Source organism: Conger conger, chromosome 3, assembly GCF_963514075.1.
Source record: "Conger conger chromosome 3, fConCon1.1, whole genome shotgun sequence".
NCBI classification, from domain to species: Eukaryota; Metazoa; Chordata; class Actinopteri; order Anguilliformes; family Congridae; genus Conger; species Conger conger.
This window is the reverse complement of record NC_083762.1, coordinates 18,215,362-18,335,489: the sequence shown is the minus strand read 5'-3', so window position 1 is coordinate 18,335,489 and position 120,128 is coordinate 18,215,362. Positions and strand designations below refer to the sequence as shown.

The 120,128-nt window shown below is 41.4% G+C and overlaps 11 protein-coding genes across 15 annotated transcripts; 2 read left to right on the top strand and 9 right to left on the bottom strand.

The window, feature by feature from the left end:
• Nucleotides 1-4,907: 4,907 nt before the first annotated feature.
• plod3 (procollagen-lysine, 2-oxoglutarate 5-dioxygenase 3) lies at nt 4,908-25,656 on the bottom strand. The gene is made up of 19 exons (XM_061234301.1): nt 25,455-25,656; nt 23,061-23,152; nt 21,735-21,871; nt 20,481-20,644; nt 20,279-20,391; nt 19,370-19,433; nt 18,093-18,190; nt 17,912-18,013; nt 15,916-16,047; nt 15,248-15,369; nt 14,079-14,183; nt 13,670-13,795; nt 12,944-13,085; nt 12,682-12,795; nt 10,492-10,560; nt 10,203-10,307; nt 9,814-9,960; nt 7,159-7,284; nt 4,908-6,872 (listed from the first exon to the last, which is right to left on the bottom strand). The coding sequence occupies exons 1-19, from the start codon at nt 25,543-25,545 to the stop codon at nt 6,717-6,719; spliced, it is 2,205 nt and encodes a 734-aa protein (XP_061090285.1). The 5' UTR covers nt 25,546-25,656; the 3' UTR covers nt 4,908-6,716.
• A 4,122-nt stretch (nt 25,657-29,778) lies between these two features.
• On the top strand, nt 29,779-37,626 carry asgr1a (asialoglycoprotein receptor 1a). 2 transcript variants are annotated; one of them, XM_061236138.1, is made up of 9 exons: nt 29,779-29,910; nt 31,311-31,431; nt 31,940-32,059; nt 32,527-32,631; nt 33,302-33,373; nt 33,498-33,590; nt 35,459-35,610; nt 36,802-36,911; nt 37,347-37,626. In XM_061236138.1, the coding sequence occupies exons 2-9, from the start codon at nt 31,326-31,328 to the stop codon at nt 37,507-37,509; spliced, it is 921 nt and encodes a 306-aa protein (XP_061092122.1). In that variant the 5' UTR covers nt 29,779-29,910; nt 31,311-31,325; the 3' UTR covers nt 37,510-37,626. The 2 variants fall into 2 exon arrangements, with proteins under 2 accessions (XP_061092122.1, XP_061092123.1); XM_061236139.1 differs by having other exon boundaries at nt 29,790-29,910; nt 31,296-31,431.
• Nucleotides 37,627-38,809: 1,183 nt separating this feature from the next.
• LOC133124901 (BTB/POZ domain-containing protein KCTD21-like) lies at nt 38,810-41,270 on the top strand. The gene has a single exon (XM_061236462.1). The coding sequence runs from the start codon at nt 39,059-39,061 to the stop codon at nt 39,896-39,898; it is 840 nt and encodes a 279-aa protein (XP_061092446.1). The 5' UTR covers nt 38,810-39,058; the 3' UTR covers nt 39,899-41,270.
• An 867-nt stretch (nt 41,271-42,137) lies between these two features.
• si:ch73-71d17.2 (RPA-related protein RADX) lies at nt 42,138-52,084 on the bottom strand. Its single transcript, XM_061233882.1, has 15 exons — nt 51,457-52,084; nt 51,037-51,188; nt 50,677-50,848; nt 50,095-50,203; nt 49,705-49,796; nt 49,463-49,588; nt 49,178-49,285; nt 47,083-47,256; nt 46,547-46,671; nt 45,854-45,999; nt 45,682-45,753; nt 45,315-45,373; nt 44,657-44,989; nt 43,647-43,799; nt 42,138-42,779 (listed from the first exon to the last, which is right to left on the bottom strand). Exons 1-15 carry the CDS (start codon nt 52,082-52,084, stop codon nt 42,655-42,657), a joined length of 2,574 nt encoding a protein of 857 aa, XP_061089866.1. The 3' UTR covers nt 42,138-42,654.
• A 1,415-nt stretch (nt 52,085-53,499) lies between these two features.
• Nucleotides 53,500-59,820, bottom strand: cysltr3 (cysteinyl leukotriene receptor 3). The gene is made up of 4 exons (XM_061234235.1): nt 58,261-59,820; nt 58,019-58,092; nt 57,138-57,220; nt 53,500-55,364 (listed from the first exon to the last, which is right to left on the bottom strand). The coding sequence occupies exons 3-4, from the start codon at nt 57,142-57,144 to the stop codon at nt 54,232-54,234; spliced, it is 1,140 nt and encodes a 379-aa protein (XP_061090219.1). The 5' UTR covers nt 57,145-57,220; nt 58,019-58,092; nt 58,261-59,820; the 3' UTR covers nt 53,500-54,231.
• A 131-nt stretch (nt 59,821-59,951) lies between these two features.
• Nucleotides 59,952-74,188, bottom strand: LOC133123733 (serrate RNA effector molecule homolog). 2 transcript variants are annotated; one of them, XM_061234233.1, is made up of 20 exons: nt 74,162-74,188; nt 72,803-72,931; nt 72,384-72,512; nt 72,105-72,266; nt 71,370-71,558; nt 69,720-69,889; nt 69,122-69,309; nt 68,654-68,767; nt 67,981-68,146; nt 66,075-66,223; nt 64,991-65,052; nt 64,201-64,279; nt 63,023-63,214; nt 62,491-62,661; nt 62,165-62,318; nt 61,774-61,967; nt 61,533-61,689; nt 61,159-61,251; nt 60,473-60,569; nt 59,952-60,217 (listed from the first exon to the last, which is right to left on the bottom strand). In XM_061234233.1, exons 2-20 carry the CDS (start codon nt 72,919-72,921, stop codon nt 60,142-60,144), a joined length of 2,661 nt encoding a protein of 886 aa, XP_061090217.1. In that variant the 5' UTR covers nt 72,922-72,931; nt 74,162-74,188; the 3' UTR covers nt 59,952-60,141. The 2 variants fall into 2 exon arrangements, with proteins under 2 accessions (XP_061090217.1, XP_061090218.1); XM_061234234.1 differs by lacking the exon at nt 74,162-74,188 and adding an exon at nt 73,728-73,918.
• A 1,606-nt stretch (nt 74,189-75,794) lies between these two features.
• Nucleotides 75,795-81,068, bottom strand: zgc:85858 (uncharacterized protein LOC405879 homolog). Its single transcript, XM_061235778.1, has 3 exons — nt 80,830-81,068; nt 79,661-79,736; nt 75,795-77,337 (listed from the first exon to the last, which is right to left on the bottom strand). The coding sequence occupies exons 1-3, from the start codon at nt 80,911-80,913 to the stop codon at nt 77,297-77,299; spliced, it is 201 nt and encodes a 66-aa protein (XP_061091762.1). The 5' UTR covers nt 80,914-81,068; the 3' UTR covers nt 75,795-77,296.
• A 7,272-nt stretch (nt 81,069-88,340) lies between these two features.
• Nucleotides 88,341-91,084, bottom strand: nppcl2 (natriuretic peptide C-like 2). Its single transcript, XM_061237014.1, has 3 exons — nt 90,765-91,084; nt 89,319-89,609; nt 88,341-89,118 (listed from the first exon to the last, which is right to left on the bottom strand). The coding sequence occupies exons 1-2, from the start codon at nt 90,882-90,884 to the stop codon at nt 89,334-89,336; spliced, it is 396 nt and encodes a 131-aa protein (XP_061092998.1). The 5' UTR covers nt 90,885-91,084; the 3' UTR covers nt 88,341-89,118; nt 89,319-89,333.
• Nucleotides 91,085-97,857: 6,773 nt separating this feature from the next.
• Nucleotides 97,858-104,363, bottom strand: LOC133124792 (zona pellucida sperm-binding protein 3-like). Of its 3 annotated transcripts, none has more exons than XM_061236278.1 (9): nt 103,490-104,363; nt 103,256-103,362; nt 102,895-102,980; nt 102,259-102,436; nt 101,418-101,535; nt 101,020-101,111; nt 100,639-100,742; nt 99,651-99,752; nt 97,861-99,005 (listed from the first exon to the last, which is right to left on the bottom strand). In XM_061236278.1, the coding sequence occupies exons 1-9, from the start codon at nt 103,931-103,933 to the stop codon at nt 98,860-98,862; spliced, it is 1,377 nt and encodes a 458-aa protein (XP_061092262.1). In that variant the 5' UTR covers nt 103,934-104,363; the 3' UTR covers nt 97,861-98,859. The 3 variants fall into 3 exon arrangements, with proteins under 3 accessions (XP_061092263.1, XP_061092262.1, XP_061092261.1); XM_061236277.1 differs by having other exon boundaries at nt 97,869-99,005; nt 99,651-99,776; XM_061236279.1 differs by lacking the exon at nt 99,651-99,752 and having other exon boundaries at nt 97,858-99,005.
• A 755-nt stretch (nt 104,364-105,118) lies between these two features.
• On the bottom strand, nt 105,119-111,781 carry eno3 (enolase 3, (beta, muscle)). The gene is made up of 12 exons (XM_061234655.1): nt 111,712-111,781; nt 108,487-108,576; nt 108,270-108,365; nt 108,096-108,154; nt 107,942-108,011; nt 107,495-107,628; nt 106,920-107,142; nt 106,530-106,727; nt 106,173-106,374; nt 105,838-105,946; nt 105,671-105,729; nt 105,119-105,429 (listed from the first exon to the last, which is right to left on the bottom strand). Exons 2-12 carry the CDS (start codon nt 108,569-108,571, stop codon nt 105,360-105,362), a joined length of 1,305 nt encoding a protein of 434 aa, XP_061090639.1. The 5' UTR covers nt 108,572-108,576; nt 111,712-111,781; the 3' UTR covers nt 105,119-105,359.
• A 2,806-nt stretch (nt 111,782-114,587) lies between these two features.
• Nucleotides 114,588-119,422, bottom strand: LOC133125294 (profilin-2-like). The gene is made up of 4 exons (XM_061237115.1): nt 119,274-119,422; nt 119,006-119,171; nt 115,571-115,766; nt 114,588-114,864 (listed from the first exon to the last, which is right to left on the bottom strand). The coding sequence occupies exons 2-4, from the start codon at nt 119,132-119,134 to the stop codon at nt 114,767-114,769; spliced, it is 423 nt and encodes a 140-aa protein (XP_061093099.1). The 5' UTR covers nt 119,135-119,171; nt 119,274-119,422; the 3' UTR covers nt 114,588-114,766.
• Nucleotides 119,423-120,128: the final 706 nt, after the last annotated feature.

Sequence of the window (120,128 nt, the reverse complement as noted above, 5' to 3'; positions counted from 1 at the left end):
TACAAACATGAAATGGAGAGAAAGCAGGAAGTAAGGAATGTAAGATTGGAAGGAAGACTGAACCCCGGAACTACCGTAAACACCCGAATAGTGGGGCACGCAGACAAGGGAGTGACTGGGCTAGAAAACATTCAGACTCAGACATCACAGGGGAAGACGAGTGCAAAGACTAACGAATATAAACAGAACACCAGACATGAATATGAAAAATAATAAATTACAAGAATGATGATAATAAACAATGATAAACTAGCACACAGAACACAGGAACATAACAGAAATGTGCATGTATATAGGGAAAATGTTACATTACATTACATGGCATTTGGCAGATGCCCTTATCGTACAGTTATGTACAGTTGATTAGACTAAGCAGGAGACAGTCCGCCCCTGGAGCAAGGCAGGGTTAAGGGCCTTACTCAAGGGCCCAACGGCTGTGTGGATCTTATAGTGGCTACACCGGGGACTGAACAACCAACCTTGCATGTCCCAGTCATGCACCTTAACCACTACGCTACAGGCCGCTCTATAGATGTAGATGTAGTTGTCACTGAAGAGCTTGTTCCACTATTACTGCTGTATATTTACTGCTGAAACACCTGGCTGTCATTTCAGCGAACAACCTGCCCAGGTGTTTTTTGTTTGTGCCCCATTACCACATATACAAAAGGGGCCATCTTTGGATTGGCATTTGCATTCTTTAGCCTTATTGGGGAAAATGGATGCAGGCAGAGGCCAAGGAAGAGGAAGAGGAAGAGGAAGAGGAAGAGGAAGAGGAAGAGGAAGAGGAAAAGGAAAAACAGTTGTGTCAGATGAAATCAGAGCCACAGTGGTTGAACATGTGGTAAATCCTGGTCTATACCTGAGGGTTCAACCGAACTTGCCTAGATGCACAGTGGCTTCAATAGTGAGGATTTTCAGGCAAACCAGCGGGTACTATACAGTATTTACAGCATTCTGACTGAAGGAATTCAGTTGATGTGTATATTACAGTAGTACTGTGATTTGAGATGTCTCTAGAAAAAGCAGATGTATCAGTGCACATTTGTCTTTGACTCACTACAGGACCCAGCGGTTACCTCACACAGGGGGAAGGGGAAGAATATTTACACCTCAACAGGAGGATGCAATAGTTGGGATGGTCATTGCCAACAACAGCATCCGGCTAAGAGAAATATTAAACAACATAATCGCAGACAACAACTTATTTCCAAACATTGACAGTGTTCGCACTAGAACCATTTCAAGAGTGCTACAGAAACATCATATCCGGATGAAACAGTTGTACACTGTCCCCATTGACAGGAACTCTGAGCGTGTCAAGGAACTCAGGTACAAATATGTCCAGGTAAGATATCTAAGGTCATTTTGAACAACACAGCACACAGGCATTTTCTTTGAGATTTTGCACAGTAAGCTATACAATTTGTGACTTATGGTACCTTATGTATTCTCAAATTTATTGTAGAGAGTCATGGAGCTTGAGGCCAGTGAAACCGAACACACATTCATCTACGTGGATGAGGCCGGTTTCAACTTGGCAAAAAGACGCCGCCGTGGAAGGAATTTAATCGGGAGATGGGCAGCTGTAGATGTTCCAGGCCAGAGGGGGGCTAACATCATTACATTACATTACATTACATTACATTACATTAATGGCATTTGGCAGACGCTCTTATCCAGAGCGACATACAGTTGATTCGACTAAGCAGGAGACAATCCTCCCCTGGAGCAATGCAGGGTTAAGGGCCTTGCTCAAGAGCCCAACGGCTGTGCGGATCTTATTGTGGCTACACCGGGGATTGAACCACTGACCTTGCGGGTCCCAGTCATGTACCTTAACCACTACGCTACAGGCCGCCCTGTACTTCACCATGTGTGCAGCAATATCTGTTGATGGATTGCAGCTGTATAAGGCCATCATTGGCCCATACAATTCAGCACACCTTATTGCTTATCTCGATGAACTATTTGAAAGGCTTTCAGCAGAAAGAGAGCAAGAGTGCACCAGTATATGTGATTGTATGGGACAATGTGGCCTTTCACCACTCCTGACAGGTCACAGAGTGGTTTACGGCCCATCCCAGGATGACGTTGTTATTCCTGCCACCATACTCGCCTTTCCTCAACCCCATAGAATAATTATTTTCTGCATGGAGATGGAAGGTTTATGACCACCACCCACATGACCAGATGTCACTTCTCGATGCAATGACTGCTGGGTGTATGGACATAACAGTGGAACACATCCAGGGCTGGATAAGGCACGCAAAGAGATTTTGTCCTCGGTGTCTGGCAAGGGATAACATTCGCTGTGATGTTGATTAAAATCTATTGCCAAATGCAGAGGACAGGATGGATGGGCCAGGCCAACAGTAGACAAACAGTTGACAATATGTGTGAATTACTGTATATAGTGAGAATATTTGGTATCCATTTGTTATTGATTGTTATGTATTGAGTAATTGATTGTATTATCTTTTCTTTTCTGAACTACAGTATATTTCACTGTGAACAAAAGGCAAAATACAGTAAACCCCCTGAAGAATACTGTTGCTTTTGATTTGTTTCTTTATCATATTTTACATTACACAGTAAAAATTGTTGTTCTGGGTTTCCGATACAGTAAAACATTCATTCATTTACAGTTTACTGTAAATTTACCTCACTCTGTCATGATGTCTATTGTGAGAGGCAGACCAACAGATCAAAATTTTCTTTAGCTGCTTGGCTTGAAATATTTGTGGATGCAAAAATAGAGGAAAGGGAAACACACAATATATGTATTTAGCAATGCTCCAAGTTGTTTGTGTTTTGTAGTTCATTGTACATTGAGTGACAAAGTAGTCTTATGGGAGAAAGCATATGCTATAGTTACGGCAGCATGAGTCACTTTTTTGTGAAATATTAAGTGTTTTGGTGGTTGAAGTGCATTTTGCACCATTTTGCGTGTTTCAAAAGCACACTGTGTGAAGAGTTTTGAAAAAGTGGACATGGTATTGAGACGAGTGTGAAAACGATTGTAAAAAACTGTAACTAAGGAATATCTTTTATATAAATAATAGAAAAATAATCATTGGCCGTGACATTCACTTTGTCATTTTCACAACGCCATTTGGCAGACTCTTATTGTTCCCGAGTCCTTATCGACGAATTCAAGTCAAGTCGATGTATGTGCGACTCAAGCGTGACTCGTCATCAGCGACGAAGGATGAGGACTGAGGTGGAGAGGAGTTGTCACCACAAATTCTATACAAAACTTATCCCCTACTTCCTTCTCTGCAATGACGTCAGTCATATGCGTTTACTGCTGTGTGTAATATGCTCTGCATCAGCAAGCTAGCAATGCTTTTGTGAATATGTAGTGCTTCATGTTTCCGGGTGTTGAACGTGGAGTTGGGGGAGGGAGAATGAGATGAAGTGGTGATCAGATTTATGCAGAGGGTTAACTGAAATTGGAGCACGAGCAGTTCCTCACGAAGACAAGGTCAAGACCAACCTTGTGGGTTGGAGGAGGTCAAAAAATCCAGTTAGTATTACTGAATATAATTGTTTTCTGCCCTGTAATGCAGGGCTTGGCCTGTGGCCCATGAAATGTGGCGGGACAGGTTGTACTGGAACATTATGTATTGGCACAGTGGATTTAGTTAAACCTGTGTGCAACACGCCTATATGACTCTCGGTTAGAGAATCCACAGACGGGCAACAACACTTGGTAAGTGGCAACTTGGTGTGCTGCTTATTCATGTAAACAGGGCCAAGGGCAATTATCAGTTCCTGGGTGGTTGAGGAAAGAGCAAGAATTATTATTATATATAATAGAGGCATGAATTGTAATAGCATTCATAGAATGCCTGCCAATTGTATACTTACTTCCAAATGAACAATCGATAGCGAAGGGAAGGACGCTGACTTATCCAATAATATTTTCTGGTAGCTAGCTAACCAAGTTAAAATAAAAGCACAACTATAAAGTCTTTATGAAAGCAAATTAGCTAGCTAATATGATCGATAAGGTCACCTTATGAAAGCAAATTAGCTAGCTAGCTAACATTAGAATATAACTAGAAATAGTCTAATAGTCCTTAAAAGACAATCTTGCTTTCTGACCATTGGAGACTACCGTGTGATAGCCGTGATAAGAATGCGCTAAGAAAACCTTGATCTAATATAATTCCTAAAACATCTGCTTTAGCAGTCGCTTTTCACACGAGCCATTTAGCAAACTATTTAACTGACGTTACTTGTTTTTGTACTTGGCCTAGCTAGCTAAGTACCGCAGGTTATTCCAAGAATGTAGGCCCCATTGTCTGGAAGAAAATGAACACGAGTCTAGCTAGAAAGATTTGCCTGACCAGGCAAGTCATTGACATTGCTACTCTCCCAACACAGTGTACACCGCCTGATTTCACTAATTAGCTTATTATCTGAACCAAGCAGGTAAAATAATTAGTGAAATCAGGTGGTGTAGCGCAAGGTAGGAGCAAATACCTACAGCAGGGATGTTCAATCTTATTCAGAAAGGGCCGGCGTGTGTGCAGGTTGTTGTTTTAGCACAGGACTAAGACAGCTGATTCTACACATCAAGGTCTTGATTAAAGACCATGATTAATTCATTAGTATAATCAGGTGTGTTACTGCTGGGTTAAAACAAAAGATCATCAAGGTAAAAAAATTCAGTCAAGAGTATTCACCCAGATCACGGTATAACAAGGTCGTATATTTATTTGTGCAGGTCACCTAAGGCTTATAACCCAAGAAGCTTGCCTTCCTCAAAGTCTGTCTGGCTGCAGCCACGACAGGTCTCCAGGAACCTCCCATATTCTGTAAAAATTGTAGGTTGAGTGCTCCAGAATGGAGTCTCCATCATACAACCCCCCATCCTTAAACAAGAATAGAAGGCCAAATATTATTTCAAAACTTTATTCTATATTTCAACCACAGAAATAATTTAATGCTCTTTGTACAAAGCACAGCATGGAAAACATTTACAGTAAAAGTAGTCACACTTAAAAACAAGAATAAACTGGATTACGTAATAGTATGGAAGATTAAAGCAAACCAAAAGTTTTCCTAAAATACTTCCTATAAATTGTAGCATTTGTGAAAGCACTGCTTCTTGATATGAAAACTTGTATACCTATTTTGGCTCAATGTATTAAACTACACATTCCAATGTATTTCTTATTGGAAATTTAATTTGCATCAAGTCAAGAAGACTTAAAAATAAAATAAATAAAATTCTTGTCTACACCCCTCCGATATAATTAATGTACTGTAATAGTCAAAGCACACATTCACCTCCAATATAATGTACTGATGGAATCCTATATGATATACAATGGCCACAGCTTTATTCATGAGTGATGAAGGGAAAGTCTTGGATAATACTATAATTTACAGAGAAATAATGAACTGTAGTAGGTCCCTTCTACCTCTCTGTCACCCATTTCCAAAACCAGGTTAATTTAAAAGCCTTTTCACCTTCTCACTAACAAATTTACACAAGAATAAAACTTATATTACTTACAAACTGAAACAAGCACACATCCAGATATACAAAGAGTAACACACAAACACACCTGAGGGGAAATGCAGAGTGTAAAGATTTCAGCTGTAACCACCTGGTTTACTACAATTTCCATTAGTACACCATATTGCTCTGGAATATGCTAATTTAACCAATGTACTGTGCATATTCAGCTGAAAGGCCATGTGGTGCACTTCAGGAAAGTGCCATTCTTAGGCAATACAATTAAGTCAATATATCAAAAATAGTTTCCCTACGCAACATTTAGAATTTGTGACAAGCCTTCAATAAAACTACGCAAGGGCAGGAATTTGCCCTCCCCACCTACCTTATACAATTCTGGGGTTATGATTTTTTTTCTCTCTCTTTCAGAATTCTTTGAAATCCAATCACTGTCACAAGGTATCACAAAGTCTGTCTGCTACTGTAGGTTTTCAAGTTCTGAAAAAAGGCAGCATTTATGATTAATGTCTCCTTTTAAACGCGTCCATAACCCTGGTCATCCAACCCACTGACCTTCAGTTAATGGTTATTAGTTTACCAAATTGAGATTTCAATTTATGGGCTCACAATTTTAATTATAACCAAACCTAAAATTGAAAAACCAGATCCGGATCAGGAATCTGATACTGCGGTTTCAGCTGTACTGCACTGGCTACAATGGCACTAAATCTAGAAAGTGTTTGAGCCAGGTTTGCAATTTTACACATATAAACAGTACAATGATATGAAACCAGGAATGATCTTAATCCTTCCAGGACCATTTTGTCTCTTGTTTTGAAATTCAAGAGCCTCATAATTCTAGTGACCAGTTGCATAAAACTCTCTGCTAAAACTTTGACGAACACAAAAAAACATTAACCTTTAATTACCTGGTGGTCTGATCACCATATTTTCTGTTGCAAAAAGGTAGTGGTTGACAGATAATTTTCAAGATGTATTTTTGTCTATCTTAGAAAAATACTAAGGATACATTTCCTAAGATAACATTCATAAAATGCAGATTAAATTGTACAATTTAAATCCTATGGACCCCTAATCACCAACTTACTTTAGCAATGAGAGCAGCTGAAAGTGTTTTATGCAACTAGTATATCCCCCTGTCTCCCCACCGCTTAAAATACATCATGTCAGATTTCCCTCCAGACCGTCACCCATACCCACCCATACGCCCTCGTGCATGCGTTTATGGGTCAACAAAAGAGACCATAATATATCGGGTGCCCTGTGTGGTGGGGAGCCCTTCATGATAGTGAGTGAGACGACCTGGGTGCATGAAGGACCACCCCTTCCGTGGAGCCTCGACTTTGCAGTCATAGCGCAGGAAACGACATCCCCCACCCTGAAAACAAAAAGTGCAATGCACACACACAATTAATTTCTATACATTTTCATATATAATATGAACTGCTAAATGCCTTATTTTAATACATTTGCTATGAATCATATGCAAGATATCTCACAAAACTGAAACTGCTGGCTCAATGTAGAGAACACATTTATGCCGAGTCACAAAAATGCCTCTCTCACCTACAGCAGGCTTGGTTTACATATCACATGGAAGAAATGGCAATATATACAGTTTGTGATGTGAATACAGGCATGCACTGTTTTTATTATGCCCACACCTGATAGTCAATGCCCTTGCTGTTGAGGGCTACATTGATGGTGAAGGTGGAAGAGTCATGGTGTGGCCGTAGGAAGGGCTGTTCATCGGGTCTGTAACGCACCACGAAGTTCATCACTGCCTGGGCCTGGTGCAGGGAGGAGACAGCATATGAATAGTGAATGTATAAACCAAGACTCGACAGAGCCATGGTTTTCAGCCTCGAAAGCGGTTCCAAAAGTGTGGCGACTACAGTCAGACATTTTGGGCCAGCATGTTCATCACACCAGATGAAGTGGAGGGAGAGAACAATTTTTCTGGCTATTAAATCAGGGGATGATTACACATTTCATTTGACGTTCTGCCTCTGCGGCAAGAATGCTGCCGGCTGAGATGCGAGGTTCCGATAGTAGGGGACAGCCACGTTGCATTTCGGGCTGTAATTACCCATAATCCATAGTGATTTGGGGTTTGTTTTCGCACAACCACCACCAAATGGTGGCAAATGTGAGTACTCTACTCCACAGCTGAACAACAGACCTTTTAGTGCATGTCATTGATCCCATGTGCGTTGTTTTAGTTAAATTGCTTACTTTTAAAACCCTTTTCTTGAAATATCTTTGTTTCAGTGAAATTTATACATGGTAGTAGCTAACCTACAATGTGACTAGAGTGTTAACCATGTGTTTTACGCACAGATTTACAAAATCGGAAAAAAATTAAGTTTATAAGTTTATAACCACTTGAACTGTCCACATTCTGCTCTGACACAATGAAAGAAATATACCAGTAATATTACTTGTTAAGCCTGGTGTAAAATCCAGCTATGACCGGCTACCAGTGGTTTCAAAGCCTAGCTTGAGCATTTTTTTAAGTAGGCAGCTATGCTCCCTCCATAGTAACCAGAAAACAATGATAGTGTTCGCCTATGGTTTTGGCTTTACTCAGAGCCACAGAGAGAGAGAGTTGCGTCAATGGAGGGTCAAACCGCTAGGCGGTCACATGGTTCAAAGGCTTCAAATAGTTACAAACAAAACTTTATGGTGAGCACTTGTACACCTGTACACTTACTTGTTCATGTGATTATCTAATCAGCCAATCTAAATGCAGAAGGATCTGCAACTTTGTCTACGTTAATCAATAAAGTCACAACAAATAGCCGATGCAATGAGATCTGAATCAAAGACATGGAGCCTAGTCTAGAAGAATGGTACTACTTAATAGGAAGATCCATGGATATCAAGAACAACCTAGCGGTCTGGTGATAGCTGTAACATTAACAGTAATATAAATGTACAATGAAAGCAACCTAACGTTAGGCGCCTATATATTTCGATATCCTCATTTCACAATCACCTCCCAGCAGACCTCTAAGCACACACTAATGTTAAGCTAGGCCATATTTAACTAATACATGTCTATTTCCCCCTAAACACATGGAGCCTCTGTGTCTAATTTAGTAATGTTATCCATGAAATGGCAACGCAATTGGCCAACGCCCTGCTCAGTCTTATGAACTGCACTTTGATCTAGATAAGAGTGTGCTAAAATGCTGTGAATGTAAAGCAGTTGGCCAGGGTGTGGTACCTGGCAGGAATGTTATAAAAGGTCACGCTGTGGCTTTCTGGAGAGGCTTTTGTTTGTCCACCTGTCACACCCCGCTTTTGTTTTTACATTATTGGCATTTGGCAGACGCTCTTATCCAGAGCGACGTACAGTTGATTAGACTAAGCAGGAGACAATCCTCCCCTGGAGCAATGCAGGGTTAAGGGCCTTGCTCAAGGGCCCAACGGCTGTGCGGATCTTATTGTGGCTAGACCGGGATTAGAACCACTGACCTTGCGTGTCCCAGTCATTTACCTTAACCACTACGCTACAGGCCGCCCTGCGGAGGTTGTTTCACGTACCTTGCTGTGTTGTCTCCCTCTGTTACATTTTAACAATGGTTGTTGTGGGAGGTGGCTTGGTATCGTTTGATATTTATTTATATTTGATATAGTCTGTGTTTTGAGAAAATGTAATTTATTTGGCAACGGTACCCATATTAAGCCTTTAAAACTACACTACCAGCCAATGCTCTGTCCCCAATGCTCAGATTGGCTCTGGAGACACAGTGCGACGCATGTGACATCACAGATACAATGCAGAGGAAATGGTGCCGGGCATATTGTAGTGGGATATGTAGTTATTACATCATTTCAAAGCATTGAAATTGTATTTTCGGCCTCTTTGGATAAATGAGTACTTTACTGGTATTTGGCAGACGCTCTTATCCAGAGCGACGTACAGTTGATTAGACTAAGCAGGAGACAATCCTCCCCTGGAGCAATGCAGGGTTAAGGGCCTTGCTCAAGGGTCCAACGGCTGTGCAGATCTTATTGTGGCTACACCGGGGATCAAACCACCAACCTTGCGTGTCCCAGTTATTTACTTTAACCACTACGCTACAGGCCGCCCTACTTTTCCAGCATCAGTTTATGGCTGGTAACCATATAAGTAAAATACCTGCTCATTGGGATTTTTGATTTTTGGAGTGCTCACATTTGGTGGTGGTGGTGATGTAAACAACATGTAGTTAAATAGCCAAATAACTGCACATTCACTAAGTTCAAAAACATGAAGACAAATGGCAACACAGAAATGGATGTGATCCTGTGGGGGTGCATGGCCGTCTCACCTTGGGATAGTATCCAGGGTAGAGCTTCTCAGTGACGGGGACAATGTACTCCTTGAGGAATTTAAGCCACTCCTTCTCAAAACTGATCTGGTTCATGTGGATGTCCACGGTGGGCACATTCTCGTACCCCCCCGCTAGACGTTCATCCTGTCACATCCAAAATCACATTACAAAGGCACGCAGACACAAATGCATGCACATAGATGTACAAAAGACAACTATTGATCAGACACAGACCTGGGTCAAATATGTAATTGTTTTGGATTCAATTACTTTTCAATCACAGACAATCACACGTACCGAGAGTAATAGAGATTACAGCTTCAGAGAAAACAATAGATGACAATGGAGTTTGTGACAAGTGTTGATGCAGTGGTATTGCGATTTACATTGTGCTTTCCTCCTGACCACCCGTTAAAATCTTCCATCGTCTCCACCAGTTCATCACACATCTTTTCAGAGAAGGCCGGGAACCAGTACACATCGGGGCAGGGCTGAGGAGGGAGACCAGAACAGAGAGCCATGGGAAATGGTTAAGTGTATACTGGGAGAGTGAGGGGGAGAGGGAAAGCAAGAGGGAGAGGTAGGGAGAAGGAGGACGGAAAAGCCCGCCAGTATACTGTATGATCTGTCATTTTGTCATACAATGGATAATTGTTGACTTCCTCATTTTCTTACCTGTTCCACAAAGTTTTCCTCCTCAAATATTTTGGAGTAGTTTTCATGGATATACTTCTCTCTCCAGTCCTAAATGCAGGAGAAAAATATTCATCCAACTTACATTTTTTACATTTACATTTTTGTCATTTGGCAGACGCTTTTAATCCAAAGCGACTTACAAGTGCATAGGTTCTTCCACAAGTCAAAGCATCACATCCATAACTAGGAAAATACACATGGAATGCTGTTCTAAACATATAGTCATCACCATAAGTGCAATATATATATCTTTTTTTTTTTTGGTTAGACATGGAGGATAGGGATATCAGAAAGGGGGGGCGGGGGAAATCAGGAGGGAGGACTAAGGTAGAGTTTCAAAAGGTGTGTTTTGAGTCTGTGTCGAAATAGGGGGAGGGATTCTGCTGTCCTGAAAGTGGTAGGCAAGTCATTCCACCACTGAAGAAGCAGAACGGAAAACAGGCGTGAACGTGCAGCTCGACTGCCAGGTGCACGTAGAGAGGGAACCATAAGGCGACCAGAGCTGGCAGACCGGACTGGTCTAGCTGGGGAGTAGGGAGTGATCAAGGATTGTATGTAAGGTGGGGCAGTCCCCTTAGCAGCCTGAAATGCCTACACTAGGGCCTTGAATCCGATGTGAGCGGCAATAGGAAGCCAGTGGAGGCCAATGAGAAGCAGGGTGACATGAGCCGACCTGGGCTGACTAGTGATCAGGCGGGCTGCAGCATTCTGGACCAGCTGGAGGGGCTTGATGGCACACGCTGGGAGACTGGCTAGGAGGGAGTTGTAGTAATCCAGGCGGGAAATGACGAGCGCCTGGACTAGGAGCTGGGTGGCGTTCTCCGTCAGGAGATGACGGATACGGCGTATATTATACAGAAAGAACCTGCAGGTTCTGGCAGTGGAGGATACTTGTGGAACCAGGGTGAGGCAGTTATCAAGAGTCACCCCAAGATTCTTTGCCGTACGGGAGGAGGAAACTACAAAGTCCTCAACAGTCAGTGAGAGGTCGATTGACGGAGAGGACTTAGCAGGGATGTAGAGAAGCTCAATTTTGGCAAGGTTCAGCTTCAGGTGGTGGGAAGTCATCCACGTAGAGATATCAGCCAAGCAGGCAGAGATCTGTGTGGTGACTTGGGTGTCGGGGGGGAAGGAAATAAAGAGTTGGGTGTCATCAGCGTAAGAGTGATAAGAAAAGCCAAGGGAAGAGATAACAGAACCAAGCAGAATCTCATGGTTGACTATATCGAAGGCGGCCGACAGGTTGAGGAAGATGAGGACAGAGGAGAGGGATTTGGCTTTAGCAGAGTGGAGTGCCTCAGTGACCACGAGCAGGGTGGTCTCAGTGGAGTGGCCACTCTTGAAGCAAGACTGGTTGGGGTCATGGAGATTGTTCTGGAGAAGATAAGTGGACAGTTGGGAGCAGACCGCCCGTTCCAGAGTTTTAGCGAAAAAGGGAAGAGACAGGCCGGTAGTTGTTCAGGGCAGAGTAGGTTTTTTGAGCAGGGGAGTGACTCTGGCCCTCTTCAGGGAAGAGGGCATGGTGCCGGAAGAGAGGGAGGTGTTGATTATTGAGCGCAATGGTTTTCCAGCATTAACTAGGTTAGTAATTAAGGTCAATTAATGCACACTCCCCATTGTCCAAAGTGTTAAGTAGCAAGGTTTGTAGTGTCAATATACAGTAGCAAATTGTAAGCAGTTCACTTTAATAAAGCACATGACAGCGCTGAAATTCATTAGTTCGACGGAATATTGCAGAAAATAAAATATGAATGTTTGTGCTTATCCACAGAATTAGATTAGGAAAGAGACTTTACTGTTGAATTTTTGGTACATGTTTGGCACTTTGAAGCCACAAGCTCCATTTTATCTGGATGAGCAGCAGCAAATACGTTGAAAACTTGTCACATTTCAGCACAATATATAGACAGACACTACTCTGGGTAAGAAGGTGTTGGTGAACTGCCACTTAAGGATGCATTCTAAAACTTCCTGGGACCTAGAATAATACATTCCCACTTCTTCATGTTTGTCAGCACACTGGCTGCTGCCTTTCAGATGATCTGTCATTTTGTAATGACAACATTTGGGAGCCCCCCCCCCCCCCCAAAAAAAAAAAAAGCATTGCAAAGTTTTATTTCAGTTTCATCAGCACAGACTGCACAGAAGGAGCTGAGTGGAAGGACATACCACAGGGTTATCAAAGATCTGCCACATGTCTGGATGAAGCCGGCTGGTGTTGTAGTTAGTAGTGGAAACAAGCCGCCCAAACTCATCTCTGTTCGACACGAACATGAACACGCCCTGTGAAACGCAACAAGAGAAAGGAGAGCCGCAGAACGAGGGTCAAAAGTTGAAGGCAAAACCATGTGCTGTTGGAAGCGTAAACAGAAAGAAATGAGCATGCCAGCGCATACTCGAATGTGGGATCACGCGCACTGGGGCCACGCACCTGGTCTCGGACTGTCCTGCAGAAGGCCATGTCGGCGTCCATGCCGTCCTGTGTGTACAGGCTGACCTGGGCCAGGCGTGTGCGCAGAGTAGTCCCTCGGATCAGATACACCTGAGTGATGTAGGGTACGTTCCACAGCCCACTACAGGAGGAGGGGAAGACAGAAAGGGTTAAACCTCCAATATATAGGTATCAGAATCCAGTCCTGTGAGGGGGGCAGTGTCTGCTGTTTTCACCGCCAGTGATTAATTTGTTTACGGGCTGCTGATTGAAAGGAAGCCGCAAATATCTGTAGACTGCGACCCTCCAGGACTGGGGTTTGACACCCCTGCTCTAATATGTCAGCATCATGACATATGCTGGATGTATCATGGGATATGCAACTGGCAGCCCAGTAATACCAACTTTTCCCAATAGGGGAAGCCATTAAACACCACCCGGTCTGCTACCAACAATTATTCCACAGTCAAAGTAACTTTTTCCCCATTCTGATGGTTGATGTAAACATTAACTGAAACTCCTGACCCGTATCTACATGATTGTATGCATTGCACTGCTGCCACACATTTGGCTGATTAGATAATCGTATGAATATGTAGGTGTAATGAAGTAAAAATCCTAATAAAGTGCTCAGTGAGTTTATATAATGATCATGCCATGGTCAATGACTGCTGTCCAAAATCAGCAGAAGGAAAATTGACAATGAATGCTGGGGTATATACTTACACACGCTTGCCCTGGACAATGTCAATGTAATCTTCAGCTCGAGCGTAAAACCCCTCTGGACTCAAAGCGCCCCAGAAATTAGACCACAGCTTTCCATGGCGGGAGAGCATGGGGGCGATGACTGGTCTGATCGAGAGATAGAGAGAGCAGAGAGGAGGGGGAGGTTGTGACAAGCCCTTTATGGAAATACAGCAGTGTTTTAAACAGGATTGTTCATGTCTGGAATTTATTTTACAAAATGTGACAAATTATATTGTGTCCTGGGGAAAACTACTCTCAGTCTATAAAAAGAGGGTTAAAAGTGAAAGTGCAAAGAAATCACTAGTCTGTCTTTTGGCTCCATCCTGCCTAGTAAAACTAAGGGTGAAGGATTTGGTTAAGCAGTTGGTCGATGGCTAACGGTTCTCACTTGTTCTCCTCAACCAGGATCCTCAGGATGTCTGGGTTGGTCACGGCAACATCAGCATCAATACTGAAGTAGTAATCGCACGTGGGGTCCTGCCGACATGAATCCCTGTTGAACAAACAGACAGGCGGGTTACGTGCATGTAAACTAGAATTCAAATCACTTTCCTGCTGACACCTGGGGCGGGGGTACTACGAAGAGAGTTCAACACATCCAGGGTTTCGCTGCATGACCTGGCTTCACAAACCCAAACAACCACTATGGTACTATGAAGAGGGGCTTTGTTAACGAAGAACTGCGCGTGTTCCCGTAAAAGTGGCGTTGTATGCAAAAATGAGCCTATAGCAGTGCACCTTGGGCCATAGGCTACTTGAGCGGCATATATCTTACCTGAGGAAAAACTGATATGAAAGAATATAATGGATGGACAAGAAGAACATGAAGCACTCCTAGCCTAAGAGTAAAAAAGCAACACTGATTCTGCCAGGACAAGGGTTGGCAAAAATTGCTAATCATAAACTTATTTAGGCTCAATCTCACAATTCTACAATCTCACAAATTGTTCATTTCTGCAGTGGGAAATAAGCTACACATTCTATAGGTCCTAAAACTTCATTATAAATATCTTGTATCAAGTTATTTTGCCTGAAGCCAAGATTTATTATTAAACCCAAACCTTAAGCTCTTAAACTCAACAAACCTATACTTAAGAGAAGTAGATATTGACACGCAGGGTTCATGAGGTTTGCATTATGTAGGCTACTGTATTCTCCCCATTGAGAATCTAGCTTACATTTTTCATAGTGTAACCATGGTCTCTGCCCAGCGACAACACCCCCAAGCTCTACGGGAATGTCCTGGAGAGACGTCCATTTCCAAGGAGCTGATTGGTTAAAGGGCAGAGCTTTTATATGTTTCAAGCTGATAGCCTGAACATAACCTGCCCTGGACCAGGTTAGGTGTGCAGCACATGTAGCCCCGGCGATATACCCAGATTTTAAAGTAACTTTGTAGTACAGGAAACCCAAAGTTAAAGGTCAAGTACACCCCCCTGGTCTTGCCTTATCTAGGGCATGCGACAAGCACCTAGGCAACCACAAATCTGTGTCATCTTGAGCCAAAACTGCTCTATTGCATTGGTGTGCACAATGGCATTTCCCAGCTATGCTCACAGTGCCATGGTTCTGGCCAGGTCGTGTTGGAGGTTCTCTTCTGGTCCCACGATGCGAGGGTTAGGGAACACAGTCCTGTGGCGATCCCAGAACTGCTGGATGTGCTGCTCATGGTAAACCACCTGGGACACATGCACACAACACACACAAGATCAATCCCATTGATCTCTGTTTGATTTCCAACTATGACACATTCTGTACTGTGATCCCAACTCTACCTGTAACCCTCTCTACCTTTCCTCTCTCTCTGAAAATCCCTAAAAATGTGTGGTATATAAATGAAAGAAAAATGTAATATCTGCTAATAATAGAATTGCTCAATTTGGGGGTCCAACACTCATTGTCAACAATAATGAGGTCCAACCCCAGACAGTGTAGTGATAAAAGCATACCTCGTCTTTTCAGTATCAACTGGAGAAAGAAACAGTGAATAGCAATATTTCTCAAGTTATAAAGGGACAATTTATTCACATGTGAGTCTCGAAGTTGAGGGGAGTCAATAATAACCACCAATGCTGTGTGATACTTTCCTTTTCGTTATATGACACACCAGGCTTGTGCGAGGAGTATTAATCAGGCTTTAATCTCACTGAGGGGAAAAAGGTTTACAGTACACCCTGCATAACCTAGAGGGGTTGTTTGAGCGAGCCGGAGAAGTTGTTCCTCACATTGTTGTGAATGAAGAGTCTCAGTCGGTTCATAGGATAGTTCAGGGTTGTCAACCTCTCCAAAAACTCTGGGAGAAAGGGCGTGGGATGTTCAATAAACACTGCAATCTGAATTATGGGCATCTCCTCATCCTGTAAAAAAAGAAAAGTCATTAAGTAACCGTAAGGAGTGATGAGGATATTGGCTCATGTGAGTGTCAAGCAGGTCAGGCACATAGTAGCATAATTGAGCCTGACAAATACAGTCCCATAACAACAAGCACTTTATCTTGGTCCGCAATTGGTAGTACGTCACTAAAAGTACTTATTAACCATAAGTTTCAAGGAACCATTAGGATTTTGAAACCCATTCAATGCTCTTTTGTGTTGTTACCGAACTGCAAAGAAAACAGTTACTCTGCATATGTCCGTAATAATAGGGAAGCAGAAATGAATACATTAATGGATGTCACAGATTTGACAACAGCCAGCTCTGCGATGTGGTTCATTCTGATGCAATCAATACATAATAGGAATTGAAAATGATGAATTATGCGAGATTCCTGAAATTGCACATGGTCAAGCTGTTGCTTTTTTTCTTTTTTATAGTAGCTGCCATTAGCTAAAAGTGGTATTTGTTTGTTCTCTCCCTATTGTTCCTGTTGAGGTCCTCTCTGAGGAGGAATAACACTATTCACACAGAAGAATAACACAATGGGAACATACAGTGCAACACTAAATGTCATGTTATTTTGAGAGATGCATCAACCATATTGATTTCTTTTGTTGGTGTCCCTATTGATTTTGACCAGTTTCGCATTTTGGAATTGATCCAGCCACATCATCAACACTTGAATCAGTGTATCGGTTCGAACCAGCAAGTCTTTACATCTTTACTGGTCATGCTGTGCATATGGCATGCACAGGCTGCTGTACTGGCTTCATGGAGACCCAGCACCTTGGCAGGTGACTAAATTAGCGTGTTTTTGCTGTAAATAGCAAAAATCACCCCCACAATCTAAAGGTTAATACAAGCAGACTGTATACCTATAATACAACAGTTCATATTACAATTTTGTTGTGTTATTTAATCCAAGCTACAATGTCATAAAAGCCTTCTGTAGGTTTTGGAACCCCCCCAATTTGTCTCTGCCCCAATAAGAAAAAGGACATTTGAACAATGCATTATCACTAGTACATGTAGTGGAGGCAGAGACTGGGGATTTACAAGACCAGGCTTCATACAGTGTTAGATACTATTTAGCTTTTAGGCAAACTAAGCAGTCGGGGTAGGAAAAGGCAAGCATTGCTGGGCTGAATGGTCTGTTTGCGCCATTACCTTATGTTATGTTAAATATGCAGCCAGCAGCCATAACATCATGCACCCTGCTCCTGCCAAATGGCTTTGGTTTACGGGCTGCTGATTGAAAGGAAGCCGCAAATATCTGTAGACGGCTAGGTTAATACTTGGAAGGGAAGCCTGAGGTTGCTGCCGGAAGTGGTGCTGATGGGCCAGTAGGGGGCAGGCTTTCCTCACGCTTAAAAAACCCCAATGCCCCAGAGCAACAGTGGACACCCAGATGAAGGCTACACATTGGTGGTGGTTGAGACTCATCATTGTAAAGTGGGTTAAGTGCAAGAAAAGTGCTATATAAATGGAAGGAATTATTAATAATAATAATAATTATTATTATTATTATTATAATAATTATATTATTATTATTATTATTATTTCAATTACCCTGCTAATGATTCTTATTTTGACATGCAACAGAGTTTAAGATGCTGACTCATGAGGAGTGCAGACCAAATACATCCTAGAGTAGATTTGCTAAAAAAGACTACTTTTCTGAGAGGGATAGAATTTGAATGTCTACAATTCTGTGATTTCAGTTTCCAATGTGCCTTCCAGCCAAAAAGCAGGCATCAAGGCTTGACTGCACTGTATACCAGTTGCAGAGTAGCAGAGGAAGGCCTATTAGTAAAATATCAGGTTTGAACGGAAATAAAGACTCACCGGCAGTTCGTTGACATCGAGCAGGTCGTCATCACAGATGCCACAACCGGTCTCATGTGTCCAGGCCGTCGGCACATAGTTCCCCAGGTAATTCAGTTGCAGCTGCATAGACAGAAGGAATCATTCAAGAGGAGACACCCATTTGTAACGGAGTTTCATCCTCACTGAAGCAAAGCCCTACCTTAGTGGGTCCGTTGCCATGGATGATGACAGGAAGGGTGTCGTAGGCCACATTCCTAGCACGCACACGCGCCTTTTCAAATTTGAGCACCACCTCCTCTGCAGAGTAGAGAATGTGTGCAGTTAATAGTCAAGTCAGAAATGTATTAGGAGGAGGTATAAAACCAAAGTTTAAAAATGTTGAAAAGAATTAGTGCACGACAGAAATAAAGTGTTACCACACATTTAATCAAGGGTCACTAAGCCGAAGCATTATCAGAAGGATTCTCCAGGTGAAGCACAGTCAAATGGAAATTCTTATTCAAAAGTATCAATCCAAAGCATTAGAACACTATCAAGAACCCACTTCAAACATCCATCCATCCATCTATTATCTGAACCCGCTTTTCCTAAACAGGGTCGCAGGGGGGCTGGAGCCTATCCCAGCATACATTGGGTGAAAGGCAGGAATACACCCTGGACAGGTCGCCAGTCCATCACAGGGCACACACACCATTCACTCACACACTCATACCTATGGGCAATTTAGACTCCCCAATCAGCCTAATCTGCATGTCTTTGGACTGTGGGAGGAAACCGGAGTACCCGGAGGAAACCCACGCAGACACGGGGAGAACATGCAAACTCCGCACAGAGAGGCCCTGGCCGACGGGGATTCGAACCCAGGACCTCCTTGCTGTAAGGCGGCAGTGCTACCCACTGCACCATCCATGCCGCCCCACTGCAAACAGTGCATGGTAATTTGGAGAGGTCTAATAGACAGGTTTAGGTCATCACCCACCCTTTTTGACAATTTGCCAAGTAAAAAGACAAAATAAAGACCTCAAAAAGGTGTAAAGAGCAAAAGAGTACATAGTCAAGACTATTTGTGGTTAATGCAAATAATAGTTGTCTTAGTTGATGTTTTCCTATATCAAATTAAACGTTTAGTATCCTTTTCAGGATATAAGCTCAATATTTCAAAAGCACCGATTTGTCACAAAGGAGCAATCTATGATTTTTCATATAAACAAATACCATATTTGATACATTTCTCTGGCTACAACAATTGAGACCATTTGCATAGTTTAATTTCATTTTTATATATTCAAATTATAAATTAGTAGCGGATTACCATTTTAAACATTCCCCGTCTATAGGAAACAAGATGACCATCGCAAAAAGAGGGTGGCGTTTTGGTTTTTTTACTGTATTTTGTTGCTATGGTCATTTATTTTTGGAAAAATACAATTAACATTTAAGTGACAAAAAAAATAAAGCATGTAAATGCAGACAGACCAATTGCTCCATTGAGGTTCTGGAAGATGCGGGAGCGATGGTCCAGAGTCATGTTGAACTTCGTCTGAGGATAAAAAAACACACATAAACTTGATTGCCCAGACGTCGGACTGACCAGGACAGAGGGCTGAGTGAGGAACCTCACATTACTGCTTCAGTAACAGCACCATCAAAACATCAAGGCTTGGAACTGAACTTCACTGTGTTCAGCTTTTTCATTATTTATGCACCTCTTAAAATGGCAGATGGCATTTTGTTGTTGGTCTGACCACTGCAATTGCCACAGTATGTGGCAAGAGCCCTCAATTGTTAAGCAGCCCAACATATCAAGACCATGCAAAAAAAAAAAAAAAGACCAGTCAAATTTCATTACCTCATGACTGGCAATTACCCTGTCAATTTATGCAAGAGAAGTTGTATCTTAATTGTTTGATTCTTAATTGGCAGTACAGCATACTTTCAGACACACTTAATTTCTTGCCAATTGGAAATGGAGGATTTTGGTCATTGTTAGTCTTTGATGACAAATGCAAAAATGGCTAGAAAACATCCCTCCCAGTATTTTATATACCAACATACAGCATTTATAGAGCACTGAAAAGGTGCTATATAAATGCAGTCCATTCACCAAAGAATAATCAAACATTTTGCCATCATGTCATTTAGTGTCACATTACAATAACTTCACATTGACAGTCTAGGGCGGCCTGTAGACTGGGACAAGCAAGGTTGGTGGTTCAATACCCGGTCTAGCCACAATAAGATCCGCACAGCCGTTGGGCCCTTAACCCTGCATTGCTCCAGGGGAGGATTGTCTCCTGTTTAGTCAAATCAACAGTACGTCCCTCTGGATAAGAGCGTCTGCAAAATGCCATTAATGTAAAAATGTAATGTTTAAGAAGCACTGACCCGCTGGGCCTTGTTCAGGTAGATCTTGGTGTAAAACAGCTGGTCATCATCATTGTCCTTGTACTTCCACTGCTGCACGATGCTGTTGAGCTCAGGGGCGTAGCCAATGAAACCTAAAGTGCACAGAGACTGTGAGACTTTGGAACTGAACCTGAAATATGTACACCTTCCTTTACAGCACCACTGCCATGACGCTGCTCACCTCCGGAGTTCAGATACCGCTTTCCAGTGTAGACAGGCGGGTATTTAGACGCCAGCTTCTGGTCAGGCCAGCAGAAGCCCTCCGCAGAGAAGACCACGCGGTGGCCGATCCTGGAGAACTTCCACAGCAGCTCCTGTGGCCCACTGGCCAGGATCACATCATAGCTGAAGAGCGGCAACAGTCATTAGCATCGGTCCAAACCAGCGCATGGCGAGACCATCAGCAACACAGAACGCCAAATACACTCCACAGAAGAGCAGCAGCAACCCAAGGTATGTCAACACTGTCTGCATACCAGAAAGTTCTGACATATTCGGCTCAAGATCATACGCTTACAACGTGAAAAACATAGCTCATTTACCATTTTAAAAGCTAATTTAAAAAGGCAACATTGTTCCCATTACTCTCTCTGGTAAAAATGCTGAATGTTGTATCAACTTCACAGTTCCCCAACTTGATGACAAGTTAGCAGATTCCCTTCACGCTTTTGCTAGGTATGAGATGACCACAAAGGACAGTGTGGGCAGGCTGCAGGATTGAGAAAGCAGTCATTCCACTACTGCTACTTCTACATTAACATTTGTGCACCCAAGACATCTATACATTCTAATTAAAGGCAAGAGCAAACCCAAAAGAGGAGCTAGCGTTCCTGGAGATTAGTGTGTCATTTTCATTACAACTATATTTAGAACAAGGACTATGAGCAGAGAACCTAACCCTAAAAAGTTTACACTCAGAACACTGTGAAAGTTACAAACTTTTTATACAAGACATGGATATGGGAGGGCCAAGCAGTGAAGTTACATGGAAGCAAAGCCTCCATTCATCAGAGTGCGGTAGCCACACGGTCTACAATTACACTAGGTGTTAAGTTAAGGAACAGGAGTAATCTGAACAATAAACGGGCAGATGGGGAAAAGATTACAAACAAAAAAGGAGAGTCAAAAAGTAAAAGAGAAAAGGGAGACCATGGGAAACTGTGCTTAACCCAGATAATTATGGAGCAACAAACAGAAAGACAAACACAGATACATAGAGATATAAAGAGAGAAGATACCATGTTCCCAAAATATACGATGTCAGACTCGATCCAATTTTGTAATGTCAAAGTAATAACAATGGCAGTTTCTTCCTCTCCAAATACATAATCCGGGAGTAGTGCTGATCTGCAGTTCCAATTTGCTTCTGGAGAGCAACACACTCACATTCACAAAAACACAAACACCCCACTGTGCAATTCAGCAACAGACTGACCTGTCCACAAAAAGAATGACCAGCTCCTCCTTGTCACTGTGCTTCTCAAGTTCCTTCTTCAGCCAGCGAACCTTCTGACCCCCACCAACTGTGCGAGCAACGTCCCCTCCCTTCCAGTCCTCCCCCAGACCCAGCACCTGAAGACAAAAATTGAGTTCTTCATATTACTGCCACTTACTCAGAAAAGCAACTACTTATATCACAGCTATTAGCATTCTTCCCTTGACTGCCATCACCACAATCATCGACAAATTAACATATGCACTCATTCAAAATATTTTGTATACATTACATGACATTATTGGCATTTGGCAGACGCTCTTATCCAGAGCGACATACAGTTGATTAGACAAAGCAGGAGACAATCCTCCCCTAGAGCAATGCATGGTTAAGGGCCTTGCTCAAGGGCCCAACGGCTGTGCAAATCTTATTGTGACTACACTGGGATTAGAACCACTGACCTTGCGTGTCCCAGTCATTTACCTTAACCGTAACGTATACTGCTGTGATAGATAGATATCATATCATCAAAAAATCACCTGTATCATCATACAGGTGTATGCATCAGTCCAGCACAGGCCTGCCCTTCAGTGGTCGACTAGTCGAAGCATTGGCTAGAGAACCTTTAGTAAATTCCTTCAGTCGAATCGTCGCAGGCAAAATAAATTCCCTCGTGCACTAGCATAAGTATATGGTCGCATAGCATGCCAGTATAGCAAATTATTCCTTAACTGAATACCCACTGCATACAATTTTTTTTGTTAGAATTGAATATAGGAATTAATATTATGGCCGTATTGCACATCATCACAGCATCACAAGGTTTTTTAATCCAAGGCGCATCCGCATTAACCTCCAGTCCAGGGTTAACTCAGGACACTCTTCTTTTATTTTTTTATCCATCAAAATGAATAAATAAATAAATAAATAAATAAATAAATAAAGTTACGGGTTAAAATGCTAATGCAAGTTACCAGTATGGTTAAAGAGTTTTTATAAAAATAAAACAGAAACAAAAATAACAGATTGTTTCAAATGACTGTTGTTGAGACTCGTTCTGGCAAGTGCTGACAGGTAAAACAGTCCTTGTCTACACAATCAAATGCCTCTTTTGTATGAACACTAACTAACACTACTAAATTTTAAAAAGTCGAATCGTCACTTCAAATACCGACTAGAAACAAATCCTTAGTCGGGGTCAGCCCTAGTCCAGCAGTTATACCTTTTGTGAGAAATGAGAGCCTGACCTAAAGCAAAAAGGCTGAAGTTCTAAAGCATGCCCTGATGCGGTTACCAAGAGTAAACCTGGGCTGGACAATATCATACCTTCACAGTGTAGTTGAACTCCCTTGCTGTCCGCATGAACCGATTAAAGCCATCAGTCTCCTCAGTAGCTGCAGTGATGACCAGCAGGTTCTCTGAAAATTGGGAGGCAGAAGAAAAATAAGTTGAAAGAAGCTGCAAACCAGTGCAAAACAGGATGGCATGGGTAAGAAGGTCTTGGTATGGAGTCATCTGACCACATGTATGTCTAGTTATGTATGTATTTTTTAGGCCATAACTAAAAGTCCATAACTTTGAAAATTATTGAAATTTTGTATCTAGAGGTAATTTTGCATGCATAATTAATATCGAATATCTCAGAAAACATGCAGCTTAAATATGTACTTTATTCACCGGGGACCAGTGTTGGAGAGTCATATCTCCAAAAGTAAACGTAAGTCATCTAAGAGCATAACATTTTTGGAGACAATATTCAATTTTCGCCATTTTTGGAAACCAAACTTCACCCAACCCTTTACCTCAGATATGTTGAAGTTATATCCTTAAAAATATTTTTTCTAGAAAGATTTGCTTTGGTACTCAATGGGTTTTGTTTATACAACACGTCCAACTAACCTAACTTCATACATCCTTTGCGAAATGAACACCAACTAGACAGGTGATATCAATACACTGTCCGGACCCCTGACCTAGTCTGACCTTTTCAGGAGAACAAGACAGACACGTCCTCACAAGCTTAACTCTACTTCTTACTCGAGTCAAGTTAGATTCCTAATCAACTGAGGTTCCCCCAGAGAGATACTCATCTAATCGTCCCCTCCTTGTGCAATAGCCTATATCCAACCACTCCCTCCCTCTGTTGCACAGCAGTTCCCCACCCATCTGGTTTGAGAAAAAAATAAACTCAGCATGTGAAATAACCTCAACATTTTGAGTTTTTAAATCACTTTAATAAAACCATTATCTTAGCACTGCCTTGGGTCATGAAAAAGTTAATTAATTATTCCAAATTAGAGCCTATTGATATCAATCCAGTAAATTGCTCCAGCACTTATGGTTCCAGCTAATTTAACATTGGCCTGCTTCTTCCATCTTGAAACCACAGCTATACTTAGAGGTTTCATTAAGGTCCGGATACACATGGGGCATTGTGTATTAGCTGGGCCTATTCATAAATGATCAAGAAGTCCTTTGGTAAGAAAATCCAGGAGAAAGATTTGATGTGTGTAGTTAAAACATTCCAAAATGATCTTCCTCGCTCTCTTTCTCAATGGAAAAGGAATTCATCTGGAATTTTCTAGAAGGAAGATGGAAAACCATCATGACATTACAAAACATCCCTTGAGGCAACAAACTTCTTTACAGTGGAACTCCACCGGAAGAATCCGGACTGCAGCTAGCTAAAGCAAACGAATGAATGTATGCTGAGAGGGGAGGAGCCAGTAATATGGGTGGGGGCAGGGTACTGAATCAATTTCGCTATTGTATGCTATAAACCTGGCTAGTAACGTAACCAAATCTCCCTTGCTACTTAACACGTATACGACTACGTATACATGAGCAGAATAGTTCAGACCACAAAGCACGTCTATGATGAGGTAACTGGATAATACTAGGCTATAGAAAATCGAATCACGAAATCAGATAACTTAACTAATTTAGGATAACCAATTATTTGAATCTTCCAACAATCAAGCAAACACGATTTAATGTTAGGCTACTTGGCAATGCTGCACTAAGGCGGTTTTGACATGATCAGGCGCCCCTGAATTTTTCTAAAGCCTATGCCCTGAACGGAGCAGGACTGTTAACTTACTTTAGCAACGCCAATAACAGTGTAATACCTAAACAAAGTCCTTATTATGTACTTGGAGAATACTTGCCAACTAGATTCGGGAGTGGGTAGCTATGCTTGATTGACCGTAAAATGAAATACTTGGTATTTTACTTGGCTCTGAAAAATTATTTGGCTCTGCAAAGGAAGTAGCTAGCTGACCGCTATACAACTAGCAATGGGCTAGCGTCAATCGCCTATTCAAGTCTCAAGTACATTACGACACATTTGCTTCTTTCGTAAGCATGAAACGGGTTTACGTAGCTAGTTAGTTGCTTAACACTATCAAGCTTCCACTAGTGTTACCGCCTTGTCAAATTAGCTAGCTAGCTATCTAGAGAAGCTAAATCAAACGGGACACTGAGCCGATAGTAACGGCTAATATTCCAATAAATTATGATGGGTTTTCAGATAGTCTACGATGTAAGCTAATAGGCAAGCAACTTCGTAATTATTAACTTCAGTATTAGACACAATGTAGGCAGAAAAATAGTCCGTGCAAAACCAGAGCTGCCTGACTAAAGAAAGCAAACTAACGGTAGTGAAGATGCTGACAAAAGATAGCATAGATTTATGCTAATAGCAACAGCCTGGAATGATACCTGAAGCTATGGTCTTCTGGTCCGCCGCAGTTGCATCGTCTGGCAGACTGAGAGCCAACACGAAAATCACGACAAGAAAAGACGGTTCCATCACTTCGTATTCCCCGAATTATTCCCCGCTTATCTCCCCAACCCTCTCACGTCCTGCAGTAAAAACCTTGCCTTTTACTCCACATCTGCAACTCTCGCGGAGTCTTCTTTCAAGAACTTTCTGTCAATATGTGGGAGGCGGCCACCCTGTACCCTTTACCACCCTGTACCCAATGAACGCTTACAAAGAGTTGATTGATCAAGCGAAAGGCCAGTTGGAGAAATAGATGGACTATCTTCCAACCAACCAGGAATGGACAAATGGAAGTTATCATCAAGCATCGCATTCCTTCAGCCTTGGAAAGTTCTTGAACCGGGAGAAAGTTAGGAATAATCTCGTTGCCACGTTTTAGGAATGTTTGAGCTGGGGGCTAGTATCTAGTTGGGTGACGTCCTCCTGTTCACGTTTTACAGGTTTTTTATAGCGCGTATTTCACACCATGAAGATTTACTTTAAAATACAAATCTTTTGAAAACGCCTCACGCAATTTTGGTTCCAATTTTTAAACAAAATGTTTTGACAAATTGCAAATATAAATAATACAGAAAATAATTGTCTACATTCACTTCAACCAGATCAATGAGCTAAACAGACAGGCTCTTTAATGGGGAGCACCCTCCCTATTCACCCAATGTGAACCAAATAGAACATGTTTTGCATAACCCTGGGTACCTCTACCACAGCCTAAGAAACGCTTTACTTTGTAATTTTTCCTAAATCATTTGATGGCTCTTTACCATTGATGTGCCACACTGCTCGGGTTTTAACAAGACAACTGACTGAAAATACATATCATATGTATATATCAGCATGCATGACTAATTACATAAACTAGTCTGTACATCATGCAGGATGAGATTATAAAATTTTTACGCACTGATCAACTGTGATTAACATCAGCTTTGTATATATATATATATATATATATATATATATATATATATATATATATATATATATATATATATTAACTCACCAAGTAAATAATTTTAGACACCAAATGGTTCTCAAAATAAGCAACATACAAGCCTAGCTAACACAACACAGCTGCTGTCCTCTGCAGCTGCTGTCCTTCTGGATGATTGTCATTCACTAAAGGTGCTAGCAGTGTTTTACAAAAATACACTGGGGCTCAGTTTTACTGCCCCGCAAAACTAGCACGAACACTAATCAATAGTGTTGTTCTTTACTATTGCATTTCTGTATCAGAATGCTTTCTTCTTTTTATTATTAGACCCAATGCTGCAGTACAGCTAGGTGACTTTTGGGACTCAGTTTTGTTTTTTGTTTCTACATTGCATTCCACATATACTGCTAGAATATAAGTATTACCAAAAGTCATCAATTTTAAACAAGCTTATATTCCATTCCCAGTTCTTGGTACAATAAATCATGTTTCATGCTGATGCTTTCATTTGCCCAAATTAGAAAATGGAATGAACCACATGCTTAGTCACAATGACTAAGCAGGACAGTTGTTACCAGAAGACATTAGTTGTTGCTGACAGGAAAACATAGTGGCAGGAGGAAATGTGCACAGAAAAATGTTCAGTGTTAAATTAACTGTTACAGTGTACTGCAAAAATGTTTTTCTTAAAGGGGAAGTTCCCAAAAAAATTAAATTAAATGATGTTTTCACTTACCCAGAGTACAATCTATCCATCTAGATAGCTTTGCGAAGATGTGACATTGAAATGTTCTAGATTTGCAACTTTTTTAGATGTAGTATGCTGTGACGTAATTCACCTCTTTTTTCTGGTAATGAATCAGCCAACAAAGTACAGTTGAAAAACTGAACCGCAAGGTCTCTTTCCAAATATAATGTCATAGTTACTCACAAACATCACTATTATAAACTATTTATTTTTCTATTTCTTTTCTTTACCCATTTATGTTCATTTGTGCAATTACTTTTGGTTAACCCAATACAGATGTAATAACCCTCAAATTAAAGCTGAAAGTCTACACTTTAACCAAATAATAAAATCATAATTTTGACTATTTGTTTGCTGGAGTACAGAGTGACAACAACAGAAATGTGTCACTGTCCAAATACTTATGGACTGCACAGTAGATTATTATCAGTGCTGCCTATTGAACGCAGCATTTTTCTTCGTTCTTATTATGGGTACCATTCATTGTGGATCCCATTGTAGCTTTTTACCGCAGTTATGAACAAGTAGCCAGCTCAGACTCTTTTTCAGCCATGTATTTATATGTACCTATTCAATCCATAGTAGGTACAGATTATTATATTGGTACAGTATTGTAAGGTACCACATTGTCCCGTTGAGAGTACATTAACAGCATTTTTATCTTAGAGAACAAAAATTGACCCCTCTCGTATCCTTTTTTTGACTGTGCTTTGTGTCATCAGGGCCCAATCTCACAATTTTTTAAAACTAAACATCAAACAAAAAGTTCGGAAATTTGTGTTTGGTAGATTATTTCTCTGTTGTAACAATGCTTCTTGGCAATAACGGTATAAAATTTATTGCCAGATAAATAATCTACCAAAAACTAATTTCCGAACTTTTTGTTTGATGTTTAGATCAGAATTATCCACATTTTGAAATCCATTGTTTTTGCTATCCCAGATCAAATATTGCGGGTTTTGTCCCGGTTTTTCAAAGCATTTTCAGATGGCATCTTTCTGATCCAGATACCACAAGATTAGGATTACAAAATCTAGATTTGCAGCCTTTGGATATGTCTCTGCCTGTTCATCAAAATAACAACAGTAAGACAAACAGAAGTGAGTGAACATGTCGGAAAACGTGCAAATCAGTTTGAATAATAGTCCTATTCATCTGCATTAGTACACAATACACAGGCCAAAGTCAAACCAATTTCAGAATTCAGTCCAGACGGCACACTGAGAAAAGCAACATAGGGTTCATGTAGATGCTCTGTTGCTTATCGTATGTGTGGATTTAGTGTGGTAGTTAGCCCATTAAAAAGATGTACCCCCTACATCGTTTGCCGCTGCTCTGCTATAGAATCAGATTTGTGTTAAATGTATGAAACAAAACATTGCTTTAAGTATCAAACAAAACAGATAGTTTGCACAGACACAAGATCACTGGCAATATTTTATCTTTTTGTTTGGTTTTGTTTTTAAATATATATTTTTCTTTGCCACATTAATTTCTTCTATCATAAATGGCTTGATAATTATGACACAAATCAGCATCAAAATAATGGTTTTGTTTGATAAAAATCTGATTCTGCGGTAAGTAACGAAGCTGCTAAATCAGAGTAATAGGCAAACTACCTCCATGCTACAGTAGGCCTACGTTACAACTACCTCCCACAGACATTGCGCTCACATATGCCCTATGTAACCTTTTTACAAAATATCATGATAAAAATAACAAAACATGAATTTCTCCAATATACGATGGATTTTAACTGCTAGCTTGTCATTTGAAACCCCTTTGACACAATTGGCCAAACTAAAAACTGTGCAGGGGAGACAGTATGGTGCAGAGTGGCTGACTCTTACCCCCCTATATGAATCCCCCTGTGAGGCCAGCGGTTCAGTTGCCCACCATGACCCTCTCTGTACTGTGATCCCATTTCTATCTGCTGTCCTGCTGCATAAATACTTTAAATATGATTTCATGTATTATACATTAGATTTATTTTACCTATTTGTAATTTGTCATGGTCTTTGGTACAATGCTTTGCAAAAGACAGTTAAAAAGGTTGTCTGCATGAACTGTGCTTAAAAATGTATCCCATTAACATATTAACGTATCCCATTTGTATATGTTTTAACAATGTTCTGTTTTTATGTAATAAAGTGGACCTGTTGAAGATTAAAATAGTTTAACATTGAAAAATTATTAAGGAAAACTAAATAATCAAACATGTCATTGCTACACAGTTACATTAAGCCAAAGTCTTTTTCAAGTCCTTGGGGGCAAATAGTACCACATGTAAATTGTTAAATTGTTCACTTTTTATGTTTTCTTAGCTTTCATGCAAAATGACTAACATACTGTAGGTACTTTGGCAAGTTGACTTTATTGTTATTAAAGAAACTACATTTATATTGGAGAACATCAGAAAGGGTTGGCACCCGTGTGATTTAGGTACAGAAAAAGGGACAATTTTCCTCTAACCTGCTTGAATTGTTAGAAAAGCAAATGCATGAACTCTTGTCCTGTTGACGTAACTGTAAGAGTAAATAAGGTTGATGTTTGCGGCTCAAAGTGCATGTAAAAATCACAATTCCCCCTCAGACAAATACAGTGGAAGTTGGTTTTCATGCTGGTGTTGCCTGGTACCTCGTGTCCAGACAGATCAAAAAGATATTCAGCAAATTCATCAAGAAACAAGTAATCTTCCACATCAGAACAGGTAAAGGGTCATATTTAAAATGATGGGCAGGTTTAAAAATAGTACATTTCAGTATAAGGCAAAAAGACTGAAATTTTCTTTACCCTTTATTTTCAAGAGGTGCACCAGCACCCACCTCAACCTAGTTAGAGTAAACCAAAGCTAACACTTGAACACCAGAGTTGCTAAACTCATTTCAAAATGTCTAGAATAGTACAATAATACATATGAGCACAATGTTGGAGAAAGCCATTTCTTCATTTATTGCTCTATCCTCATGAGACCCAGGAGAAAAAAACTTGAGTGTCCATATTGTCAAGAGAAATACAGTATAGGGTAGCCAAAATGCAATGTCCTTGTGTGAGGACACAGGGTCTCAGGAGGCTACACTTCACAGTGCAGCCAAAAAAAGATTTTTAAAATAATTGGAAAATGGTTAGCTTGTAATTTTCTCTCATTTTAAATGTCATTTCAATACATCACAAAAAAATGTAAAACTTTATGCCCACTGAAGGCTGTACATCAATCAACAGCTGATTGTTGAGCTATTTCCATATTTTATGCCCTCTTCCAATTTTGATGAATGGTGATGTTGTGTATATTTCTATATGCACTCATTAGTGTCATTTATAATGCTAAATGAATCACTGTTTCACTTTTTCATAAAAGTAAAAATTAAAAGCAGGAAAGGTTGCCGTTAAGGCATACATTGTTTTGCTTAATTGGATTTGCACAATCAGATATGTGTGTATGGGTGCTTTTGCCGCAGTTTGTGAAAATCAATTGCTGGATTACAGTAATAGTTTCTGTTAAATGACTGGCAATAGCTGGCTTTTCTTCTGGACAATGCACTGGAATAAAAAAGGAAGTAAAGGGAGGAAGTTTTCTGGTACAAGTGAAGTGAAACATTAGAAAATGTAGTTCTGAGAAATAATGGTATCCTTCATACAGAAAGAAATAATGAATTCAAAGGTACTTTTCAAATAAAACTATCTTCCATTTTCTGGAGTGTGTGTGTGGGTGGAATAACCTTCTTGAATATGACATGGCAGACATGTCATGACATCACAAAATGTTCCCTTTTGTCCCCTTTGTTTATTTGTTTAACAAAATGGTAAGTTTTGGGCTCCGCACAATCCCTTAGAATGCTATGACTAGAGTATAATTTCTTGACTCAATGAATGAACAGGAGTGTGCATATTTGCAATAAGACACAGTATGTATTCATGGTTGGTCAATGCACTCATATAACTCATGACTTTTAGTTAGAGGAGGGGTTATCCGAGCACTGTTTGTTGGCCACTGATCTGCCCTATAAAAGGAGAGGACAGAAAGGACTCATCGGGGCTGTTTGTTAACAGTGTGTTGATCTAGAGAACAAGACTCTACCATTTTCCATTTAACAGGAATCTCTCCAACAGATTTCAGCTGCATTAATGAATGGGGCAGGGGAACCAGTCAACAGAACAATTCTCAAAGAATACCAAGATGATATTGAAAACATGGATACAAATGAGGACAGGGCCTTCTGGAAAAAAGAAGGTTAGAAACAAAATTGTAAACATGGGTGTGGGAAGAGGAGACATGCATGAGGCTTATTCAGTTGTGCATTTATGAGTGTTCCCACCACACTCCCACAACTGTATATACAGTATGAATGTAAAAGGTGCCTGTCATATGTACAGATACCAATATGTACATGTACACATATTAAGTGCAGCTGAAAACAATTGTGCTGCTTAATGAAACAAAAAAACTATCTTTCTTTCAGTTGCTACACTATCTATACTTCCGCTACATTGGAATCACAGAAATATGTTTCTGAAAGAAAGTGATAGTTGAGCGATATGTGTTTCACCAAGGTAGCATTAAATTGATCAAAGAATACACCCAAGACAGTGATAATTTTACAAATGACTATTACTGTTATTACTGTTTTTAATTAAATCTGTACAAATGATTGCAAAACCCCATTTCCAGCAGACTTTTGAACAGTAGTGTACATACATTATGTACTGTATATGAGTATCTATGTGCATTTGTGTTTCAGAATCCTTTCCACGGCTGGGAATAAGACCCCCTGCTGGCAGATCTCTGTGGCACATTTGCATTGTCCTGTCAGTGTCCGCGATTCTGTTGTTTGCTCTCATTATCACTGTGGCTGTTAACAGTAAGTACACAGTACATGAGGTACTTATACACAGCTAGGCATAGGGATTTCTGTTTCACAACACTACAAATATGTTGTCAGCTCAGAACATATTTATATTTTCTGGGCATGTTTACGAGGCTTTAAAAGAAATGGAAAAAAATACCTCAGTATGTTCAATGTTTCAGAAAAGTAGAGGGTGATATCACCCAAACAATACATTGTCAGAATCATCACCTGTTAGTAAATAAATACTTTAACAATAATTAACAATAAATAAACACAAAAGCAAATTGTAGCAGATGTTGTCATTGGTGGAAAACAGTAACAACATTGCTTATCGATGTAAGATTCTATCCAATCCATTGACACTGTGGCTTTGTCACTTCCATATTCCAAAATAAATGACATAACAGTAGAAAGTATCTTACACTGCAGTTCTATACTTATACCACAGTTATTGACTCAGCTTTCATGTTCTTCTGTAGATGTGAAAGTGGACAGGAAGTTCACAGCTCTGGAGAAAACAGTGGCCAACCTCAGTGTCTCAGTGACCTCCGTCCATTCCAAAATCCAGATGGGCAAGGAAACTGGTGAGTCACCTGTGTCTGCCAGATAACCACTGTGAATTCCATACTGTGTTGGTGGATTGAGTTTGACACTGATAACATGCACATGCATTATCCATCCATTATCCTCACCCGCTTATCTTGAACAGGGTCACAGGGGGGCTGGAGCCTATCCCAGCATACATTGGGCAAAAGGCAGGAATACACCCTGGATAGGTCGCCAGTCCATCACAGGGCACACACACCATTCACTCACACACTCATACCCATGGGCAATTTAGAATCTCCGGAGTACCCAGAGGAAATTGTGGGATGTTTGATTTGTTGATGGGGGTTGGGTATTTGACAGAAGCTTCAATCAATGGACCTAAATCAATACATTTATATACTAGATGTTATTATTTGTAATTTTTTACAATCTTCTGGATCTATTGCTGCCAGAGGGGAGAGCAAGGAGAGGGATGTTGAGAAGGATAGGTGGGGGGAGTGAGAACACTTCATTCAGAAGAATTTCAGGATTATTGTTAGGTTTTCTGTTGTTATATTTCTTTATATTCTTATATTGTTTTTAAATATATGACGATTTATAATTTACAATGATTTATTTAGTACTGAGAGTGTCAGCCTGTTCAAAAGCAGCCAGCTTGTCTGAAACCAATGAAAGACTTACTGAGTCAATTGTTCTTTTCCTCAGGTGAAAATATCCACTTAGAGATCAACATGCTGAAAGATTCATTAAAAATAGCGGAGCAGCAGCTTGTTACTCGTACGTTCCATTTTAAATTCCTTCGGCTCACTGATCCCTACTCTTGTTGATTCCTTAATGAGGTTTAACTTTTTCCCCTTGCATTTATGTTTCTAGTGTTACTTACTCTTGCACTAAACTGTAGTCAACAGGGAATTGAAGAGAATGGATGCACTGGCAACTCTGACAACTGAAATTTCCCAGATGAAGTGCACCCTGGAAAAAATTAGAAGAAATGGTAGGTTCCTGCGTTCTACAATTACCCAGTATTACATTGTATCAAAAATATTTTCTTTATTGAGGTTTAGTGATTAACCACATTACCGCTGGGCTAAAATCCAGCCTGATCTAAATTTCAGAATTTCTAGGTATTGGCCCCCCTTTTGCTTGAATGGTAACGTGCACGGAAGCTGGCATGGACAAAACCTGATGATCCGTGTTATCCCTGAATTATTTGACAATGTTCCAAACAGCATCTTGTGATGTTACTAAATACTTCGGTTTTGTCAGTCTTCAAGTATACCCATAAATATTTAATGGGGTTGAGGTCAGGTGATTATAGATTGTGCAGCACTCCTTTCTCCTCTTTGGTCTTAAAAAAACCCCATGATTTTCAGTGTGGTCTCAGACTTTTGGACCCCACTGTATATCCAAGGCATCTTGCATCAAAAATAATTGATCCATGATAGAGCATACAGGCCATGATTGTTCAATAATCATTTCCAAAACATTTATAAGCCTGTTCGATAAAGCCTTTGACAGAATTTTATACGAGTGCAGAGAAGTGTAACACAGCTCTCAGGTCTTTGGCAAAGTCACTACCCCTTCTTAGGTAATAAGGAGAGTGCTGAATGTTGTATTGTGGTGTTCCTGCTTCAGCATCCAAAGTAACCCTTTGTGCCATTCAATCCGGCAAAGTCAGAGTAGTGTATGCCTACCTCTGGAGCAAGCACACGTACCTTGTTTGTGTTAATGAATCCCTAGGGGCTTAACGGTGTGCTCCTCTCCATGGTACATGGCTGAACTGGAAAAACAAAAAGCGGAGCAGCTGGGGTTGCTTTGTGCATGTTGGATGCTCACTCTCTCTCAACGGTCTTAACACATCACTGTGAGATACGGAGATCACATAATGGGTAAAAATAAACAAGACTTACAGTAACATTATTTCATTGATTGACATGCTATGCTATATTCACAATGCTATTTTGTTCATGTGTATGTATAACCTGATGCATTGAGTATTTACCTGATGGTCATGAGTATTTATGTCTCCTGTAGTGTACTGTAGTTCTCTCTCTCATTCTCTCTATCTTTTTCTCACACTGATGACAGATTTTATGTTCAGTATCTTCCATAATCAGTTTAGAGCCTATTTTACAAGACAATACCCTGGTGTAAAATCCAGCGATGGCCAGCTTGAAATTACCAAATATCTGCGGTATTGATACTGTTATATTCCCAATAACAGAGCAAAAAAATACTCAGTTAGCACTTTATTAGGTACTTATTTAGACGTATTGGTCTTCTGCTGCTGTCACCTATCCACTTAAGAGGTTTGATATCTTGTGTGTTCAGAGATACTCTTCTGCATACCACTGCTGCAATGCCTGGTTATTTGTGTTATTGTCATCTTCCTGTCTACTTCAACCAGTCTGGCCCTTCTCCTCTGATCTCTCTCATTAACAACACATTTTTGCCTGGATGTTTTTTTGTTTTAGGCACCATTCTCTGCAAAGACTGTTGTGTGTGTAAATCACAGGAGACCAGCAGTTTCTGAGATACTCAAACCACCCTGTCTCGCACCAACAGTCACTCCACGTTCAAAGTCACTTAGATCACATTTCTTCCCCATTCTGACATTTGGTCTGACAGCTGAACCTCTTGACCACGTCTGCATGCCTTCATGCATTTAGTTGCTGCCACATGATTGGCTGCTTAAATATTAGCATTAACAAACTGGTGTCCAGGTCTACCTAATAACTTGCTCACTCAGTGTTTATCAGTTCAGCTTGTCATTCCGGTTGTATGCCAAAAGGATTAGTGCTTTGGCCATCCTGCATTGTTGACCCCACTCTCAGCTCGCAATTTGACCGGTTGTGTTCTCAGTCACTGGTGCAGGTTGCTGTCCCGTCAACTGGCAGTTCTACGGCTCCAGCTGCTTCTTCTTCTCTGAAGATGGAATGTCTTGGGATTCCGCCCGTGACTACTGTAGCAGCAAGAGTTCTTCACTGGTCATCTTGAAGGATGAGGAAAAATGGGTATGTGATAAAATTGGAGTAGGGAACAAGTAGGAGAGAAATGGTGCGTAGTCTGATGTGGCATCAAATACCTCTGCCTTTGTAACTATGTTACAGTCCGTAAGTATTTGGACAGAAACAAAATATTTGTTATTTTGGCTTGGCACTCCAGCACATTGCATTTGAAATTAAACAATATGTATTATGGAGTATTTACAAATGAATTGTTCAGCAACATAGCCAAAACACAAATCAACTATTTGGCACATTGTTAAGAAGTAGAACCACAGAAGACCACAAGATACAAACTACTGGTAAGCCTCAAGAACAGAATGGCTAGACTTTCCCAAAATTGTGCATTCATGAACTGTTGAGTTCTTTTAAAATGTCATAGATGAGCATTAACCTGTACCAAAGTGATAGAGAGAAAAGGTGTGCAACTGCTTGTGATCCAAAGCATACCAACTCAATGTAGAAACATCGTAGTGCAATGCCTTGACATGTATGGCTGCCACAAGAGCTGGCCCACTTATCACTATTGATGATGCGACTGCTGACAGCAGCAGCAGGATGAATTCTGAAGTGTAGCTACAGAAACATCTTATCTTCTCAGATTCAACCAAATGCTTAAAATTAATTGGATGGCACTTCACTTTGCAGCAGGACAAATGACCAAAACACACAAATGAACTTTTCAGGGCTATAAAATAGAATGTTCTTGACTGGCCATGTCAATCATTAGACCTGTTGAAACATGCGTTTCACTTGCTGAAGAAAAGACCTGAAACAATCAGGAACTGAAGATGGTCACAATACAGGCCTGGCAGAGCATAACCAGGGAAGATACCCAGTGTCTGGTGATGTCTATAGGCCATAGAATTTGCCATTGAATGCAAAGGGTTTCCAATCACATGTTAAATATGATTATTTATTTAAGATTATGCAAATTATTCCAATTAATTTTGGTCGCATTAGAAAGGGGGGACAATTAAGGGCTGTAATTCCTATATGGATCATTGGTATGGTATGTCACTGGTATTGGGTGGTCAGTAAAGTGTGTCATTGTCCAAATACTTATGGACTGTATTTGGCATGTATTCCTGTAACAGCAGTTCATTTGTTTTTATGGTGTGTATAAAACAGCTCCTCAAATGAGACAATGACTGGCTGTATCTCCAACTGCCATGTATTCTATCCCTCTGACTGTGACAGAATTGGGTAGCCCAGAGGACCATGCCAAGATACTACTGGATTGGACTTACAGATGAGAGGACGGGACAGTGGGAGTGGGTGGATGGCACACCGTACTTCATGAACAGGAGGTGATTGTTCTGGTCGTACCATTGTCCTCTGCATTCCCCCATTTTACAGATTCCTCCACTTTCCATTGCTCAGAACCATGCAACATACCTTTATTAGTTCAAGTATGAACTCATTTATCAGTGATTTGTTCTATGAAATCTAGGCTTTCTAAGTGCAGACCACATCTACCTACAAGGCAGTGTGTATAAGTTGCAAGCTGCTCCTTATTCTGTAATGATTTCTGGTTTGTAAAATACTCAGGGATTACCAATGTGGTTTATTCTGCTGCATTGTTCAACACATAAATAGCAGCTGCATCAAGATCAAATCATATTGCTTGTCATATTTTCATCGTATCTTCTTTTTTTGAGATGTTTGACCATGTAAGTAACACTTCAGTCTGTCAGTCAAAATCCCATAGTAGCTTGCTCATCGCCACAAATGGTTAATTGCAGGCAGTGGAAACCTGGCCAACCAGATGACTGGACACAGCATGGTTTAGGGGGAGGTGAAGACTGTGCCCACCTGCATAATGATGGAAAGCTCAATGATGACCACTGCACCCGTGGTTATCGCTTTGTATGTGAATCCTCTGTGATGGCACAACCTGCAGCATGAACAAGGCCCTCGCATTGAGGAAAAATAAAACCTGAAAAACTCAGATTGTTGTGAATCTGTAGCCTCTGCTAAGCTAAGCAGATGGTGTATGAGGGGAATAAAAGTAGGTTTTCTCTTCTGATCACAATCCAGGTAATGTTCCAAGTCAGTACAAAATTTAACATAGATCTGGAATGGATTTAGAGCCAGGACAGTGGCATTTGGTCCATTTTAATAACAAAATAAGCTCCCATTATTCTCATCTTCTGTGCTAGATTTGTACTTCCCCATTTTCAAATCTTCCTCTCTTTAAAACTGCCATTTCACAATAATGGGCATAATCTGACTGAAAGCTTGAGGTTTCATCATTTTTTGGTCTATAGAGAAATTAGTATCATACAAATAGAGTAACAAACACACAGTGAAGGGTGGGACTGCTCAATCAGAGTATAATATCACTTTAATCAGAGGTCAATAATTATCCAATTCAATCTAAACTTGCAACAGTAGCATTGTTGAATGATGTATGGATTTATTTGGACTGCAAAACAGAATATATTTGTACATTCTTGGTCATGTTTGCCCATTGAATTATATGTACATTTACTGTATATATCAAAGTGATTCAATTGTAGCCTACTACTTTCATGAAAAATACAAGGACCCAATTCTAAAAAAATGTAATGGACTAAGGACTCAGATTTTTAAATGTAACATATATGTATTTCATGATAATATAATATCATTCAAACAATGTGAAATTGTATGTGTAAGAAAAACTGTATGTTCTTTGCTTTAAAAAAAGGGGAAAAAAGTCAAAATGTGAAAATGAATGATAATAAACTTGTTTTGAACCTGAACAACAAAAATAAACAAAATCCACGTCTCAGTCGATATATAACATATATAACAAGTGAGTGAGCAAGACGGTGGCTAATACAGTTACAAACATGACACAGAGATAAAGCGTCTGGTGATGTTACCCTGACCCAGCGCGTATTGTTTAAAGAGAACAAAGTGCTCTTTCTGACACAGTCGAGTCACAGCTGTTGCTGGAAGCAGTCTCGGCAAGAAAATATCAGCCCTTCAGTAAATCTGTTTTTTTCCTGTCAGTAGCCTATCGAGACAGATCACTGGACGTATAAGAAGAAAATACATTTCAGAGGCGAAGAAATTTGGATGCCATTAAAATTCATCTCCAGCCGCAGCGAGACGTGGCAACGATTAACTTCAGAGCTTGGTCTACATCCCAACCGAACTAGAATTCCTGAGTTTCGTGTCCTAAATGACTGGACTGAAAGCGACTGGAAAACTTTATAAAGAAAACGAAGGTGAAATTAAAAGAAAAATCTGACATAGAAACAACAAAACCTTTCATTTAAATTTAAACAGACCTGGATCTAGTGTCTGTCTGCATCGTTGGCATCTTTGTAGGTCTCGAAGATAAAGTTACTTGATTAGATTCTGTGACTTCCTTATTTATCTCAACATTTGTCAGTTGCTGATTTATTGTTTTATGTATACGACAGCTTTTTAGTTATTGTCTATAAATCGATTCTTAGACAAGACGATGCTGAACTTGAATAGTCCAGACAGTAATTCTTTCCAGGACCCTGTGTCCCTCAACGTCGGCGGAGAGGTGTATACCACTACTTTGGACACACTTACGCGCTGCAGGGACTCCATGTTGGGTGCGATGTTTACTGGGCAGATCCCGCTCCTCCGAGACAAACGAGGCAACTTTTTCATAGACCGCGACGGTAAAGTATTCCGTTACATCCTCAATTACCTCAGATCCAACAGCCTTGACCTACCTGATGACTTCAAGGAGATGGCATTGCTTAAGCGAGAGGCGGACTTCTTTCAAATACGACCTCTTCTGCACGAGATACGGCGCTATGAGTCTGGGCCACATGGGGTAAACTGGCGAAGTGCCGTGCTCAATACAGATGTGGATTGCCAGGTACGCGTATTGCACTTCAACTTGAAACGTGGGCCGGAGAATTACGAGTTGCGTTCCTGCGCCGTGCGTGTTTACACTGCCAATGTATTCTGCACTTCATGCGCCGTCATAGAACTACTCTGTACCCGTTTCTCATACCGGACGCGGGAAGTTACAGCATCCCCGCAATCCAGCGAGGAAAGGCCGAACTATCTTCATTTGGAATGGGCGCCTCGGCCAGAAGAGTTGCCACAGGACCAGTACGAGAAGCACAGTTACCGAGAACTAACGGTTACATCTCAGGTGACTTTCCCCGCAACCTCACTAACGTCTGCAATTCCAGACACTCGTGCGTTCATGGAGGAAATGCTGAAGGTCGCCCTGTCTGAAGGGTTTCGCATGGACTACGTCTCCCCTGATCCTTCAGACATCCTTAACTGCCGGTCGCTGCGATTTGTTAGGTATTAAGGCGCTTGATATTGACGCAGGAAGGATAATAATGATTACATCTTACTACCACTATTTTTCTCAGATAAGTTAGGCATTTAAACAAGATGTTTTACGGTGTTTACATCTAATCCCGAAACACTATTACAAAACATTACTTGAGTAACAAGTAGCCTGATTTAGCTTTTCTAGAATAATACAGTAGGCAACTGATCTCAGAGAGTAACCAAGCTAAGTAAATGTTTGTATGGGAACCTGTATTACAGTTATGACCATTATGAAAGGTTTTTGAACATCATTCAAAATTAGCGTTTTGCCAGTCAAGACTCCTTCTTGAAACGTTTTCTTTGAAACTTCTTTAACTGTCCTTTCCTTTAGTAATGTCTAATTTGTTGGTTGCAAGTATTCCTACTGCTTCCTCCTTCCTGTTCCTGTACCTGGACCCTACAGATAGAAAATGAGGTCCACCTCATTAAAATTGGGGACAAATGAGAATGTCTAAGCTTGGACGCAACTGAAACAGGTGCTGCACAGTACAATTTTAACAAACTGGTGTCTGGACATACCAGCCTTTCTTTTGTATTGTATCCTTGGCAGGTTTGGAGACATCAAAAGAATGCTGGTTGAATGTTGGCCAAATCCATGCTGTCGCAATACTTCCCAAGTGTTAAATCATGTTCAGTTTCTGCCTTGGAAACTTACATTATTTCTAGGCGGTGACAAATAGATTCTCCTGTGGAATATAAGGGAAAGAGAAAGGGAAAACATTCCTCAAATGAAGGTACATTTTAATGATGGGATTCCCATAACCAAACCAAAATGATCACACTGCAGGTGAAAACTATTTTCCCCATTGCCCTTTAGAATAGCAGACAGGGCACATAAGCATACATCACAACAAATACCGTCTGTGGACTTTTAAATGCCAAACAGACGAGACCTTAAATATCTGCTATTCATACAAACCGTTGTTATTATCATCTTTGGTCATCAAAAACACAATTGGTGACAGATCTTTTAAATCAGAATACTGGTCAGTGCAGTTGTTTGAGGTGTATATACCATGTCCCTGTTGCTCAATTCAGCAGTGTCTCACCTTACAGGTCGATGTAATGTATTCAGATGAGACTATTTAAATATGACCATGTTTACAAAGTAAAAAGGTTGTTGCTTTAAATAATGACTGAAGCACATGTTTAAATTATGTTAACAAAATTGTTTTTCCAACCCCCTTGATAATATCCTTTGGAATCACCCTGTTGAATCTGCTATTCATGCTGCTGTTTGAAGACATCTCATTTATCAACCCAGCAACAAGAGCAAATTCAGCCTTTAAAACCAAACAGTGCATATATGCATTGGTCCTAACACCAATAAATACAGGTGTACAAAATTGTTTAATCTCTTCTCCTTTCTTTAACTCTACTTTGCCTGATGAAGCCTATGTATATTATAACCTGAAAAAGAACATGAAAGCCTTCAATTTCAATTCAGATATAGGAACTCCTTTACAAGTGAGACCTGACCAAGACAACAGCAGCAATACATCTACAATACATCACACATAAAAACACATATTTTCAATGTGGACCAAGTCTAAAGAAAACAATCACACTTAACTATACTGGCACCACAATTATAAATTAAGAAATGAACAAAAACTATGTTAATTTACACCAGTATTATTAAAGTCACTTTACTATGAAATAAGACACGTAAAAATGTTTTAAACAAATGAATAAATACTTGTTTGGAAAATCGTTAGAAACAAGAAACGTTCTGGAGTCTTAATAACTTTCACAGCCAAGCTTGCTCCAAATGGTTTACTTCACAGAAATAAAGATTGAAAGTTGACATCTGCAGTTCACAGGTCAGAAGGGAAACATTTTGAAAATGGGGGGAAAAAAACAGAACAAAGGAGAATGGAAAATAGAAAAAAATATTTAGTTATGTTATCCTCAACATAACATAATACTAGTGATATTTAGCGTCATTCATGCCAAAACCCAACGGTGGGCAGCTGTAACAAGATTTGTTTTCACTTTCGTCACAGAATTCCCTTACAATTTGTCTACCTCCCCCAGAAGAATATCACCCTTACTGCTGTTTTTAGGAATCCTTGTTTTGAGTAACTGAACTGTAACCACTGGCCTTCTAGCCCAATAGACCCCCCCCCCCCCCCCTTTCTTTTAATACCAGGCAGCCTCCTGCCTCTGTGGACCCACATAATTGAACATGTAAATAACAACATATACGTATATAGTATAAAACCCTTTATCAAGTGCAGTGCATTACAAAAAATAAAACATGAAAAAGTGGCAAATAAATAAGGCTTCAATAAAAATTAGCGTTTCAACTGCAGGCAAAAATGAATATAATACTATTATCTAAAAATTAAATAAGAAAAAAAGTGTACTTGTAAGTGCTTTTCTCAATAATGAGACTCTAGAAATTAAACCTTTCTAATTCCCAACAGCGTCTGGATATCACACCACAGGTCTGAAAAAGCATTCATTGAAAACTGATCATGGCAGAAAGAAACTTCCTTGACTTAAGGATTGGTCTCTTTTGAGATATGAGCTTGCAGTTTTAAACTGGATGGCACAAGTAAGTCAAAACTTAAACATCAACTTGGGTTTACAGAAAAATACTAAGAAATGTTTGTAAAGGTACATCAATATCCTATGACCAGAACAAAATAGCATTTATACGGGTTACAACAGTGTTAAATGTATGCTACAATACTGTCTTTGTCTGGGTTCCCGGGGCACATGAGCTCAGTCTTTCAGAGGAAAAGCCCGGCTCAGCACAACCTCCACTCTGCCGCTGCCCAACTGACACACCTCCAGAACACACACCAGCCTCTGACTGGTCAGCTGCGTCGCCATGGCAATCAGATCAGCTGAAAAAGCGTTTGTGTTGGGGGGAGAAGAGGGCAGCATGTGAGTTGGTACACCTATACTTCAAGCCACTGCTCCTAAACTAGCAAGAACAGATTATTGGTGACTAATTTTCTACAGTACTAGACCAGGGCACACAGTACTATTGGGCCTATCCTTTAGTGTTTGCTCAGAGACAATGAGGCAACGTTCCAGTAGCCAACCTCACAATATATAAAAAGCTTAGGTAAAACATCTACTATATTTCACAGTTTAATGGTAGTAGTTGGGAATGCAATGTGGTGCTGGTGCATTTTCTATTTTTCTGTGATCAGGCTAATACAGCTTAATTGTAAAATAATGCAGTAGAATAATTAAACATAAATAACTTTAACCATCTGCCCTTGTTCTATTTGAGTGGCCATGTTCAAGCCCTGCACATTTGCAAGCATAACTTAAGGCAGAGTGGCATTCGGTGCTAAATGTCAGGCACTGTGTACGATTTTAAACCAGTGATTAGCATAAAAAAAGGGAAATAATATCAATCAGGACTTTCTGTAAGTAACCATTCCTTCCTTTTCAATAGATTGATGGCAGGATTTCAAATGTATTTCACATACTGTACATTATTGTAATTCAGACAATAATACCAACTGCCCAGAACACATGAATAACAGGAACCGATCAACTTAATATTTACTTACAGAAAAAGAGGTTCCCCAGGCCATGCCTTTTCATCATACCACTTTAAACACCCCTTCACCTTTCAGTTTCAGACCCCACAGTGATTACAGTTCAGACTGCTTCCTCCAAGGTGAGTAGGTTTCTATCCCACAGGACCATTTTATTCATACCTCTATGCCGAGTTGCTGTGCTGAAGGGGTACTCACAGGGCGAGGGAGGGGGTGCGGAGGGAGAGAAGCTCCCATGGGTCAGGGTGTTCTCCCAGCTGTTGTTGTGCGGGTGGGGGTAGGGGCGCCAGTGGAGGTTCCCAGGGGAGCCGGGGAGAAAGAGAGCGTCTACCATGCCACCGTCGGTGAGGGCTGGAGCGAGAGAGGAGGAGGAAGAGAAAGAAAGGTAATTTGAGGGAGAACATGGCATTCAGAGGACAGACAGGGAGAATGAGAACCCAAGAGAAATATTGAGACGCTGTAAAGGAAATGGCAGAATAGGAGGAAAAAGAAAGTATGTATTTAAGGAAGGTTAAAGATTAAAAGAAGGAGAAAGATTAAAAGAAGGGACACTGAGGACAGGAAGAGAATAACTAATGCAGAGTGCCCACTCTAACACTGCCCTTGGCACAAGAGAAGGCCAGAAACACAAAACACACTGACAGAGACAGCCAGACAGCACAGTGATGCATTCTGTCCCCTGCCAGCTGGGTAATGGTGAAGCCCTTACATTGCAAAGAATTCCCCTGTGGGAGAACCAGGATAGAGTCAAATGTAGCAAGACAGGCTGACTGCAATTTCAGAGATTAAAATACTGAGTCTGTAGTTTTATAATCCAGTTTGCAGTTTCATATCCAGGCCTAAAATATCACAACATCCTTTTTTCCGCATTTTTGGTTTTTGTTAACCCTTTCACAGTCCCAAGCACAATATGAAGTGGCTCCAGCAAAATCCCAAGGTGGTTTGGCTTTAGTTGAGAAAATGTAGTACGGTTTTAATAGGGGCTCAGAACAATAGCAATAGCAGTCATGATTGGTTGAAAGGGTAGGAGGTCGAGAGTGCCATATTGCACTCTTGGGACTGAAAGGGTTACAAAGCAGAAAAAAGTATTTAGTACCTTGTTAATGCACACTAGCCTTGAGGTCAGTGTATGTGAGCCAAACTCCTTCCGGCTGAGCTGCTGACAAAAGGCTGAATGGAAATGCATTGCAGGGGGAGATGTGGCCTACCCCTGAGAGTGAGGGTGTAGTGTCCGTGGTAGCAGTCCGCAGGGGCGAAGGTGTCCAGCTTCCTCTGGGGCAGGGCCTCCTGGAGGCATGCTGGCTGGAGGCCCACAGCTGCGGTCTGCACCAGGCGGCGAGTCGGGCAGAACCGCCGCGGCACGGTCTCGCTGGCCGCCCGCGCCTGGCCCAGAGCGCACTGCCGGGGTGATCCGGGGCTGCTGGCCGCAGTGACGAACGACGAGGCCGAGCCGCTGTCCTCTTCCTCATCCTCACCCTCATCGCTGTCAGCCTCTTCAGTCTTATTCAGGAACTCCATCGAGGCATCCCACAGACTGAAATCTTCCTCACGTCAGAGGAGAGGGATAGATGTCAACGATATTGCTGAATAGCAATACTGCATAATGAATATTACTTAAAATGTCAGCTGTTCACTGGAAAGGACATTTGTATTATTTGACCAAATTAAATAAGGAAATAAAGTAATTACAATAACCTTTCATAACATTTCAACCTGTGCATTTAGAACCGTTTCCCTTTTTCAGTACGAGTAGAAAACATAGATTTTATGTCTTTAGTATGAAGTAGGATAGTATCTGAGCTGTAATGGTAATGATACCAGCGAACAGAGGATAATTGCCGCTTGTTAAATCAGTCTGGACCTCACCTCTGTCTGCATCCTCCTCCAGGTCAGTCTGCTGGTTGGAGTGGAGAGGCAAGGCTAGTCTAGACACATTGAAAAATTAAGAGTTAGAGAACACAAAATCACACACACTACTGTATGTACATATGCCAGACCTAGGTCAAATACATACTTGTTTATACATACTTGTACTTGTGTTGTGTTATATGTGTTTAAATCTGAAGTTACGTTTGTGATATCTGGATTTTCACATACAATGCTGACACTTATTTTGTGCACTTAATCTGAAAAGCAAATGTTTTAAAATATAGACCCATACTTTTCATATACCTTCAATATACACGTATTTTTCAAATATATTTCAACTGGATTTCAAGAGGCAGACAGACACCTTTTTCTGGGGGGTTCTGCAGTGTGAAACAGTCTTCTCTTTGCAGATTGGCCACAGCCGAACGGCCCCTGCCTGAAACATCAAGGAGGTGATCAGCCAGCCAACGCGCATGTCACAGCTTCATACATTTCTTCAACAAATAAGGAATTACTTCCATGTCGGTTTGTCTTACCGTGCTCTGAGCCTGGGAGACCTGGGGCTGAGAGTGACAGAGGAGGGTGACGATGGATGGGTGAGCGGCACTCGGGAGCAAGTAGAAGAGGTGGAAGACAGCTGGCCTGTCCAGTTAGAGAGAGCCGAGCAGCCCTCCTCCTCACACTGAGGGGACAGGGATAAGGGTGAAACTCCCAGAGCACACACAGCCTGGCTGAATAAGCATATTCATAGACTTGAAAGCTATGTTCATTTCCAGTCATGCTCAAAAACCGTCTTTTATTGATCCAGGCACAGAGAGAGCATGTGCTGGGTAAGTGCAACTACAGTATGTGATGGGAAACTTTTTTGCTTGTTTTTACTCTGTGCTCCCACAAACAAACAGTTGAAATCACTGCGTGGTTAAAGTGCAGACTTTCAGGTTTAATTGAAGGGTTTTTACATCCACACACACACCCCCCTGCCCCAATTTTAGGCGAATAAAATTATTGGAAAATTGGCTGCTCAAATTTTTCTAGGACATGTGTGTGAAGTTTCAACAGGATTGGAGTAAACGTGCTGACACGTGTGCATGAATGGGCAGGTCCCAGTAGATGGAACATGCATGTGCACGTCACAGTGAGAACATACATGTACATCGCCTGCGTGGTTGGATGCATGCATGGGACGGGTGTGTCCGTAGGCCCAAGGGAGGGGGAGTGGGCTTCCTCACCTCTCCAGACCCGACATGCGACACGGCACTGACGGTGGCCTGGATGGCGAAAGTGCGGCTCTCTCTGTACTGCAGCTTCTCGACCTCTCTCCTCAGCTCCGCCCCAGTCACCAAGCCTGGCTCTCCTGGGGAACACGACAGTCTCACACCAACCACGATGACTCAAACCTCTCAGACAACAGTGAGCCCACGTTCACCATTTCAGGGCCATGCAGCTGCCTGATGGAGCCCCTGAGCCCAACGCTGGTGCACAGGGTGTGCAGCGTATAACCTTCCATGCAATTCATCTATACTGAATAGAAATGGGGGCAGCCAGTAGCCTAGTGGCTAAGGTGCATGACCCGGGACCCGGAAAGGTTTGCTGGTTCAAACCTGTTGAGCCCTTGAGAAAGACCCCACTTTGCTCCAGGGGGGATTGTCCCCAATTTAGTCTAATAAATTGTAAGTCATTTTGAATAAAAGTGTCAGCCAAACAACACATTAAATTACTTAAATTAAATACATGAAATGGTAGCGGTCTACAGAGAAGTGATTACCATTTCTGTCCCTCATGTATTTCTCCAGAGAGACAGGGAGAGGTGGATAGGTGAAAAATCCTCCAATTACAGCCCTGCTAAGCAGTTGGTTCTCATCTACCGTCTGCACCCACTGGACGAACTGCCTCACGGGGCGGAGCCGTCTGTAGGGCATAGTTGAATGATGGCCTGAACCTGAGGATGGAACAGCAGAATCAAAGCCAGTCGTGCTATTCGGTTTAACCGCCCGGCATACGATGCTGGGGCGTACACTGGTGGTCATCACCACATCGTCAATACAAGTTGCTATTACAATTCTAAAGTCGTGAAGAAAAGGTGCATTTGCAGAGCTTCATCATTGGCATTATTACATGAATACAAGCAAATTATATCATTGAATATATACAAGTAGCCTAAGCCTAGTAAAAGCCCAACCCGAATTGACCACTCTTGATGCTAGCATATCAAATCTCTAGGTCAGGATGGAAGATCTGACATTCCCCAAACATGCAACTTCTCAACTGCAGGGTTGAAAATGTACACCTTCACCTTAAACTGATTATTAGTCTAGTAAATAATAAACTATTATTTCCTTGAATAATAGTATAGCGATCAAATGACAAAATACTCAATACTATCAGATGTAGCAAGTTCTCTTCAATTAGACAATTAATACAATTATTTAAATTTGCATTGCACCGTTATGCACATTTTATCAACATTATTTAAATAATTTAATTATCTGTATTCACACTAAAAGAATATTAGTAGAAAGTTTCTGCACTGTGCAGTGTATCTTTCTGAAGTACACCGACCGATTAAAGCGGATTTTTCTCTATTTAATTTATCATTTAATCTCCATGATGTGATGTGAAAAGAAATGTGTTTATTGACCAAAGGATAATTCAGATCATTGGCACGCTTGTTAATCAAGGAAAATGATTTTTTTTTTTTTTTTAAAGGTTGAGACCAATGACCAGTTTAAAGTTTGGTTTGGTTACGATATAAACAGTGTATTAGAGGGATGCAACACCAGTGCCAAAATGGTAACACTGTGAGAAGCTTCAGTGTCAGTACCAGCCCCTGCTGAGGTTTTCAGTGCAGGCAGCAGCCCATTGGCAAACATGTTTCCTGGGTCCAACTGAGTCCGTTTGATCTGGAGCTTTTCCAGCAGCTTTGGCTTTGAGATCAAAGTTTCAGTGGACATTGGCAGAAGAACACATAACTGTAATCCCCAGTTAACACTGTGACATTAACACTAAAACTGTCAAACCCTATTTCAGAGGCTAAAGACTGCCTGAGACAAAAAACATCAAGGACAGGGCTGTAATTTCAGTAAACAAAGGATTGATTTGATCTTGGCCTCAGCTTTGGAAATCCCAGCGATCCTTTTTTTCCCCCAAAAACCACCTACTGTGCATAACTTGGCAAGAAAAAAGCCTTGCGAGATGAGAGAACTCATTGAAAAAGCTAAGACCATTTTAAACAAAGACTCCATACTCAGGAATTAGAAGCCAAGACTCCACGAATGAGGACAGGCAAGAAAAAAAAAGGATATGGAATGTTTTCACATAACCTTGAGCTCAAACATATGTCTATGATATGCTAATATGGACAGCAACGACTACAGATTTAAATGTGTGACTTAACCCATTTGAAAATAATCAATTGATAAACAAGTATGGTGTTGTGCACTATTAATGCCTGGTATATAAATTCAATAAATAAAAAACATAAGCCTAATACTGTATAACTAATTGCAATGCAATACTAATTTGAAGCACAATTATTGGTACGCTTCATAAATATGTGCATAAAATACTGTAAACTAAAAAAAGAAAAATAGTTATTGACATAAGCATTATTTTCCAACATGCATAAACTAAAGTACTTCATATTGTATATTCAAAAATGCTGAATTAAAAAAAACATTGAAACGCGAGTAAATGTATTGAAATAAAAGTATAGTTTTTGCACATGTTTGAACGTAACATATAGATTCTTATCTGTGCTGTTTACTATATGGAACTAATATATACGGTGCCAATAACACTTGAGCTGACCGTCTTTGAAGGCAAGGGATCCAGATTTGTGGAACCAACACCATGGGTTTTACCTGTGCTGTAAACCTGTGTGAGGCTTGTATTGGTCAGGTACTGGAAGGATGTGGCCCTGTCAGGACTGACCCTCATCAACTGGACATTTGTGCATACCAGTATTGTCACTGCAGGGAAAATGGAAGAAAGAAGGCGAGTTAAAGCAGCTGCAAGCTAAGCCAAGGAAGAAAATCTAAATATTGCATGAAATTAACTTACATGCCTAGACGTTTCATCTACTGAAAATCACTTTCATCAATGCCCTGGGATTAAGAAAATGCTCAGTGTTATTTAAATGGTCTTACTTGGATGTATGTTAGAGTGCATCTCTGGCTGGGAAGTGGAGAAAAGTTTCACCATGACTGGCTGTTCGGTGGTCCCATCCTCCAATTGCAGCCACCGGTATTCCCATAATTCCACCCCTTGGCTGTCTGTACAAAGACAAAATAACAGATTATTTTGTTAACTGCTCATTTCTCTAGTTGTTGTAGTTCCTTTCAGGCAGTGAACCCAAGAATGCATTAATTTTCCTATTCCCATATCTCACCCTTGTTCCTGGTGCGTTCTGGTCGACCAACAAATACCACTAGACCAATGACATCACAGGTACTCCCCACAGGACAGGTCAAAATCTCCTTCCTAATGAAACAAACCAGAGTTTTGTTTAATCATTTCTGCAGTATTGCTTTGTAATAAAGTAATAAACAGAGGAAACAGTGATAACTCATTTGATTATAAAGGCGATAGGAGCATAAAGTAGAGATGTACCACACCAATAGTAGAAGGTGCAAGGGATGAATAGAATAGATCCTTGAATCTGCAGTAGATGTTGTCAGGAGATATTTACTGTACCTACCTGCAGCAGAATGTGTAAGGGGTGTGAATAGTGCAGATTCTTGAATCTGCATTTGAGGATGCAGCTACGCGATTTACTTACGCACAGGAGAAGGTGTACGGGGTGTGAGGCAGATGCCACTGTGGGAGGACATCTGACTTTGGGATTAAGGAGATGTCAGCCGAAGGATTCCTGGAGTTCAGGCTGATCTCTGTTGTTTTGGGAGTCAAGGAGAGAGTTCAGAATTCTGAGAAGTAATGAACTACACCATTAAGTCTTTTTACCCTTCGTAAAAATAAAAAAAAGAAGAAACATCACACAAGTTTTCAGTAAATACGGCCAGACTATTAACCTCCCAGGCCCCTAACATAAGCTTTAATTCTGGCAAAAAATAAATAAATAAAAATTCATGAAAGGATAATGGCAAGAAATAAGGATAATTTCTTATCTCTGATTCGTTTATGGCTGAATTGCAATTGTTGGGTGCCAGGGCACCACTCTACCAGAACTATTGGGACAAATAAATCAGAAAAAGACTTTCATTATTAGGCTAATGACTTTATTTTAAATATGAAAACGGTTGGCTACTGTTTATGCTGATTCTGTTGTTGAACTGTCTATGCTACCATCACCTAGACGTCTCGCTTGCACTGCAATGAGTGGCGAGGACAGGGGCAGCTGTACCAATATCATCCTTCGGCCTCTCTCCTGTCCTGCTGTTGTAGCTCTCCTTCACTCTGTAGCGGGCCAGTCTCAGGGTGGACCCCGGGTGCACACAGCGATACCAGTCCATACAAAGGGTGTTCCACAGAACCACGGTGGCTTGACCCGATCTGTCTGCCACCTCAAACATTGCCTGAGAGGTGAGAGAGCAGCAAAAGGAAGTAGGCAAGAGGAGTTGGCGACAGAGAGGGACACACAAATCATATGAAGAACATTTCAATCTAAAATTGAAAGTAAATGCAACCATTCATACAATCAAACCAATAATTCAGAAAAATTCATTCAGACCAAAGAGCCACTGTAAATATAGACATACGCTACCTTGTAGGGACACTCGCAGTTGCGCTCTGCCTTTCCGTAATAGAACAGCCGAGACTTGTGAATAATTCTGACGATGAGAATCCCCTTGACGACCCGAGATCTACACAGGAACGCCTGCCTGACCTCTCGTAGGGTGACAGTAGGTTGCAGGTCTGAATATCACAAAGACGAGATGGTAAACTGGTATTATTCCAGGCAGGGTATGCTCAGATGGGACTTCAATAACTGTTAAGGATAAATAATGAATGGGATGTTGCACAAACGAACAAATAGGCAGCGATGAAGCGCAACCATTTCATTTTCACCACAACTCACACCAGCAAAAGCTATAAATATTACGTTATCCTCTAGTACGCGAGCTAGTTTACAGTTATAAGGTTAGGTAGCAAGCCATGTCACATAGCTAGACAAATGGCAAACCTTCTGTGTCTTCGCCAGAGTCTGATGCTGGATTGGCTACGGGCTGTATTGGGGCAGTGTATTTCCACATGTCACCGTAATAATCATGGTTATTCCACATAGGAAGGTACGAGCTTCTCCTGGCCCGCAACGGAAGGAGACTGGGTCGGCTGTCTCCCTCCAAACCAAACCACGGAAGAGCATCTATGTCAATTCCACAGAATGCCTCGAGACCTGCATCAAAACCGGCATCCAAATCCACCTCCAAATTCATCACCCGATAGGTAGGACATCCGTCTCCCTCGTTTCTTCCGTCCAGACCAATGACGCGAGAGAAAGTGACATTTCTGAGCTGGCAACCGCACCGAAGTTCGTTCTTATCGACTAACGGGTTCAAGCCCGGGTGAATGGTAACCCGCAGTTTACAGTCGCCATCGCTCACTGTGGCATCGTAAAGGCTGTCTGATGTGTGAATAGCTTCTGGAAAAAATATTCCAAACCCCAAGTCTTTCCCATAGCGGTCTATAGATAACAAGAAGAGCGGCTCCCTGCATGTTTTGGCACTTTCAGAATGAGATCGACTTGTGTTCGTCCAAGATAAAGTGCGTTGGAGCACACATCCTGGACGACCAGAAACTGCAACGGCCATCTTGGCCTAAACAATAACATTGCGAGGCACTGTGGGAGTGTACGTACCGCCACCGTCAACTTGCGTAATGCGTAAGGCTTTGTGAATCTGCCGTTATAAACAGACGTCTTACAAACAGTATGGAAATATTACAGCGTTTGAGATATAAACAGCTCGTTATTTTAAATTATTTGAATGGAAATATCTAAGAACTTTTCTCCCAAAGCCTGTTCATGAATGTATTGCGCTTCTTTACGAGGACCACAATACTTAATAATACTTAATTTCAAAATATTTATAATGAGGTGTCTTCAGAAAAAAAAAAAAAGAAAAAAAAAAAAAACAGTTACAGGAAACTTTCTACAGAAATAGCTCCTTTTGCTGTTGTTTTCATCTGGGTTTGACCAAGAAACCATGGCTAGCACTGGACGGAAGTTGGGTTCATTTGGTTTATTTGATCGCCGTCTCTGCCCATCAACACCTCTTCCAGAAGCAACGTAAAGCTCATTCTAATCGCTTATTTTTCTCCACTTTTTTCCTTTCCTTGTCCCTGACCCGGAAATTGACCGCGGTTCCCCATCTTTAAGGACATTTCAACCCCTTATATATTCTTTCTAGAATCTAGAAGTACAGGTTAGGAACTCCCAATCTTTCCTTTATTTCTCATTTAATCTTTTTCTATCCTTTCCCAATGGGTGGAGCTAGGGGCAAGAAAATTATAAAAGGAAAAAGATGTTATAAGAGAAGAATAAGGGATTGGAATGAGCCCAGAGTATTCCCAGGAGGTCTCCAATGAAAGTACTAATCAAGCCCACACATGCTTAGTTTCAGCTGTTTAGCTGGCGCAGGGTGCACCCCCCTGACTCAGGACTCCCTCAGCCCCCAGCCAATCTGAGACGCCATACATGCCATGGCCCAGCCCTGTTAACATGTAATCAACCCAAGGTGAAGCAATCCTGTATTTGCTCTTTTCCAACTTTCTATGCATCACTTTCCCTAGACTCTTTTTGCTTTCGGCTCACTCCTTGTTTCTTCCAGAATAACTGACCAAAACCTCTTGTCTTGTTTCTGGTTTTCCTGCTCTTTCTTTGGAGCCATTACTTCATTCACTACTGCTCTCCTTCTACTGTGATAGTGTTTTCCTTTTTCTCCATCAGAGCACTGATTGCTGTCCTCCATCAAGCTCTCTTTTTCCAAGGTATCCATTTTGGCATTATACTTTGCCCATTTTGACACAACAGTATGTGCTTTGTTAATACATTTACCTGTTTTGCTTTTATACATCCACTTTATCTGAAATACTGCCATCTAATTAGCAGTCTTGTTTTTTCCCCCGCACCCACCACAAATAAAATATTTCCAATAAGATGTAGCATCAAACCATTTATTTGGAGAAATATCAAACACTCATACGCTCAATAAGTTTCAGTCCAGGTGCTTCCTGTTGGAGTAGGCAAGGCAATATACCACACATCCCTCTCTGCATTGTTTGGTTGTCCATGTATCCATTTGTCAAACAAACAATCTGACAGAACTGCGTATAGTTTGATTGTCTGAAAACACCTTATATCATATGACATAAAAAAGCCTGTTCTCACAATACTTGAACCAGAAACCTGCATGTAAAACAGATAGCTGATCGACATGGTGTTTGTAGGCAGCATAGGGAAAATACAATGTCACATTTAAATGATTGAAATACTGCCTCACGTGTCTTTCAGAAATCTTACACTGAAGTTGTGTAAATAGTTCAGATCACCACCTACAAAGAGCATACATAATAACTGTGGCCACCAGTTCGTCTCCACTATTTGACCTGCAGGGATTTAAACTTGTATTTCAATGCTTATCCTTAAGGGGTTCCCATAGGCACTCTAATTGCGCAGTAATATTTCATACAATTGAGATTCTAATTCTTTACAGTACAAGTTAGCTTGTACTGTAGCTATTTTAACTAAAATAACCAAAAATAATAAGAACATACTGAAATACTAATGTTAAATGGCAACAAAGAAATGTACAAACATAAATGTGTAACATAAAATGGTTATATAATTCTTACTCTTAAATTTCCATGGCTCAATCGCTTACACCATTTTGCTTTGAGGACACGCCACCAACTCGGGAACTTCGGTATAATAAAAAAATCAGACTTTTTTTCTGTCACATCATAGCTGTTCTTCCCGGCTCAGAATGGCATTGTTGTCCTGGACCAGGCCTTCGTCCTTGACAAGGGCAGACAAGTCACGGGGGTTGGACTTAGCCCTCAAGGTGAGCAGGCTGCCCTGGTTAAAGGAGTTGTAAGAGTTGCTGCAGTTCGCAGAGGCAACACATATAGCCTTGCGAAAGGTTTCTCCAGAAAAGTAGTACAGCAGAGGGTTGAAGCAACTGTTTGAGGTAGCCAGACAAAGACACACAACGAGGATCTTCTGCAGGAGCTCGGTCAGCCAGCAGTCCTGAGGCTTGCTGCTGTCCTGCAAGACCACTGCGTGGAGGTGGACTGTACGAGCAATGTGATAGGGCAAGAAACAAAGGAGGAAGGTGGTCAGGACCATGGCAATCAGATGCACTGACCTCTGTCGCTTGACCTGCGTTTTTCTTAGATTCCTATCTTGGGTGGTCAGTCTGTGGATGATACGGCTATAGCAGGCCAGGATTGTCAGGAAGGGGAGGAGGAAGCCAACGACCAGCCCAATGTAGTTCAGGACCAGAATCAGCTTCCAGGCTTTGTGCCCTCTGGGCTCAAAGCAGCGGGTCTTCCCCAGACGCTCGAGAGTCCCAGAGAAGACGAACGGCATGGAGCATGCTGCCACCAACACCCAGATCCCCAAGCAAACCCAGCATGCTCGCCGGACAGTGACCAGGGTCTTGCTCTGCATAGGGTGCAGCACAGCCAAATACCTGAGCACGCTGAACCCAGTCAGGAAGAGCACACTGGTGTACAGGTTGAGATAGAACGAGAAGACACACCAGCGACACAGCCAGTCTGGGAAGTTCCACTGGCCACCCTGCAGGTAGTACACTAGGCGGAAAGGGAGGGTCAAGGAGAAACTCACATCCGAAAATGACAGGTTAATCATGAAGACCGTGCTGGCAGACTTGGGTATGAAGCATAAGAATACCAACAGGGCCAATGAGTTGCACAGGAAACCAACAGGGCAGACGAAGCAATATGTAATTTTGTAGGCCAGGTACTTGAAGTGGTCATTGTTTCCACATGTTTGATTAATGGAGGAGGTGGTCATCCCAGGTAGGTAGGTGATATTGGGAGGAACGGAGGGGTCTGAGGTCAACCAAAGAGCTAAAAAGATTGAGAACACATACCTTGTCAGTGTACATACCATAAAGCACAGTGGAAAAAGGTTTCAACAAATTTGTGATGGAAAGTGGTTGAATGTCACATTGCTCACACCAATAATATTCACTGCAATGGTGCAATGCATTATATTAAATGATGCAATCAATGTTTAGATATAACTTTTTCCAGCATTACTCCAAACATACACATAGAAATGATTAAAGGTACAATAAGTAAGATTCTTGTGTTAAAACAATAATTGAAAAAGGCTCACTGTCATGTTGACTCACTCTCTGCCTGTGTATCTGACAGACCAACACACTCTGTACCAAAACATTGTATAGCTGTACAATAAATCAAGCTCACTAGTTAAAAATGGGGGGGGTCAACGTCAAGGGGGAAGGATAAACAGTGTTGTGGTTTGAAGGTGCCTGTTGCTGCAATTCCTCTCTTGACTGTTAGAAGTCCAAAATTACCTATTGTACCTTCATGTATAAAACACATCCATGTTCTGCAAGGGCCATCACAGTATCCAGACTGAAATCCCATCAAAAACCTGTGGTCTGAACTGAAGAGGGGGTCCGTAAGCCCCAACCCAATGATATCAATGATTCTGAAAAGTTCTGTAAGAAGGATTGGTCATAACTCCTTCCAACTGTGGCCTCTACAAATTATAGGGTAAAAAATCTTGGCTGTCATTTTTGCCAGGGGTGTTTAAAGTATTAAATCAGGGGTGTCAAGAATTGTGAAACATGAATTTTTTTTTATTGTTATGCAAGACCTACATTGAAACACTACTACCCAAGTTGGAAAATAAAGTTAATATCAATCATGGTATTATTTGTTAGCTTACAGTATTTTTGTGCATATACATCAAGGGTGGCAATAATTCTGGAGCCCAGTGTATATTTACAACTACATCAAATAACTGAATTAGCATACAAATATTGACAATTATCTTTTCATCCATCCATTATCTGAACCCGCTTATCCTGAACAGGGTCGCAGGGGGCTGGAGCCTATCCCAGCATACATTGGGCGAAAGGCAGGAATACACCCTGGACAGGTCGCCAGTCCATCACAGGGCACACACACCATTCACTCACACACTCATACCTATGGGCAATTTAGACTCTCCAATCAGCCTAACCTGCATGTCTTTGGACTGTGGGAGGAAACCGGAGTACCCGGAGGAAACCCACGCAAACACAGGGAGAACATACAAACTCCGCACAGAGAGGAGTCAACGGGGGACGGGGATTCGAACCCTTTGCTGTGAGTGCTACCCACTGCACCATCCGTGCCGCTTCACAATGATCTTTTGCATGATCTTAATTTTAAGGTTGTATTTTAATACACAGCCTCAATGTAATCATATCAAACTCTACAATCGGCTTAAAAGAATGACACTTGGTGCTATTCCCCCTATTTCGACGCAGACTCAAAAAACACACCTTTTCAAACCCTACCTTAGTCCTCCCTCCTGATTTCCCCCGCCCCCCCTTTCTGATATCCCTATCCTCCTTGTCTAACCCAAAAAATTGGCACTTATGATGACGACTATATGTTTAGAACAGCATTCCATGTGTATTTTCTTAGTTATGGGTGTGATGCTTTGACTTGTGGTAGAACCTATGCACTTGTATGTCGCTTTGGATTAAAAGCGTCTGCCAAATGACAAAAATGTAAATGTAAAAAATCGTCTCAATTACAATTAGTAAGTAAACGTTCTGTAAAAAAAGAAAAACACTGCGACGCGGATCACATTCTACTCACCCGTCATGTCGTCGAAGAATGCAGCTCCATGATCGACAGACGCTGTTTAATGCTAAACGGGAATCAAACTTGGGGCAACCAGCCTGCAGAAAGACATTTCCTAACAACTGTATTAAGAAATGTCCTGCATAGCCGTGTGTTTATTGACAGCAACTGCAGTAAACAAAACATGAATTTCAATACCTTATTTTACAGGAATACGATCCATTTGAGCAATGGCAAGTTTCATGTTACATTATATGCTGTCATGTGGCCTTCACATTCCATTTAGAAGTTACCGAACAGGTACACTACTGCGCATAAGCATTCATATGAAAAAGAAAGAGAATCCAGCCTTTCGTGATGACAACACGCCTACAAAGGAGAATGGGCATGACCAGGCGTGCACACATCAGCGCTTCCAGCGCCCAAGCACCCGCATTCAGAGGAGAACGTGCCCTTATGCTGACATAATTTAACATTTATTTATCTTTGGCTGAACTGCAGCACAGTCGGTCACTGCCCAAGGGCTGTATCATATATCACAAAGGAGGCAAAGTGAGTTAGACAGCTAACTTTGGGCTCAGTCACGAGTTTCTGGCATCATGAGTCCCTTTTTTTATTGGGCACGTATAAACTATCAGGCTATCGGAGGATGCCGTTTATGAAACCATAATCCCGTCATAATTAAAATTAACAAGCAAACCTGTAAATGCATTTTGTGTTCATTTTGTGACAAATAGTGACAATTGAAATGCAAGAGCCCAATTTGCTTCCTAGGCTTTCTTGTGAGAAAACCACAACCTCTGGGTAAAGGATATGACAGTTACATTTTCAATTTAAATCCCCCCTCCCACCCCTCAACATGCTCTATTGAGCTTAAGAATTCTTCATGAACCTACCGAACTCATCCTGTTGAAGAATGCTGCTGCAGTCTATTTACTCCCTTCTATTGCAGTTTTCTGCTGTATTGGACCTGCTTTGACAAAAGCATGGTGAAATTCATAAACACATCATCGATTTTATTACTTTATAAGCAGTTCATTATAATTAGAGCTGGTTTTGGCAGTGGTGGTTTAAAGGAGTGGGTTCACGGGCCTGTGCATGACCATAGACTGAATGTAGGCTATGGCAGTCTCCTTACCTTGCATTTCAGTCATCGCCATAAAATATTCCTTATGAAATTAGTGCTCACCCATTCCTCCCTCACGGAGTTCTTTAATTTTGAAAAGTCTGCCCTTTCTCCGATCATGTCTAGCCACTCAGAATATTTATCCCCCCTTCTGCCTCACTGGCAAGAGAGCATGCCCCAACTTGCTAGGGTACTCATGTGCTCACCTTGAATTCCTTTCCAATGCTTCAGTTCTTCTCTGTGAACTGGATTTCACATATAATTATAAGCGCACACACAGTTAATGGGTGCAAGCTCATGCAATGGGAGTATTGCACATGCAATTTAGTAAGGAATTGGAATAATTTACTAGCAGGATCATTGCATTATAATTTATCACAAATTAGTAATTTAGACAGGACAGTAGAGTTAGCCAAGTGCCAATGTTCACAGGATATTCAACAGAACAGAGGGGAGAAAGAAGCCAGCAGCGTGACAACAGCCACAGCAATAGTAAACGGTGAACTAAATCTACGCCCTACAGACAAACGGCGTAGGCTTGGTTTGAAAGTTGGTTGGTCCGGGTCGAGAGAGTGGGCTCTAGAATTATTGCCACCCTGGATACATATGCACAAAAATACTGATCATTATCGTTATTGAGATTAACTTTATTTTCCAATGTGTAGTGTGCTTTACCAATGACTCGCCCAAAGTCTAACAAATAATTCATGGCACCACTTATCACTTTGAGAAAACAGCCCTGGCAAAGATGACAGGCTGTGAGTCTTCCTATAATTTAGGTTAAGCAAACACATTTGGAGGGATTTTTGACCATTCCTCCAAGCAGAAAATGTCAATATCATTATCTGCCCTCTCCAGTTCAGACGACAGATTTTCAATCGTGTTGAAGTGTTACTGATGTTTTTTCCTTAACCATTTCTATGTATATTATGTAGGTTTGGGACCATTGTCCTACTGGACAATCTATCTACAACCAAGGCTTTGCGGAATTAATTGTGCCATTGATCTTAACTAGTACCTAGCAACTAGTATTTTTTGTACCCATTACCAGACTGACTTGTGATCGTCAATTATCTGCCTCTTTTCAATTAACTACTTCGGCTTTCCTCATGCTGATGGATGACAAATGGATTTTGCCATTTTTATGGCAGGGTGAGTGATGGAGAACAAATACAATATGAATTTTGGAAGATCATGTCACAGAACATTTGTTTAAGGTTTTACAGCTATAACAAAATGCTGTAACTACAAAATAGTCTTTGGCCCATTATAACCAGACAGTCGCCAACTCTGACATCCCCCCAATAAAACCAATACAGATGCTGGCCTAGAGGTGCAATAAAACCAAATGGACATAAACCTATAAACTTTTAGAGCACTTTTCAGAAGTAGAGTTCATCAATGGACACTGAATTCAAGCCAATAATCTTTGAATTCGATTGTCTGCAGACCGAAAACTCCCACTCTGCCTCCTGCATGTTGCCTGGATCAAGTTTCCCCGTTAGATTTCGTGAGAAACAGGAAATAGTTTGAGTGGGAATTCACTGGAATCCGTTTGCCGGTGTCAAGCCCAAGTGGGAAAAAGAAGAGAGAAATGCATAAAGGCAAATGGTGGTCTTAAGGTATAAAATAAAAATAAAACTAGACAGGGAAAGAATTATATGTAGTTTTCATTTTCATGTAATAACCACAATACCCAAAAATGAGATACTTTAGATTTATTTATACTGGTGGGGGGGTCAATCTCACAGTACAAAACTGGTTATTACACCGTGCCATCTGAACACTAAAAGCAGGCCTTCTCTACCAAGACCCTGTTATTACTCAGTTGGACAGTGAGAAAAGGGGTGCAATACACAAATTACAGTAAGAAAATGAAAAGTATAAAAGTCATTAAAAGAAGTCGACGTCCTCTGGGGCATCCAGGTCACGGTATTCAATTATGTTACGAGGATCACCACGGAACATTCTAGAGAAGAAAAAAAAGAAAAAAAAAGAAAAAAAGAAAAGAAAAAAAAAAAGACACGGGGAGAGAGGATTTTTTCCATTATTTCTATTGCCTTGATTGCTCACGGTCAAGAAATTCATCAAAGGATCCACATACGCTCTCATGCACACAGCAGCCTGGCACTAGTCTAAGCATTTTGTTGCACACACTGCACCCTATTAAGGCTTCCATGCAGTCAGGAGAGACAGGCGAGCAGAGGGCCGTCGCTGAGTTCACCTGTTTCGGGGTTTTCCAGGGTAGCCTCCATGACCTCGGAAATTGTCATAATTACCCCTGCCCCCTCCAAACTGGTTGGGAGGGTAGGGAGGGCCTCCTGGTGGTTAGAAGGGGAATGGGAATAGAACATCAGCCTAGGGGCTAAATTTTTGCTTAGCAACACAACAGAACCTGCATGCGTGTCCTGTCACGCCACCAGTTAAAAAATGGAGAATCAGTAATATAGTGGTGATGAAACAATGGTGGATGAGTCTTGTGGGGGTTTCATGTGTGTAAATATTGCAAATAAAATGATTACAATATTAATATTTTTAAGATAATGCATTGCAGTTCAATGAAATGACAGCCTATTCAATTCATTCTTATTTGTATGGCACTTTTCATAGCATACAGTCATAGACACTTTACAATCAGAAATATCAGCCCTAAGCCCCCAAATAGCATGAGGTAAACGACTCCCTCAGTGGCGAGAAAACTCCCAGATGGGAAGAAATGTAGAGGAACCCGGCTATAAGGCGATGCCTATCCTCCCCTGGCCTACAGGTTAAGATAACAGTTCAGGTATGACACCACCAGGCACTCTGTGGAAAGCACACAGCACACAGCACACAGCACACAGCACACAGCACACAGCACACAGCACACAGCACACAGCACACAGCACACAGCACACAGCACACACTTACCGCCAAAGCCCATGATGGGGGGACGGGGCTGCCCAAATCCCAGGAGTCCCTGCGGTGACTGATGAGGGTAGGGCAGTCCAGGGGCATGCACACCTTGAGGGAAAACTTGGGGTGTTAATGTAGGATTATCATCACAATAGATCACAACAGATGCACACTATCCCGGGAATGTTGGGAAAGTGGGCTTTCCAAGGCTTAAGCTTCTAGTAAAAACTGCTAGGTCTGCTGCTAGGACAGCCTGGAACTGATGCTTGACTATTCTTAATTGCATAAACACATTTTTTGTAAGTAATCTAGGGTTTGGCAACTCGTCAAAACTAGCCAAGCACGTTCTGGATTAGGGTTAGGCGTTTCCGAAGCTGGCCATGACTCACCCGGTCCAGGAGTGGGGGGAGGCGGGGCCTTGGGTTCTGGGAGGGAAGGCCTCTTGGCATCCACAAGGAAATTATTGAAGAAAACCACTTCCTTCTTCACCTCGTCTATCTTGTCCCCATGCTTGTTCAAGATGTGTTTACGCACAAACTCAGGACCCTGCAGGGAAGTGGGAAGACTTTGTAATGAAAACTTGATATTTAAAACAATGCAGGGTTATAGCAGACTTGGAGTAAGGCCTACCTTGAATTTCTTGCCACTCAGAGGACAAAGCCACTTGTCCTTGCCAAGCTCCTGAGTGTTGGCAGATAGAAACTTCTCCACTTCCTGGTCGGGGTGCTTTCGGCCCATCTTATTGGCCTCTTCCTCAGACAGACTTTCCTTCACGCTCAACAGCGAACTCAGCTTCTCTTCAAACGTCTTCTGCCACTCTGCGACTGAATGAAGCATGGGGGTGAGGTTTACTCGGTCACGAGGAAGTAAGTGACAAATGTGTCCTTTAGCGCAGTAACAATGCGGCTTAATATGGCAAGTAATCCCTCGAAACAAGAAGAAACAATCAGCATACCATTGCTTTAAACAGTGTGTATTTGGTATGCGCGGGTGTGCTGTGGGTTGTGGCGGTTCTGCTCACCCTCTCCATGGGTGATGCGGTTGGGGGGGACGGGCCCGCGAACGTGGATGATGCCACAGCGGTTGGGCATCTCGTCCTCGTTAGGGTATTCGCAGGAGTTGTAGTAATCGATGGAATGGACCAGCCGCAAGTACAGCAGCAAGCGGTCTAGGACCTGGAGAGAGGGAGAAAAAGGGATACATCTTATCAAAAGTCAGTTTCTGTGTTGCGCTACACGTGATTGGTTCTTCACCAATCAATGTAGTGATGCAGCGGGCAACTGATAAGATGCCTGACTTTTCCCCAATTTTCACTAGTATCTACATGTTTCTCACAACCGCACAGACCTTGATCAGCTTGTCGTCCCTCTCCACGGTGATCTCGGTGGGGTTGCCCTCCTTGCTGCCCTCCTCAGGATCAGCCCCGCTCGCACTGCCCAGGAGCTCCTCCTCCTCAGCACTGACCTCCTCAATCAGGTAATCTGTGATGTTCTTCAGAATGGGGTTCTGAGCTGGGAGCTAACGGCCAAGACAGGACATCACCATTACATGCTAGACCTGTGATGGGAGACTCAGACTGCTAGTGGTAGGTCAAATTGTACTGAAGCAAGTTAGAATGGCTTCATTGCCCCCCCTTGTGGCAGACATATATTACAACAATGTGAAGGACGAACAAACAAAATAAACCATCCATATTCCTCCACCCGGATTTCAGCAGGTGGGGACAACCAGTTACGGATAATAGCTCTTAGCAACACTTAGAAACGGCAGTTCCAAAGAGAGAGAGATGGAGAGAGAGAGGCAGAGGGAGAGTTTTACAGAAAAGCGGGCTTGAAGGCACTAAACCGGAGAGCTCATAAGGGGAGGCCGGAGTGCGCACCTCTGACGCGGGGGCCTCGGCCCTGGGCCTCTGGCCCCACAGCCTCTCCCGCTCGTCCAGGGCGTGGATCAGCTTGGCCGCCAGCTTGATGTCGTTCCGCAGCACCTGCTTGTGCTGGGTGATCCCGTTCACGTTGCGCACCCTGCGCACCAGGTCGCGGTTCACCCCGGGGGCCAGCTCACAGTCCCGCAGCTGAGCAGAGCGGACGCAGCGAAAACGCAGTCAGATCAACGCACAGACACTTCAACGGCGACTGATCTTCCCTTCTTCAAATGCTGGTTTAAGGGGAGACTTGCTCTGAAATTCGGCTTTTTAAAACGGAATATTGCAGAGAAGGGGGTAGAGAGCGAACATAGCTGCATCCAAACACCTGTCCCCTCCCCTCCCTCCCTCATTACAGGGCGCTCCAGCTGACCAGGTGAACAGTGAGAGTGAGAGTACAGGAGATTCTCTCTGGCACACACTTGCTCTGGCTGTCCAATTTCTCAGAGGATAATTTATATACAAGCACAAAACATTTCAAGACAGTCCAAATATAAACAAATTCAGCCAGCTAAATATATTTTTAGCCTTACTTAATTCCTCGTAAGGAAATAAGCCGTGTAACGTTGTTAAAGTATAAAAACAGGAAAGTAGCTAGGTAGTCATTACAGTGAGTCTGATGCTCAAGTTCTCATACTCCTTGTAATCATCATATTGCAAATGTGATTTAACGGTAATTATGCATTAGCAACAACTTAAGCAGATACATCATCGCCAATAAAAGTGTCCTCCTTTTTTCAGTGCAACACTGAACATCTCAGTGTACAGAAATAAACCTAGCAAACATCGTATGGTGTCTGCCTAGTCTTTGGATAAAGGACAATTATTTTCCCAGCACTGCTTTGTTGAGGTTGAGACAGCAAACAAAAGTACATTACGCAATCCAAGTGCCAGGCATACTCTTAAATGGGCGTTTAGTTCAGCAACTGATTGTTTGAGTCAGGATCTCAGATTTCAGTTAAACACAATCCGAAAATTAGAGCGGTATAGAAAAAAAAAAAAAAAAAGGCAAGCGCTCAATGATTGCCCAACAAGAACATTCTTATGCAAATAACCATCCCTCTGCGCTCAGAAAACTGTGTGAGAAGAGCTAGACTACATGGCATCACGCGGGAGCACGTGAATGAAGCACGTACACGAATGTTCTGGAGATTCCAGCAGGTCTCCTTGATGTTGACACTCCGATCGAACGTCACCCAGCAACGGCGGAAGAACCTGACAGACGAGAGAAACGGCATCACTACTCATGCGTTTGGCAGAGTAAACATTCATTCATTTACCGATCATTGAAAAAGGCTCACTGACATGTTGACTTATCCTCTGCCTGTGTTTATAATCCTTAAATTGGAGTTTCAAAAGTGCCAAAACATTGTATAGCTATACATTCCAATGTCAGCACGTTCAGAGGGAAGGGGTGGGATAAACAGTGTTGTGGTTTGAGCATGTTTGTTGCTGCAATTCCTCTCTTGACCGTTAGAAGTCCAAACTTACCTACTGTACCTTTAAGTGTTACTATTAAAGATTAGAATGCAGCATGGTGAGCCAATCCCTCTCACCCCAGCCCCAGACCCACACATCATTTCATAGCTTTTCAGAAATATACAAACCGGGATGCAAACATCCAAATACTTGTTGGGGAACAGGGACCGTTGGGGCATGGACACCCAAAATAAGAGATTGAAAATTACATTTTTTTTTTTTTATCACAGAAAAAAAAAAAAAAAAAAAAAGGTTTAAACAGACCATAACACAAAAACAAGACCATAATGCAAAAAACAAGACCAGAAAGAAAAACAAGACAAAGCTTGACGAAGATCCCAGGAGGACTGAAACATACAATACGGTACAATCAATACAGAAAGAACTAAATCATTCAAAGCTACCTTAAAGGTGTCACCAGGGACAAAACCAAATTTAGGGCCTTACCTGCGCTCTGGCTGGGGGTCGGACAGCGCCACACGCATGAACCCCGCATACCTCCGGCATAGCTGGGGAGGAAACAGAGCCGTGTCAAGGCTGTTTCAGGGTGCTTGTTCCTGCAATTCCTCTCTTGGCCGTTAGGAGTCCGAAATTACCTATTGTACCATTCTGGACTATCAAGTTTTGGACTACCTAGCGGCTTGAAAAACTCCCTCTGGTGTCGATCCCAGGGTTTGACAAGAACTGTTCTAACAAACTCAATTACAAATGGGAGGTATGCTGTAATAATTGGCCAGGTTATCCAAACAAAGAAGGCTCTGTCGACTGTGGGGAGGGATGGCAAGTACAGGCGAGTGAACCTTTGATAAAACCAGTGACGCTAATTATTTTAAACCATCTTTAGGCCCACCACCTAATAACAAACCGAGTGAGGATGTGGGATAGTTTGTCCTCCCGATCAAATCAGATTTTCAGATGCATGTTCCCAGGCACAAGCCTGCTAGCTAGCTAGAACTAACAAAAGTCAAAATCAGATTGTACCGGACATTTCTAGACGAATTGGACGTAGTGGATGTTTTAAAGGCCAAGTGATCGTGCATGAGGTGAATAAACTATTTTCAACTGAATGGAGTAAAAATCTCCGCAATTAGACAACATTGAACTCTGCCAGTAAACCACAATATTAGCCTCAGAAAATATTTTCCAGTAAACATATTTTATTTCCTTTTCCAAATCTGACATGCCCAAATAGAAAAGCAGCTTTTAAGATTTTCATTTTGGCAGTTGAGTGACCAGAGAAACTAAACTCCCATAGCTAGCATCACTAAACGGGTTTTTATGAATAAAAAAAACAAAACAAAACAATGGAATAGACACATTGGACAAACTCACATTTTCCCATCAGTTGGCGGGGTCCGCATGAGCAAATTCAATGAATATAACTAAACCGAGTTAAGCGTGTGTGCAACTCGTGATAATAGGCACGTTTCTGACGCAAGTCCAGTAGAATTCAACAGAACGCACTGGGAAACTGGAACTTAAGCTTGAGCACTTAAGCTGCTCAAGTGTGCATCGGGAAGAAAACACTCACAGCGACGATCTCAGCCTTGGAGATGTTGGGTGCGATGCTCCTCATGAATAGGGAGCAGGTCCTGTGCAGCGGGCGGGGTCGAGGAGGGAGCTCCTTTTTCTCCTCCCTCTGCCTCCCTTTCTCCTCCTCTTTACGCTCCTTAACATCCGCTGCACCATTGCAAAAGGAGCACATGGATAATGAACAAATAACTTTAACACTTAAGTCTGTACAACCCACTAATACCACTTGCTGATCCACTATCACCGAAAACATCACCCCTCCCTTTTGTCTGAATCACACTAGACACGTCTGCAGCTTTTGACACCATAGACCACCAGCCCCTACTTTCCACCCAAACTACACATTGGGATCTTAGGTGCAGCTCTACAGGGGACCAAAACCCTCCATCCCTGGATGGTCCTTTAGGGTTTCCAGGGGCGGTGACCTACCTCGTACCCATGACCTACTACAGGTGTTCCCCAAGGTCTCACACTGGGGCCTGCCCTCTTCTTTCTTTCAATTCAACCTCGTGGGGCTGTCCTCAGTCCCCAAGTTTGCATACTGCTTCTATGCTGATGACACCGCTTTTCTTCTCCTTAGCTCCTTCCACCAGAAGTCTGATTAGCACTTCAGGTTACCTCAACACCATCTCACGCCATATTGCAGACGTCACATTAAGCTGAACCAAGCTAAAGGCCCACTAATAATCACTGAGCATAAAGTTGGCCAAACACACCAAGAATTAGCATTGTAAATAAAGGTAAATCGCACACACCAACCAATCTTCTCCATTTTTGTCATTTGGCAGATGCTTTTAATCCAAAGCGACTTACAAGTGCATAGGCTCTTCCACAAGTCAAAGCATCACATCCATAACTAGGAAAATACACATGGAATGCTGTTCTAAACATAGTTGTCATCATGAGTGCAATGTTTTTTTTTTGGGTTAGACAAGGAGGATAGGGATATCAGAAAGGGGAGGCGGGGGAAATCAGGAGGGAGGACTAAGGTAGAGTTTGAAAAGGTGTGTTTTAAGTCGAAACAGGGGGAGGGATTCTGCTGTCCTGACAGTGGTAGGCAAGTCATTCCACCACTGAGGAAGCAGAACGGAAAACAGGCGTGAACATGCAGCTCGACCGCCAGGTGCACGTAGAGAGGGAACCATAAGGCGACCAGAGCTGGCAGACTGGAGTGATCTAGCTGGGGAGTAGGGAGTGATCAAGGATTGTATGAAAGGTGGGGCAATCCCCTTAGCAGCCTGAAATGCCAACACTAGGGCCTTGAAACGGATGCGTGCGGCAATAGGAAGCCAGTGGAGGCCAATGAGAAGCGGGGTGCCTTGAGCCGACCTGGGCTGACTGGTGATCAGGCGGGCTGCAGCATTCTGGACCAGCTGGAGGGGCTTGATGGCACACGCTGGGAGACCGGCTAGGAGGGAGTTGCAGTAATCCAGGCGGGAAATGACGAGCGCCTGGACTAGGAGCTGGGTGGCGTTCTCCATCAGGAGATGACGGATACGGCGTATATTATACAGAAAGAACCTGCAGGTTCTGGCAGTGGAGGATACTTGTGGAGCCAGGGTGAGGCAGTTATCAAGAGTCACCCCAAGATTCCTTGCCGTACGGGAGGAGGAAACTACAAAGTCCTCAACAGTCAGTGAGAGGTCGATTGATGGAGGACTTAGCAGAGATGTAGAGAAGCTCAGTTTTGGCAAGGTTGAGCTTCAGGTGGTGGGAAGTCATCCACGCAGAGATATCAGCCAAGCAGGCAGAGATCTGTGTGGTGACTTGGGTGTCGGGGGGGAAGGAAATAAAGAGTTGGGCGTCATCAGCGTAAGAATGATAAGAAAAGCCATGGGAAGAGATAACAGAACCAAGAGACATGGTGTATATTCAATTTTCTTTGACCTTAATCTACCACTTACCCTCGCCCTCCTCCTCTTCCTCCTCCTCCTTATCCTCCTCTTCCTCCCGGTCAGCGGGTTTGTCGGAGGAGTGGGAGTGGGAGTCAGAGTCCGACTCGCTGTCGTCCGAGGCGCTGACTTCGTCCTCGCTGTCTCCGCTGTGCTTCCTCTTTCTCTTCTTGTTCAGCTGGGGGGGAAAGGAGAGGACTTAATACTTACTCTCCCCGCAGCAAGCGAGAAAAAACATCAGGACATTAGACAAAGCTGTGAAAGCCACGTTGGATCAGATGAAAGGGGAATGGCTTTTTGTGAACTGTGAAACTGAAAAGCGAGAAACACAAATTCTGTCAGCCTTTAATAGATATGCATCCAGACTCATCGAAACTTCCACCTGTGCACAGTTCCATGTTCTACGGTTCAAATGGCTAAATCATTGACTTGCATGTCATGAGTGCAAACTGAGCATCTGTTGTTAAATATGGGGTTTTTCCCTTGGCGCCCATGCAAATAGGATAATGCGGTCTGAGATTTTTATAAATCCTAGCCGTTGCAAAACGGGCAAGATACCTAACGGATGAAGGAAACTGATGTTTCTCTGCAGTGTTGGAAACCAATCCCAAGATGGGTAGGCAAGGATGCCAACTGACGCATGGTAGTTCAGAGGTATTGCATATTGAGCAAAAAGAGGACACACCTTCTTAGGCTCCGACTCCTCTTTCTGAGGAACCTTCTCCTCCCCTTCCTCTCCTCCACTGACAGCTGGCACTCCATTTTGCTTTTCCTCCACTTTACCAACTCCAATTTCCACCTATGAGAAGAAAAAAAAAAAAGGGAGGGGGACAAACTGAAGGAGTGGGTTGGGCTACCTCAGAGAATGTTATTAGAATAGAATATGAACTATTTTTAATCTGGAGTTATATATATATTATATACACAATATATCGACAGGCCCTCATCTTACCAGTCACTGTATTCAACAATTTTAATTGTTAATTTTAATCACTCAACTACATTACATATTACTACACGTATATGCAATGATAATCTTTGCGCATTAAAACTTTGCTACTGTGTGCATCAGGGTTCTGTACATAATATTTAAATTATGTGCAAAATTTGGGGGCAGATTTAGGGGGCCTGAAAGCTGGCAGATTTAGGGCACCTTCTTTTCGGTGTCTTCTTTGTCTGCTGGCGGTTTGCGCTCAGCCTCCCCACCCCTCGGCTCGTCCCTCTTGCCGGGGTCAGGCAACGCCCCTGCAACTGCCGCCCTCTCCTTCTCTTCCTCCTCCTCGTTCGGCTGCTCCAGGATACGCAGGTCGTGGTCTGTCCCGCCCTCCATCTTTATGACCGCTGTAGAGGATGCGTGGGTTTACAGACAGTAGTGCTGCAGTCCTAGGCCAGCATGGGGGAGTGGTGCTGGAACAGCCTGGACCTCCAGCCTCGGACCACTCTCAATAGTGCAATAATATTGCACCGATTCACTGAACTGTCCTAAATGTCCAGGTTTCCACTATTACACAATAAAATGTACAGCATGAGTAGAATTTGAACTGAAGGCAGAGGCAAAATTAGGTCACAGAACAAGCCCAACTTTCATTTAATAAAATTATAAAAATAATTTCTATTTGACAAAATCTACTAGACCCAAATCATATTCATAAAATAATAATAACAGTTTAATGTCCAGGACCAATCTTAAAAGACAAGCAGGTGAGCATACCACCTCTGACAGACTTACCAGACTGAGCTACTGAACCTACCTGCATCAAGGACCTTTATGATGGCTGGGGCACGCTCGATATCCAGCGAGATACTGTCAAACCAGTTATTTTCCATCAGATACATGTACACATTCAACCGGTTCTGCAGTGCAGCGTGGGCCTCTGCTTTCCTTTGTCCAGACTCATCCGGATGGTATTTGGATCGGAACCTGATGAATGGAGAGAGGCACATAGAACAAAAACAGCAAGTGAACGCGAATATTCCATACAACGTACTTCTGTCTAATATGAATTGTCAGTTACAACTTTTGTTTATCTATATTCTCTCTCCTAAACTGTATAGCTTTAACGATCGCTTATTTTAGAACAGAGGGCCCTCTAATACAGGCTTTTATTCTGTGTGCAGGGGGATAACTATATAATGTTTGGAAAAGACAGGCATCCATGAAAAATATGCAATTACAATCAAGGGAAGACGAAGGTTCGTCATAATGAAACAAGTAAATTAAACTGGAACAAACAATGAAAAATTCTGCATTTTTTGGACATTTTACCTTTTCTTCTCTCACTTTACCAAAATACAAACACAATGAGAAGGTTTCTTCTGTCAGAAAGTGTTCCACTTCACCCCAATTGTGTTTTTTGTGTGCAAGTACAAGGTTTCTGAGAGGGAGGTTGGGTTTGGAAATTGATTTTATACGGCGAACATAAAAATGCGAAAATAAAAAAACAGCACTCTGAAAAACGTTATTCTCCACCCGCGCAGGTAACTTGTGTCTGTCTATCTAGGACCCTGGTACTGTGTCTCTAAAGCGACTGCATTGTGCGCAGTACAAGCCCTGACTAGCTAACATCGTGACTTGCAAGACGTTCCACTCTGTCACATCTTCCAACAACCTTTTTTGGGTGTGGGGGGGGGGGGGGGGGAGGAAAGGAGGGAAGAATGGTTGGTTCTGTTAATTGGGAAAAAGAAAAATGCATTCACAATCACAAATTACGACACTCGTAGTCAGTGGGACAGAGTTTGAGAACTGAAATTTGCTCAAGCAACCTTTGGGCCTGTGTGTTTGGCTTCACCGGTACACTATCCCTAAAATGGCAAACAAAAGAGAATTTCATATAGCCTTGCCAATTCGACACCAAAGATGGAGGACTTAAGGTACTGTACCCACAGGTGTGGATTAATCCTGAGCAGTCATCCCGCCCAACTGTGAATTAAATGCAGATCCCAATTACACAAGTGGCCTATTTTTACGAGTGTCCAAGAAAGAACAGAAATGATTCCCTGTAATCGCCACGCAGAACCTCATTACAACTCCTCAGCCTTTTGCAGTCTTAGGCCTTGAAGCCAATAAACGACAAGTCAGAATTCTCCATCCTGTTGCAGAAATGAACAATCCTCTTCATTCCTGACTAGGAGCTGTTCACACAAACCGCAGAATGAGTATGCCCGATAAAAATATCAAAAATTACATTTTACCACTTGGGCACTTACTCTGTGTAAATCAAATAGAAGAGTAACAAATAAGCAAGCAAAAGGACAGTCCATCACTTCAGTGCACCTTAAACCCAATCAGTTTTGACAATTATGCTAATTCTTCCACAACTACTTCTGCCCCAACACCATCTAACCCCACACAAAACAGATCTGGGGGAGCTCGTATGCTTGAGTCGGGGGCGTTGTCGTACCACTCCTCGTCCTTGTGGGCCAGGAAGAAGTCCTGCATCTGTTGCCTGCGGAAGTCAATCTTGTAGTCATTGTAGCGCTTCACCGCCTCCGTCTCTTCCACAGAGTCATCCAGGGACAGCAGGAACTCTTTGAAGCTCTTCATCACTGGGCCAGGGGGGCCCATGTCCATCTCGTGGATATTGCCCAACCTGAGGAGCAGGATAGATGGTTTAAGGCGCAAAGGGTTACTGAAGACTACACAAGGTACCAGTAGATTAGTCGATCATTAAAAAGGTGAGGGCTAAATGAACTTGAGTTTCGGTAAGTTGATGAATTGCCACTTCCTATGACAGGTTCTCACGTCACACCCTTTGCGCCGGCCTAAATTAAACAACCCTCACTGAACACACAGCACACTCACTTTCTGAACATGAGGCTTGAACAACAGTGTGAAATAACATCAGACAATGAGAAATGTATGCAAATTATTAACACGTCCGATGGTGTGCCAGCATAGTGCCTGAATGGGTGCAAGTGGGTCCAGAGTGTCTTACAATGCAAGAGGACAAATGTGTGTTCACCAGAGCAATGGGGTAACTGTGCCAGACCTGGCCAACATCCCAGCACCAGCAAGTGAACCACATTTAATGCTTTATCGATTTTGTGTAACTACACTAACCTAAAGCCGTGGTATAAATACACTTTTAATAGAGACAGGTAAACTAGCAGTCCCTGAAAACTACCCCCACCATCACCTGGCCTGGATGGGAATCCCGTGGTGCTGCTGGATGAGATGCATGTCAGGATGTCCCCAGGGCTGAGGGGCAGGCGCAGCTGGAGGGGCATAGCTGGGGCCCCCACCGCCCCCGTACGGCATGTCGTAGCCCCCGTGGTAGGGGTCTACCCTGCGGTCATCCCTGATAGGCCATGAGAAAGGGCAGAGGTGTTCAGGAAGGCAGTGACGGCACGGTTATAGACGGTAAGGCAGAAGTAAAGAGAAGAAATGGCAGGCAGACAGGCGGGCGCACTCTCACCAGTCCCTCCTCATGCGTTTTTGCGGTGGGCTCATGTCGTGCCTAGGGGGAGAGAATCTCTCCCGACGGCCTCTGTCATAATCCCGGTACTCCCCCCGGCTGCGTCGTTCCCGACCTCGGTCCCACTCCCTAGCAGAGGACAGAGTAGAGAAGACATTAGTGTTTGTTTGTTATTTATATATATATATATATATATATATATATATAAAAAAAAAAAACACCTGAAACACATTTTTTCCTATTTTATTTAGTAACAAATCTGCCTATTGCCACTAAAAAAAATGATTTGGTCAGACCAGTGGGATATACATCATACGGCATACATACATCAACTAGATATATTATTGTAATAAAAGCAATAAACCATACATTTAAACGGAACAAACGATACATTTAAAACGGCTATGAATCACACACACCTGTCATTCCATTCATCTCTGCGTCGGTCATCTCTCTCTCTGGAACGGTCGTAGTCACTCCTCTCACGGCGGAACTTGTCTCTCCGACGGCGATCGAATTCATCGTCGCTGTCGCCCATTACGGTTACACTAAGCGGAAAGGCCGGATAAATTAACTTTAACGTAAGGCAACAAATTAAAGACATTAAAAAGTAACGTTATACAAAAAACGCTTAGCTAAATTACGTTCATCTTAAAAGAAACAATATAATGTCTTCGTTGTAGCTAGCTAAGATAACACTCGATTAGATACAGCAGCGTTTAGCAGGAAAACGGCTAAAGTTAGCCAGCTAGCTAAGCGAGCTAAGGTTAGCTAGAATATTTATCACTTACCTACGATATCTCATATGAATATCAAGCGCTCGCTACAATGGTTAACGTACTTAGAACTAACTAGCAATCCCGGTAACGTTTGAGTGTGGAACTCAAAATTTAGAAAACTAGCCGCCATATAATGGAAGTGAGCTCTGCCCATATAAAAGGCTAATAATACAGCTAGCTATCTACCTACCACGTACCGCTAATTAGCCAACGTTAAAATCAATACCGGAAACAACTTGCTAGACTAATTTACTTAAGCAACGACCTCTCCAGTCTCTTAATTCCTAGATAACTCGACATAGAAAATCTAATTTCGCTAGCTAGCTTGCTGGCCTTCTGGCTGGTTACGATAGCTAACGGTAGCTAGCTAGTCAACACGCGTTAGACACTCGGAGATTCTAGCTAGCGTCTGTGGGCCAAGGCCCAAAATCGGCTAATTCAAGAAAGATTGCTAGCTGAACAGTGAGCTTACTTTGCTATGGACTAGTAGTTAAAATCACTTACTAAATAGCTACGTTTTTATGTAGCAAACTATTTAAGAGTATGCATTGTTGCAGTACATTACCTGATATAAAATTCGCGATTAAGCGGGCGAGATTTCTGCAGCTAGCAAACACTGCGCATCTAAACTTTTTAGCAACTCCCGCCACTTCCGTTTTTGCTCGCTGATTCTGTGGTGATTCTATCATATGACGTTCAGGGTCGATTTTGGTTGGTTGTTTACGCAGAACCGTTAGGACATAACTGGGAATGTTCAGTGAGCGAAACTATTCAACTTCCTGGTGTCCTTACTTTCGTTCCCGTACTGAAGCCTGGAAGGCAGCAGTTTGTAGAACTAGAAAACTAATCACGACGGGTTTATCAAACTAGCTAGCTCAGTAACATGGATACAGATCGATTTCATAAAAATACATTAACGATGCCTGCGGAATCGCATGTACACATAATTTGTTGTTCGCTAAAATAAACTTGCTGCCTTCACTGAGGGAAGTAAAGTACCTTTGGCTACAGATAGTTGGTGATCGCTTTTGTTTGTGGATGGCAACCATTTTACAGAGCATTACCGCCATCTGCTGACGTAGAGCGGATACGATCTAAATCCGAAACTGATTCAGGTGTTTTTAATAGACTACTGTAAGCTACATTTCATGAACGATGTCTAAAACATTGAGTGAATCCTCATAAAACCTTTCTGTCGCTCAAGAATAACTTTCGATACAGGTTGTATTGCCCCCCCCACTACGATATTATTCACACTCCTGTTGGATGTTAGTTCAGATTTATGTAGCTGTAGCTTTGTGTGTCCAAACTTAATCCACTCATTATACACTGTTGTTCTCTCTTTCTACCAGGTGATCTACCTGTTCCCAATTTTTGTTGCACTTTTAACTATCCCATTTCCTTTACCATTGCTTCATTAATATAGACTACTCCAAATAAACCTTTTTATTTCTGCTTTACTGGTATGCTTATATTATTTTGTTTAATTGCTTTATTGGTGGGTCTGTCTACCTCCTCATTACCCTTGATCCCGTTTGTGGACTGGAATCCATTAAGCACTGGACTACAGGACCTAACTGTGAATAAATGTGCCAGAACTGTGGATGTGACTGCACAATCAGTAAGATATGTACAGTAGACTACAATTGCCATATGCCACAGTCTTCTGCTGTTGTTCATTTCAGATTTTGTTGATGGAGGAAGAGGAACTTGTGCTCCACTGTTGTTCATCATATCGATTATTGACAGGAAATGGGGGTGAAGGGGAATGTTCTGCAGTTGTTTGTCATGGGGATTGTTGGTAGTCGCAGAGGTTCACTTCTGACAATAACATGGGCACCAGCAATTGTAACACACCTTCCAGATCTGGCCCCACTGGTCCTTTGATTAAGTTACATATATTTGGTTTTGTATTTTTGTAACCAAAAAAAAACAAGGTGGCAACTTACCCCAAAGTATGAAAACATGCAATTATAGATATGAAGATATGAAGATGCAATTAATCCTAAATATGTGCCAGAGAATTCATGCTTTAATTTGGCCTTTATTCCATGATGAAACATTGTGGCCAAGAAATCAGTGAAGTGTGACAGTATTCGCCGCTCTCCCCGAGGACATGTGGGGATTGGTCTTGTGTTGCCGTAGCCCATCCACTTCAACGTTCAATGTGTTGTGTTTGCAACACTGTAAACTCTAGAGACTGTTGTGCATTAAAATCCCAGGAGATCAGCAGTTTGAGGTACTCAAGCCACCCCATCTGGCACCAACAATCACTCCATGGTCAAAGTCACTTAGATCACATTTTTTCCCCCATTCTGTTGTTTGGTCTGAACAACTGAACCTCTTTTTCATGTTTGCATGTTTTTATGCATTGAGTTGCTTCCATATGATTGGCTGATTAGATATGTGAATTTATCAGCTGGTGTCCTAGTGTACCTAAAAAAGTGGCCACTGAGTGTATACATTAATATTCCTGATATAAATTTTGCACAATCGATACATTTCTAACTTTTATTGAGCTTAATTCCCCAAGCAAGTTGCAGAAATTGTATTTTTAAGCCAACTAAATTAAGGCAACGCAAAGCCAACAATGTAAAATGGTAACACTGCAAACACAAATAACACTGCACACTGTTTTTGAGAAAATATTTATTTGTATAAAACCCTTGCATAGCATCTGTCCAGTGAGAGGCAGTGGTATGGTCACATTATGGCTATTGATGCGGACATGGAATTACAGACTGTTTCAATTAAAAACTGCCATTAAATTTAAGGTAAGTCCGATTGGACTCTTCATAGATCACAAACACAATGGGGGATGTTCAGCCCAGTATTTGAATGAGAACATTCAGTAGTGCATGGAACAGACCAAAACTGATAAGGAGACTAAGGTCTGTGCACCTGGAGCCCACTCTCCTCTGGCCTGTATCAAGGTTACAGGCATGTCTGTGTTTACTGATTGAATCTTTGTTTTCAGTGTATTTTGCTAAACACATCCACACATGGTAACACTTTATTGCATTTTTAGTGACTAACCTTAAAATTGCATTTTACAACAGTCATAAAACAATTGAATTCTCACAAAGGTGGTTTTTATATTTAAAATAAGACAAATACAAGCTCAATATAGGTAGCAATAATCCATAAGTGTACCTTAACTAAAACATACCATAGATCAGCATAATTATAAGCAAATAGAAAGACTGCCATTTAACCTTTTCATTTCTAAAACTTGTGTGTACCAACAAATTGTTCAAAAGACAATCAAAGAACATTTAAAAGAATTTGAGCAATAATACATAATTGGGAAACAAATTACTTGGAGAATTTTATGAAATGCTTTGTGTGTGTGTGTGTTGGGATTGTGGTGGGTCTGAATTGAATTTATAGAGCTAACATAGGTAAATGAATGCTAGGTATAAAATGACAATACACAGACAGCACTTAAAAACAGTACAGATATGATTAATTCAACTTGAAAATCTGCATTTCTGTAACCCTGGAATATGGCTCTCAACCCAATTCCTGGACTTGTACATGCCCCCGCAGGTTTCTAGCAATCATCTAGCAAACTTGTTTCTTTCCCATGTCTTAAATGTGATACTATAAATTCTATAACTAAGTGTGCAGGTCAGCGTGTCTTTCAGATGAAAAATGGAAGCAAAAGACCCAAGGTCCAGAACATTTAATAAAAACCTGAAAGGTGACATTCAGCTACCTTAAAGCAACTCAATAAAAAACCTCAGGTTTCCTGGTTGATCCATCAATCACTCAATGGAACATTTATAAAGACCTTTGAATTCATGTTTCTTCCAACAATAATCTTTAAAAGGTTATACTATAAATAAGATGTCAGATCATCCAAATTAGGAACAAATCTACCTTTTAGAGTTTGAGGGAGTCATGATCTAATTCTATCAACTACAGTAATACCATATTGGTGAGAAAAAAATCTGTCTTTCACAATTTGTAAAACCTAAGATTATTCATAGTAAACTTGAGAGTAAAGGTAAGTAGAGGATAGAATATTAACCGAGCAGGGAGGGGGAGTGTGTGTGGATAGTTCATGGGGTTATCTCCGCCAAAGGGTCAGCTGGTTCTTCATGGCTGGTGGTGACTTGTTACACATGCTCATCACAAGCCCTGCCTGATGCTCTGGATAATCTGGAATATGGCTACAGATGGAAAGAGAAACAAATATTTATGATGCAATTTCTTCAGTCTCCTTTGTCACTTGAGGCACATTTTCAGTCAGACAGGCACTACAAATTAGTGATACACAGACTCCTCCAAACGTATTGGAACAACAAGTCCGATTTCCTTTGTTTTTGCAATAATATATTTGGGGTTGAGATAAAAAGATGAACACAAGACAAGAGTTCAGAATTTTTAAACTACTTAGAACATAGCACCTTTGGTATCAGACCACCCACTTTATAGGTGAGCAAAATTATTGGAAAAGAGAGTTATTGTTTGTTTTGGGGGTTTTCACTTCAATCTTCTCTTCAGGAGGTGAAATGTATGCTCAGTTGTTAGTCTGTTGATTGACTTGGCCAGTCTAAAACCTTCCACTTTCCATTATTTTGGATGCATTTCTCTGTAGGTTGGCACAGAATATTTTTTATAGAAGCAGCCATACAAGCCCAAGCCATGACACTTCCTCCACCACGCTTCACAGATAAATTTGTTTTTGATCATGAGCAGATCCCTTCTTTCTCCACCCTTTGGCCTTTCCATCACTTTGGTAGAGGTTAATCTTGGTCCCATCAGTCCATACAACTTTGTTCCAGAACATTTGTGGCCCATCTCTGTAATTCTTAATCTCACCTTCAGATTCTTGCTACTCTATACTGCTGCTCTTGAAGACTTCTTCGAATGGTTACATTACATTACAGGCACTTAGCAGATGCTCTTATCCAGAGCGGCATACAACAAAGTGTCTGCCCTGTGGAGATTGTTTGTGATGTCACTGACTGATGTTTTGGGGTTTTTCTTCACAGCTCTCACAATGTTTCTGTCATCAACTGCTGTTGTTTTCTTTGGTCGACCTGTTCGATGTCTGTTGTTCAGTACGGCAGTGGTTTCTTTCTTTTTCAGGACATTTCAAGTTGTTGTACAATATATATATGGATTTCCCCTCTTTTCTAAGCCTCACAATGGCTTGCTTTTCTCTCAAAGACAGCTCTCTGGTCTTCAGGTTGGTTTATCTTTTCTAACCAAATGCAGTTTTCACAGGCAAAACCCAAGGCTAAAACCAAGATTCAACATTCAGAACTATTCATTGTTTAGCCAATCAATCTAACAGGACACATCTGGGCAACAAGAAACACCTGTCAGTCACGTTCCAATACTTTTTCTCAGCTAAAAATTGGGTGGTCTGATACAAAAGGTGATACGTTCTAAGTTTTTTCAACAAATCTAAATGAAAATACCAGGAAATAAAAGCTGAAATTCAAATCTGTCATGTCTCCCATGTACTCTTTTGACCTCAAACTCAATTATCTTCAGTGTATAGCAAATACCAAAAGGAATTGACCTTGCTGTTCCAATACTTTTGGAGGGGACTGTACATAAAATACCTAAAGGGAGAGAGAGTACAAAAGCTTATGGTAAGAAAAATGACTAGAATGCTGAGCTTAATGTGCAACTGAGGGCTACAAGCAAATATGTGGAAATAGCAACTCATGTCAATAACTTTATATTTTTGTGCTTGTAAAAAAAAAAAAAGATTATGTTTGAAACTTGCTTTCTTTCAATAGAGAGCCTTGCCTGAGGTCAATGAACCATTTAGAAATGTTTTGATCAGTCGAGCAGTTCAGGGGGTTTTTCTTCACCAAAGAGAGTATTTTCTGGTCATCCACAACCGTGGTCTTCCTCAGTCAACCAGGTCTTTAGAGATAATTGCGTTCACCAGGTGTTTTTTTCTTGTTAATAATAAACCAAACTGATGACATGGGCATGCCCAGGGTTGTTCCTGATTGGCAATTGCAAAGTCTAGAATCAAGACTAGACATCAACAGCTCTCTTCTGCATTCACTAAGGACACAAACGAATACACCTGCCTAACGAAACATATCTGTGAAGCCAATGCAACAAATACAACCTTAAAATGGAGACCATGTACGAAAGGTGCTGCAATGTCTAAATGGTTCATCTGATATGGAATACCCTCAAAGTAAAGCTGACAGTCTGCACTTCAACCTCATCATTATAGTATTTTCCAAAAACTCAAGTGCTAGAGTACAGAAGCAAAATGACAAAGAATGCGTTACTGTCCAACAAATTATGGTGCTCGCTGTAAACGTTTATGACATGGAACAATCTATGAGGTTTCATCACCATACAGATTGCCACCAGGTTATCAGGCTCGCAATCAAGCAGAAATAAACCCAACAATTCATAAATTATATATATTTCAGAAACAAGGTTCCAGGGCCATATACATAAATGGCAGATAAAGCTTGTATGAATTCTACCACGAAACTACCACAAACTCACCTGACCCACACACCACAAAAACAAAGAGTGCCAGAAGCCAGGGCCCCACTGGTGACTTATCCTCATTCACCACCCTCTGAAACAATAGAGTAAGAATGGGTAACACAGGGGAAAGGGGAATGGAGAGGAAATTGCATCAAATACAGCACTTCATATATTGTGAGAAAAAGCCATTTATTTTCAAGCAATTATTCATATATTAAAATTCAAGCCACCTAAACACAGCCAAATACTACGGCACCGGAATCCAAGGGCCGAGACATGGGGCACCTGATGCAAGACCAATGAATGGATTCAGCGGTTTTTGTTATAAGAATGCATACAGCATATAAAAAGGTATATGTTGAAAGACACACAAGCAAGCATCTGCGGCTTCGCATATACTGCAGAACATGACACAATGTAGTGACATGACATCAAATTTGCCGAAGAAATTTTAGAATTAATTGTACAGGAGGAATTAGCCAAAATTGGGTATTTATCAATTGCTGTCACTGATAGTCATCCTAAATTAACATTAAACAATCTTAATACTGCTAAACTGAGAGCTATATATTATGTGGTCGGACAAAACACAATGGTAAACGTTCTAACTTTAAGATGTAACTAATATCAGGGACTAAGTCATACGCTAATTAGCTATGAAAAAGCCAATTCTCTGAGATTTACCACCCATTGTTTATTGTAAAAAAAAAAAAAAAAAAACATGATGATCTATCCCCAAAGAAATCAATCTACAGAGCTATAGTCCAAGACGCGTCAAATTATTTTAAGACGGGAATGTATGAGCTGTCTTGCTAGCTAGCTGTTGTCAACCCATATAATTTGTAGCCAATTTAAAAAAGATCCAGATTACGGCACGTACTAATTTTAAACCGCCAACGTGTGTCTTCGCGCGGACACATTAACATAGAATAAATTAATTTCTAGAATCTGTACGTTACAGTTGCCAGATTAGCTACTTCGTTTAGCCGTGCAACCGTTGCCAAATAGTTCAATAGCACGCAATCCAACTATCAAGATGTAACGCAGAACTCTGGCTAATCTAGCGATCATAATTAGTACAGCTAGCCAACTAGAGCTACTTATCTTTCGCATGCGATAGTGATTTCTGTAACGGGTTACCGTCAGCGAACTAGCTATCTTAGATAATCATTTCTATAAAATACCGTTGTTTTCTGGACATGTCCGCGCTGTGTGATAGTCTTGCTGTGTTTTTCGTTGGCCACTTTCATTCGCTGGATCGCCGACATGATGCAAACTTTAAGCAAAACACAGTTGAAACAAGTATGTACTCGCTATTGCTCCTTGGGATTATATTATGTAGAATATGCATGTAATGTCGCCTTTGTGGTGAATGTTTGTGCAGTAACCTCCGACCCGAGCTATAACAGCTGCAAGTTGCGGAAGAGAGAAAGGCTGGGGGAGAACGTGACCAGAAATTGAGGCTTTTCCTTTGTCATGTGATGGGGGGCTTAGTTGGAGAGCCATGCGTCTGCACCAGACTGCACTCTTTCTATGGCTCCGGACTGCACCAAAAAGACTTGAAAGAATCTTGACTGCGATAAAATGCATTCCTTACACATTGTAGCGACTACATTATACATAATGTATGCATTCCACGTCTTAAACTTTGTTTCAGTATGTGGCATCTGGCTCGATTTGCCCATTTCTGGAGACTTTTTCATGCAGATACTTAGTTCTTAAACACGTCACATATCATGTGACCTTGACTCAACCGCCATGTTGGAGGACAACCCGACTGGTACAACTGCGTGTTTTCCCCCAAAAAATATTTTATTTACATCTCAGCCTAACAACTCGGACAGACAGAATCCATGCAGCCATGAGAAAGGCAAGAAAACAATCCTCAGAGTCCTGCCTGTGATCATGGAATCACAGCTGTTGATAGGTGACAGTAAGTAGTAAGTTTATTCCCCAATAATACACTATGTCTGCAGGTATTTTCAACTATTGTTCCAAGACAATAGTGAAATGGTTGGTATTTATATAGGGCCTTTATCCAAATTCACCCATTCATACACACACACACACACACACACCTACGGTGATTGGCTGTCATGCAAGGTGTCGAGGACCCAGCCCTAGGCCCCCCTGATGAGAGATTGACAGGGATGGGTTAAGAAGGAATGCATTGTTAACCCCTCGCACACGCCATTGAGGTGGTAGCAAGAACGCCCGTAAGAGGAAAAATAAGTGGTTCAGAGATAATGAGCAGCCCTACTTGTCAGAAGAGGAGTCTGAAGTTGGGGGACTTAGATTTAGAGTACTAAGGAGCAAGGATAAAGTTCTGACTGAGGCCATGCATAGAATGAGTTCCAGCATAACCTTGGAGGAGTTAAATGATGAATTACACTCAGCTATTAGCTGGATTTCTTTTGTAGATCCCTTGAGGCGCCACAAAAAGGGGCACCTGAAGAGTGTATTGAGATGGTGGCAGGCACTAACTTCTGGCTTGCATGAGGTCAAGGTGTGGAGGAAGTCAAGGAGAGACTATGAAATTGAAACAGATGGTGGAAACTCCCAACCGGAGGGGCACATGAGATAAAGTATTGGGGAAATTTATTTTGAGGTATGAGAAAATGACAGTAGGACAAACAGAAGTGATGAATATGGTCAGTAAAAAGTTGCATAAGTGATAAATGTCTTCCCACTCGATATATTGGGGACATTTCTTATCAAAAAAGGTACACTCTTATACGGAAAAAGGATATATAAGGAATACGCTTTTAGACCTTAGGAGAGCATCTTAGAATTTTGCTTCAGAAGATATCTATGGGCTGTTGAAGAGAGACCAACGCAGGACAGCTGTAGTCAAGCTGGAGTGGCGCGCTCCCTCTGCGCGCCACTCCAGGATATGGATATGGAGAGAGGAGTGACGTACGCGGTGCGGACTCAGCCCAAGAGTTGTGGCAGCGGGACTGATGTCGAAGAGGTGTTCATGCACATCCCTCATCATACAGAAAAGCTGGTGAAAGAGTTAAAGGGCTTTTACGACATGCTTGGAGCCGTGAACTACACCTGGAGGCCAACAGACGGGACGCGGGGTTCCTCCACGCGACAGAACACCTTCCTGCTGGACCCACGCAAGAACCTGAAGCCTCCCCCCCCTAACCTCAGTGTCAGTGAGGAGTGGCATATGCTGCGACTGCACTGCAAAACCCCCGACGTGTTCGAAGACATACCAGTGCATATCCCATACAACAGGCAGGAGAAGTACGAAGTGCAAAGTCACGTCTTTCGAAAGTCTGGGTCCTGATCCTGCCCCAGATTCCCAAACCAATGCAGCTGTTCAAAGAGCTCATCAACAGCAAGGAGGAGGGATCAAATCCCACAGAAAACGAGATGGCTATATTTAGGGCATGGGTGGTAATTATAATCTATATTACTTGTAAAAGTAGGAAAAGTAGTACATAGAAGCTCAACGTTATGTTTCCTTTCATTTTTATGTCTTTTATTTTTTTGTAAGATACTATATACGATATAAATAAGTAGTAGACTTTAGGGGTGTTCGTACCCATTGTATTAATGGAAGTTCAGTAGCTTTTATCTCCGTGAAGGGGGAGCCATATGATAAGGTAAAGGCCAAAGAGGATGATGGGTATTTGAGGGGTGTACCTTGACTTTTAAACATCATGGTGGAAAGGTAAATTAGAAAGAGCTAAAGGGGTATATGTAACTTGCATGTGATCAGCAAACTGAAAGATGATATTTACACTGTAATCTGTATAACTCTATTCTTTTGATTGATTATAATAAAGTATATCTTACTATAATCATATGTGATAAAGATTCTTTTAGAGGAATACATTGAATACAGGACATCGTATACCAGATTTGCATCACACCCTTCACTTCGAGACTGGGCTGGAAGTTCAGTAGAACTTACCAGGGCTCCAGAACGTTCGGAGTACTTGAGTTCGTCCCCGAGACACTTCATGGTGAGGTACTGCTCGTGGGAACGTGAGGTCTGAGCTCGACAAGGGGTCCGTGGCTCACGACAAAGGCACCAACCAGCTCATCAGGAGCAATTGGGGGTTAGGTGTCTTGTTCAGTGACACTTTGACACACACCCAGGGCAGGATCAAACCAGCAACCCTCTGACGACTGCTCTTACCTCCAGAGCCAATGTTACCCCAGTTGATTATAGATTTCATTATAAATGCATGTTTTTACAATGACAACGTAGCCAAGGGAATTTAGCCAGGACACCCACCACTCTTTGCGAAGGACCTCGTTTTTAATGTCTCATCTCCTAGAGCACAATGTCCCTGTCACTGCACTGGGGCATTGGGGATAATTTGACCAGAGTCAAACCAGAGTGGAATTTAAGAAAATAAATTCATGATAAATGGACAACAATTGCAATATTCGTAGCAACTGCCGCCCCTGTCTTAATTGGTCTAGGCACATTTGATGTTAAGGTATGATGGGTGCTCATATCAGACCCTGTAATATGTGACCTGGAATCAACTGAGAGTTGATTCTCTGCTTGAGTGACGAAACAATAGACCATACGTCACAGCGTCAAATAATCTTGTAAAATGCTCTCTGGTCTATTATTCTGCTAGCTGCGGATAAGAATATTCATCTTAAAACCCACATGAGCCAGCCAAACTTGGCTTTTGGCAGGACTGAGAATCGAATCCCGGTCCCCGGTGTGCAACTGCAGCAAACTGCAACCACAAGTCCGCTGCATCTTAACCTGTTGCACCACTGCAGCTCCACATTGTCAGATTTTAATAAAGGGCGTTGGTATACATTTTGGTTTCACCATGTTGAAATTACAGCAGCATTTATTGTCCCTTCATTTCAGGTAATGCACCATTATGTTTGGGACACAGCAATGTTATGTAAATGAAAGTAGTCATGTTAAGTATTTTGTTGCATATCCTTTGCATGCCATGACTTCCTGCTGTCTGTGACCTATCAACATCATCAGAGTCCAGATATATTATTTTCAAAGGTTTTCCTGCAAGTGAAAAACTCTTTGCATGAATGCATCTCCGTGGGAATTAGGGGGTGGGACTAGATTCAGCTGTAAATTATGCCAAATGGGTCCAAGGTATAAAATGAGTACCACACCACTGTGCTGCTGCCAGATATCCAGTAGATACAAAAACAATTGTTTGTTGAGTTATTTTTTAATTATAAATTTGAAATTGTGGAGTACAGAGACAAATAAATAAATGATAGATGTCCCAAACATTATGCAGGGCACTGTAGATAGCAAATTGAGGCTTTTTTAGGGTTTTCACAGATGCAACATGGTTGTACTCATTTGTTATTTTATGCATGCTTTGAACATAAGAGCATTACCATGAAGCCATATAGCATAATATCATTGTCAATAATAAGGAAGGTCTGGGAGTGTAAGGAGAACTTGAGTGCCTCTGCTAATTTGTTCTGTTTTAATAGAGTGACATAGAGGAGACATCGGCGGAAAAGGAAAAGGAGGAGGAGGTAGTGGAGAGGGCGTTCTTGGAGAGAGGGAGAGCGAGCATGGAGAGAGCAGGCAGGAGCATGGTGAGAGAGATGAGCCCAAGGCCTCGTGCGATGGGCCTGGAGCGCACGGGCGTGGACATGGAGACAGGACGAGAGAGAGGACATTCTCCTGTTGTGCAGTATGAACCCAGAGGCCTTGAGAGTGTTGAGGGAAGAATGGAAGAAGCAAAGGCAGGGCATGGAGCAGTAGAGGCAGTCTTGGCAGAGGCAGCTGTGGAAGCTGAGGCAGGAGTGCAGGAGAGAGAGGGAGGATATGGAGGTGCAGTGGGGAGAAGAGAGGGTAAAGTGGGAGGAGGAGCGACGGACAGCAGCTGAGGAACGAGAGGAGCTGCTGGAAGAGGGCCGGAGGTTAGTGGACTGCTGGACGCTGGAAGCTGAGGCTGGAAAGAAGGAGATTGGACAAGGAGCAAGAGAGCAGGGCGCAGAGCAGTGAGAGAGAGATGGAAAGAGAGACGAGCCACCTCAAAGTGGAGGCAGAGAAAAGTGAAGACAAGATTAAACCAGCAAATGAGTTGGGTAAAGTGAAACAGAAAAATAAGACAAGGGGTTTTTGGTCCCAGCGACCCTGGAAAAAGCAAACGGCCACAGGTGGAGGGAGGACAGAGGAGGACAGTGGTGAACAGAGTCATCTGACTGCAAGGGAGGTGGGCAGTGCCATGCTCATAGAGAACAGCAGCAGGGAGCAGGTGGAGAAAGACGGAGGGCACGGTGGAGAGTGAGGAGTGCGAAGCCGCAGAGGAAGGAGAGAGCAGTGGAACAGCGACAACAGAGAAAGATGAGAAGAAAGAGAAAACTGCGTCAAAGAAAAGATTCTGGCTGTGCTGGCAAGAGGAGAAAGCAAGCAGACATGGATAAAGGGAGCAGAGAAGAGGAGACCGGTCAAGTGTCTGACTTGTTAAATGAACAGAACAGAAAGGAGGAGATGGAAGTAGAGGAGAACACAGTTCGAGCCGAGGAAGAAAGCAGTCAGTGTAAAACTTTGAAAGAGGAGAAGAAAGAAGGCCAAAAGAAAAAGAGGTTTTGGTCACTTCGGAGAGGGAAAAAGCAGCCGGCTGTGGAAAAAGAGACCATGAAGGAGGGGAGTGGTAAACATGTTGCTCCGACCGACAAAGAAGCAGGCACAGTGGCGTGTGCTCTCTTGGAGGAGATCACAGAGGAGAAGAGAGAGATGGAGGAGAGAGATGGAGAATGAGAAGAATCCCTTCACATCTCAGGAAGGGAGCACAGAAGGGGAGATTAAAGCGGAGATACAGGAAATAGAAAAGGACAAGAAGGCAAAGCGGGGTTTCCGATCACTGTTCTGCTGGAAAAAGAGGTTGACTGTGGAAGAAGAGTGCTTGAAGGAGGACACTGTAAGAAACAATGAGAGACTAGAATCCAAGGAACTCAACTAGAAATAAATTATAGATCTTCGTCCCAAACGTTATGGAGTACACTGAAGCAAATAGAGGCTTTTTTAGGGTTTTCACAGATGCAACATGGTTATTTTATTTTATGCACGTATACTTTGAACATAAGGGCAATACAATATAGCCTAATATCATTGTCAATAATCAGAAAAGACTGAGAGTGTAAGGAGGACTTGAGTCCCTCTGCGAATTAGTTCCATTTGAATAGAGTGACATAGATGAGACATTGGAGGAAAAGGAGGAGGAGGTAGTGGAGAGGGCGTTCTTGGAGAGAGGGAGAGCAAGCATGGAGAGAGCAGGCAGGAGCATGGTGAGAGAGATGAGCCCAAGGACTCGTCCGATGGGCCTGGAGCGCACCTTGAGCCGCTTGGGCACGGAGAGGCCGAGAGAGAAGACATTCTGAGAGAGAGCGAGAGATTCGGCAGGAGCAGATGCTGCTGCAGAAGAGGCTCCTGTTGGGCAGTATGAACACAGAGGCCTTGAGAGTGTTGAGGGAAGAATGGAAGAAGCAAAGGCAGGGCATGGAGCAGGAGAGAGAGAGAGAGCATTGAGATGCAGAGGCACATGGGGAGAGAGGAGGAGAGGCAGTCTTGGCAGAGGCAGCTGTGGAAGCTGAGGCAGGAGAGAGAGGGAGGAACGGGGGACAGTGAGAATTCATGCAGGTGGCATTGGAGCGCGTGCACAAGAAGAGTGCTTGAAGGAGGACACTGTAACAAACAATGAGAGACTAGAATCCAAGGAACTCAACTAGAAAGACAGAGGATGAATTCAATTTAAAAAATGGTCAACCTATGCACATGTTTTTTAAATTGGCATAATAGAGTTAAATCCACTCTTAATTTAATCCCGCTTGTTTTATAACTATGCTCTTTTGTAGCTGTTAAAACTTTTTTGTTTTGTTTGTCTTATTTTGTAAAAGCTTGACAGGTTTAGTTTGACCCTGTCAAATGCTGCTTCTGAATTATTCACAGAATTAAGACTCCAATTAAGACTATTTATAATAACTGGATTGTTCTGTTCGTGGACTCAGTTCTGATGTATCCTTCTTAGTCATTGTCTTCACAAATAAAACCTTTGTACCCATTGGTACAACTTCAGTCTTTTTCCACTGCATTATTTTCTTAATGTCAACTGTATATGCATGTTGTAATATTTTAACAAGTTGTTCAGATCAGCAAAATCAAGCTGTTGAATGTCTGGACTAACTAAGTGTTAATTCCAGGTGTTCTTGTTTTTTGCCACTGTCACTCAGCAGTTGTTGACGGTAGAATGAAGTTGAAATTTAACCATACTTTTATCATAAATTGTACATGCAGTATAGTTCACACAACCAACTTTATAATGAAAGGCAATTTTAAGAAATGGTCATTAATTAAGTCAAAGGAGAATAGCCACCCTTACTCAAATTGATTTTTGAATGGATTTAAATTTATCACACATATGCATTCCCATAGTATTGATCACGTTTACATTTCCTGTGTTCCACTGTGTTTTCTTTGGAAACACAAATTTGGTTAATAGAGTAAAATGGTACATAGTCTTGCATTTGAATAGACTATCTTATTACCTGTCCTTTAATTGCATTTGGCCAACACTTGCAGTTATAAAGGTAAGATACCTTTGAAATGGCATGGAGTTTAACGCCCTGCCAATTTCGAACTGTATTATGTACTATGGAAAATCTGTTGGGAAAATCTCAGTATTATAACAGGCAGATAAAAAAATTAATAAATTTGGTACCAGAGTTTACCTTAGGATGGTTTATTTTGGTAATTGAGTGTTCTAGGACCTTTGGGCCCAAATATATTAATTTCAATAATATGAATAAAACAAATGCAGTTGCCTTTGGCTTTCATGAAAAAATGAAATATGCGTGGCATGTATTTAAACAAATTTTAGAATACATCATAAATAATATTTATACAAACACGACACACACAGCAGGTTTAAACTCATGTTGAATTCTGGTCGAGAGAACTATTAAAGTGGGAATTCCCCACGTGCTCATTTTACACACATCTGATAGCAACAACTTGTCATCTGATCAGCAAAAAAACAAAACAACAAATCAAGACACAAACAACAAAACAACAACACAATCACGCCAGCTTCTTACAAAGCTGGGAGTCATACATACAAAAACATAAAAGCCTTAGACAGTGAAATGTCTGGGGTCCAGATGTTGCAGTTCACGTTTCAAAAGCAGGTTACAGTGAACGACTCTGCTTGTGACAGCAGTACACCTAATTATTGTCTAATTAAACATATCAAAGTGCAGTAAGATTAAGCATATGATTGCAATTTTAGAATCATTGCTACATCTGCCGAGCTGATTACACACACTTTGTGCTCATATTTTAATGGAAGTTTTGTCTTCGTTCAGTTGTTGAATTGAGAACGCTGCAGAGGGTGAAAGGATCCAGTCCGTCACTGCACCCACAGGGGATGAGCTGTGTCACTCTCCTGACTGGATCCTCATTGGCCATTACTGGCTTCTTTATATAAAAAAGTTGCAAGTTTCTCCTGTAATACAAAGCATAAACTATATTTTAATTTCAGCAAAATACAAAATACAGTGCTGCGAATGATTGTCAAAATGTTTAAAATGCTTTCCCCCCCATCAATAATGACATATTCTTATGGTTTGTATATTCACTAACATCCAGTATTTCTATTGTACCTTAATCCTCAGGCACAGTGCAACTATTAGATTAATACGTTACCTTATCCTAAGCTTATCAGCAGCCCAATCCACTCAGGACTCCAATGCGATCCATCTTCATCCCAAAACAACCCCTCCGAAAGCTCTTCCTGGTTCTGCCCCTGAACTTCCTTTGGCGACGGATAAAGTCCAGAAGGAAGCGAGGCACATCCCCGGGTGCAGGCTCCGCCCCTCGAGACAGATCACGACCACCCCGTGAGGCAGTGGGCGGGCTCTCACCTGACCCCTCATTCACCTCAGGTTGGGCCAAGAGAAGAGAGCTGATTCCAGCACCAAATAGTTTATTTAGAATCTGCATCAGAAAAGCAAGAAGAAATTAGCTTTTGCAGTCTAAAAGCATGCATGAGAGACAGGGAGCAATGTCCCTGTAAAAAAAGTTTAAACCAAATGTGTGAGCATAACTTCTAGTAAAATTGAAATGAAACGAAAATTCTAAGCTACTTTAGCACAAAAGTTCCTGTTTAAACATGCAGTTTATGCCAGTAAAGTTTGTAATCAGCTCACACTTCCGACACTTCTATTTCATTGGTTAAATGGAATTAACAAAACATACAATTTAAAATTTCAAGGCTAGACAGTACACAGAATAGCATATAAAAGTCAATAAACCTTGCACAAGTCGAGATTAAATTAGGCCTACTTTCCAGAGTAAAATAAACACTTAGGACACATATCTCATGAAAATAATATAGTGTATAATAATAATAATAATTTGCTGGCTAATTTGCATAAAATTATTCCTAAAAACAGCCAAACAAAACCTCTCATGGTTTACTGTTTATTACTAGTAAATAAATACTGATGCACATAAAATATGCAATTTTGCTATCATCTTGCTAAGCAGCACAGGGTCTTTGTCAAATTATTGAGACCATGATCATTTGCAGTTACAGGTTTTTTTATTCAAAATCTCAAGTTCTAGAACTCAGAATTCAAATATTCATTTAAGAATAGTCTAACCACTCATTTGTGATCTTACACCCTAAAGGGTTAATTGATAAAATAAAAAATCTCTTTCTTGAGTACCTTCTCTGTTCAAACAGCTTTGAACAGAATTGAATTATATTTTAATTCCATTTCTTTTTTGCTTATGAACTCGGAAACAGTTCACCCATTTTTATTTGGAGCTTCAGTTCCCCTTGAAAAGAGGCACTACACACATTTTTTAAAGACTTGAACGTAATTATTATTATTTCAGTTCAAGCATTGTGCACTGGTCTGTAACTGCCTGAATGAATTTGAATTTGTTGGTGTAGATGTACCACAGTTTAAGAGTTGTATGTTGTTATCTTTACATTATGGAAATGCAATGTAAAACATCTTATAACATACTATAATGCCTTCAACATAATGCCATGGTTCCCAGTTTTAATTATATGGCAGCATTTACAGTGTAGAGTCAGAGATCTTTCCAAAGAAAATAGGAATTGTCAAAGTCAACACTTACCAGGTTGTCAGATTTCTGTGGGGAGGGTCTTGAATCCACCTGTGTAGCCACAACAAGCAACAGTAAGAGGAAGCTAAAAAAGTGGCATGAGGAAGAGGTCATAGAAGATGAAGCAGCCATCTTTGTTTCGATGAAAAATAGTAATAGAACAAGACAAAAAAAATCTTAGCAATAAATGTTCAACATTAAAAAAATGTTTGTCAAATAGAAAATGGTCATACAGAGATTTAAAAAGTTTTATCCTGGTTCGTTCTTGGAACCGTGTCTTTACATCTATGTTTATATTTCTGTTTGCAAAGTTGTGTTCTGTCCTGTATGGAATCAGGACTGGTCAAGTGTCTGGAGTGGGAAAGGTTGAGACCGGCTTTAAAGGCTACTGCCCTGACGTCACACATTCTTAATTGTAGCTCTTGGAAACCATTTACCCCAGTAGCTCACGTCTTTCATCCACCAAGCAACATCTCCCCCCCCCCCCCCCACTACTGCACCAGCCTAGCATCTCACTTCCCTTCTCTCTTCCATCCTCTTGTCTTCTTGCCTTCTATCTTTTATATCATGTGCTTTTGCTACATTACAATGTCCTCACTTGACTCGTTTTAACTTTTTAGTCCATTACCATTCTCTTCTATATCTGTGGCTTTCTCGTGTCCTAGATCCTTGTCTTCACAACTCCGATTTTGGACCTTTACCTTTTAACACACCACCGTCCCAAAATGTTTTGGTTTCAGTTTCTCCCCTTGACCTCCCATCTATTCAGGTTCTATCAACTGTTGATTCCTGCGCTGGTTCAACAAACATCTTCACTGAACCATTCATTAAACATTCCTCCTCCCATTTGGAAGTATACAGCACAATCTTCATTATAATGTTACACCTTAAATGTGATCAGCTGCATTTAGGAAGTCCTTTGATGGAGTGAAAGTCTCCATATGAGTCATTTGAATCGAATTTGTCTAAAGACACACGTGACCAGTGAAGGCTTATTTCAGAGAAGATCTCTTAAGGACCTTTCAGGAAACTTTAAAATTAAATTACATTGTATTGTAAATGTAAATTTACAAATTTAATAAATATAGACTATCTCCTAGGGTAATTTTTTAAATGTTACTTTTTAGCAATTTAGTTTATAGGTAATGGTTACTGGTGCGACTGCACATATAGTGATTCATTTGGTGGTGTTATTAATGGCAATATTGTGTTCATTTACAATAAAGGAGTGGAAATATATTTACCAACAAGAGAAAAGGCAAGGAATAGTACACAGATACTCATATCCAGTGGAATAGCACTTTTAATCCTTGGTCTATTTACAGCCATTTATTACTCAAAAAACAAAAAGAGTCCCATTCCAGACAGTTGCAACCTCTGACCTGCAATGGTCCGCCCCTCATAAAAATTCCCCTTGGAAACGGTGCCCAATTCAGAAACTATGTCCACACAGGTTGAGAGAACTGGACCCAATAGTTCCACTTCTGCTACAAGTTACCTTAGAGATGGCCAATGGCCGTGGCACCCAGGCCTTTCACATTATACTCTGTGCAGGACATTTCTGAAGTAGTAAGTTACTGATTATTCAGTCTTTATTTCCATTGTATGAAGGGCAATTAAATCCCAATAGGGGTTATTACTCCAAACAAAAGCATTCCTTATTGGGGCAGTGGTCGGGTTATAGCACTCTTCAAAGCAGACAGATTGCATCCGACTTGCCGTCCATAAAGAAATACCTTATTACAGTGTTTGCCCAAGGTGACACGTCGCTCTCAGCAATAGTGCGATGGTGGTTAATGTGAGCTCTCATACATGTGCATGAAAACACATGTATCTATCAGTGAGCAGATAGAAATGATATTTTCAGGAAAGAGCAGAAAAGTAAACACAATATGCATGGGTCAAATAGACTTCTATACTCGTCTGCACACTGTAGAGTTTTATATAGGATGCAGTGCAACATTCATCTCACTCTCGAGCTCACAGTAGCAGGGGACCATATACTGTATGACCCCAAGCTTTAATGGCAGAATTCATTGTTCACTCATGGAAGTTCTTGATCCATTTAACACCCCCCAAGTCGATCCTACAGACCTGCAAGTTTTCTGGCTGCACACCTTAAACTGGACTGATAAAATGGTAGCTATCCCTGTAACCTGATGCTATGGATTGGCAAAAAGTTTCAATGAGCCTGTTTAAATTCAATCCTGTCTTATTATAAATGCAATAAAGCCACTCCCTTGGTGTATACATTTCAGCAGATTTGTCAGAAGCAGTTTCCAGTTTGACAGGTTGAAATGACATCTTTTCATTTCAGAACCAAATCTTTAAGGGTTCATCAAGGATGAATGAAAGTGCTGTTAACTGATGGTGCTCTGATAATTAAAAATGATTATTTGAACATAATTAATATTCTGGCTTATTACTACATGTAAGGCAAACCCTTAAATAAACTGGTTAAGTACATTGTGAAATTGAATGTAAAAGCAAAAAAAGTAAAGACACACTTGCTAAATACTCAAAAAAAAATTGCACTATGTGAATAGTTTCGACAACAATAGTCTTCAGACGAACACAAAATCCACCATCTACCACAACCATCCACATGGTACAATAAATGCTTGTTTTTTGGAGCATCGAACGAGTCTGCAAGTCTTTTTTTTTTTTTTGGTTCCGATATGTTCCTGTAAACCTGCACCTTGGGCAAGTTTTTTGATGTGCGGCATATCACTGTATAAGTACATTGAATGAATCATGAAATAATTAATGGTAGAGATTAATATAAAAAACAACTATATACAGCTGTACACGTTACAGCAGATCATGGTCTGCAGAGCCAATTAGGAGCTGGAATACAGATGAGGAGAAAATAAAATTAACTTAATGAGAAGGGATTACACACTGGGAAATCACTGGGGGTCCTGTGTGGAAGGGAAATACATTTTGTGAGACATTACACACGCATTAGTAGGCAGGTCCATTTATTACAGAGATTATCACTAATTAGTTAGTTAATTTTGGAACAAATGCAAAGAGAATAGAGTGTGATGCATTCAAATAAGACCCAGGAATTGAAGCAAATCCATCTCGGCCTTTCACCCGATTAACATAGTCACAATGTATCTGACTCACAAGGCGCCTAAAAAAGACTGAAAGGCACATGTTTTTGTCTAATAAGGTTCACACTCAGACATTGTGCCATTGCAAGGCAAACATACAATTTTAGATCATTAATTTCCTCTGCCCAAGACCATCAACAGACCAAAAAACTGCAATTCATCCCAGTGTGCGAAATTCTTCTGTGACAGATTATTACTTTCCTATTGGAATTAATGTATTAATACGTGAGCTATACCCAAATTGTGAACACCGTCAGCACACTGACTTTGAAAGACATGAAAGTAAATTACATTAGTTTATCTACTCAGCAAGGAAGCATGCATTTTTATTGGCCTGCCTTTTTTAGGATTGAGGAATATTTGATAAATGTCCTTTTTTCCCCATTTTACAAATAATTTTAAGGAGTTTTACTTTGTGGGAGCCCTTGTGGGAGGTAATACAAGGTAATACGTGGTTACCTGGTTTGACATTTACTGTAAGATAAGTTGAATGTAAGTAAAATAGCTATTTTGGATAAACAATAGGATAATAATTTCTAAACTTGATGGTCATCAACCAGTGTAACAACTCTCAACTCGTCTTCTTTCTCAGAATGGGTTCGACATTGTTTTTGTCAGTGTCCATTACACCATACTTCCAGCAGTGTGCTCTGGAAACTCCAATGCACCAGGTTTGAAGAGATATTTGAATGTGCATTTGTTCCACTGAAAATCTTCAAACCAAATCATGCAAGACAATACAATAGCATCGTAATATTACTTGAAGTAAAACACATTATCGTTGAGCAAACAAAGATGTCGCATGATGGGGCTTCTGGGTGCTCATTTGGTTGAGACACCATGCTGTGATGCATGGACAAGCCCCATGGTCGTGAATCAAATCCTAACTGTGCCAGTGCTAACTGTGATCGGACACACAATTGGTATAGGAGGGTTTGACAGGATAGGTTTCATAGGTTACACTCCCCTGAATCGGTAGTGGGGTTTGCGCATGATTGTGTGCTGGCCGATTGTTGGCCATTTCATATCAGCCCCATTTGGAATAAAAAATGTATATACATTCATTTCAACCTATTAGTATATGTGTTTCAAACAACCTTTTCTGGTTTATTGTCTTACGGCATTTGTTGATATGAACTAAACCGTTTACTGTTACCCCCCTGCAACAGTTTTTGTGGGTGGATGCTTATTTGTCTTCATCTACATGCAGTGATCATCGAGGCTGTAGCTACAGTGTTTCAGGAAGGGGTCTGGTGGCTGAGGCTCAACACCCCATTCCACTGTGAAATGGGATGGACAGCGTGAAGTGAAAACAGAGATGGAGAAATTCGGGAAAAAACGATGAGGGTACACCGCTTAAATGAGGGGACAGTCCTTTTCACTTGTTCAATATGATGAACCGAAAAAAATATACATGCACGCCTGACACTAGCCGAGACAATCCCTGAGTACAACACAGCAATGTCTTACAATTATCTGTAATGCAGAGCACTGCTAGTCAGGTGGACAGATGGAAACTTGGCCATTGGCACCATTTGCTGAGGATCTCTGCTGATGCATGTAAGCCCCACAGAGGGACACTTGGCTAAAGGCGGAGAGGCCATGTGTCAGGAGGAGATTGATGGAACGGTGCAAGAGATGCTTTGGATAATGGCTAATGCATTGTGTCCACTTTTCCCAGGACTTGGTTATGACGTCAAAAAAATGCCAAAATACCAAGACAACTGGGCTCAATGGACAGGATTGATGAGCTGCAGATCAGGGGGTGTCGCTCTAAATCCAAATTTGTCTGCGTAGCACAAAGGCACAGGGAGAGGTTCAGTCAAGCTTGGCGGTTGTAAACAGTAAAACCAAATTACCCCCCCCAACCCCCACCGCCACAACCAACCACTCTGCCCCTGTTACTCATTCTGCACCCAACCAGCTGCTTTTCCCGGGCCCCACTTTGTTCCTATGCTGAGATGCAACTCCTTAAAGTAAGTGATCGGTGGCATAGCCCAAGGTTTGGGAGGAGACAGAGGGAAGGAAAGGGGATCTCCATTCAGACCACCCTCTCCACATACGCACATCCCCACCAAGCTCTGACACAGAGGGGTCAATCTTCTCTGCATTCTTCACCTTAACAGAGGGTGGGTCCCCGTGCCAGATAGGGTGCCATTAGCCACCCCTAACTGTGTGGCAATTCTATGCAGTCAAGTGCCAAAGATTTCCGCACTGGGGCAATTCACTCAAAACGGGGGTGGCACCCGAAACATCAGGCAAACGCAAGTGGAAATTTCGGTTTGTGTCGATTTGGGAGCATTATATCTTTGGCCTTAAAGCAAGGGAAAACCTGAAAACATGTACTGTGACAATTTTCTGTGTCTCACGAACGTTACCCAACTTTCCACCTTAGGAACTACTTAGTTCAATGTGCAACACTTTCGGTTATTTTCGGGCCGAACCAAACCTTTTTTTATTGTATAATGTTTTAATAGAACATGTGGTTATGTGGCTTGTGGCTATTCTTATCCAAAAAATCTTCTAGTCTTAGAAGTTTAGAAGTAGCATAATTTAGCATTTTGGAATAACCATAACCTTTTTCTCTGCAGTATAATGAAAATCGCATTTCCCTGCTTTAATGCTGAAGATATGATGCTCCAGAATCGACAAAACCCCAATTTCCACTTATAAAAGACGTTTTGGGCTTTGCATGTTCTCTATTGAATATATAGAACATTTACACAGAGTGATTTTAAATGTTTTAGCTTTGTCATTATGGGTTATTGAGTGCAGATTGATGGTAATTTTATCCATTAAATATACAACACAATAAAGTGTTCAAAAACTGAAGGAGTCTGAGTACCTTCTGAAGACACTGTAAATCGACAAATAAACAAATAAATCTGGTAATTTTAATGGCATTGCCTTAAACATTATTAAACATAATTCCTACAAAGACACTCAAACACACATGCCTCACCTACTGCATGGACTATCACGAGTTGTTAAACTTGTATTGCAACTACATGCTCAATGACCATTGCTAAGCAACGCACACACCTACCAACAAAACCCCATGCTCTTTTCAGGAGTTCTTACCATTTACGTCAGAAGGTGGGAGGAAGGGTAGTTGGTTGAAAGAGGGGTGTCTATGGCAACCAAACCTAGGCTCACATGGTCTTGTGCAGATTTTAAGATTCAGATCATAACATTACCCATTTCGGCCATTGGGAACAACACTGTCTGCCTGGAGAAGGGCACAAAGATAACCATAACCAAAACCACTCCAATCTACACCCTTATCACCCCACAACTGTCATTTATGTAATCCTTATTATGCACTAAAAAACAAACAATGAGGGAAATCCCTCTTTGCTGAGCTCCTCACCCTGTGAATACAATTCAATACTGAATGTGCCCCATGGTCAGGTGACTGCCAGTGCCAGCTGGGACTGGTAGCCTGCATGTAACGTCGTCCATGGAGGGAGGGTAGCAGTCAACTGGATTATCCACTGGTGCAGTGTAGAAAGAAGTGACTGGCAGTATGCCCTTCAGAAGACTTAAGCAGGAACTTCCCTTCCTTCCACACCTTAATTCAGCATCATACTCCAGCCCTGCTTGGTAAGGTATTTTGGATGACCACAGGATGTGTAAGATGTTAGATTCTTGGAAGGATTTTATTTTTTATTTTGGTGGCTAGTTTTCCATCTTTACTTTACTTTTGTTCCTGTGGCACTGAAAGTGGAAGAGGATAATCTGGCAAGGTCTGGCTTATCTGTCTCTCTAATGTTTTCTGTCTTGTAAATTAGAAGTAGTGAACCTACTTTCAATAAAGAATGTATTATTTATATTCATTATTCTAATAACCTGTTTCTATATTGAAATTAATCAATCTTAAAACCTGATGTAGAGTTATTTTGATTTGTTGGTTGATTCCACCAGTTTACTATAGACTTGTGACTTTCATTTTAATTTCACTAGAAATTGGAGGCACGGAAATGTATTTCTTTAGTACCAGGTTTGGGCCTGAGTATATCATACTGCATTTTCAGGGATTATATTGGGCAAACTACATAAAGACATAAAGGAAAATGTAAATACATTTGGATCTGTACAGTTGTGTTAACAAGGTTCACGTACAACCATGTTTCAGCAGATGCTCCAAGGCACCAATTTCTCATCAGAAGAACATAATCAGTTCAGACATACAAATGTCATTACAGCTATAAATGTATGCAGTAAATTAAACATCACAACATAAAATTCACATATTCACACTTCCTTCTGAAAAGCATTGCAGCATTTAACAAAATGGACACCACCTGTGACTAAGAACATTTCAGATGATATCCATCAATAGACAATATTTTCCTGGATGTCCATTTACAGATAGCAGTTTGGAGGACAGCTGTCTATAACTGGGCAATCCCAACATGCTTAGTGAAAAGAAAATAAGCCCTGTCACAGTTCATTTGTAACAGATAATATGGTTCATTGAGTAGATTACATCAGAACATTATTATTCCCAAAAAATAACCGGTCTGTCACCTGAAATCCAAGGATGAGGTTCTGCCAAGTGAATGTGTGGCTACACAGTCTGGAGAGATGCATAGACATTAAAGCAGGCCATTTTATTTTCATCAACGCTATTTCACCAACTTGTGTTTTTTGACCATTCAGTTTTCACAGACAATTTGAAAACCTAGCTTCTACAAAGGTCTATCCCCATTTCAATCAGTTCATCTGTGCAACATATAACCATTACTACTCTAAAACCAGCTCTGTTTGAAACTGCAGGTCTACAGCAATGTAAGCACGTGTAATTCTTCCATTAAATCAATGTCGGACTGACTTCAAGTGAGCATAAGCAACTGTTCATATCAAATCAGTAGTTAGTCCATTGGAGCCACTGAAACCGTTAGCATTTCTACCGGTTAGTGACAGATCAACAAGAGGGGGCAGCATATTGCACAGCTGTGGCAGCTTGGTAGTTCCAGGGTGATGTCTTACTGACTGGGGTGGGAAGGAGCCTTGTGAACTGGGCAGAGCTGGCCATGGAGGCAGAGGCAGAGAAGTCCCACCAGGGCACAGAGAGTGCAGATGACCGAAGCACAAACTGCGACCAGCTGGACCACAGTCATCCTCCACATTCCTGGGGGCAATTCACAAAGCTATGGGATCTTTTAAGGGCAAAGGTAACAGTTGCTCTATGTATCTATATGGGCATTGGCGAAGTAATTGTAACGTAATGTATTGTCATGACCTATGACTACATTTACTTGTAAGATTTAACAGAGGTGAAGATGGCCACAGTTCAGGCCTTGCAGAGCATCACCAGATGTCGATGGGTCACAGACTTCATGCGACGCGGTCATTGCATGAAAAGGATATGCAACAAAGTACTTAACGATTACTTTCATTTACATAACATTAATATGTTCCAAACATGGGGCCATGTATAAAAAGTGTTGTCATTTCTACATGGTGAAATTCCCTTTAAAAAACAGAATCTGCACTTTAACTGAATGTAAACTGGTTGATTACAAGTCAACATACACATGCAGGCCATAAATATCAGAACAGGGACAACATTTGACTTGTTTTGGCTCTGCACTCTGACACATTGGATTTGAAAAGAAACCTGACGAACGTGAATATGAGGTCAAAGTGCAGACTGTCTGCTTTAATTTAAGGGTATTTACATCCACATCCGGGGATCCACATGTAGGAATTTCTGTCCTTTGTATACATATTCCCTCCATATTCCCCATCACATAACCATGGAGAAACTGCTCACCTCCAGGACTATGGCTCAGTGTGTCCCAGGGGGCTCTGCTCATTGGTGGCCATGATTGGATGTCATCCACAGGCAAGATATAAAGTGGACCCACCACAACCTCTGTCAGAGAGGTAGTGTTGTTACCTGTGCATACACGCAAACATGAGTGCATGCAACCAGAGAACTATCCGTGAATAGTTGAAAATGAGAATTAGGCAAATTAAATGTGCTTGCTCCTTTAAACGTCAGTTCGAAGCCATGTCAGTTACAGACGTGGCAGATGGGGAGAGGTGGATCCACAAGACGATCATTTATTCATCAGGCTTTCCAAAAATACTTCCGTAAAGGATGTGCTCATGTTTCCTTGCTCAAATTTAAGAGGGAGTTCCTAACTTCTACTTCCAGCTCCTAGAAGGAATATTTAAAGGGTTGGAATGTCCTAAAAGATGGCGGACCTCAATCAATTTTCAGGTAAGGAGCAAGAAAGGGTGTAAAAAAAAAAAAAAAAAAGAAAGAAAAATAAACAATTGGAATCAGCCCCAAGTCATGAGACTTGAATCCGTCACTGAATGTGCTTTGTGCATCAAAGGGTCTTTTCACACTCAGTGACAGCAGGGGAGCACAATTGAGTATGCTGCTGCTTTTCAAATACATTAGTGATTCACTTTGCTTCAGGAATAATAAAACAAAAAGCGTGGAAATTAAACTGCACTGCGTTCTTATTGGGAATGCACTTGACAAAGGAGACATAGAAAAGGACCACATATACATGAGAGAGGTGGATGTTTGCGTGCGCGTGCGTGCGTGCGTGCGTGCGTGCGTGCGTGGAGAAAGAGAGAGGGTGGGGATGGGCAAAGGTATTAGATAAAGGTTTGTATGTGAATGCACACTTGAGAGGGGGGTAGGTTATGTAAGAGATGATACATACAGTACAGGTATAACGGACAGCCTAAGAGGTATAACTGGCACAGCAGAAGACACCATAGAAAGGGAAGTGGAAACTAACCAAGCTGTAGAGGGGAGATGTGACGAGGCTGCCTCCGGCCCTTTCCACACGAATGCATCTCACAGCAGTCACACAGACTCTGCTGACCCTCAAGGTCGTCCCATCTGATTGACCCATGGGGCAGGGTCAGAGGGAACACGATCACTCAGTACCAAGAAAGTACCAAAAAAAACTAACCTATTTTTATGCAGTTTCTACAATGACTGCTTGTAGTTTGTCAGTTTTTATATTTCAAACAAAATTGCAACAATCTACTTAAGCAACAAGTTTTGCTGTGTTTTAAATCAGTTGCATAAAATGCTTACACAGAAATAATTTTAACTAATCTTCAAGCTAGACAAGGAAAAGCAGTAAAAATAATAAATGAGCACAAGTACTAACCTCCCAGTTTCTGCATCATACTGACAGCTTTTTGACTGGTCGCTAGGGGGTGCTTGGCTGTCACTAACTTTCACTGCGCAATGAATGAATATCTAAAAGCAAGTCAACGGGGTTAGCAAGTCAATGGATTAGTCCAGCCCATTTGAGCTGGTTCTTCCTGAATAAATGCTCTGGCTAGTCTTAAAATCCCTTTTAAATTCAGTTTTCCATGGAAAGTGATACTTTATCACATTCATAATGGATGTACAGCTCTCTACATATCATCAAGATAACCATCTTCTGAATTCTGTATTTGCAGTACCCCAGAACTCCTTCCCCCACATACCAAGTAACATCACCTAATCAAAGTAACTCCTCCAACATGTTGTTCATTTTCATCCTGTGTCCCTGACCATTACCAGATCATGCTTGTATCCCTTGAACTGGAAGGCCTTGATCTGAAATCTCAGGGTGTGGTCAGAACGAGGAGAGAGGAACTTTGCCTTGGAACGGGTCGCCATGCTGTTTGTCAGACACCTAGGGGCCAGGAATGTCTCCAGGTTATGGCTGGGTGACATACTGAAACACTAGTGATGTTTTAACAGGATAGCCAGGATATTGCTTGCACTTTGTCTAGACTCTCCATTGCGGATCCATACACCGCACTCCTATACTCTATTACAAATATCAAAGAAGAGTGACTAGGCTCCCCATTTTGTCCCCACGAGGCACCATCACATTTATAACAAATATTATTTCACATTCGTTGATTCATATGCTGAGACCCTGTTGATCTTGAACATCACCGCTGTTATCTGTTGGTTGTTGATAAGACAGCCAATAAGCAGCAAGAGCCTTGCAATTTCCATGTCATTGAAAAAAAGCAATCACATGATCACATGGAAGCTGTCTGTGCGATCAGTGGTGATGGGTTTTTCCCCCAGAAGAATGTTCATGCTGTTCTGAAGTTTGGATATTTACTACTGCATCAGGTATAAGTAAATTTAAATTGTACAGCCCCTGTTTAGCTCCATACATGCAAACTCATGTTCTAATTTTCATGCATGTACTTTCCAAACCTCAGCTTTAAGTACACCTTTTGTACATGAGGTAGCGGGCGTGGGATCACCAGCTTTCAATGAAAAGAAATTCAATTGTATTTCAGGCTGCACAAGGACAAAATTAATTAAATAACTTCACTCTGCGATATGGGCACCATCCAGTAACCTCCATTTCACTGCAGACGTGATGCACTCTCACCCATAGTCCTGAATGATGGAGTAACTCTTGCCCAAGCCTGGATCCTGGCTCGTAGATGCCACACAGCTATCCACATAGACTTTAAATCCAAAATGATTGTGTAGATTGATGGACACTCGCAGGTTGATAGTTTGGCCCAGGAAGTAAATGCTTGCATTGGATTTTGACTGCCAGTCCTCTAGATTGAACAAACCAAACACTTTATAGTAAACTCACTGTGCATTTTTGGTGACATTACACTTATTCCTGAGATTATCACTCAAATGTTTTCCACTTTTGTCACCCTGGACAAATATTATCTAAAAACAAACATTATCCATGACATGACATTAATCTGTGTCTCACTGTCAGTTTTATAATATGACTAAAGAACTGCCCTAAACATGTTACCAGATTAAACATTAAATCTATGTGCAAAGTGTTGAAGTTCTGGTTATAGTAAGGTCATGTGATTCTGGATCAACAATTGGGCTTCTAATCTGACTGAGAAATCCCCTTCCTGTAAGAGTGCTCTTGTCTCCCATCTTTCCACAACAATATAATTCCTTCGGACAGCAAATTTAGATATTTTTACTCCATCTTAGGAAATGTATGTGGCAAGGATTTTTGATAACCCAGAGAGACAGAAGTACTGACCTGACATGACATCAAGGGAGAAATCAAAATGTCCTGTTATTGATCTCTGCATCAATTCTTGCCTCTGAATGGCCTTGACAGCACCACTAGAAAATAAGCCCATCAGTAAAAACCACATTTACCAAGTAATTATATACAGGGGAGTTTGTCCACAAAAAAATGTGTTTTGGAGGCAATACTAAAAAAATATTCCAAAATGTAGTTTACGTTTTGCCAGGATTTTTTTTATATAGCCACTGCATGTAAACCCGAATAAGATCCCAGTGCAATGTTCTGGAGTACTGTGCAAGACTATAAATCATATTAGACCAAACCTATACCATAGTGGAAGCTCTCTAAAGCATATACATCCCATACATACCGCTCATAATGGCAATGAACCGCGGTGATGTTTCTTTCTTGTGGCAGTAAACCAGTGCTTGGGGTGTTAAGCAGAAAGTTGGAATAAACAAATTCCTTGTTTGTCACCTGTCCAACATAGACCAGGGTAAAACAGGATGTGTTTTTGCTTCAATTAACACAAAAACTATTTCAGTTCTGATTCACTTTGACATTCATAAGAGTAAATATCGAAATGAGAAGACGAATAACTTACACTCCGCTTGGTCCCGCAGGTGTTCAGTCCGTAGTTAAAGACGATGGTATCAGCGGTGTCTTCATTACTTTTGCAGGCCTCCCCGAGCGACAGATCGGCAGATGTCAAGTGCGGTGTCTCTGGACCCCAAAAATCCTTGCGCACCTCTACCCTGAGTTTGGAATCACTGCATGTGACATTAATCTGTTCGCTCGGAAGGTGCTTGTGAGCCTGATCTTTTTTGTGGAACGGGATTGGTTTATTTACAATGGAGCTGCGACTTTCTGTGCGTGTATATACATTTCTCGCGTAGAAACGAGGTACTGTTTTAGGCTCCAAGCCAACTACATTCGTTATCCCTTGTTCTCTGTGTTTCATTTCCGGTGTGGTATCCCAATTTTGAGTGTTGGTTTTCTTCACAGCGCTTAACATTAACAGACATAACGAACACAGGATAAGATCCATAATCTATAGTTGTAGCCTTTGTGTGTATGCTTAATGGTGTGCAGATGTGATGCAGTTATTCGAGAACGAAGATCAACGGGTCTTATTAGCAAGATCGTTATCAGCTTCAAGTCTCAATCGCTTCAATAATAGGATTAAGGCGTCACCTACGCAGAGATTTATGCGCCACTTACCCTATTGACAATTTGACAGCGAATGGCTTTCATCCATCATTGCACTGATTGTGTATAAAATACACTATAGATCTATACATTACAGTAGTTTTGCAACTTGTAATCACGAGTATGTTTGTCAAAATCATGTCATTTTTTTCCAAGTACAATTAACAGGGAATATCCCTGAGGGAAAATGTATGTCTTTGGAACTTACTATCATGTCTTTAATGACTATAATTAAAATGTGATACTCAAAATCTCTAAATCAGTGGTTCACATTGCTGGTCCTGGAGAGCCGTAGGGTGTGTTGCCTTTTATTGTTACTCAGCACTTAGTTGATCAATTGATGCAGTTCATTACAGTTAACTCACCTCACCTGGTTTCTGGGGGTCTGAATTGAATACCATATAAACTGCTCAAAATTAACATAATTTATTATTTGGGCTATGCCTCAATGCCGGCCCATGCCTTAATGCCAGCACAAGGGTAAAACCTGATTCAGCTGTTCTGAACGAAGACCATGATTTGTCAGGTTCTGGGCAAAAATAAAAAATTGCACTTACCCCAAATAAGACTGGATACCCTTGTCATAATTTTATGATTCACTGAGGTAATTGAGGCACTCCTTACAGTAACAAACGGTTTCAGAATATCCTGTAGGCCCGGGATGGGCAACTCCTCCATTCCTGGAGGGCCGGTGTCTATGCATGATTTTTCTGCCATCTGCTGGCTCAATTAGCGAATTAGCCGTATGCATGATGACCGATGAATTCGGAAATTAGATCACAATAAAATGCGGCAAGACAAGAACATTTATCTGCTGGTGTATGTATCATGGAATGTGCCGATAAACACATAAATAATTGGGCTAATTAAATAATTAAGAGCAAAAGTTGGTCTGAAATCCAGAAACAGATACAGCCACTGATATAAAACTAGGTCCCACTTGTCTCTGGTCATTGTGATCTGGCATCATGGATTCATCTTCATGCCAGGAAGCTGAGGTTAGAAAGACCAGCAACAAATAAGATATAAACAGGGATGTTTTTATTTTGTGTTGCATCAACAGCACCTCTGGTAATACAGCTCAAGGCAACAAGTGGAAAATGGAATTTCTTCAAATCAGAGTGATGGCTAATTTCTTGACCTTCCCAGTCCTCCTTGCCCTCTATCCCCTGTTTCATTTGAAGATGAGGGAGTCTGAGGGAAAGGGAGGAAGGAGGTGGACAGCCATTGTAGATGAGGAGAACTGGGGAGAAGGGGCCAGTTGTTTAATTGATCTTGGGATGACGGAAATCTTTTCCAGCAAACTTGGCTTTGTCTCCAAGCTCCTCCTCAATTCTGCAAAAAATGGAAGTATAAGGACAACTGTCAACACCTCAAAGGTTACAGACCTTCTGCACGTGTTGCCTCAAGTCATTGGATGTGTGGCTTGCTGCAGTTTTTATTTGGATACTACTGACTTGTCAGTCAAATCTGCACATTTAGCACTCTGGACATTACAGGGCTAAAAAAAGTTTTTTTTCTTCCTTCAAGTCATTAACTTTATTCCATTCAAACAGACACCTTCCACTGAACTCACCTCATCAACTGGTTGTATTTTGCCAGTCGCTCTGACCTGCATGGTGCACCAGTCTTGATCTGTGCCCAGGGCAGAGATGCATAAGTGTCAGATAGATGTAGAGGCAGGCCAGCAGCTGTCACTCAAATGTAATGGATGTCTGATGAGAGGAGGTGTGGTAGAGGTACCTGTCCTGTGCACAATCCAACGACCAGGTCAGCGATAAAGGTATCTTCTGTCTCTCCAGAACGGTGGCTGACCATTACTCCCCAGCCATTGGTCTGGGCCAGCTTGCACCTGCAACACAGCCATCACATTACAATACGTGTCACCCCTCCCTACCAAAACTGGACGAATCCTGTGGCATGCGCTTTCTCTGGTATCCGATCCTCATGCCTGACCCTATGCCATCTGATCATTATGCCTGAATGGCTTCTATGGTTGGTAACACTTCTGCCTAAATGATAGCTATCATATTTCATGCTCGGCTCAATGGGCAGGCTCTCGGGTCTCTGATACTCACGCCTTGATGGATTCTGTGACAGAGCCAATCTGGTTGACCTTGAGCAGCAGGCAGTTGCAGGCCTTCTTCTCCACAGCCTGCTGGATGCGCTTGGGGTTGGTCACAGTCAAGTCATCTCCCACCACCTGGATGTCCACAGCGCCTGTGAACTTGCCCCATTCTTCCCAGTCATCCTGGTCAAAGGGGTCTTCGATGGACTGCACTGTTAGCATGATGTTAAACAGAAATGAGGATAGATTAGGTGAAAGATGATGAAAGATAAAATTGAATGATGTAAACTGACTTGGAGATGTACAGTTGCTGTGTTTGTTGTGCCATAAAAGAGGGGACATATGCATATGGTCCTGTGCCCAGTACCTGGATAGTTCTTGATGAAGCTCTTGTACAAGTCTCCCAACTTTTCCCCTGAGATGTGGCGGGCAGGGTCATCGGGGGACTTGAAGTCCAAGTCATATTTGCCACTTCTGTAGAACTCAGATGCAGCGACATCCATACCAATGATGATCTTGTCGGGATATCCGGCCTTCTCGATGGCAGACTTCAACAGCTCCAGGGCTGGATATAGGGAGAGAGAGAGAGGATCGTTCTCAACGAGTACTCTTAAAACTAATGAAAATAGTTAATATAATGCTTCACTAAAAGTAGTACATTTACAAGAAGGGCATTAATCACAACAAGAAACTGCAACAATTTTTTCTCTGGACTGCAGTCTGATTGCCCCCAAAACTGAGTAGTATTGCCACTCACCCTCATTGTTCTCCAGGATGTTGGGGGCAAAGCCACCCTCATCTCCCACATTGGTGGCATCCTTGCCATATTTTCCCTTGATGACAGACTTCAGGTTGTGGTAGACCTCGGCACCAATGCGCATGGCCTCATGGAAGTTGGCAGCACCAACAGGCAGGATCATGAACTCCTGCATGGCCAGCTTGTTCCCAGCATGGGATCCACCATTAATGACATTGAAGGCCTGAGGGAGAGAGAGCCATCCATAAAGAGTCATCCATAAACATTGGTTCTGAAACCTATGTGCGACTAATCGAAGGAATCCTCTTGAGTAACAACAGGATGAAATGTGGCATAATGTGTATATATAAGAACTATTACATTAACAGCTGGTTTGACAGACAGATTACCCGTAGTCCTGGAATAAATTGAAATTGAGAATCTCCATTCAAAATGTAATTTAGTCTAGGACTAGGCTTAATATGTGTCTCTGAAACTGGGTCTATGGGCTTATCTCCTCTCTCCATTTAATTCAAAGATGTCCTGGCTCTCATGACTTACCAAACACACACACACACACACACACTAGTACTCACAGGCACGGGCAGGATCACGTCTTTGTGCCCAGCAAGGTCAGCGATGTGGCGGTACAGAGGCACACCCTTCTCTGCCGCGCCAGCCTTGCACACAGCCAGAGAAACGCCCAGGATGGCATTGGCACCAAACTTAGCTGTTGCAGGGGATATAGGGTGAATGTGTCATTGAGCATTGTGGCATCATGCATGGTATAAAAAAAACAAAAACATAATTTGCAAGTCGCTTCAGTGAGGAAGTCAAATCTACTTATGTGACTTGATAGCTGTGGTTAAATAATTCCAAGACAATGGGTACCTGTAAACCAAAGCTTGAACATTGTTTGTTGTCTGAGTCAACAAAGGGACATTGACATGTGAGCAGCTAATGCATATGTGAAGGACAAGAACTAATGCATCTGTGAAGGCAGCATGCAGTTAAGAACTTCTGGAGACGGCAGTTATGCTCACACTTGTTCTCAGTTCCGTCCAGCTCCAGCATGAACTGGTCGATCTTCTCCTGCTCAACCACACTCAGCTTCTGCTCAGGAAGAGAGAGATTACAGTACAGTAGAGTATCTGTCCATGTCTGCAATACAGATACAATATATGCTTATAGACTGACCTTCTCAATAAGCTTTGGGGCAATATCCTTGTTGACATGATCAACAGCTTTCAGTGTACCTTGAAATTAGACAGCACCACTTAGTATCGCAAACATACATATTAAAAAAAAACCATAGTCCATATATTAGCAGGCTGTATATCCCCCCCAGTGCTGGGCCTGGGTTTCTCTCACCTTTGCCCAGGTAACGAGACTTGTCACCGTCTCTCAGCTCCAGAGCCTCATGGACACCTGTGGATGCACCGCTGGGCACAGCAGCCCTAAAGCGTCCTGGCAGTGATAGAGAGACACAGAATGCAGGGTCAGACAGGTGGCCAGCAGTGAAGAAATTGAGTGGTGTGGTATAGCGTCTTAACAAGTGTGTGTGTGTGTGTGTGTGTTTGTATTTCACCTTTGGCTGTGTAGAGGTCCACCTCCACAGTGGGGTTTCCTCTGGAATCGAGGATCTCACGGGCGTGGATCTTTGTGATGGACATCTTGACTGAGGAGAAAGAGATAGAGAGGGGGACAGTGGGCAGTAGAAAGGTGGGGTATTAGTACGAATTTATATGTATGGAGACCATAGATACACTACTATGTCATAAGAACGTGAACCCAGCCATTTGTACAGCATTCACCTGTATTTGCAAGCCACTGACAAGCCATTACTGCTGTGGCTCCTTTTCTCCCTCTATCCACACCACCCCTGACTACACAATCGATTGTGGTGTTTTTCAAACCCAAACGGTGGGCAAAAAGATGCCAATCACATCACAGTGATGTCACTGGAGGTCAATGGGAGAAGGGCAATCTGAGAATTTAGGGAAAGCACAGTGCAAATGTAATCTGTTCAGGTCTCATACTCTACTACACTCTATTACAATTCCCACAGGCCAAAATAGCAACCATGTCCTCAGATAACCTCTTTAGACGAGTTTAGCCACTTGGTCTGCATTGCTCTCTAAGGAAGGTTATTAATAGTCTTAATATCAATAGGAGTTTGAGGCGGGTAGAAATACCTCACCCATGCAGGCTTTTACATTCTATCATTCTGCTGCCTTCTATCATGTGCCCTCCAACACACATACTGTACACATATACACTCAGTGAACAATCCCTATTAGGTAGACCTGTACACCAATCTGTTAATGCAAATATTGAATCAGCCAATCATATGGTAGCATCTAAATGTATAAAAGCATGCAGATATGGTCAAGAGGTTCAGCTGTTTTTCAGAGCAAATGTCAGAATGGGGAAGGAATGTGATCCAAGTGACTTTGACCGTGGAATGATTGTTAGTGCCAGACGAAGTGGTTTGAGTATCTGAGAAACTGCTGATCTCCTGGGATTTTCACACACAACAGTTTCGAGAGCATTGTGCGAAAAGCAAAAAATATCCAATGAGCAGCAGTTCTGTGGGCAGAAATACATTGTTAATGCGAGAGGCACCAACAATCATTCAACGGTCAAAGTCAATTAGATCACATTTCTTCCCCCATTCTGACATTCGGTCTGAAAAACAGCAGAACCTCTTGACCATGTCTGCATGCTTTTATGCATTAATAAAGTGCTCACTGAGTTGAAGTCCTTCTGTACTAACCTCAGAGGCCTGAAATCTCATCATTTAAAACTGGGGTGGGGGAGGGGATCATACAAATCATAATAACTCTGTCTGACCTTCTCAAGCCATCCCTTGAACTCTGATCTTTCTGTGACAGATGGATGACCTTTCTGTGGAAATCTGCCGCGATTGTGGGTGTGTCAGTACAGTATTACAGTGTTACAACTTGGCAGACGTGCAGTGGGCCAATATTTTTATATCAGGGATACTACACCACAAAGGCCTTCAACACATGGAATATCAGGAACTGATCTGCTTAATTAAGGGGCTATTTGTGAGTTTATGCTGATCTTTTCAACACAGCTAATACCATTATACATGACCATTGTATACTCCCCATTGTGATAAATAATTTTAGCTTTCAGTCTTTTGAATATTGTACTTGGCCATGCCCCTTAATGAATTCTCAGTAGCTGGTACAGTTTTAAGATGTGGTTTTCTACATTTAAAAGGACCCATCTTTTTGTGTGTCATTTGCTTCCTGCAGTTGGACACTGACTGCATTGATGGGTGTATTTGCTGATGGTGGGACAGGACTAGTTTCATAGCACGCAATGAGCAATCTTTCATTCAAAAGCCTGAACTGGGATATAATTTGCGTCACACCATAGACATGGACGTCAGCAGCAGAAATTCTAACGATTTGCTACACTGTGTCCAACCTCTTCTGCCCTTATGGTCACTGAGTTACCAGCTCCTCTTTCACAATGAAGGGGCCAGAGGGCGGGATCACAGTTACCAGCATATCTCTGCACTCTCCAACCTGCTGATACAGCACTTCCTGGTATATTAAGAGCTGACCTTTAATATCGAAAGAGAGGAAGGACAAGGTGATGGGATTTTAGTAGTGACCTAAAGCTACATGCAACTTACACTGTCTGTGACCGTTGAGGAACTCAGCCCCTACCCCCACACACACATACATGCATACACATATGGAAAAGCCACACTATTTTTCTCAATGATTACTGCAAACAACTAACATTTGCTCAGTGTTTTTGTGATATTGACGCATGTTTAATTTGCAAATCATAATCATCACTGATGTTTAACAGGGACATAAATAAACCTGAAGGTAATCTTGAAATTAAGTAGCCTTTATGATATTTGATTTACAATATCATTTGCACTTTCCACAATGATTATTCTTTAAATGGCGTGGGCAGAGAGCCATCTTATCCTTCCTGTACTTCTAAACTAAATTACTAATCTAAAATGCCATTTGTCCTCATTTTTGGAAAATAACTTACTTATCTTTAGATAAATACATTTGTAAAAAAAGAAAGAAAGAAAGACCTAGTTCAGAATATTTTAACTGACAAATAACCCTGTGCTCCCATAGATATTCTGTTCACCTGAAGAAGTTCACCTGCTCCTGCAGTAATCTCATTTCAGCTTTCTGTCAAGGGAAGCTGAGCAATATTAAAGGTTCTGAGGCAGCTGATATTGCGTTCAGTACATGTGTGTTGTAACTGAACTTTGTCCATTCATGTGCTTGTTGAGGGAACGGTTCAGACAATTGTGCAACATGACTTATTGTTTTTAAACCTAATATAGCCACTGTTGGTTGATATATAATATCTCTAAACCATGCATGTGCATTATATTCTAGATATGAAAATGAGCAGCAACACCATTTACAAGCATAGACAGATGCAAATAATTCAATTTAGCCTTTCATTCCATTGTATACACATATGCTGGAGGTCATCTAATCTGAATCTTGACCTCAAATGTACCCTCCAGAAATATCAATAGAAAAGGCCAATACAATTTTCATGTGATTAAAAGTTTCAGGTTTTCCTGAATAATCTTTAATTGATTTTTTTGAGTAAACTGAAAATACAGGTACTGCAGTAACTTCCAGTAACTTTATCACAGAGTTAGTGCATGGCTGCTCGTTCATTTTCAACATCAGGCTAGTTGTGTATATACAACTGTTTACACACAAAACTAATGCGCTTAAATAGTTAAACTAGCGTTGAATTCAAAATAAATCTTGAAAAATCTATTTACCCGAGCTGAGTGTGGTTGGCTTAGACGTCTGTCCAACTATCCAGCTGACTTCAAAGTGTTCACTGCTTGTTCTCCCCCACCATTTATAGGTGTTCTCTGAAGACCATCTCCTGATATGGTAAAGGCTTTAGGGACCATCTACAAATTCCATTTTCTTTTGCAAACCTGGGCTGGTGGTTTGAGGGCTATGTTGTAAAATGTTTTTGTATTACTTCTTTGTTTTTGTATTTTCAAAACCAATGCCCATGCCATTCTAAAAGCAAGAAAAAACATGAATCAACATGAATATTATTTGAAAATTAAACTGAATCTTTTTTTTTATTTTTTATGTGTATTTCAAATATAAATGTTTGGCAATGTGTTTTACACATGTTATTGTGATGAACTTACCCGACTCTCCCCTGCAGACCTCTGGACAGTCAATAAAGGTCAGAGTTCACCCAAGCAAGGAAATGTGACACTGGCTTTGAGTTGAACTTAAAGGGCACCCCCACTCTCCCTGTCTCATGCACCCCTACCCTTTACCATGTGGCTAAAATTAACATCTCCTCCCAATGATTATCAGCCCTCGGACCTCCAGACCTATCGTCTGAGAAAACTTTGCTGTCTCCATAGCCAGAGGTCAAGACACAGAGTTATCTAACACTGTCGTTTTGTGAGCTATCAAAACTATTCTCCTTTGCATGTACTTTCGTTCTTTCTCTCTCTCTCTCTCCCTGTTCTCTCTCCCTCTCTCTAGCAGTTTTGCAAATGTAGTGCAAACACTAGTTAAGGTTAAACTACTGCCCTTAGGACAAAATCTTATCTATAAATCCTCTACAATCTGAGGTGTATGATGTGGGTCAGAGCATTATTGTGAAAAAATACATTGGTCCAGCATACTCTGAGTGTTATTAAATTGTTACTCACTCTCAAACAAAGTGCTCAATCTTAATAGCCTTTTTACACAATTTGTTTTTTCAAAGGGAACTTTCAGTGTGCCAACTTTGCCAACTTTATGAATACAAGTCTACAATTCCACTAGAGGGCGCACAAGTGTCAATCTTATTACCATTTAGGTACTTTATGAATTATGATATTCATAACTTTTTTTTATTAAATATCCCGAACGGGGGTAAGAACTCTACAATTGCTTATAGATGTGTGAAGACATGACAGACACAAGATCACACAGACACAAGAACACAGCATACAGCCAGACCTTCTAAAAGTTAAGTACAGTGTCTCTCTTTTCATGGGTTATGTCCAACTGCGAATATACAGTCCCCTCCAAAAGTACATAATGAATAAAGATTAGTGAGCCCACCCCAGAAGCAGCCATGTAAGCCATGTAAGCCCAAGCCATGACACTTCACAGATAAGCTTGTATGTTTTGGATCATGAGCAGATCCCTTCTTTCTCCACACTGTAGCCTTTCCATAATTTTGGTAGAGGTTAATCTTGGTCTCATTTGTCCATAAAACTGTTCCAGAACCTGTGGCTCATCTCTGTACTTCTTTGTAAATTATAATCTCACCTTCTGATTCTTACTACTGATGAGTGGTTTGCATCTTGTGGTATGGCCTCTATATTTCTTCTTTGAACGGTTGATGGAGATACCTTCACCCCTGCCCTGTGGAGATTGCTTGTGATGTCACTGATGTTTTGTGGTTTTGAGGCAAAACCCAAGGCTAAAACCAAGACATTCAGAACTGTTAAACTGTTCAACCAATCAATCAACAAAAACACCTGTCAGTCACATGTTCCAATACTTCCTAAAAAGTGGGTGTTCTACATTGTTTAACAAATCTAGATGGAAAAAAAAAAAGGGCGGCCTGTAGCATCGTGGTTAAGGTACATGACTGGGACCCGCAAGGTCGGTGGTTTGAATCCCTTTGTAGCCACAATAAGATCCGCGAACAACCGTTGGGCCCTTAACCCTGCATTGCTCCAGGGGAGGATTGTCTTCTGCTTAGTATAAGCAACTGTATGTCACTTGGATTTTGAGCGTCTGCCAAATGTCATTAATGTAATGTCATGCAACAAGGAAATAAAAGCTTAAATTCAGATCTGTCATCTCATGTACATCTTTTGACCTCAAACTCAGTTGTCTTCAGTGTATAGAAAAAATAAAATAATTGACCTTGCTGTTCCAATACCTTTGGAGGGGACTTTACCAGGACCAGTATATGTAACTTAAACCCTAGGAAGAAGCATAAACTTAGATTAAGTTAGGTAGTCTATATTCTTATTTAAGTCCAGATAAATTATTTTTTAAAACCATCAGTGGTCCAAATGATCACATACCCATAGTTACATTTTTCAGAAGATTGCAAAATGTGTATGCATGCAAAAATGTTTATGGTAAACTGTTTTTCGCATCATTCTCTGCAAACTCTAGAGACAGGATATCAGCAGTTTCTGAGATACTCAAACTACCCGGTCTGGTAGTGTCAGTCACATGGGGGTTTGCCGGTTCGATCCCCCGCCTGGGCTGTGTCAAAGTGTCCCTGAGCAAGACACCTAACCCCCAAATGCTCCTGACGAGCTGGTCGGCACCTTGCATGGCAGCCAATCGCCGTTGGTGTGTGTATGAATGGGTGAATGAGAAGCATCAATTGTACAGCGCTTGGGATAAAGGCGCTATATAAATGCCAACCATTTACCAACCATTTTGGTAGTAACAATCATTCCATGGTCAAGTCACTTAAATCACATTTCTAACATTTTCTGAGATTCGGTCTGAAAAACAGCTAAACCTCTTGATGATGTCTGCATGCTTTTATGCATTTAGTTGCTGCTGCATGATTGCCTGATTAATTTGAATTAACAAGCTGGTCTACCTAATAAAGTGGTCACAGAGCATATAAATAAATAAAATCCACATACAAAGAATATAATTTTAGTAGATTCCATCTTTTTATTTTCCAGTATAGGTGATTTTTCCAAGGGACCAAAGGAAAAAAAGCTAGAAAACCTAAAAGACTAAAACATAACTCAAACCAAATAGATGGGAAAGGGGGAATACAGGAATCTTCTCCGAAAGCAGGTTTTTGTGAGTGGGGTGGGATTGGAATCAGTAGCCAGATTTCTTGAGGTGTTTAGCCATATCAAAAGCTTTTACGTTCATTTTGCCTCCATGGACATTCTTTTTTCCTTTTACAATGACCAAAGCTGTAGGATGAATAGAAACATGCTATTAGCAAATGAAAATCAACTCAAACAAAACCAAAGACATGCAAGAATAAATCTAACTCACTTTGGATAGATAACTGTACGCACATCAACCCCTGTTTGAACATTATTTCCCATGAATAGAAATTATTAAATGCATTCAAAAGTATGGCCACGACACTATGTATTGACTGGGATGACATTGGCTCAAGCAGTAAGAGCAGACATCTGCCAGTCGGAGGGTTGCTGGTTTGATCCCACCCTGGGTGTGTTAAAGTGTCCCTGAGCATGACATCAAAGCAATGCGCCTGACAAGCTGGTAGGTGCCTTGCATGGCAGCCAATTGCCGTTTGTGTGTGAGTGTGTGTGTATGAATGGGTGAATGTGGAGCATCAATTGTACAGCACATTGGATAAAGGTGCTATATAAATGCTGACCATTAAAACAAAATACTAGTTAGTGATTTATGGTTTGTTCATTTCAGGCTTACAGCTTCATGAAAGTATGATTTTGAAGTGTAACAAGTAGCAACGTAGTAACAGTTACATTGTTAAAGACAGAAAAAGGGAGATCACCAAAAAGCAAAGTGGGATAGCAGCAGAAAGGGAAATGCAGAGAGGAATGATAGTTAAGGACATAGGAGAAAGGAAAGGGGAATGAGCCAATAAGGAGAGTGATTAGATTTGTGAGACTGACAGAGGTTTACCTTTGTTTGACTTGCTGATGCAGATGTTGTAGGTGTCTTGGTCCTGGTCCGATGCCTTGCTGCGCAAATCCATGGTGTTATCGTCTTCGACATGCAGTTTGTCCCTCAGCAGTGTGCACTTCACACCGCCTAAGGTTGCTCCACTACTAAACATGGGGCTGTGATCATTGCACGATATCTTGCGAATTTCGTCTGGCTGCAGGGAACAAATACAAAATATACGATTTAGGAACAGATGCAGAAGGGTTTCAGTTGTGTTTGATCTGAGCTCAGGAAGTGCCATTGTCTTGGGAGAGGCTTCTGTTTATTACGTATAACATAAACACATGTTGGCTAATATAAACCTCAGAGGAATACTGTTCGCTAGCTAGGTCACTAACGTTTATAATATCTAGCTAAGCGTTTATATATCTAGCTAAGTATATCTGTATATCAAAGCAGTTTGCTATGTAGCATGATTTGTCTAGCTAATATAAGTTACCCAGTAACCAGCTAAGTTACAGCTATTAGCGATGTTATCAGGATCCCTGCTGTGCATACTCCCCCTGCCCGTGCACAAAACAAATGCGAACATACGCAGTTACGCACAACGGCTGCAGGAGAATGGCAAGTAGAGGTGGGCGATACTGCCAATTTCTGGTTCGATACCAAGTAATAATAGGCCAGTATCATTGGTATCGATACTAATACTTTTCAATAATAAAGGAATTTCCCGTGCTCTTGGAAAGTCACCTAAAAAATTCTAAAACTCTTATGAAAAAGATTTTAAATGCAAGTAGAAATAATAAACAGATAATAATAATAATAATAATAATAATAATAATAATAATAATAATAATAATTTGGTATCGATCCCCCCACCACAAATAGCGGGATCCATGGATACCAACCACATCTTTTTTGGCAGGGTGGAATGTAACTGCTCATTTAGGTTGACTGATTTGAAAGTAAAACTATAGCTATTAAGACAGCCAAGTGTCTTGTCTCCTGTACGAAGGGAGAAGGGAGAAGAGATAAGCTACAGACTAGCCTTGTTAGCTTTAGAAGCCTTTCCAGCACGCTCTGACACTGAAGTTTTGGCACGTTTGTGCAATGTGTTTTGATGAATTATGGATATGTGAGCAGTCCATTGGTGGCCGGAGGTAAAGGGTTAGCAAAAGCACTACACTACACTAGCAAAAGCAAGACAAATAATCTTTATTCCAGCACCTGCAAATTTGTTAACTGCAAAAAAATGCGATCTAGTAGGCTACACTGCCTACCAACCTGTATTCAAGATTTTTATCTTTAATTTGGTCAATGACTGCAATTAATCATAGGCCAGAGTATTTGTTGTAGCACAGAAAGAAATGCATTGTCTCACATTTCCATGAGGACCTTATGAGCAATTAAAGCCATTGATATTGGCCTATGAGGAAGTGAGCTGATGGTAGGCTACTGTTTTCACAACTTCCTAAATCTCGTGTTTGAAATTTTGCAAAACCATATGACCAAATAAGGAATCGTTCAAGAAGCTTAGTCCAAAACGACCATGTTGTGACAACAAATTCAGTTGAAATCACATATAGCGTTACTTTTGTAAACTCTATGAGAGTATATTAGTTTAATGGAATCGGCTCACTTCCCCGTGAAAATATGTAGTCTGATGTTACTTCCACAAATGTCCCCCTCACATAAAGGAAATGGGTTTCGGAAGATGTGAGTTGTATTATGCAGTGCTTAAAAGGAGTAACATGGTGGTTGGAAGTGACACTTGGTAGTTGTCTTTCGGCAACAATAAAACAAATGTGCATATATTTTTTGATTATTCAGTCATGTAAATGTATTTTAAAACGTATTTTTCTAAGCCTAATTTTCCCATTCTAAATTTTCACCCAAACTGTCTGGGCGTGGTAATGAGAACTGTCAATTAGCTGTGACGTGCCCCAACTGACATATTTAATACTTCCATCCATCCATCCATTATCTTAACCCGCTTATCCTGAACCGGATCACAGGGGGCCCTGCAGCCTATCCCAGCATACATTGGGTGAAAGGCAGGAATACACCCTGGACAGGTCGCCAGTCCATCGCAGGGCACACACACCATTCACTCACACACTCATACCTATGGGCAATTTAGACTCTCCAATCAGCCTAACCTGCATGTCTTTGGACTGTGGGAGGAAACCGGAGTACCCGGAGGAAACCCACGTGAACATGCAGACTCTGCACAGAGAGGCCACAGCCGAACGAGATTCGAACCCAGGACCCACTAGCTATGAGGCGGCAGTGCAACCCACAGCACCATCCGTGCCGCCTATATTTAATACTTTCATCGTGTTTATTCAATGCCCTCTTGAGCAGATTGCATATAAAAACCTAGAAAGTGTGACCAACCACCATGTTACTCCTTTAATAAACTCATATTCAAGTGCATCTGTTCCAGCAGATAAAATGTGCTGCATCCTTGAGGTTGCTGGTGCTTGCAACAAGAACTGCAGAAAGCAGTAAGTTAACATCGCCACACAAGACATCCGGCTTCTGTAGGACGCGCCCTATTGTAAACTTTTACTTTTTTTTTTTACTTGTTACTTTTTAAAATTAAATACAAAAATGTCTCTGTAACATTAAATCTTTTGTAAAATAAATATTTGGAATCTGAAATGTGTTCTTTATACTAACACACACAAAAAAAGAAACATATATATACAATAAAGTCTAGGGGTGCCTAAGACTTCTGCACAGTACTGTATATATATATATAATTTACTTATATATATATATATATAATATATAAATATAGTAAATTATATATTAATATATTATATTGATATATAATTTATATTATATTATATATATATTATATTATATATATTATATATAAGTAAATTATAATTTACTATATATATAAATATATATACTGTATATATATATATAATATAATATAAATTATATATCAATATATATCAATATATATAATCTGGCAGTGTGTTTGCCAAGCTTTCTAATTCACTTGAGTTGCAGTGCCGTATCTATTAGGGAAGTGGGGGGGCCATTTAAGTACTGAGGGTTGACCTTTTTGATATATATATATATATATATATATATATACAGTATATATATTTATATATATAGTAAATTGGGGAGATATTGTAATACAACCCTTCGCCAGTGAGTGGGGTAAACTTGACATGTTAGCGTGTGAATAAGTATTCCCGCGTGCATGTTAATGCCATAGTTGATGCGCCAGTCAAATATCTTCGATAGCTATAAATTATACAATGGTAGATAGAAGTAACTAACAAATGTCTTCTGTAGTACGATGAACACCAGTATCTATTATTGTCATTGACGGGAATAAAAGTGGAGGCTAAAATATTTTGATATAATTAGATTGTTAAAAGACCTCATGATGTTTTGTATTGAGATTAGATGTAAAGTATTTTACTTTACCGTGATGCATGACAAGGTTCCACATTTGCTTGACGCCCAAACAGATTCTTTTCCGGATTCACACCCCACGATAGCGGCGTCCATTGTTTCATCGTCCATCAAACTCGTAATATACGCGTCCCAAGACATTATTGGCGTGGTTTTTTGGCGATTTTTGATTTGGCCACTGAAAAGAAGAGAACAGACGTAAAGACACGGACAACGGAGAAACATTAAAACACCATCCACAAAGTACGCAAATAATGGAAATATTAAGAACTTTGACTACCTGAGGACAGTCCTTGTGACTTCAGTAAAGTTGAGATTGAGGAAGTCGGCCAGTATTTATATTAATCCATGTCGTGCGCCCGCCCCACAGGATGCTTCCTTAGTGTGTGTGTGTGTGTGAGTGTGAGTGTGTGTGTGTGTGTGTGTCGGGGGCGCGGGGGGATGGGGCGCCTGGAGGACAAGATGGAAATGAGCCTATCACAATTCCATATCATTCATATTTGGTATAGCTTCTGGATTTAGTGCATAAGGCAGGTACAGGCAGAAAAGTACAAATCATGCAGCCGTACGCATCTGCCAAAGGGACCATTCTTAGCTGTGTGTCTCTGAGTGAGAGGGTGATTTTTAATAGGCAGTGAAAATGCAAGTTTACTTCTGAATCAAGCACATATTGATTGCTGTTTTTAGAAACAAAGGCAAATTTCTCCAGTCTGCAAAAGATTGGCTCTAGTGGTACTAAACAGTGGTTGCATATCTATATGTTACTTCAATTTTGTTGGCTAATGCATTTCATTTTGTGAGAACTTCATGTACTTACTTGCTGCTTGTTACAGACACAAAGGGCAACCACATCCTGCTTGTCTTACTGAAATCAGCATGCCAATTTTGCAGAGTAGTAGAAGAAGGAAGCTAGCAGGTCCCTAGGGACTTGCAGTGCAGTACCTAAGTATTTGGACAGTGGTACATTTTCTATTCTTTTGGCTCTTTATGGTACATCCATATTGGGTGACCCTTATGGGAATTACATCCATTTTTATGCATAGTCCCCCCATTTTAGGGGACAAATTGGACAGTTGGCTTCGAAATTGTTTCCAATTTGTCAGGTTTATTCAATCACTTCCTTAGCATGGATATG

What these genes read in the sequence shown, in the direction of transcription:
- plod3 (XM_061234301.1), bottom strand. Translation starts at nt 25,545, where the DNA reads ATGGAACCGTCTTTTCTTGTCGTGATTTTCGTGTTGGCTCTCAGTCTG. An exon ending in CCAGAAGACCATAGCTTCAG is followed by an intron (nt 23,153 to 25,454) that starts GTATCATTCCAG and finishes CCCAATTTTCAG; the next exon opens with AGAACCTGCTGGTCATCACT. An exon ending in CTGGCCAGAACCATGGCACT is followed by an intron (nt 14,184 to 15,247) that starts GTGAGCATAGCT and finishes TTTGTTCAACAG; the next exon opens with GGATTCATGTCGGCAGGACC.
- asgr1a (XM_061236138.1), top strand. Translation starts at nt 31,326, where the DNA reads ATGAATGGGGCAGGGGAACCAGTCAACAGAACAATTCTCAAAGAATAC. An exon ending in TGAAGGATGAGGAAAAATGG is followed by an intron (nt 35,611 to 36,801) that starts GTATGTGATAAA and finishes TGACTGTGACAG; the next exon opens with AATTGGGTAGCCCAGAGGAC. An exon ending in CCGTACTTCATGAACAGGAG is followed by an intron (nt 36,912 to 37,346) that starts GTGATTGTTCTG and finishes GGTTAATTGCAG; the next exon opens with GCAGTGGAAACCTGGCCAAC.
- LOC133124901 (XM_061236462.1), top strand. Translation starts at nt 39,059, where the DNA reads ATGCTGAACTTGAATAGTCCAGACAGTAATTCTTTCCAGGACCCTGTG.
- si:ch73-71d17.2 (XM_061233882.1), bottom strand. Translation starts at nt 52,084, where the DNA reads ATGGCCGTTGCAGTTTCTGGTCGTCCAGGATGTGTGCTCCAACGCACT. An exon ending in GAGGCCGAAGGATGATATTG is followed by an intron (nt 50,204 to 50,676) that starts GTACAGCTGCCC and finishes CCAAAACAACAG; the next exon opens with AGATCAGCCTGAACTCCAGG. An exon ending in CGCACCCCCTCCCTCGCCCT is followed by an intron (nt 42,780 to 43,646) that starts GTGAGTACCCCT and finishes ACGCTTTTTCAG; the next exon opens with CTGATCTGATTGCCATGGCG.
- LOC133123733 (XM_061234233.1), bottom strand. Translation starts at nt 72,921, where the DNA reads ATGGGCGACAGCGACGATGAATTCGATCGCCGTCGGAGAGACAAGTTC. An exon ending in AAACGCATGAGGAGGGACTG is followed by an intron (nt 72,267 to 72,383) that starts GTGAGAGTGCGC and finishes ATGGCCTATCAG; the next exon opens with GGATGACCGCAGGGTAGACC. An exon ending in CATAAAGGTCCTTGATGCAG is followed by an intron (nt 69,310 to 69,719) that starts GTAGGTTCAGTA and finishes CATCCTCTACAG; the next exon opens with CGGTCATAAAGATGGAGGGC.
- zgc:85858 (XM_061235778.1), bottom strand. Translation starts at nt 80,913, where the DNA reads ATGTCGGCGATCCAGCGAATGAAAGTGGCCAACGAAAAACACAGCAAG. An exon ending in GACATGTCCAGAAAACAACG is followed by an intron (nt 79,737 to 80,829) that starts GTATTTTATAGA and finishes CTATTGTTTCAG; the next exon opens with AGGGTGGTGAATGAGGATAA. An exon ending in TTTTGTGGTGTGTGGGTCAG is followed by an intron (nt 77,338 to 79,660) that starts GTGAGTTTGTGG and finishes TTCCATCTGTAG; the next exon opens with CCATATTCCAGATTATCCAG.
- nppcl2 (XM_061237014.1), bottom strand. Translation starts at nt 90,884, where the DNA reads ATGGCTGCTTCATCTTCTATGACCTCTTCCTCATGCCACTTTTTTAGC. An exon ending in CACAGAAATCTGACAACCTG is followed by an intron (nt 89,610 to 90,764) that starts GTAAGTGTTGAC and finishes TTTCTGATGCAG; the next exon opens with ATTCTAAATAAACTATTTGG.
- LOC133124792 (XM_061236277.1), bottom strand. Translation starts at nt 103,933, where the DNA reads ATGGATCTTATCCTGTGTTCGTTATGTCTGTTAATGTTAAGCGCTGTG. An exon ending in AGGGATACAAGCATGATCTG is followed by an intron (nt 101,112 to 101,417) that starts GTAATGGTCAGG and finishes ACTTGCTTTTAG; the next exon opens with ATATTCATTCATTGCGCAGT. An exon ending in CATCTCCCCTCTACAGCTTG is followed by an intron (nt 99,777 to 100,638) that starts GTTAGTTTCCAC and finishes GTGTATGCACAG; the next exon opens with GTAACAACACTACCTCTCTG.
- eno3 (XM_061234655.1), bottom strand. Translation starts at nt 108,571, where the DNA reads ATGTCCATCACAAAGATCCACGCCCGTGAGATCCTCGATTCCAGAGGA. An exon ending in CATCCTGGAGAACAATGAGG is followed by an intron (nt 106,728 to 106,919) that starts GTGAGTGGCAAT and finishes CCCTATATCCAG; the next exon opens with CCCTGGAGCTGTTGAAGTCT. An exon ending in AAATACAACCAGTTGATGAG is followed by an intron (nt 105,430 to 105,670) that starts GTGAGTTCAGTG and finishes CATTTTTTGCAG; the next exon opens with AATTGAGGAGGAGCTTGGAG.
- LOC133125294 (XM_061237115.1), bottom strand. Translation starts at nt 119,134, where the DNA reads ATGTCTTGGGACGCGTATATTACGAGTTTGATGGACGATGAAACAATG. An exon ending in GAACCTTGTCATGCATCACG is followed by an intron (nt 115,767 to 119,005) that starts GTAAAGTAAAAT and finishes TGTTCCCTGCAG; the next exon opens with CCAGACGAAATTCGCAAGAT. An exon ending in CATCAGCAAGTCAAACAAAG is followed by an intron (nt 114,865 to 115,570) that starts GTAAACCTCTGT and finishes TTCATCCTACAG; the next exon opens with CTTTGGTCATTGTAAAAGGA.